At 33.4% G+C, this 103117-nt stretch overlaps 2 protein-coding genes across 4 annotated transcripts in view; one reads left to right on the top strand and one right to left on the bottom strand.

Moving 5' to 3' along the window:
* Positions 1-43945: 43945 nt before the first annotated feature.
* Positions 43946-88363, top strand: shisal1a (shisa like 1a). 2 transcript variants are annotated; one of them, XM_051107883.1, is made up of 5 exons: positions 43956-44236; positions 57169-57308; positions 68081-68294; positions 72144-72437; positions 88008-88363. In XM_051107883.1, coding segments are annotated over exons 2-5 (576 nt in total). In that variant the 5' UTR covers positions 43956-44236; positions 57169-57241; the 3' UTR covers positions 88009-88363. The 2 variants fall into 2 exon arrangements, with proteins under 2 accessions (XP_050963839.1, XP_050963840.1); XM_051107882.1 differs by lacking the exon at positions 88008-88363 and having other exon boundaries at positions 43946-44236; positions 72144-72441.
* A 6813-nt stretch (positions 88364-95176) lies between these two features.
* Positions 95177-103117, bottom strand: part of si:dkey-14k9.3 (C2H2-type zinc finger protein) — an 8440-nt gene continuing 499 nt past the window's right edge. Inside the window, exons 2-11 of one of the 2 annotated variants that reach the window (XR_007827603.1) lie at positions 102935-103117; positions 102753-102830; positions 102536-102631; positions 102340-102450; positions 101010-101133; positions 100389-100908; positions 99026-99069; positions 96382-98926; positions 96216-96270; positions 95177-95320 (exon numbers count right to left, since the gene is read on the bottom strand). The exon at positions 102935-103117 is cut by the window's right edge and continues 23 nt beyond it. Coding sequence is in view for 1 of the 2 variants with exons in the window: in XM_051107881.1 (XP_050963838.1) it covers positions 97608-98926; positions 99026-99069; positions 100389-100908; positions 101010-101133; positions 102340-102450; positions 102536-102631; positions 102753-102830; positions 102935-103117 (2475 nt within the window). In the remaining variant the exon portion in view is untranslated. Of the gene's footprint in view, positions 95321-96215; positions 96271-96352; positions 98927-99025; positions 99070-100388; positions 100909-101009; positions 101134-102339; positions 102451-102535; positions 102632-102752; positions 102831-102934 lie in introns of those variants that run through there. The other variant, XM_051107881.1, reaches the window with a different exon arrangement.

Raw genomic sequence — 103117 nt, 5'->3', positions numbered from 1 at the left:
TAAATTAAATTATGAATTCAGCAAACAGATTTGGCATGCTATCCATAATGGAGATTGGAGTAGAAATAAAAACTAAATAAATAAATAAATACATACATACATACATACATAAAAATAAAATAAAATAAAATAATGCTTTCAGCAAACAGACATGGCATGCTATCTATAATGGAGATTGGAGCAGATATAAAAATAAATTAATTAATTAAATACATAAATAAATATATTACAAATAAAATAAAATACAATAAAATAAAATAAAGATAAATTAAATTAAATAATGCTTTCAGCATACAGATTTGCCATGCTTTCCATACCTGAGATGGTAGTAGAAATAAAATAAAATAAAATAATAAAATAAAGTTAAATTAAATTAAATTAAATTAAATTAAATTAAATAATGCTTTTAGCATACATATTTGGCATGCTATCTATAATGAAGGCACAACTAATAATATAAAATAATAAAAAATAATAAAATAAAATAGAAGAATGCTTTTAGCAGACATATTTGGCATGCTATCCACGATGAAGGTGGAAATAATAAAATAAAATAATAAAATAAAATAAAATAAAATAATGCTTTGAGCATACATATTTGGAATGCTATCCATGATGAAGGTAAACATAATAAAACAAAAATAAAATAAAATAAAATAAAACAAAATAAAACAAAATGAAATAAAATAAAATAAATAAAATAAAATAAAATAATAATAAAACAAAACAAAACAAAACAAAATAAAATAAAATAAAATAAAATAAAATAAAATAAAATAAAATAAAATAAAATAAATAATGATTTTAGTATACAGATTTGGCATGCTATCCATAATGGAGATTACAGTAGAAATAAAAGAAAAGAAAAGAAAAGAAAAGAAAAGAAAAGAAAAGAAAAGAAAAGAAAAGAAAAGAATGCTTTTGGTATGCTATCCATAATGATGATTGCAGTAAATAAAATAAAATAAAATAAAATAAAATAATGCTTTTAGCAACCAGATTTGGTATGCAATCTATAATGGAAAATGCAGTATAAACAAAATAAAATAAAATAAAATAAAATAAAATAAAATAAAATAAAATAAAAATAATACTTTTAGCATACCTATATTTGGGATGTACATATGTACATATATTTGGAATGCTATCCATATTGGAGACTGCAGTAGAAAAAAATAAAAATAAAAAAAATAAAATAAAACAAAATACTTAATATGACACAATAATAAAATAAAATAAAAATAATGCTTATAGCATACATATTTGGTATGCTATCCATAATGGAAAATAAATACAATAAATTAAAAAATAAAATAAAATACTCAATATGATACAATAATGAAATAACAAATATAATATAATATAATAATTAATATGATATAATATAATACAAATAACATGAAATGTTACAAAATAGTAATAATAATAATAATAATAAATCGTTTGTCTGTGCCTACAGTGATTATAGTCCCAAACCATCTTAATCCAAATGTGTCACTAGCATCATTCTCTTACCAAACGCTTTTGTTCTCGTTTTCTTCTAAGTGTTAATTACTCAGACATGCAGTTTCAGACTTGCAGGACGTCACGTTGAGTGAGAATTGACAGCGTTCAGAAAATAAGCAGGTTATTGTTTTGGAGACGAGTGTGAGATGCTTACTAACTCCGCCATGAGAAAACTAACCAAGCATGTCTTGTCATGACCAAACCGTGTCTCCTGCTGATTTATTCATATTAGCAACGACAAAACAATCACAACACAAAACAGACGACACAAACCGCTTCAAACCGTCTCTTCAGATCCTATAGATCCATCCCAGCTTCAGCATAATGCTAACGTCAACCCTAAGGGGTAATGTATTGAATGTACTTTACATTGTGTCTGCTAAAACGCATATGTAGGATGAGTAAACATGTTTGAACTCCATAAAAATCACACGCAGAGGCCACATGAAAGCTGTTATTTTCATGGAGATGTGAATGTATTTTGCGTAATGACTTTGCCCTTTCAGCTGTCACTCAAACTTTACACTGTGCTTATTTTGTTGTGGCGCGCTGGGGCCGAGCTTTTGTTTGTTCACAGCTGAAAATTTACCTCATTAAAAGCAGTCGGGCTCTGAGGGGAAAGGCCAGCGCACAGTCTGTCTCCCACGGTACCGTTTATCGCCCGTTCAGTCGCTCGCATTTGCGTAAGCAACTCTCGGATCCCATAGCGACTGTTGTCAGGGGAGACGGTCGCGCCGCTACCTCAGACTGACCCAAGGTGCAAGGTGAAAACAAATAGCAGCAGGAGCGAGAAAAGTTTAAGAGGGAAAAAAGACCCATTAGCACCTGCACTAACAAGAGTCCTTCAGGAAGTCCATTAATTGAAGCGCTTCAAGGAAAGCAGCTGCTTATCAAAGCATTTAAACGCAAGTGAGTGAGTCGGAGCGGGTGCAGGAAGATAAATGTGGATTTGCTTGCAGAGCCTGACAGTTTTCGACCCAGTCTCGGGCTGTTTCGAAATTCACCAGGGCTCTCGGGTCCTCAATAAAAGCTGAATACAATCTGCTTTAATTATATATTTTTGAGGGGAAAAAAGCATTAAGGCTGTCCTGCACATTCAGCAAGTTTAGGAATCCAATGAAGCACACCGCTGAAGCTGAATTTGATTTGGGCTCTGCATCAAATGTGCTGAAGGTATTGCAAACTATTGCCTTTTTGTCTTATAAACACGCTTTTGAAACAATAAAATACGGAATAGTTCTTTAAGATGTCACTTTTTTCACTGTAAAATGTTTTTTATCCCAGCTCAACATGTAGAGACAACTAAAAAGTTGATTGTGTGATTTTCTTTTTTTTTTTTTTTTGAAAAAAGGATTAAAAAATACAAAGGATACAAAGAATTTAAATAAACTAAACAGTAAACAGGTTTAACAAAATGTCTTACAAATTAATAAAACTTTTAGACAAACAAATAAATAAATATTTTTAATAAGTTAACGGTAATAACTTTTAAATAAATAAATAAAATTACTCATTTAATAAATAAATATTTTTTTAAATAAAATAACATTTAACAAAAAAAGAAAACAAATAGATAAATAAATACGTTTAATAAAGTAACTTTAATAAAATAACTTTTTGAATCAATTAATACATGAATGAATAAATGAACGAATAAAAAAATAACTATTAGAACTAAGTTAACAATAAAATAACTTAATTAAAATTAGAAAGGAAAGAAAACAAACAAACAGATAAATAAATAAATACTTAACTTTTAATAAATTAACTTTAACAGAATAACTTTTAAATAAATAACTGAATGAATGAATACTTTTAATTTTAACTGAAGTAAATAAATATTTTAATAAAATAACTTTTAATAAATAAATAAATAAAATTACTCATGAGAACAAGCAAACAAACAAACAAATAAATAGTTTACTTTTAATAAATAGATGAAATTACTAACAAAAATAAATAAAAATAAACTGATAAATAATAAATAATTTATATTTAATAAAATAACTTAAATACATTAATGAATGAATAAATGAATTCATTAATCATTTTAATAAATTAACTTTTATAAAATAACTTAAATATTTGAACCTAATGTTAATAAAATAAATTAATTAATAGTTTTAATAAATTAACTAATAAATTAACTTTTAAATAAATAAACAAATAAAATGAATAGCCACAGAAAATAAACAAATAAACAGACAAACATACATCAGTTCAACTTATTTGTTTGCAAAGAGAAAGAATTAAAATTATCCAGTTAAAATTATTAATAATTATTAAGGATTCAAAGGATTACAAATGCAAAGGATACAAAGAATAGAAATAACAAAAAGTAAATAAATAGTTTTAATAAATTAACTTAAACTTTAATAAAATAACTTGAATGAATAAATATTTTTAAATAAGTTAACTAATAAATATCAGTTCAACTCTTTAGTTTGCAGAGTCAGCTCATTGGCTAGAAAAATAATGGAATAACAAAAACAACAATGCTTAAAAGAGAGAGAGAAAGAGAGAGAGAGATGAAATAAAAGTTATTACACAGATAGCTGAAGGCTTGTATTTTTCTTCTGTAACTGAAAGACAGTTTCTCTGCTTGAGCAACTTCGGTTTCTCTGACCCAAGGCCTGAAAATCACAGACCAGTCATGACGTGACTGTCCTGAACTTACAGTCTCTGGCTCTGACAACTCTGCCGACAAATTCCCTCAGGAAAATGCACAAGTAAAACTTTGATACTAAATTCTCTTGATTTGAGATCGAGCGTAGCCTATTTAAGAGCGTTATTTATTGCCACCCTTATATTTTCAAATAACATCTAGCAATTGCTTTGGCCTGAAACATGTTTTGCACCTCAATTAGTTTTTTATTCCACTCAGAGTGGTTTCATCATTTGTTTTTCGGCATTTTTGTCAGACAAGAGATTTTTCTTATTCGCTCACAATCAAGTCTAAAGGTTTCTGCTGCAGCTCCTGACATTTAAGCCTGAATATTTCATCATTATAATGCATTATTGGGAAAAATGTCAGTATGATCCTGCCCACCACAGCACAGTCATGTAGCTCAATCTTCAGGAGAGACATAGACGGGACTGCAGGGCTTTCTGTCAGCTGTCTGGATTATTATGAGTGTGGGTTTCTCACTTTATACAGAGTAGTAGGAGAGGTTTGTCAGCTCTCTATTCAGTTCAGTGTAATGGGAAGCAGAGGCCGGTCTTAAACATGCTAACAGCTCATAAAGAAATGCTTTGACTGTGTTTATATAGCAACCTCATTATGCATGTTTAAACACATCCCATCAACTAGATGCTAGAGTTGTATTATTTTATTTTAGTACCAATTAACTACTCGGGATAATTCAGGCAATAGGTCAGACTCCCTAAATCAGCTTTCATTCTCCATTAGCTCTACCTGGCAATGGTGAATGCAATCACTTTTATTCAACATGGTTTAAAATTAAATTTAAAAAAATTATTATTTTGATCTGTATTTTAATTCAAATGATTGTTGAATGAAGTTAGTCATATTAATATGCTTTTGGAAACTTCTTACCATTCATTAAAATTAATTTATTCATTAATTAAATTTCTTTATTCTAAAAATAGGAAAATCGATTATTAAAATGCAAATATATATAAAAATAACAATATAAAAAATAAACAAATAAGTACTTTTAATAAAGTAACTTTATTAAAATAAATTTTAAACAAATAAATATTTTAATATGTTAACCTTAATAAATATATAAATTACTAAGGATAATAACTAAAATAAGTATTTTTTTAAAAAATAACTTTAAATAAATAAATGAAATGATTAACGGAAGAAAATAAATAAATGAGGATTACAATTATTACGCTAAAATTATTAATAAATAAACAGCTCTTATTCTGAGCTTTATTTATTTATTGTTTGTTTGCTTGTTAAAATGATTGTTAGAAGTCAGTCATATTAATATGGTTTTGGAGACTTTTTACTATTAATTAAAAAAATGTATTCATTAATTAAATTTCTTCATTCTTGTCCCAGATTTAATCTAAAAATATGAAAATCTATTATTAAAATGTAAATATATATAAAAACAACAATATAATAAATAAATAAATAAGTACTTTTAATAAAGTAACTTTAATAAAATAACTTTTAAACAAATAAATATTTTTAATAAGTTAACATTAATAAATATATAAATTACTAAGGATAATAAATAAATATTTTTTAAAAACTAACTTTAAATAAATAAATAAAATGATTAACGAAAGAAAATAAATAAATGAATAAAGTAACTTTTAACAAATAAATAAATAAAATGACTAACGAAAATAAATAAACAAACAAACAATCTGTTCAACTTTAGTTTACAAAGAGTAAGGATTACAATTATTACGGTAAAATTATTAATAAATAAACAAACAAATAAATAACTCCTATTTTGATCTGTATTTATTTATTTTTGGTTAAAATTATTGTTATAAGTCAGTCATATTAATATGGTTTTGGAAACTTTTTGCCATTAATTAAAATTAATTTATTCATTAATTCAATTCCTTTGCAGACTTAATCTAAAAATATGAAAATCTGTCATTAAAATGTAAATCCATTAAAAAAAAAAAACCATCTGATTAACAGCGAAGTAATCAAAAATCAACTTAGTCCTGGCCCATCACTTTTAGCATTATTTCCATCAGAACCATGAATATTCATAAATGCATCATTAGCACAAAAAATGTCAAATAAGAGCTTAAAATATCAGATGTCATGTGCTAAAGAAAAGTCATGAGTTTACACTTTTGTTTGTCATTTAAACCCCATCTCACATGAACATGCAAATATTTTGATGAGTAGCAATGTTAGAAATTACAACCAAGTTGTAGTTTTGTAATGAAAAAGTGCACAGATATACTTGTTTGTGTGTTTTTAGGATGCATAAAATGCTAGCTATTAAATTAACCTTGGCAAGGCAAAAGGAAATCAGCATTTTTACTTAAAAATCTGTTGAAAATGGAACAAAATTAATATTCTGTATTAATGGATTTCTGCGAGCAGATCTATCTAAAAAAGCCGCTGTTGCTTTGGTTCATGAAAGCCTGTGTATTTGCCTTTGTTTTTTACTATGATGTTACTGTCACCGTGCAGGACTGTGGCAAGCAGGTGTCTCATTCTCTCCCTCTGATCTTCATATTCACATTCGCAGCTCTTCAGATCTTCACAAGAGCAGGCGTCCACCTGCCCAGCAGGGGAAAGGATTCGTTAAAGTGGTTTATTGTTTTAATTCTAATTTAGCTCTTTGTTCTTTTGTGTTTTTCATGCATCAATATACCGAGATATGTTTAGTTATATAATGACAGCTGGGTGAGATATTCAAAGCTAAGTACTAATTCTAAGCTTTTTCTTTGTACAGTACCAGTTTGTTTGCCAACAGAAACTGATAAAGTTTCACATGTGAGAGTAATCAACACACACACACACACCCTCTGTGCTCCATTAATCGAGTTCACCATTGATTGGGGGGGAAGAAACACTTAACCTGTACAAAACCATTTCTGACAGCATCCAGTAATTGCCCGTAAACAGTGCTGACTAAAAGGGTTAGCATGCTAGTTAGCATTTACAACATTGAACATGCCTTTTTTTTGGAGGGCACTAACACTTCAGCAGATGATATTTCTAATCTAACACAATAGTGTTTTCACGACACGTCATCAAACGGCCACATTGGTGGCACTGAGCGTAAATAATGTCACAGGACGGAATAAAACTCTCATATTTTGCTGATTATTGCTGCTGAAAATGGTCTATTATTGTAATGTTTTAGGCTGTGCTAATCGGTCGGACCAGGAAAAAACATTTAGAGCACTATAGACTGCCAAATGTTATAACAAATCAAGGAGAAGAGTGCAAACAACTGTCGGAGGAACACAAGGTGTTTGGTCGGCCAAACCGAACCAGGATTTCCAGGGCAAGAATCTTGACAACATTCGAGTTTGTTCTTATCATTTCCAGTCAGGTAGGTGACTTCAAAATACTGCGCCCCTACCTACTTACTAAGTCCTTCTCTATGATTTAACAGCTTCCACATGTTTTATCATGGTTTAGACAGCATAAATTAGCAGAATAACGTATTCAGTAGTACATTAACCATGCAATCGATGCTGTTGTTTACATCCGAGTATTTCCAATATGGCCACGCATGCCAGGTAACTGACCAAATCGTGATGCAAGATGAAGACATTAGCTAACTAGTCATTATTGGTGGATCGCTTCTGAGATTTTCCGAACGCAACGCGTTCTCTCTGGAATCCATTCTAAGTTTAGTTTTTAACAGCAGATGGCGCTCTAATCTAGTTTTTAACTGCACACTCAAATGATCATGAAGAATTACGTTTGTCGGCTCAGAATGATTTTATGATGTGAAATTAATGTAAACACAGCCCACTGTGAACTAGTGATGGGAGAAACGAACCATTTCGAAGCTTCGAATCAACTGAACCAATTGCCGCGTAAATGATTCATTGTTTCGAAAAAAACTCAAAATATGCATAAAAACAGCTTTTGCAAACGCATTGCAAATAATTTCTTGAAAGTATAATACATTAAATGCAATTAATGTAATAAAACACCATTAAATATTAAGTGTATGTATTATTAATTATTATTTATATAAATAGACTTGTTTTGTTTGTTTTACGGATAGCTTGTCTAAACAGGTTGGTGAGATGCTATTAACTACTACTCACCCTTTTAATTACACAAAAGTCTCATTAAAAATGTCTACAAATTGATAAAAACTGATTGGAGATCAAGTAAAAAACATAGACGCTACACTGTAAAAAGCAATTTGTTGAGTCAACTTAAAATAATTTGTAACCTGGCTGCCTTAAAATTTTAAGTTCAGTCAACTCAAAAAAAGTTTATTCAACTAAATGACAACTTAGATATTTGAGCTGAATCAACTTAAAATTTTAAGGCAGCTGGGTTACTTACCCATCTGTTAAGTTTAGCAAACACAAATATCTAAGTTGTTACTTAGTACAACTTAACATTTCAAGTTGACTAAACTTATTTGAGCTGATGAACTTAAAATTTTAAGGCAGCAGGGTAACAAATTACTTTAAGCTGACTCAACAAATTGTGTTTTTTATTTTTTACAGTGTAGTTCAGTGAGTCACCACTGTTCCCCAACGGCAAACCATTGACATTTCGAACCTTTTCGAAACCTGTCGATGACATAACAAAGCCTTTTTTGCTGAAATCACGTGACATTGCAGTTTGATACGTGTTCGATCAAAATACTTCGATCACTACTGTGAACACCCTTGTATTTTGCGTTCACCTTTTCAAACTTTATGAATGATTATTTTAGATTCAAGTGTGTGTGTAAATAATTTGAAGCAAGCAGGGTACGGCTGTTTCTAAAGCATGCAGTGCCATGCTGTTAAAAACTAAGCTCAGAATCGATTTGAGAGAGAATCGCGATGCATTCGGAAAATCTCAGAACTGATGCAGAATCATTTCTCGATTCGCGATGCATCCATCCCTGGTGAAAAAACCAGCATATGCTGGTAGGTATGTTTTGATGCTGGTTTAAGCTGGTCCTTTGCTGGTTTATGCTGGTCCTTAACCAGCAAAGGACCAACTTAAACCAGCTAAGGACCAGCATAAACCAGCAAAGGACCAGCTTAAACCAGCATCAAAACATACCTACCAGCATATGCCGTTTTTTTCACCAGGGATTTATTTTCCCAGCACTTTAAATCATATACAATCATATGCTAGCAGTGAAACTGTCATTGAGATGAATGGGAATGCTAACAGATTTGGCACTAACTAGTTTAGCCTTTGCACTTGACCTTTGCAAAAAGGCTGTTATTCTTTGACATACCATGCAGTGCTGTTGAAAATCCAGCCCTGGGTGTTTCTTCATGAAAAAAAGATAAGAAAAAAGCAACAGTGCTTTTACACAGAATTTCCTTTGAACAAAAGTGCACTGAGATCAACAGTTGAACGATATTTGAGATGAATTCCAGCCAGCCTAACCACTACTTTTCTCCATATCTAGCTCAGATACACGGGTGAGAAGCGATAACTTCCGACAATCAGTTTCTCACACCATTTCAACTCTCTCAGCCCACAAACTCATTTAAATTCACTCCACGTTCTGTCACTCCCCAGCGATGTGCCAACCCCTGACCCAACACAAATACTGGCCTCCTACAATGGTACAACACAATTTCTCCGATCTGTTAGCATAGCTGTGTCGCCATCCTGTGATACTGGTGCAAATCTCAAAACCTCCATTACCAAAACAACTTCCATTTAGATCTCAGAACAGCTTATCATGAATGCTTTTCTATAAGATGACCTGCAGGACATTCTTAAACATACGATCAAGCACAATTTAAGAGACACAATGCATTTACACAATGTATTTTTAATGCTGATGATCAGGTGAATTATGCAGCTAAGCCTGTCACATTAATCAGAAACACTGAACGTCAAGTTATGATTCTGAATAATAAATCGCCTCAGGGAACGCAAGAGCGATGTGAAGCGAGTCCTTGATCACAGAAAGATTCAACAAGCTCGCATGGAAACCTTTAGGGTGAATCTGTGACAAATTCGTACAATCTCAGTGTATTTTCACGAAGTTTAGGGGTGGACCTCCAAATCAAATTATAATCATACAAATTCAGGTGACATTTTGTACAAACGTTTTTACAAAAACCTAGAAAAGTTACATTGTCCTCACAAGATCAGGTTGGAAAGGACATATTGTTTTTTTAAATAGCACCCTGTAACCATTTACATCCCGTTCGATTTTATCTCTACAGCTTCCATTTTCCAAACCTTGATAAGAGCAATCCTTATACTGACATTTTTCTTTTGTTAGCAATGAACTATGAAGGAGGTCATTCATTCATTCACTTGTTGATGTATTGATTCCTACATTCTCAAAAGATAAGCCATTTAGCTGATAAGAGTTGCAGAGGGTTCATGAGAGACAGATTAAAAAAAGGACTACTGCAATGCCAGATAGTCTGAGCATAGTCTGAGCTATGATGAGGTTGATTTACCCAGCCAGAAGGTTTCATGTATTTCTTTTCAAAAATAAATCTTATCTTTGGCAACAGAATGTTGTGCAGAGTAGTAACGCTGAAATGTGTGATTTTAGACATGATTATGGTTATTATTGAATGATTATGGTTATTACTGAATGCATATATGCTAGGACTGTTTTGGCTGTTCAAAACCAAATAAACATGAGGTAAAACAAAGAGTAACTGTCAAATTTACTTTGAAAACATGTAATAAGAACATATATTTGCATGTTATTCTAAAGAAATGTCTTCATAGTCTTTTAAAAACCCACAAATACAAAAATTTATTTTTAAATAAATAATATCTTACTGACATCACTTTAACCACTAATAAAATAAAATAAAATAAAATAAAGTCCCACCCCACATTTTTTTTCTAACTGAATGTCTAATTATGCCACATTATAAATGTCTTCGTTTCACACATCACTTTTTTAGTTACACGAAGCATGTTTTAAAAGAAAAAACAAAGGATAATTAATCAGAGAATATATTGTTGAAGGAAAAACAAACAAAACGGAAACACTCCGATTAATCAATCCATCAGCATTCATGTTACATTCCCTCCCCTGAAAACAAGTGTTCAAGAAGCTTTTTAAAAACCAGCTGTCTGTAATTGGCAGTAATTTCAAAAACGTTCTCACTGGTGTTTGAGGAGGGGTGCGTGTTGATTGGTCACTTCCTTCATTACCCACAGGACACGCCCACACATCTCCTCACATTGGACATGAGAAATAAAATAACAGACGTGCAATTTATTCAATACTTGGATTTTGGCCTCTGGCCCATTACAAAAAATATTTTATTTTTATCTAAACTATATTATTTAGCTCATTAAGTTAAATGATTTGGCATGAAGGATCAGACTCATTATCGCACAGGCAACTTCAATGACAGAAACACTTCTTAACTTGGCGTAGGAGGCAATCTGACTTTGTTTTATACTAAAGTGCAAAGTGATGCAGTGAGCAACTGCAACTGTTTTTTTGAAGTTCAGCTCCATGTTGTTCAGTCAATATGAATAAAGGGTATTTTTCTCCCAGGACATTGCCCCCATGAAGAATTCATAAATGATGCTTTGGTTTCCAGAATAAGGAAGTTGCTCAGCCACATCCAAATTTAAACCAGTATCTGAGTTTTCGCTGACACTGATGCTCTTTATAAGAGCAATAAATCATTTTTGCTCAAATGGAAGTCTTATGTTCTATTCTCTATCATTCTGTGTCCTATTAGATCCTAATAGAACATATTAAAGAGAATCTACGGTATCCAAAGCAACCAAGAGTACAGCAATTATGCATAAAGCACTCTCATGTCTTAAGATACCAATGACAATTACACATTTGGCTCTGCAAATCCAGAATTTAGTTGCTTTACAAATTGTTCTACAATTCATGCTTCTATCAAGTCATTAAATAACCCACAATGTCACAAATCATTTTTTGGAGCCCTTGACTTTGAGTTTGGGGGGGCGTCAATAAAAAAAAAGTGAAAGCAAACTGGTAATGTTCATTTTTTAGCTTTTATTTTTAATATTTACCACACAATTAGTCTCTAGTACACATTTTGTGTACTTTTGATGAGGATAGCAATGGAAGAAAAAACTCATTTATTTTTTTTAATGAAGCAACAGGCTTTGTATGAAAAAATTAAATTTCCCATGATCAGCGGGAGCAAAACGATAAAATGTTAAAATACTAAATGCTTCAATTACACACCTTATTATTTATTGCATTAGCACCAAAAAGCTTTCTTTCTTTTGTTAAAAAGAGAGAACGAAATATGAAATTGTTTTTTCCATCATTTTTTATCATATTCATGACGGTAAGAGGAAATAATAATGACTTTATTTTCTATAGCGCCTATAAAAGAGCTTCTCAAAGTGATTTACAATATAGGAATATACATGTATATTATAAATACAAAATAAATTGAAAAGAGCAAAGGAAGATAAAATAAACAAGAACCAGCTATGATTATCACAATCAGCAATAAGCTAGCTTAAAAAATGTTTTTAAATGCGGCAAGAGACGGTGCTTCCCAAATTGAGCCACAAATTTTGTCAGTGTTGACCTAGCGGGAATAAAGAAAGATTTAAAAAGAACAGGGCCCTACAATTGAGCCCTGAGGGATACCAGTAGAAACTGGCCCAATATCAGACCTGCATTCAACCTGATCTCATAACGAAACATGCCTGTGGGAATTTTTTCACAAGACGTGAAATACATACCGCCGTGTACGTTTTCGGACACAAGAGTGTTCATTCGCACCTACCGAGCAAGCTTGTTATGTCCAGAAACAAAACATATGGAGCTGTAATCATAACTGAGTATGAAATGATTATAAGTGCTCACTGTTTTACTGCCTCTAGTGTTCATTTCTGTTGGAAACTGCAGTGATATGTACTTATTGGTATGTGTTTTGTGTCTTGCAAAAAAGTTCCCACAGGTACGTTTTCGTTATGAGATCAGGTTGGTTTTTAAATGTGCCAAGAGACTGTGTTTCCCGAATTGAGTCACAAATTTCATAAGCGTTGACCAAGCAGAAAAATAAGGGGCCTAAAACTAAAAAGTAAGGGGCCTAAAACTGAGCCCTGAGGGATACCAGTAGAAACTTACCCAATATCAGACCTGTATTCCACTGCATTCAAACCTAAAGCAACAAACCGTCTGCGTCTGGTCAAATAGAATCTAAACTAGTTTAAAACGGTGCCGGAAATACAAAAACCTAATGCAAATTCACAGGCTTGAAGAGACTTCTATGTGACCTTTTTTGCAGAATTTCAATAATGTGACCACACATTTATACTTTAAATACATGCACTGTTATAAAATAACCTTTTTAGGCTTTATTAACATTTATTAACATAGCAACTTTTATGGGGTCTAAAGCATGCTGTCCTCTCCCGACAGCTTTCCGGCCAGCCAGGCTCTCCGGTGACCTCTGAGTTGACTGCTGAGTGCTATTCGCGTTCCCAGCTGTAGACATAGTATAAAGGGCGGTCATACATTCCCCAGAGATTGTCATGATGTTAAAGTTTTACGACCTCTGCGCACAGCTAACCAACCTGGCAAGCGCCCTGTCTTGTTCTATCCTGTCTCCGCGGCTCTCGGTCTCAAAAGTGGGGGAGCATGTCTGGAAAACACACTGCTGCCATATACCATGACTAAAAAATTAAACACATCAGTATCTAAAAGCATGCACACGGTCCTATATACGTATATAAGCTCCTGTTTAGTTGACATTTTTCCAGCTATCGAAGTCCTTGAAGCTGAAAAATTAGTTTGTGATTGCAGCAGCGAGAATTTTCTGTCTACTGTAATCACCTGTGCCGTAAATGTAAGCATATTAAAGCCTCAGTTTAGTCTTTTCCCCATTAGTACTCACACAGATAGTTTGAGATGTCTGCAATTTTCGTAAACACGATGACATAAGTGGTCAGAATTGCAAATCGCCTCAAAGTATCCCGATGCATCCGCAGACTATGCGTGCGGAGGAGGAAGAGGTGAGAGAGTCCAGACCCGCGTTTGGCTCTTATCTCTCGGCTTGTATAAACGGGCCCGACTGGAACATCATGCCCGTCTCTCTGTTTAGCACCGTAACTAAAACAAACCTGGCAGTATTCGTATGTGCCATGAAAAGATCCCAGGCCTGGGCTATTTTTTCTCACTGTGTTTTTCACTTAGTGCTAATGTACTTCAAATGTGTGGCAGTATGGCTACAGACTTACTGTCAGGTGAAACGGGACTTGTGTTCTGATACAGCGTATTTACAAGAGTGACAAGAACATAAATAATAAAGTGTGTATAGGTGAAAACCTACCATCTTTTTCCTCAACTCTAGATTGAATCTCTCTCCTAAATCTACAGCTTACATGGGCACCTTTCCAAATGTTGGTGTTCACATTGACAGCAATTAAATCACTGGATGTCGCCAAGTCATTGTGCTGTTGGTTGCTAGCTAGCAGGCTGAATCGGACAGCAGATCACTTCTCATTTGCATTAAGTTGAGCTCCAATCATGTCATTGGTGTCATGCAAGATTCTATCCTGTTGCAAAATCTTATCCTCCTTCCTATGTACCTGATCAAAAACATTGCATGTAACCATGATATTTTTTCTAGATTTTTAAAAAATCAAGTTAGCACTATATTAAGATACTTTAGAAGGAAAAGCTATTAGCTTGTTAACTTAAGGTTTTCTGTAAATAAAGGAAAAAAAAAAAATATATATATATATATATTTAAGGCATAATTATTAATTTGCCTAAAGTATTTAGTATATTAAGTCTAGTTATTTACTTAATTGTTTTAAAATTAAGACAAATGCAACATAAAGCAGTCACAGAGTTTGCTGCAATACTTATTCAACTGCACCACAAGACTGCTAATAAATACAGATTATTTCAATCACTTTTTGTCAGGCATCAAATAGACAACCCATGAAAAATGAGAATGCGTCTCAATCAAGAGAAGGCCGTCAAACACTGAAGGCCATCTCAATTTGAAGGGTTCTCGAAGGGCAGGCTTTGTTTCATGTCCTTCGTTCAGCTTGTTTTAAAGTATGCATTAGGTTTATCCTTCATTTTGTCCAATCACACACAATCCTCTGCACAGCTTCCAGTTCACAATAGAAAACAGAAAACAGATTGACAGAAAATAGATCAGCACTGAGCTCTTTTTTATTAAATAATGCAAGCCAATATATATATTTTGGAGATGAAGGCATTATGTTTTGTTTGGTTGAAAATTATTTGCAAAATGCAAAACTGTATGTAATGTTAATCACTAGGAGACCACAAACATACTGTATTAATAGAAAATCAGTTAATATAAAGACTTTAATAAAGTATTTTTGTGCCATGTGGGTGGAAACTTGTATGATGTGAAGACAATTTGTGGCTGCACACAGCATGTAATAAGGTGCAGCTGCATTTACCGTTCACTCTTAAAAATAAAGGTTCCAAAAGGGTGTTTTTGCAGAGAAGAACCATTTTTGGTTCCCCAAAGAACCTTTCAGTGAACAGTTCCTAAAAGAACCATTTTGAAGAACATTTTAAAAACCTTTTTTAACTATAAAGAACCTTTTATGCATTTACAAATGTTCCGTGGATGTTCAAGGTTCTTCATGTCAATAAAGAACCTTTATTTTTAACATTGTTTGACAAATTTTCAGCATTTCTGGAGGAACTGAAGCATGAGGTGGAAAAATTTCCACACACAGATTTCACAACAGGTTCAAGCTACCCTTCTGAAAATGAACCATAGTTTTACTACACTTAAAAAAAAACCCCACAAATTAACAATGGTTATGCTACACTAAATGGAATTTAACCATGGTATTTGTAGAAAAACTGTGGTTACACAAATGTCAATATGCCAAAAAAACACTTTTACGATAATAAAACCATGGTTCATTTTTGTAAGGGATAGTCATGTGGATTCACCTCACTAACCAACAGAAAGCTTAGTTTGGGTCGGCGCAAACAGCCTCGTGGTTAGTGAGCCAACATACAGCGCAACAGCGCTCACAGCGACCCAAGTTTGAATCCTGGCTTGTGGTCCTTTGCCGATCCCACTCCCCTCTCTTTTCACCCAGTACTTTCCTGTCTACTCTACACAGTCCTGTCCAAATAAAAGCATAAAAAGTCCATAAAAAAGAAAGCTTGGTTTGGTTTAAAAGTTACGTAACCATGTGTGGGACCTTCAATTCAATTCTGAGGAAGACTTGCCTTCCCTCATTCACTATTCCCTACTTTAGTCCACTCTTGAAGAAGTAAATAAAAATAAGTGAATTGTAAATTCTAAACACTAAGGTCCAGTTTTACTAAACAGGGCAAATTAGCTAGAGAGCACAAAAATTCCAAAATAGCGCCATTGGGTTTGGAAATTTCTGCAGGTGATTTACTAACAACGTGCAAATTAAAAAACACAGATGTGATGCTCATTTACATATCGACCAACGCAATATACCAAGCCTAGCGCAATTTAGCGTAGCTGCAAATAAAGAATAAAGAAATAAAGAAGTATATTATTATATATTAGAATATATTACTATATTATTATCAGAATATTAAAGAGATTTCTGAAGGATCATGTGACTGGAGTAATGATGCTAAAAATTCAGCTTTGAAATCAAAGGAATAAATTACATTTTAAAATATATTCATTTTATTATTCATTTTAAATTTTTTACTGTTTTTGCTGTACTTTGGCTCAAATAAATGCAGGCTTGGCGAGCAGAAGAGACTTAAAACATTACAAATCTTTTTGTTCAAAAACATTTGAATGGTAGTGTACTTAAAAGTGTGAATAAAAACAAATCAGTGAATTTGGACACCGAAAAGCAGCCACACTTGCATTGTTAATTTGAATCTCCAGTAGTAAAAAATTTAAAATACTAATTATTTTATACTAATTAACCCATTTTAAAAAAATTAAAAAGGAATTTACATCTGTACGATTCAGCTGTGGATGACAGGGTATATAGGCGATTTTGAACACAGCTTTGGATTTAGCATGGCTTCAGAAATCTCAACTCCCATTGAAAATGAATGACTTTAGGTCGCTCTGTCACTGCAAATCACTGTCAGAGTCAATGTACTCAAAGGCAGCCTAGTAACTAAAATGAAAACTGAGTTGAAAAGCAACTTTGTTAGACAAAGTTTATACAGCATGCACACCATACAAAAAGTACTGTACATTTACAAAGTTATGAGCTTCTTGCAATGCGTTTTAGGATTGCCATCATAAAGCAATGCAATGTGGCTTCAGCTTTTGGACAAAATGCGGTATCTTACCTTAGCCTTTGAGTCTACAGTGCATCTATGACATCTTAAAATGCTGTCTAGCTAGTCAGCTTACTAGATTTTGGAACAAAGCCGCAGTGCTCTATGCGCCGATCTACATTCAGGCCTCTTTTCATTGCGCTATTGTGCTCTGCAAGAAACTGTGATTGGGAAAGAGTGAAAATGTGTATTATTTCCACTTGAGAGCGGCGCTCTCATTCACTCTTTTGTAGTAAGCGTGTCAAGGACTGCCTCTCACAGCGTTTTTGGATGGGTGCTCTGTGATCTTGTTTTCATGAACACAGCAATTACCTACCCATCTTTTCCCCATGGACCCTCTGCTCCACATATTCTTGTTCTCTTAGATTTGCTGTCTGCTTTTCTTCTTTTATTTAATGTATATATATATTATTCAGCCAATTCAGGATGCTTCAAACTCAGCATGTTTCTTTAGATTGTTCTGGACTGGGTTTGTATGTCACAACCTCATTACTTTTTCTTCACGATTAGACAATTTAATCAACTCTGCATAGTTTGCTTGCTACTGGGTTTTTTAAAACGACGTTTCTGACAGCTGACGGCAGTTATTGCTGCTACTGAAAATGCACGACTTTGCTAAATTGTTGCATGTTTAATGTTCAGAGAAGAGGAGTGCCCAAGGGCACTGTGTTTAAATTGAAATATTATCTCTTGCAATGTTCCATGCTCTATTACTGACGCAGATTAATAAATCAACTTTTTTGCACTCCAGTATGCAAGCCATCATTAGGCACATTTACTGTAGATATAATTAAAACACGCTATGCTAACTGTCCACGCACTCGCTTGTTCTCCAGAGATTAGTTCAGGAACAACAGGAGCACGTCGGATCTGAAATTAAAAAGTTGTTGTTTGAAAAATAGATTCCAAATTTTCATAAGTGAAACTCTAATTTAAAACATCCTGCAAAGTGTGCTTCATTTGGTTCCAGCTAAATTAACTTTCTGTAAACAAACTAATAGAGGGGTGGAACGGATGTTGTCAAAGATGTTCACAGTCTCCAGCCAAACCCAAATGTTTGATAAACAAAGGATTTACTCCCTCCTGTTTTTAACAGAATCGTCCTCAGCTCTGGCGTTGAGCCTGTATTACTGGATACAACTTGTAATGTTGACTGAAAATCCTTTTAATCAAACCTCTATCATTTTTTGAACTTTCTCTAAATAAATCTTTTTTATTGGATGATAGCCTGATGGCTGGATGCAAGTCGTGTTTTGCATTATTAAAGTGCTGAGTCTGTTTGTATGTTGTTGGGAGTGCGTAGGAGATTGAAATTTTCGGTATTTGCCTGGCGCTCCTCAGACTACTGAGTCATTTCTGTCAGTGAACTTCAAAAAAAATACACAGCAGCTCGATATTAAACATGATCATCTTCAAATTCTCATAATAATGATTAATACTGGGGGAAGAGAGTGCATGTCTTTAATACTGGAGCTATATTTAATCATAAAACCAAACTATTACCCTACAAAAGGAAAATTAATGTGTGGCACAAATACATTTTGGGTTATTAAAATGAGTTAATAATCAAAAGCATTTTTTAAGGTGCAAAAGACCTGGCCAAATCAAATTCTCATCTATCTCTTTCCCACTCAATTCCCAAGGTTATTAAAGGTTAATGTTTGTTTTCATACAGTGATCTTGACGTCTGCCAGCTACCATGGGCTTCTACATGAGACTGACCCCACAAGCCCTCAGTTGTGAGTCAGTATTTCCTCATTAAAGACCCAATGTTTCTGAGTACTCCGACAGCAAGACTGAAACCCAGAGCAGGGTAAACTGTTGCTTTTATTCTGCTGGCTGAATGTAGGGGTCATGTAATGTCTGATAATTTTCATGATAATGCTTCACTTGGCCTATTTCAGCATGCTCCTTCTTTTTAGCGCACAGGTCAGAGGCTGGTATGGTAATATATGGTAATGTGAAAGAGCAGTATTCTTTGGAGCAAGAAAATATGTATTCCTCGTAAATATGTTAAACTGACACCAGGCGAATTAAACTGGTTCTCATTATAGCTTACATTTATGACAGCTCTACACACTCTCGTGGCATTAGAAATCACTGTACTGTTATTTTTTTCCACGGAACAAAAAAGAATAAGGTAGAATAAGGTAAACATGAGATCACAATGTAAGATATATGTAAAGTAACACTATAAGAAATAAAGCCAAAACTCTAATATATAAAGCAACATTGTGAGATATGAAGTCATATCTTGAGATATAAAGCCACATTGAGAGATATAAAGTCATATTTTGAGATATAAAGCCACACTGTGAGATAAAAAAAAATCACATTTTGAGATTAAGGCACACTGTGAGATATGAAGTTACATTTTGAGATATAAAGCCACATTGTGAGATATGATGTCGTATTTTGAGATATTAAGTCATATTTTGAGATAAAGGCACACTGTGAGATATGAAGTTATATTTTGAGATAGAAAACTACACTCTGAGATATGAAGTTAGATTTTGAGATATAAAGCCACATTGTGAGATATAAAATCATATTTTGACATATGAAGTTGTATTTTGAGATATAAAGCCACATTGTGAGAAATAAAGTCATATTTTGAGATATTAAGTCATAATTTGAGATATGAAGTTATATTTTGAGATATAAAGCCACATTGTGAGATATAAAGTCATATGTTCAGATATAAAGCCATGCTGTGAGATATAAAGTTATATTTTGAGATATAAAGTCACACTTTGAGATATAATGTCATATTTTGAGATATACACCCACATTGTGAGATATGAAGTCATATTTTAAGATATAAATCCACACTGTGAGATATAAAATCACATTTTGAGACATAAAGCCACATTGTAAGACAGTCATATTCTGAAATATAAAGCCATATTGACAGATATGAAGCAATATATATTGCCACATTGTGCAATATGAAGTCATATTTTAAGATATAGTCATATTTTTTAAGTCATATTTTAAATATAAAGCCACATTGAGAGATATAGTAATATTTTGAGATATAAAGCCATAACTGTGAGATATAAAGTAATATTTTGAGATATAAACCCACATTGTGACATTTGAAGTCATATTTTGAAATCCATAAATCCATACTGTGCATATACTGTAAAGTTACAACTGGGAGATATATAATCACAGAGTCACTCTCAGTTCATGTAGTCATAGTCATTGTGATATATTATGAGATAGCAAGTCACATTTAGAGCTATAAAGTCACAATTTGGAGATAAACATTCACATTTTGATAGATAAAGCCACATTGTGATATATACAATTTTCAGATATAAAGTCATATTTTGAGATGTGTTGAGAGTTACAACAGCAATCTATAAAGTCACATATAACCACACTGTCCCCTGGCCCTAGAAGGGACAAGTGGTTCATACAATGGATGGATGGATGAAAAACCACATTGTGGGATAGAAAGATATAAAACTGCAATTTCAAGAAATACAATCACAACTGTAGTTTTTAGTACACCATATAAAGTAGTAGGCCACATCTATTGAACTATGAAAAGGGGGTGGGGTGGGGTGGGGGGATACCATAACAATAGTCCAAATGACTTGTTTGCTACCTTCCAAGATTACTAACAAGACTACTTTGGTATTCCACTAAGAGAATTACAAAAATCACTGATGAGAATTAGGAAATATTAACTAAAGTTTTATTTTTAAGTGAACTATCCCTTTAAGCTGGGGCAGGAATGGTTCTCGGTTGATTTCGCTTATGCACCGCTGGTGCATAGATTAAATGCAGCTGTAAAATGTCATCCGCTAATACTGAAAAATGAAGAGAAATGCCAATTTCCACAAAGCATAACAACAAGGGCATCAGGAAAACCAAATTACAGTAACTTTTTTAAATTTTCTCTTTTTAGTCATAGAACTTCCATCCAGCATTCAGAGGAAAACATCCAGCTGGCTGATCTAATTATGGTTCACCTCTTTGTCACGGACCATAGACTGGAAGGCCATTGTGTTTTCCGGACCTTTTTTGGTGTGGGTGCAGTTGCCGATGACTATGGCCTCCGTCATGACAGCCTGCCCGGTGACAGTTTCCGTAGTGTTATCTCTCCAAGCAGACCACTCTATGACAAGCTTATTCTCAAAGCCAGGTGGGCTGCAATTTCGGAGCAGTATGACAACAGGTATTGTGTGTATGTCAAAGAGATGAGAGGACACGACAGCTCCGTTAATGCCGGTGTAAATAGGACTCGACCAGAAGGTTATGTCTCTGAAATTGAGGCCCCATATCAGTGGCTGTGACCAGTAAGCTGCCCAAATGTCTGAATGGTCTTTTTATAGCCATCCAGGAGACTGAAATCGGCATCTCATAACAGGGTTCAATAATAATGCCGGATAATATTAACCCTAATCAAGCCATTCATGACACTTTCTATCATCTCGTACCTTCATCCATGCGGATCCATTGTCTGGCGTCTTCATATTCGGCTCTGACAGCTTCAAAACCCCCAGCCAATCATTGGTTATCCAGGACGGTAATCTGACTGTAATGAATTGGTATATTATTTGAAAAGCTGTGGATGAAATGAAAGCATTCCCCTTCATCTGACTGACATTTTATCCTTTATCCACCTTTTCTTCTTCTCACCACTTGAGTCAACATAATGGATGCCTTTTTAAAGTTCCTATTATCTGGACCCCAAAGCGATGCATCAAATTCATAGTGAAGAACCAGGGAGAAAATGCCAACTACCCGCAAACAGCAGGGGCTACATCAGCATAACAATCTATGAAAGTGCAGGGTAAATGAAGCATCTCTGTCCAAAGATTTATGATTGTTGTTTGGAACAAAGATTGTGGATGAAATTTCGAGGCCAAAGCTACTGATGTGCCTGCAGCCTTTGAAACACTACTCAAAGAGTTGCACCACTTTTTATGACATTTTACATAAAAAAAAATATAAATTAAAAATCATATTTAATAAATACCTCAGTCAAGGTTAAACCAAATGCAAAATGGATTAAGTAGATGAGCACTATTAGTATTTCACTATTAATATTTAAGTCATTGACATTCTCAGTGTAAACACTCCTCCATGCAATGTAAATCTGGCTTATTATAGATTGTGCATCATGAATCATAGAATAACATTTTTTAAAGATATGTTTTTTTTGGGGTTTGCCTTCATTTTGACAAGACAGTTCAAGGGGAGATGGTAAGCAATGGAGTGAAGAAAGGGGAAAAGGTTTGGAAAGGTCAACAAGCCAGGACTTGAGCTTGCCTAAAGCAGTGATAAGAAATATTTGTTAAATTTCTGAAGGATCATGTGACACTGAAGTATTGGCTGCTGAAAATTCAGCTTTACCTTTACAGGAATAAGTTATGTTTAAAATATATTAAAACAGAAAATTATGGAAGCCTGTTTCAGCCACTGAATAAAATATATCTCACAATTTTGACTTTTTTTTGTCAGAACTGTGAGATATAAACTTGGAATTTCCAGTTATAAAGACAGAATTGCAAGATATAAACTGGCAATTGCGAGTTATGAAGTCAGAATTGCGAGATACAAACTCTCAATTCTGACTTTTTTATTTAGAATTGCGTGATATAAACACAATTAATAAATAAAGTCAGAATTGTGAGAAAACTAGGAATTCTGACTTTTTTTTCTCGCAATTGCGAGTTTATAACTCTTTATTCTGATGTTTTTCTCACAAATGCAAGTTTGTATCTCACAATTTTGACTTTTTTCTCACAATTGTGAGTTTATAACTTGCAATTCTGACTTTTTCTTAGAATTGCAAGATACAAACCCACAATTGTTAGTTATAAAGTCAGAATTGCGAGATATAAACTCACAATTGCGAGAAACAAAGTCAGAATTATGAGATTTTTTTCTCACAAATGCAAGTTTGTATCTCACAATTCTGACTATTTTCTTGCTTTTGCAAGATATAAACTCGCAATTCTCCCCTTTTTTTGAAAACACACATTTGTGTCTCATAATTCTGACTTTTTTCTCACAATTGCAAGTTTAAAATTCACAATTCTAAGCATTTTTTTCGCAATTGCGAGTTTATCTCACAATTCTGCCTTTTTTCTTGCAGTTGCTAATTTATATCATGCAATTCGGAGGAAAAAGTTAAATTTGCGGAGTTTATAACTCGCAATTGTGAGTTTATATATATTATTATATGTCAGTTCTGAGAAAAAAGTCAAAATTGTGAGTTTGTATCATAAAATTTTGTGAAAAAAGAATTCAGAGATGTAAACTCACAATTACGAGAAAAAAATTAAAATTGTGAGATAAAAAGTCGTAATTACCTTTTTTATTTTTTATTTAGTTGCAGAAATGGGCTTCCACAGAAATTTAAATTGCATTATTATGCAATAATATTGTTTTGCTGTGCTTTTGATCAAATAAATGCAGCCTTGCTGAGAATAAAAGATAATAAAAGGCAGGGAATCAAACCTGACATTTGTGAGTTCTACTGTTTGAGCTACAAGTACGTTAGATATTTTGTAGGTATATATGCACCATTATCTAATGTGCATGACTCCCAAAACACTGCAGATAGAACCTAAGAATATCAGTGGGCACAATTTGCCAACTCTCCCTGAATATTTTCTTTCTTATTTTTGGGAATTGGCTTCAGTTTCTGGTTTCTGTCTATACTGTATTTATAGCAAGCTGTTTGTAATCTACTCCTGTGATTTGGTGAGCCAAGCAGCTAAAAAAACAAATACTGCATTCATGTACATAGGCAGAATTTATGGCGAGAAGAATGCTGATATTGATTTTAGATCTACTATTATAAGCAAATATATTTTACGCAGATGCCAGGCGCCAGTGCTTTATCATAGGATGCTTTGCACGGAAAAACACATTCAGGATGTCTCTCTCTCTCTTGCTCTCTCACTCCACAAATCTTCCTGATCGTTGTTGGTCTTATCAGGCAGTCTCTTTGTATTGAAGCCAGATACATAAATTCCTTCCGCGAGCCCAAGTTAGAGTTTCTGTTTATTCTACTGCTGGAGGACACCTGAAACTCAAACCCAAGGTTATCACTCTTTTCTGAAAGTTTCAGTGGAGGTTTCAGAGATAGCAAACAGAACCAAAACAAATGTGTCAACATCATGACAAATGCCTTTGGGAGCTTGAACGATTGGCCTCGAAATGTTTCCCTAACAGCATAAAACAACAGCAGCAAAGAAGATTAAGACGAATTAAGAGCAGATTAATGATTATCACTTCGAATGTGCTATCGCTCGCTTTTAAGCTTCGTCACGCCTTAAACATCCTCATTCAGAGCATAGAGATTTACACCGCCGTGTCTGAGTGATCTGCCACCCTGTCATGTTTACTCCGACCCTTAACAGCCGGCTCGTTCTGAGAAGCTGTTCACTTCTCTCAGAGCACTTGACCTCTTTCTCAGTCTCTGTGTTCGTGGTACATTCACCATGGAATCTCTGGCGCAAGCGATCAGGCTCTCCGAAAATGGTGGAAATCCAAATGCCATCTGCTATCTCAGAGGACATCATCGAATAGGACTTGGAACAACGAGATGATATGAAAAGCCTTGTCAAAAGCATGAATCGTTCAGTATAAGGAGGGCCACTTCCTCTCTGACAGAAGGTCGGGCCTTTGGTCCTGCTGCTTCATATAATGACTGAATATTCAAGAACAACTGAAGCTTTTCAACAGGGGCGACATTAGCCAGTTGTCACCATGGAAACCTTTCGGCCAAGAACGAGAGGTAAACAAGTGCCTGCGTACAAATCATCTTAATTGCGTCAACACAGCATCATAATTGAATTTCTTGCTGAAATTAAAAGCCTGGCCAAAGAACCACCTCAGGTTGGTTCTCGAAATGAACGACCAAATCAGCGACTTGTCCGTGTGAATGCAACAAAACTGTATTTCAGGAAAGGTAACTAATCACAGCCTTCTATTTATTGTTTTCTTCAATATACGCTCAATGGAGATTACTGATTAAAGTGAATCCAGGGTTCTTGTAAAAGATGTGTATGGCTTAATATATCATAAATTATGTCTCTTAATGAAATATATAGTAGAAAACCCATGAAAGATTTATGTTATTTAAAAAATCTACATTGTTTTATACATATTTTGGAATATGGGGGCGCCATTATTTTGATGATGTGAAATGGTTGTACTCGTGAGCCACTGGCGCTACCTGTTGCTATTTTAACCACAACACAACTTGTAAAATAAAAAACAGATACGATGCCACATTGTGTGGGTTTTGGTCGTAATTTTCAGTCGATGGGCAACAAGAGAAGCAATGCAAGTCTTTACTGTTTTCTTAGTGATAAGAAGAAAAGAAAAGAATGTGAAGGTACCTATGAACGAATAAGATTTCCTAAAGATATGCGTCTTTGCTCTCTCCACTTTAGCCCTGATGCTTTTGAGGTTTTTAGTAGACCACAGCTACTGAAACAGCTTACAAATGGCAGAGACAAGAAACGCTAGATGCCATCCTGGCAGCATGTAAACATGCCGATGCTTGTCACGACGTCGCAGCCACTAAAGGAGTTTCTAAGTGTGGATTTTACTCGATATCGGGGGCCGTTTAGACTCCTTGTGGGGGAAAATCAATGGTACAGCATGTGGTTAAGCCTACGCTTATATCCATCACCAACTGTAAGCTCCTTCAGTAGATGCGGTCATCATATCAGGATTTTATTTTCCCAGTTGTGTTGCAGTAAAAATGGCAACAGGTAGCACCAGTAGCTCACAGAGTGCAACTATTTCACATCATCGTGAAAAAAATACACCCCCATAGTCCAAAATATGCATAAAACAGTGTATAATGTAAATCTTTCATGGGTTTTCTACTACATATTTCAGTAAGAGACATTATTTACATTATATTAAACCATACACATTGAAATACCCAGGGATCCCTTTAATAAAGACTTGTTTATGCATGGTTCCTGAGAGACGTCTTTATGATGTTATTTGGACTTGATGAACATTCCAAGTAACGTTTTTATAACCTTTAAATAACATTATGAACACAACAAGAAAATTGACTTTTTTTATTTCAAAATATTACAATTAATCGCGATTAATCGCATCCTAAATAAACATTCTGATAATATATGTGCATGTACTGTGTGTATTTATTATGTACATAAAAATACACACACGCATGGATATATTTAAGGAAAATATTTACTGTATGTTTTACTGTACAAATAAATACTATATGTGCGTGTATTTATATATACACATAATAAATCTACACAGTACACAAAAATATATTTTGTAAACAAAAACTTATTCTGGATGTGATTTATTGTGATTAATCATTTTACAGGACTAAAATTAATATTCAAATGTAATATTTTGGGTAAACAAAGTTAAAATGTTCTTGTAACCTTTAAATAATGTTATAATCACAAAAAAAAAAACTAGACACTATGATGTTCTCATAATATTAAAAATAAACATTTAAATAATGTTATATTTTGGCTGAAAATAAACAAAAATGTAACAATTTTTATTGTAAGCGTTAAATAGCTTACAATCATGACAAGACAACTGGACATTTCTAAACTAGTACATTTTGATGTTTGCATCACACAAGCAGCTATATAAATGGCATTTCTGACTTAGTAAACTTGCTCGGTAGCTCACCCGGTACAGCACTTGCAATGCCAAGCAACTGGGTACAAGTACACGATAAAAGAGCTTAAAGACTAAAATGTCAACACTTGGTTAGGTTTACAGTAGAGCTTAGTGTAGTTGTTATGTTATTTTCAAACGCAATAGAGTATTGACCTTTTAACCCTAGTTACCAGACAGTTGAAACAACCAACAATAATAAAACACAGCCAGATTCATATTACCCATTTCAGATAAAAATGAACAGACAGTTAGCGTCACTCACAGGACATTTCACATTGAAAGTGTTGCGAAATACACAAAAAGTACTATAATAATCGGACTATCATTTCGCAGAAATGTTGCAATAGGCTCATTTTTTCCATTGAGCCAAGCTTGGTTTTCTTCCTCTGTTTTTGTTTGATTACTCAAACATACAAGAATCCAAAACCCCTGATTGCATGTTCCTCCATCAAAGATATCCATTTGACTTCATAAACAGAATAGTTGCAACATATTCCCAGTCACTGCGGCTCTACGAGTTCTTTTAAACTTCATTAATCGTCAATGGTTTTAACATTCCCCGGCTTCTCAGCCTTATCATTCTCAAAATAGCTCCACCTGATTAAGATTATTGACTTTGTGGATCTCGTTTTCTCATTAACAACGATGCCAGTCAGAGCTCAGTGAGAATGGCTTTCGACAGAATTCAGCAAAGGAAAAAATGATCCGTTTAATGGGGCTCTTTTTGTCTCCAGGGATCCAATTGTCCTGTAGCTCCCAAAACTTCCCTCAATCCACATGTTGCCATTTCAGTGATAACATTTTCCGTCGTGACGTCTGCTCATCTAGTCCAGGGTGACAGATGGTGACCTATCAGCAAATACAATTCACGGGTCAATGATACACCAGCCATTGGCATAAAGGACACTCCTGCTGCTCTCGCTCAGACGGCGGCAAATCACTCAGCGAGCTAAAAAGGATGAAAATGTCTGGCTTGTTTTTCCGAAGAAACTCAAGTTTCTTCATGAGAGAAAAATAGCTTAAGAAATGTCATATTTCGCTTTATTCAGCCTATAAAATATCAAACGCGTTTTTCTGAGCTGCTTGGTGAGACTGCGAACACGTACACTAGTAGAAGGCGAGCGGATTTTTAACGCTGATTAGGCCTGATTAAACGCTTGGGAAAGCGAGGGTACTCATGCATACTCCTGATTAGCTGAGAGGAAGCATCATTCATACAAACACCAATCATTAAGATGGACGAAGGTGATGATGATGGTGGTGTTGATGAGGATATTCCTCCAAAGCTCAAACCTGAGTTCAGTACAATGCTTATAATCATTTCATCTCCTCTTCATCATTCCTGCCCCTCCATCCTTTTTCCTCTTTAATTATTCGTCTGACCTGTTGATTGCAATCTGCCATCAGTGCAAATGAGGCCGCGTGAAGTATCTCGAAGCCTCACCTGTTGTCCTGTGTCTCGAGATGAGAGGAGATTAAGAACTGGAAGGGTGCGATGGAGGAAGCTGAAACTAAAAATAAACCAATTTAATATAGGTTTTTCACACATTCAGAAGGTTCACCGTGGGATAAACTGGATTTTGCAGGTCTAACTATGTACACACAGGGATTTCATTATATCTGGACCTGATATTAAAGAAAGATAAACATCAGAGTGCAGAGCTTGCATGACAGTTTTTTAAAAATTCAACTATCAGTTTTTATCTTTATCTTTCTAATATATTTTTAAAATTATAATAATTTAAATAATTTAGTTTGTAACATTTCTTTAGACTTTATTTGAATTATTTGAATTTTATTTTTAGTATTTTAGTCTAATTCACACACACAATTAATAAATTAATAAAATTAAAAAATGTACACTACCAGTCAAAAAATTTTAATGTTTTTTAAGGAAGTCTCTTCTGCTCACTTGATCCATAATACAGCAAAAGCAATAATATTGTGAAATATTTTACTATTTAAAATAACTGCTTTCTTTACATGAATATATTTTAAAATGTAATTTATTTCTGTGATCAAACCTACATTTTCAGCATCATTACCCCAGTCTTCAGTGTCACATGATCTTTCAGAAAACGTTCTAATATGCCGATTTGCTGTTCAAGTAACATTATTATTATTAGTAGTATTGTTATCAATTTTTTCAGGTTTCTTTGATGAACAGAAAGATACAAAGATCAGGATTTATCTAAAATAAAAAGCTTTTGTAACACTTTACATTATACCATTCAAAAGCTTGGAGTCCGTATATACATTTTTTCTTTTTGGAAAAGAAATTATAGAAATTAATCTTTTATTTAGCAAGGACGCTTTAAATTGATTGAAAGTGATAATATTTATAATGTTAGTGAAAGATATTTATAATGTTACAAAAGATTTCTATTTCAGATAAATGCTGTACTTCTGAACTCTCTATTCATCAAAGAAACCTGATAAAATTCTACTCAGCTGTTTTCAACATAATAATAATAATAAATGTTTTTTGAGCAGCAAATCAGAATATTAGAATGATTTTTGAAGGATTGTGTGACTTTAGTAATGATGCTAAAAATTCAGCTTTGAAATCACAGGAATAAATTACATTTTAAAATATATTCAAATACAAAACAGTTATTTTAAATGGTACAAATATTTCAGATTTTTACTGTTTTTGTGGTACTTTTGGATCAAATAAATGCAGGCTTGGTGAGCAGAAGAGACTTCTTTAGAAAAAAAACCCCATTAAAAATCTGGTAGTGTATATACAATAAAATAGCATATAAATATGTTACGTGGTTGCTGCGTGCTGGATGGAACGAGACGAGAGACGAGATAACAAGCAAAAGGTTTAATATAATCCTCAGGTAGCACAAGCAGAAACAAGCAGGAAGATCCACACACGTAGTAACCTTAATAAACAACATTAAAGACCGACAGAGAACTCAGGATACAAACAGGCTTATAAAGGGTGTGCTGATTACCAAGACAGGTGAATGGGATGACGTTAACAAGGGTTAAACCAAAGCAGACAGATCGACGGGGGAAGACAATGGGAGAAACCAAAACAGTCCAATAAACAGAAACACAAGGAGACATGTAACATTACTCCCCCCTCCGAATAGGCGCGACCTCACGCCGTAGGAAACAAAAAACAAAATAAACAAGAGGGGCGAAAAAACAGCAGCAAAACAGAGTCCATGTGGGGGGGAGGCTTCGGCGGAGGACGGAAAACAAAAAACAGAGTCCTTAGAGTCCATGGGGGCGACGAAGGTGGGAGGAGCCAGGGAGGAAACAGGAGGGACCCGAAGCAGGAGAAGCAGAGGGAGACCCAGACCGCAGCCATGATGACCCACGGTGGAGCCGATGGAGGGAGGAGCCATGGTGGAGGAAGGGCTGACGACTCCAGGGGGCCGACCGACAGAGGCGGAGCAGCTGGCGGAGGAGCCCGAGGCGGAGACGGAGAGCCGAAGATCCAGGGCGACACCGAGGATCCGGAGGGCCAAGGCGGAGCCCTAGGCTCTGGCGACCAAGGCGTAGGCGGAGATCCGGAGGTCCGCGGCGGAGCCGGAGCGACAGAGGATGGAGGCTGTGCCGGAGGAGGGAGGAGCCCAACAGAGCCGGTGGGATGGAGCGACGAGGCAAAGCCGGAGGAGTGGAGTCCCGAGGCGATGGCGGGACGACGACCGACCAAGGCGGAGCCGGAGGGACGAGGGAGCCCGGTGGAGCTGGTGGGCCGACGGGCGACGGTGGAGACGAGGGCGCTGAGAGCCGTGGTGGAGCCGCAGGGTCGGAGGGCCGAGGCGGAGTTCTGGACTCTGAGGCTGGAGGCGGAGCTGAGGGATCCTCCAGCCATGACGCCGATGAAAGCTGGCAGACCCGCGGCGAGCCCACTGCACAGGTGGTGGGCTGAGGGTGAGCAGAGGGGCTGTCAGGGGACAGCGGTGGCCAGACAGACCGAAGAGGGGGTGGGTGGGAATTCCATATCAACAGATATCTCATGACAGGTAGGTATTTCTGTAGAAAAGTCTATTAAATCCTCAGAGTTGGTTTCCAGAACTTCAGTAAAGAAGTCAATCAAGTCCCCAGAGTTCAGTTCAAGCTCACCCCCAGCGGTGGTGCAGTGGGCAGGGCTCTCCATAGCCCTCTCTTGCTCCACGCAGCACTCCACCGTAGCGGTAGTCGTAGCCGGCTCTCGCACCTGGTCGGACGTGTAGGGCTCTGGCTCTGTGGCGATCCTTTGCTCTGTCGCTCGTGGCTCTGGCTCGTCATCCGCGGTGGGCTCGGGCTCATGCTCCGCATGTCGGGGTGAGGGTTGGCTGGGTTCTGGGTCTGGAGTGGGGCTGACGTCCTCCTTGACGAAGTCAATAGTCCATGACGATCCACAGGACGCCAGCACCCACTCGATGTAGTCCGGCAGGCTCTCTTGAGGACCCTCCCCCGGATAGCAGCCCCTTCGTGGTGGTGTTCAGTCCTGCACGGTAGAAAGTGCAAAGGCTGCTATCCGGGAAGTGGGAGTGTTCTGCCAGGAAGATGTAATCACGGGTGTGGTCCTCAAGAGAGCGTTCCCCCTGCTTCAGGATGATGAGGAGAACAGTAGGGTCCATAATAGAAAATCAAAAAGAAAAACACTGAGAAACAAGAAAAAAAATAAACGCAGGGGAATAACGCCGGTTAAACTGTTGTAGGTCGGTCTTTCTGTTACGTGGTTGCTGCGTGCTGGATGGAACGAGACGAGAGACGAGATAACAAGCAAAAGGTTTAATATAATCCTCAGGTAGCACAAGCAGAAACAAGCAGGAAGATCCACACACGTAGTAACCTTAATAAACAACATTAAAGACCGACAGAGAACTCAGGATACAAACAGGCTTATAAAGGGTGTGCTGATTACCAAGACAGGTGAATGGGATGACGTTAACAAGGGTTAAACCAAAGCAGACAGATCGACGGGGGAAGACAATGGGAGAAACCAAAACAGTCCAATAAACAGAAACACAAGGAGACATGTAACAAAATACTATATATATTAAATTTTTAATATTTAATATATTGCATTGTTAAATAAGCACGCAGATTGTCAGGACAACAGAAAACTGGTTCTAAAAGACTGTTTCATTTACACACCAAGGCCTAAATATTAAACTTATCTACAAATCTAATATTCATTTGCCGCGTTCCAGAACTGGTTTTTCCTTTAGGAAATGCAAATTTAGTTCATTACTGCTTTTCCAGACAGGATAGTGTCACATCAGCTGCCCAAAACCCATTCCTCTGAAGGAAAAGATGGCAAAGAAAAACTACAGTATGTGTTTTTTTCCTGCATTTTCAGTTCATTCTGACAAGCCAAGCCAATCTGAGTGTGTATTTCAATAAGTGCGGACAGAGGTGAAGAAAAGATATGACTGACAGAACATAATGTCATTACATTTCATCTTCTCCTCAAGCTTCACTCTAATAAGCTTCTAAATGAGTCTATCCCAATGCAATCAGCCTCTAATGAAAAGTAGGAGAAAATCATTTTATAGAATTCCTCTCAAATCCTAAGGCCCACTTTACCAGAGCAGATGCATCACCATGGTAACCGCAACATCCTGTCAACCTTGCAACAGACAAGCTGACCGCGAATGCAGACATTTACTTTATTATCCACCCAATTAATGTTCAAAAATGCATCCACTGACTGCGTTGTTCATTTGTGTTTTTTTAGCACCAACTCACTGAAGCAATTATGCAAATCAGGTAATGCCACAACATGCCTAAAAAACAGTGCCATACTTAAACTTTCAGAGAAAAGTAGATGTGAGAGCGATTGTTTCTGTTTTGCCGTAAGTTAATCTCATAAATACTTTCACTGCGCCGTGCACTTTTCTACGAAAAGCAGGAGCATAGCAATAAGCCCCAAACAGCTTGACGACTCAGGCTGCATCTATAAAAGAAATGTGAATTTTTTTAATAAATAAATAAATAAATAAAATGAATAACAGTTTTCATGAACAGCAGAATGGGGCCAAAACAGCTGCTTTGTGTTTGTGTGCGCCTTTAAACTCTGTCCTCTTCCAGCACTCTTGGGTTGGATTAACAGTCTTAATCGCATCAAAACGAGGATAGTCTTATAATCATTCCAGGAGTTTTGGATTTCCATTTATTAGAAACTCTTTTTAGATTCTTTCTGGCCAGAAAAGGCTTTTGCATCCATTCCCATCCACCTCTAATCTTTTTTCGTCCCACATGAGCGGTTGGTAATATCCCATAACCTGCACATATCCATCAGCCTGCTTTCTACAGGTACCAATAATAAATCATTAGCCGTGCGACAGACACAATCGCAGCAAAAGCCTCAGCAATGTCACTTTCTCAGGTCTGGTGTTTGAGAGGTGACTGTCACCTTCCGTTTTTGTGCAGGTCTGGACTTCAGCCAGCGCTCCTTTGGAGCGTGGGGTACCTATTTATACCAATTGTCCTCAAAGGACACGTTAGTATGCGTTTTCTATGGATCCACGACCTTGTGAAGGCACTATGCAGCAAACACGACGTCAGGGAGACCTATCCACTATTTTCTCGAACGCGGAAATGGGCGACACTTCCAGTTCATTACACGCTATAACGTTAAGAATAACAACGTGCAGTAAACAGTAAAACTGTTTGTACTACAAACCAGTGTGTATATAATTAAGATAATACATTACAATAATATGATAAGAGACACCAATTTGCAAAATCAAGCAGCAAAACAATGTTTTGTACAGCTAAATATAGCTGGACCTGGATGAGACCGGAAGCCGCGCACATAAAATTTAAAAATGGCTGAGCCTACTCTTACGGAAAGAAAAGGATAGGCAGTAGTGGTTTTGAGTTTAATGTTTTTAAATAAACAGAGTAAGGAGAGATGACTGATAGGATGATGGCGAATGATTTGCGGATCCTAAAGTCCTAATCTAATTTTGTAAAACTGTGTGGTAAGTACTGTCGCTCCTTAGTATAAACAGATTACGTGTGATTGCTAATATCAAAAGTGAAAGCAAAAATCCAACGCGCGTTTAAAAGCTCAATGCATTCAATTTATATACAGTATAACTACCCAACAACATAATTGCAAGAGACAGCATTGAAATATATATTTTCCTCCATCTCGTATTTATTCCGTTTAAAGGTTCCCTACGTCATTTCCTTTCCGAACACAGTATTCGGATTCAGGCACCAAAGTAGCAGGCTGAGCAGATAAACCGACCTAAACCAGACCAAAAACACAGTTTAGACTGGATTAAGCAGCAGTGCTTACAGTTCTGATGTGTAGTTGGAAAAAAGGAAGAAAAGTCAAAGTGTTTCCATAGTTACTAAAGATAGGCACATGATGTTGTACCATGTTTGAGCTTGGAAAAGTACTATATTTCTGCATCTTCAGATATGTTCTCCTCAGAGTCCAGCTGTAATGCTTTATAGTTATGTGTGCCATATAAAAGAAACAAAAATAGATCTTGTCCTCCACCCACATGCCCCTCACATTGCTCCATTCATTTACTTTTCTCCTTTTGTCCTCCCACTTAGATTTAACATTACATCACAATCAAGTGCATTTGTCAGGTGCTGAATGACTTGAATGAAACTTATCGTTAGGGAAGTGAACATCTGGATGGGCATCTCGATATATCTATGTCACCCATATTGATGTTGACCGGACAGATGAATGTCTATTCTATATATATATAGATAGATATAAATATATAAATCAAAAATATTTCATAATACTGTACTGAATGATTTGGCAATGTCATGTGAAGACAGAAGATCTCCCTTTCTACCACTGATTAATAAACTGTAGGCTGACACTAACACTCATTCAGTCTTTCAAATGAAGTCTTGTAAACAGCTGTGTTTGTCTTGCCATGGCAACAGAGCGGTGGTGATGACAGTGCGTGCTATCTCTAAACATATCCAAATAATATCAGAGGGAGGAGCTCTTCTAAATTAAACATATTATCTAAACCCTGACCTTGTGCATCAATGATCCGCAAACTCGAAATCACAATAACCTACTGCATTCACGGAGCTCTGCCTATTGGTGCACGACAAAAACGAAACATTAATAAATAAGTGCAAATCTTATGACGAAAATATGATCACAAAATCAATGAAAATCTGGAGGATTTATATACACACCACATTTTTTGTATACAAACTATATATTTGTGTTTATTTGTATTAATAATTAATAGTTAACTATAACGGTTTAAAATTATTAATATATTTAAAAATGTATTTGATAAATTACACTACCGTTCAAAAGTTTGGGGTCAGTAAGACTTGTAATAGTCTTTAAAGAAGTCTCTTATGCTCATCAAGGCTGCATTTATTTGATTAAAAATATAGAAAAAAAACAGTAATATTGCAAAATGTTTTTACAATATAAAATAATGTTTTTTATTTTAACATACCTTAAAATAGAATTGATTCCTGTGATGAAAAGCTGAATTTTTATCAGCTGTTACTCCAGTCTTAAGTGTCACATGATCCTTCAGAAATCATTCTAATATGCGGATTTATTATTAGAATGATCAATGTTGGATAATATCAACAGTTGTGCTGCCAAATATTTTTTGGAACCTGTGATTTTTTTTTTTCAGGATTCTTTCATGAATAACAAGTTTAAAAAGTACAGTGTTTATTCAAAATATAAATATTTTATAACAATGTAAATTATTTATTATTAACTTTTAATAAACTTTTAATTATTAACTTAATACATCCTTGGTGAATAAAAGTATTAATTTCTTAAAAAAAAAGAAAAAAAAAGAAAAAGAAACAATAAAAATGTACTGACCCCAAACTTTTGAACGGTAGTGTATGTAAAAAATGATTTTAAAATGATAAAATTATATTATTTATTTTCAATTATTTATATATATATATATATATATTAATTGTAAACAATCAGTCATAATTATTTCATAATTGTCCAAACTTATACATGTTTAAACTGTATAAAATTCTACATTATTTATACATTATTATTAAAATGTATTAATATATTTACAATTATATATGTATATTAAACTATTGATCATAATGGTTTCATAATTGTTTAAACTTAAATATGTTTAAAACTGTCTGTATGTGTACATTATTTATACATTTTTCTAATTATAAATATATCATATTTTTTATTTACAATTTTTTAATTATATATATATATATATATATATAATAATTATTATTACTACTTCATTTTATATTGTAATAATCTCATTAATACAAAAATAATCCATTACTTTTATTATAAAAATTATTAGGCTTAATATTTAATACAGTATTAATCTGATAAAATGTAAATAATATTAGATCATTATAAATTATTGTTGCTATTTTTTGTAATATTATGTACAATTTTACATTTTAAATTATTAAAAATTCTAATATATATATATATAATTTATTTACAATTATTTATATAGTCAAAATTGTAAACAGTAAAAAAAGTATGTATGTGTGTGTGCATATATATATATATATATTTTATATTTTTTTTTTACAATAATTTTATTAATTTATTACTATTATTACTTCATTTCATATTGTAATATGAAATGAATATAACAATTATTAGGCTTAATATTAAATAAACATTTTTAATAATAATAACTTCTGTTATTATTTTATATGACTTGTGCTGTAAAGTTGTCTAAAAATGTCTTAAAATATAGCCCAACCTAAAAAGCTTTAGTGACAAACTAACACTTTAAGAGTTAAACGTTTAAGGTACAGCAGTGAAACTACAGCCGTCCTCTCCCGAGACTCCTTTACCTTGCCCAAAGCCTTTAGCCTTTGTTCCTCATTGGTTGTGTTCTCCTGCTCATGGCTCACATTCATTCCTACATCACTCTGTCCTTATTATAGGACATTTAACACATTGCCTTCAGAAAACCTAATGGAAGAAAAATATTTGCTCCCACTTCTCCTGACGAAGCCAACTTTAATATAACAATGACTGTCTGTCTCAAAACCGTGCAGAATAATTCACGTCAGCCCCGAAAGCACAAAATGCATCAGCACTGACAGATTTTCCACAATAATCATGATTAAATCGGTTATTATAAAATGATTCATCGCAGACGACCAGAACACTAACAGAGAACTGACTAATATGTAGTTTCTTCCATTGTTGCTCCTCAAAGAAGCACACCATATGCTACAATAAAATACTGGCACGTTTACAAGACTGTAAACCGTACACAGCCTCAAATGAGTTAAATGATGTCGATTAAATCGATGCTCTATTAGCACAGAGGTTTACACAGTGCAGATTGATTTACCTTTAATTAGCAGTTCTGTGGAGATCAGTGAAAACGTGCTGCTAAATTTATTCGGTGTGGTTAGAGAGCAAGATGCTGGCTTCAGATCACTAATTTAACCCATCTGTCTCACAAGAACCAAAAGCTTAAATCTAGTAGCTGTCGAGTTTTTTCCCTTGTCATTTTGCCAAATCAAGGACAAACTTTACAAAAAAAAAGCTTTTCATTTCCTGTCAGTCCCCAGGAGAGCACTGCTTTGGTTTTTGTGGCAGAAATTCACACTTTCCCACAACATCACTCACCAATCTGGCTTTCAAAGTTGATCTCTTCCTCCTCTTTCTTTTTTTCCATCTCTATCGCAGAATGTTCTTCCAGGCAGCTGGTGATCTTGATAAAAGCCAGCTCCACTAACAGGAAGGTGAGGAGGAGGTCTTTTCTAAACTGTATTTCACCTGACAAACTTTGGCAAAGCAAATCCCTCCCTCAGGTTCCATATCTCTAGTCTTTCCATTTCTCTTCCTTGCCATCTTTATCTGTCTCTCTCTCTCTAATTACCTCCGTTTCTTTCTGTCGCTCTTTATATGTGGTGTCCAAACGGTTGGCCGCAGTAAAACTTTACAGCATATGGGCTGCTTAGGGGCGATGAGAAAAACAAACACTAACCTTAGATATATAAAGCTAATAAGGATAGCATGTAACATATATGATAAGACATCAAAATAGTTATCCTCTTGGATGTTTGACATCAGTTTTGGTTTGATTTTTCGTTCACTCTCATAGTCTGAAATGTATCCTCCTCACCCATTCATTATTTCCCCAGACCTGCTGTTTCTTCAAGAGGTGTGTCATTCTGCTCAACGAAAAAAGAGCTGCAGATCACAAGCCTGTCACACTTGCCTGCTGGGGAACATGAGATGCCACCAACATCTTCATGAAATAATGATGTGGTGCAGAGCACAAGATGTGTGTTCATTCATGCTTATGCCCGTCATCAGGGTCTAAAATTCAAATTTGGCAAGTGTAGTTGACAGGTAGCTTAAAGGGATAGTTCACCTCAAAAGGAAAATGATGTGATTAATTACTCACCCTTGTGTCGTTTCAAACCCGTAAGACTTGTGTTCATCTTCAGAATACAAATTAAGATATTTTTGATGAAATCCGTGAGCTTTCTGACACAGACAGCAATGCAACTGACACATTCAAGGCCCAGAAAGTTAGTTAGGACATCGATAAAATAGTCCATTTGACATCAGTGGTTCAACCTTAATTTTATGAAGCTATGAGAATGCTTTTTGTGCACAAAGAAGACAAAAATAATGAGTTTATTAAATAATTTGTTCTCTTCCGTTTTAGTCTTTGACACACATTAATGAGAGTACCACGACAGGAATTACAGGTTTGGAACGACATGAGGGTGAGTAATTAATGACAAAATTTTATAGGATTTTTATACAGAAATGAATTTCCACTTCAATATTAAATTTTGGATCCTACACTATCAGTCAAAAGTTTTTGAACAGTAAGATTTTGAAGTTTTTTAAGAAGTCTCTTCTGCTCACCAGGCCTGCATTTATTTCATTCAAAGGACAGCAAAAATAAAATTTTGAAATATTTTTACTATTTAAAATAGCTGTTTTCTATATGAATATATTTTCAAATGTAATTTATTCCTGTGATTTCAAAGCTGAATTTTTAGCATTACTAGTGTCAAATGATCCTTTAGAAATCATTCTAATCTGTTTTGCTTCTCAAAAACATTTTTTTTATTATTATTATGTTGAAAACAGCTGAACAGAATTTTTTCAGGTTTCTTTGCTGAATAGAAAGTTGAGAAGAACAGCATTTATCTGAAACAGAAATCTTTTGTAACATAATAAATGTCTTTATCATCACTTTTGATCAATTTAAAACATCCCTGCTAAATAAAAGTATTAATTTCTATAATTTTCTTTCCAAAAAATGGTTTAAATGGTATAGTGTATAATGTTACACAAGCTTTTTATTTCAGGTAAATGCTGATCTTTGGATCCTTCTATTCATCAAAGAATCCTGAAAATAAATGTACCCAACTGTTTGATAATAATAATAATAAAATGTTTCTTGAACAGCATATTAGAATGATTATTGAAGGACATTTGACACTAAACACTGGAGTAATGATGCTGAAAATTTAGCAGAAGAGGCTTTTTAAAAAAAAAACATAAAAAATCTTTTGAGTGGTAGTGTATTTGTACATGCAATATCATCAATAGTTGTCCGAAGAAGAAAAAAGACTGAATTGCTGAGCATTTTCTGTTTTTTCCTTTTTCAGCCAACACTTTTTTGAAGCTTAACCTCATCAGGTCTTCCTCGGGCTGTGCTGACAGAAACATTCGCTCATGTGCGATCAGATACTGCTGCATCTTCACTATTTCACATGTGCAGCTCATCAAAACGAATCATGCTCATTTGTGGCAGAGTTTCAGAGTGAGTGGTGAATATGTGTTTGTTGCTGTGGTTGTGACATTTTAGATATTTTAATAACTGAGCAAATGTAAGCCATTAGATGTGAATATGATATCAAACTGTAACCGTGTGTTGGGGAGAGAAAGAGATTGAGAAGGAGGAAACACTTGTATAAAAGTTACTGTGTGTATTCATGGTGTGCATGGAAGTGTATCGTGTGTGTCATGCGGACTGCAGAGGTGTGTCATAATGCAGCTGTCCTGCTTCAGGTGCTCGATGCAGTATTGCGTATTGCAGTAGCGAAGCATTCTGCTGCAAAGGTGTGTGAGGGGGTTTCAGTGAATGAACTCGGGACAGTTTCAGTGGAAACTCAATGTACAAGTGTGAGATAAAAACATGCAAGTGCAACCATGGGTTTTTAGCTTGCTTTTTATCATGACTTGTACAGTTGAGGTCAAAAGTTTACATACACCTTGCAGAATCTGCAAAATGTTCATTATTTTACCAAAATAAAGGGGATCATACAAAATGCATGTTATTTTTTTTATTTAGTACTGACCTGAATAGGGCATTTCACATAAAAGATGTTTACATATAGTCCACAAGAGAAAATAATAGTTGAATTATTTATTTAGGTTAACATACACTTGATTCTTATTACTGTGTTGTTACGTGAATGATCCCCAGCTGTTTTATTTTGTTTAGTGATAGTTGTTCATGAGTCCCTTGTTTGTCCTGAATAGTAAACTGCCTGCTGTTCTTCAGAAAAATCCTTCAGATCCCACAAATTCTGTGGTTTTTCAGCATTTTTGTGTATTCGAACCCTTTCCAACAATGACTGTATGATTTTGAGATCCATCTTTTCACACTGAGGACAACTGAGGGACTCATATGCAACTATTACAGCAGGTTTAAATACTCACTGATGCTCCAGAAGGAAAAAACAAACAAAAAAAAATGACGCATTCAAAACGGGGGGTGAAAACTTTTAAACACAATGAAGATTTGTACATTTTTCTTGTTTTGCCTAAATATCACCTTTTTTTCATTTAGTACTGCCTTTCATAAGCTACAGAACATACTTACATGTTTCCCAGAAGACAAAATAAGTTAAATTTACCCTAATCTTCAAATTGCAAAAGTTTTCACCCCCCAGCTGAAGCATCAGTGAGCGTTTTAACCTTCTGTAATAGTTGAAAATTAGTCCCTCAGTTGTCCTCAGTGTGAAAAGATGGATCTCAAAAATCATACAGTCATTGTTGGAAACAGTTAAAATACACAAAAATGCTGAAAAACTATATTTCAATGGATGTAATGCTGTACCAGGTGGGCTACTGAGCAAGTTTACTATGTCAGAAAAGCCATACATATGGATCTGATTATGTGATGCATATATTTACAAATCATGCACTGTGATAAAAGTGCATTGAGGTCATAACATAGTTTTGTTTGAGGAACTGTGCAAAAATAAGTCATTATTAATCGATAATCTGTGTGAAAAAGAATAAAAGTTGTTGTTTTACTGTGACTAGTGTTTAATGTAGTTAGAAACTGCAGTCAGTTGTATTTATAGGTAGGTTTTTGGAGAAATGTAGGTTGAGGAACATTATTCCAGTAACCCTAGGTTGAAAAAGTCTGTATTGTGCAATTCATTTTAATAATAAATCACCAGTAACTGACAATATCTTTCTTGTTTTTCAAACACGAACAGATGGAAAATTAGAAACAGTAACAGTTTAAAGTTTCATTTTATATCCTTGATTTTTTCAGAATGACCTCATTTAGAAATTCATTTAGAATCTTCAAAACCTGGATTGAGCCATTGTGTTCCCATAAAGTCTGATTGATTATTTTAGGATTTATATTAATAAAAATCAATTCATGATGTTCTTTTAGTTTATTGGTTTTAAGAGAAACATACGTTTCTTGTTTCGCCACAGCTCAGCATACGGGCCTTTAATAATAAAACCTTAAATGGCATCTAATAAGAGAATTTTGATTCTGAATTTGGGAGTTTGTCCAATAATATGCACACACTTTCATGTCTTTACTAAACATTTAACATATGAATGTATAAATCTAATCACACAACTAACACAGAGACCTTCCTTCATCCTGCACTGACCAATGTTCACCTTGCATCTTTTTCATTAAGCGGCCAGTCATTTATATGACCTTTCTAGCTCTTATGCTTCTGTTTTATATTTCAGCTTCACACAGAGATCAAGCAGCATAAATGCGATACTGATGCTTTACAACCGAGAGGGCTGAACTGAACTGTATTACTATTGGGTTTTGAATGTTCTCACTTGGGTCATATGAGGACAGAAAGATCTTGACCTCACGCACACACATGCTATTCATCTCTCTCTCTCTTTTTCCATTTTCTATCAGGAAGGGAAGGTCTTTGTCCATGGAACGGGTGATTTTGAGGTACACTGAGAAGGACGATTGCGTATGTGTGTGTGTGTTAGGGAAAGACCGGCTGATTGAGCTCTAGCGAGCTGTCAGAATCACACCCAGACCATCCCTCATTAGTGAGCCAATACTGACCTTCTGCCTTCAACTGCTGGACTATATCCAGATCCTGCTACACATGTCGAAGAACTCACCCACTCACTCTCACACACACACACACAGATTCAACAGCATTCACCCACTCACAAACACACACAACACACACACATAGAGGTTTCAATCATGTTTTCTATCTATCTATCTATCCATCTAACCAACTATCTTTCTATCTATCCAATATCCAATAGATAGATAGATAGATAGGTACCAATAAACAAATTATTTTCTCAAGTTAGGGCTGAAGATTCAAATTTTATACTATGTAAATAAAAAAAAAAAAATCTAAATAATAATATTAATAATAATAATAATAATTTTCATACGTTAACAAAAAACACTAAACAACCATTTTAAATACAAGTCAATTTACATTAAGTAAATTTAGTGTTCAGCATAAAAAATAGATATTCATTTAAAAAAAAAATTCTGGAATTATTAAATTATTAGTGTTTTTAAAAATTAACTTTAAGTGAGTAGTAGTTGATGGCAAAAGTAAAAACAGACCGAAATTAACACACATTATGAAATATTTAATAAGTAAATACAATATGGGCTAATATCGGTAAATAAAAACAGTAATATCAGACATCAACAGATATGTTACCAAAATATTTGTTGTGAAATTATTTTTGCAGGAAATATTAAATTATTAGTGTTTTGAAAAATTAACTGCAAGTGAGGGTTAGTTAATAATAATAATAATTTTCATAAATTAACAAAAAACACTAAGCAAGTTATTTTAAATACTACCAGTGAATTCACATCAAGTAAAATTACACTGTGCAGTGTGAAAAATAGATACTCATTTTAAAATTATTTTTACAGGAATTATTCAATTATTTGTGTTTTTAAAAATTAGTGAGTTTTAGTTGATATCAAAAGTAAAAACAGACTGAAATTAGCATAAATAAATGGGCTAATAACAGTACATAAAAACAGTAATATCAGGCAACAAGGGATATGTTACCAATATTTTCATTGTGAAATATTTTTAAAGGAAATATAAAATTATTAATGTTTTAAAAAATTAACTTCAAATGAGTGTAAGTTAATAAATTAAAAGTAATTTAAATACTTTTAATAATAATAATAATAATTTTCATAAATTAATAAAAACACAAAACAATCACTTTAAATACTAAAAGTGAATTTACAGTGAAATTACAGTGTGCAGTATGAGAAACAGGTATTCATTTTAAAATAAGTTTACAGGAATTATTAGTATTTTTTAAAATTAACTATATATATATATATATATATATATATATACACACATATACATATACATATATATATATATATATATATATAGTTATACATACATACATATATATATATATATATATATATGTTTATTCATTCATTCATTCATTCATTATTATTTATTTATTATTTAATTTTGCTCAGAAATGTAAAATCTTAGAAAGTACTTCAAGCAAGCAATTTATCATTTAAAAGATTCTCTGCATTTTTAAATTTTAATTCAAATTTTACAAATACTTAACATGTCTCATGGGGACCAGTGACTGCTACACAATGTAGGTGAATTCAGGTTTTACTATCCTCACAATATAGACAAAACCTAACCCACACACACACACACACAAACCTCCCTCCCTCTGCCTCTCGCTCTCTCACTCGCTCTGTCTGCGCTCAGTTTAAGTGCAGGGACCCAGCGCATGGAAGGTAGAGGGCAGAAGTGCGTGTTTCCTCTCCTCCCCTTTACCTCCGTTCATCTTTTCCTCCAGATGACAGGCTGAACGCTCAGTGGAAACAGCAGGATGAGTGTGTACCTGTGCGTGCGTGCCGTACTCCATCGGAGAGTCTCATTCAACATGCTGTAACATCAGGCAAACTGGCTCTACAAGAGAGAAAGAGACACAGAAAGAGGTAAGACTGACTCTCTGCTTCTCATTAACACAAAATATGTTCTTTCTGTTTTCAAAAGCGTAGGCAAATGTTGAACTCACATGTGCTAAACTTGGAACAGACCTTCAGGTTTTTTAAACTCGCAAACAAGTTGTGGTGCATTTATGATATTTAAACACTGAATGGGTGGAATTGACTGGAACGTTGTTGTTAGGTCACATGATATTAATACATCAGGGCTTTAAGCTTTACATAATTAGACAGGTTGAAGAGGAACTGCTAATGATTTGTGTTTCCTGAGTGTCTGAATTGCTCAGCACTGGAAAGGCAATGTCAGGAGAGATGGTAACTTGGAAACAAGCGAGTTTTTTGTTTTTACAAGGGATCATGGGGAAGTGTAATGAACTTGTCTTAGTCAACAGCAGATGGGCATCCATTCAGCCTCTGTGTGCGTTTGTGGATGACACAAGCATCCCAGCAGCACTTCACAACTACTAATTGGGTTCCCCACCTCTGTGATTTCTCAGACCGTGTGCGAGTCTGCGTGTGTTTGACAGCTTGCTTGTCTGGGAGAGGTTGAGATGTCAGTTGGTATACTCAAGCATACTTTAGTTTATCAGAATGCGTCCTCAGCTGAGAAGCGATGAGTGATTTTGGACGGACCCCTGAAGCTGGCTTTTGCAGAGTGCAACAGCGTGCTGTCAGAAACCCTCACAGCTTGATCAGACGCATCTACTGTCAACATGACCAGAATACTACTGCTCTAAGCTTTTTCTAAGGTTTGGATTATTAATTTTAATCATTAAATTAAATAACTGAAATAATAAACTGATGTAATTTCTTTAAAACATTATCATTATATATTATAATGTTTATATAATATTAATAATATTTATTAATAAATCATTTAAATTCATTATGAATCATTTTTCATATAATAATTTGTTATTTATTTAACCATTTTTTAATTATTGTATTTAAATATTTAAAATTAATTTTAAAAAATTTTAAATCTAAATATTAAACCTAATTCAATTAGGGGATAATGAACAGTTGGTCATTATCCCAAAATATTTCTCTTAACATTAAATATTAATTATACTACTATTTGTATATATTTATATACATATATAATTGTATAAAACTTAATGCTAAATTAATTATATTTCATAATCATATCTGTACATTATCCTGTGTTGCATTTCTTAATAAAGAAGACAAACAAAATGTAAAATAATATAATAATAGTAATAATATTATAGTAATATTAACACTGAAGACCTCTGAGCAGCATTATTTTAGTATTATTTATATGCTATTATAGTATTTATTCTAGGGCTGTCAAGTGATTAATTGCAATTAATCACATCCAAAATAAGTTTATGTTTACATATTATATGTGTGTGTGCTGTGTATATTTATTGTGTGTACATAAATACACACACATACATGTATATTTAAAAAACAAAAATATTTAGATGTATAAATATACTTGGATATAATTTAGATTATTTATAAATATAAAAATTTTATATATAAATTAAAATATTTTTCCTTAATATATACATGTAGATGTGTGTATTTCTATATACATAATAAATATGCACAGTACACACACATATAGTACATAAACCTTTATTTTGAATGTGATTAATCGTGATTAATCATTTGACAGCCTTAATTTATTCATATTTTAAATGAGCCATTATTTAATATTTTTATTTACATTCATTTTAGTTTAATTTTTAATCATTTTGTTATGTCCCTTTGTCATTTACGTTCAGTTTTTATTTCAGTTTTAGTAATTGCAGTACTTCAAAACTTTTTCCAGTCAGTTGCTGTTATCATTTTTTATTTTCACTTAGGTTTTTCAGCTAATATTTAGATTTTATTTAAACTTTATAATAAAGTAAGCTTTAATACTATTTTAGTAACAGTAATAACACTACACTATAGAGCTATCACTAATGGTTATTTTGGTAATCATGTAATCGGTCGATTATTCTGACGATTAATTGAGTAATCGGAAAATTATTATAAATTTTTGTGGTAATAAAAATAGACCTAAGTGAACAATATCCTTTAAAATGACATAAATGCATATATAATAGCAATGAGGCAATAAATGGTTCAAATAAAGTGTCAAGAATACTGCTGTCAATCGCGATTAATCGTGATTAATTGCACACAAAATAAAAGCTTTTGTTTACATAATATATGTGTGTGCCTGTGTGTGTTGTGTATATTCATTATGTATATATCAATAGACAAAGTTTATATTTAGAAAATATTTATGTATACTCTTATACATGTATATATTTAATATATATACATAACCTATTTTTCAAGTGTGTGCATTTATATATACATAATATACACAGTACACGTATATTATGTAAACAAAAACTTTTTTTGGACGTGATTAATCATGATTAATCGCAATTAATCATTTGACAGCACTAATCAAAAGCAAGTAATCATATAGTTTTATTGAACAAAACTGTTAAAATACATAATGTAGCCTACATTATGCAGTATAACAAATGACTGCAGAGGGCGCCAACGGCCTGACAACTGTTTTTACACTTCATGGCACAATCTAATCCTTGTTTAATATTGACTAAACAACATTTAATTCAAATGTCCAGTTAATCTTTAATATTTGGCCATTTCTTTACGACAAAAATGCTACAGCCACTGTAATTTCTTAAATATGGGAATATCAAAATAATTGCGATGAACAGTTAGCATATTGAGAAAGATATTGATGTATTCTCCTGTGTTTGCGTACATTTATAAATTATTTGCCTTATAAATCCAATGAAATGGCAACGTTGCATTCCCAGATGAACATTATAATAAACCCAAACTCACAGCAATATGAAGAGATGGAGTTTGAGACGCTCCACACATGTAAATAATAACAGTTTGTGTGGAGCAGCATTTACTGTGAACGCGTGTTATTAATAAAAGCGCATATTAAACCTGCATCGCATATATTTATTTAACCGAATCGTAGCATTTGTAAATGCACAATAGCATTATGCTTATGATTTTTAAATAGGTTTATTATATCATGCAGTCTTGGAAAACTAATGCATTTCATGGATTCTCGTCAATTTTGTCAGTCACTCGACAAGGGCAAAATGCATTCGACGATTTTTCTTTAAATCATTTGTGATATTAAATATCATTTGTTGATCTGTAATAGCACATAAACATGTCCCCGAAAGGAAACGCCTCAGCTTGGGTAGATGAGCTGATGCGTTTTCTCACAGCGGGTTCAGGTTTTGTGAATCAACCTGGTTTGCCAGCAAGGGGTTTTAAACACTTTGCAGAATGCTGCATTTTTATTTAGTCTCAGACCTTTAGGAAACACTGTCTAGAAAATGTTCTCTCTGTATCAGAAGCCAAATTTAGGTCCCTAATTTTAGTCTCGACACGTCATCTCTCTTAGGTGAGAAATACATTTAGGAGGAGAACAAAGGGGCTAGTATTAATGAGAGCCATATTTCAGCCCTCTTTTGCCCCAGCAGCATTGGTTATCTGCCTTTCACAGGGACGGAGACAAAAAGAGATTCTTTTCAATTACAAACATTCCGCTCTTGATGTCTCTGACCAGTTTGCTTTGAATGCATGACTTGAAAGGCGAAAATCTTCTCATTTTCTGAGATCCACCCAGAGTCTGCCCCAGTATTACACCTGATGCTCTGCTTTAAACAGCAATCCGCCCAAGGCACTAATCGCTTACGGCTAAGAGCGGTCGATCAAACTGCAGGTAAGTCTTCCCTCGGGGTCACGATGTACACACAGGGCCATCTGAGTCGCTTAAAGACAATGTGCTTTAATGTGTTTAATGAATAAGCCTTTCTTTATCATACTCACATTAGAGCAGAAAACTGACACAGAGGAGCAATAAAAGAGCTCTTTAGTACACAGCAACTAAAGCCATAGAGGAACTCAACTGGACTGAGAATTAGGTAAATGGACAGAGAAAGAGAGGATATGAAAGCTATTTGCAGCTATTGATCTTTCATTTAAAAGGATAATCAGTGCATAAAGGGTGAACCTTTATGATTGAAAAATATAGGTAAACAACCAATTTCATGATCATATTCTCCCCAGACTCTTAGATTCTCCCCAGATTTCCCACCAATGAGCCAATTTATGATACTTTTTAAATATACGGTTTTATTATTATTACATACCAAATATGTAAATAATAATATTATCAATAATAATAATAATAATTATTCAGACTCACCTGATTTTTATGTTGTTTTCCCATCAATGAGCCACTTTAACGAGATCTTATTATTGTATAACTTCATTATTATTATTATTATTATTATTATTATAGAAAAATAATTGTTTTATAATATCAAAGAAGCTAATATTTCAATATGATAAATATACTTTTTAATATAAAAACAACATCATTTTGTTATTAGAATATAAATCATCAGACTATTATTATTATTATTACTATTGTATAGTTTAATTTTCTTTATTATAATAGAAAAAATATATTTTGATAATATTAAAATAATCCTATTTTATTATGATAAATATACTTTAAAATAACAACAGTTATTTTGTTATTAAAATATACATTATAAATTATTAATACATGACATTAATAACAATAACAACAACAATTGATTAATTATGATCTTTTTATAGTTTTATTTTCAATATAGACAAATATTTTAATAATATTTAAAATAGTATTCTGTTATGAAATTTTTTTAAATGATAAAATATTCATTGTCATTATATTATTATTATAGAAAAATATGTTTTAATATTAAAATAATCATTTTATTATGATAAAATGATAAATGTACTTTTTAACATAATAATACAATATAATAAATCTATATAAAACAAATTATTAAATACAAAATAATATTAATTAATATTATTATAACAATGTATTAATAATGATCTTTTAATGTATAATTTTATTTTTATAATAGACAAATTATGTTAATAAAAAAATGCATTTTGTTATTTTATTTTTGTTAATACTATATTTAAATATAAATTTTGTGATTAAAAATATTTTATGTGATTATTATTATTATTATTATTGTTATTATTATTATTCCTTGTTTTTTTAGGTTGCTTTCCCATCAATAAGCTACTTTACTAAAATCTTATTGTATAGTTTCATTTTTGTTATTATAGAAAAATTCTATTTTAATCATATTAGAATGATCATATTCTATTGTGATAAATATACTTTTTAATATAACAACAGCCGTCATTTTATTATTATAATATACGTTATTAAATAATATATAAATACATCATCATAATAATTTATTCATTATGATCTTTTAATGTAATTGTAAATATTTTAATAATATTAAAATAGTATTCTGTTATGACTTTTTAAAATAATATATTTGAAGACACATGAAAAAATATTTGATGTCATTATTATTATTATTATTATTATTTGTGGCCATACTGTCCCTAGACTAGAATTTTTAAGTTGTTTTCCCATCAATGAGCCACTTTATTAAAATCTTATTATTGTATAGTTTCATTTTTATTATTATAGAAAACTAATATTTAAATAATATTAAAACAATCATATTATATTATGATAAATATACTTTTAAATATAAAAACGATTATTTTGTTATTAAAATCTAAACTATTAAATTAAAAATACATTTTCATTCTGAAGAGCAAAGGGTAAACTGGAAGCAGAACACACCAAAGGCAGTTCTCTGATGTTTAAGGAGTTTGAAGGAGTCCCTGTGCCATTCTTTGTGATTTTAGGTAAGGGGTATTGATGGTAACTATGGGGATGAGCAGAGAACAGACTGTACCATCTGCAGTGCTAATGACGTTAGTTCATGTTATCTAAATGTACCCTTCCCTCTCTCCTCACTGTTCAACACACATCCCAACACATGAATCCCTGGACGCAGTCTAGAGGGGTTTTTCTTTTCCTTTTTAAACTACCAAAAGCACAAAAGTTAAAATCATCTGGCACAATCAGTGACATTTTGCAAAATAGCTTCCCATTACACTCATAGATTTGCATTTACAAAAATGGACTGCTTTCTGTGAGCTGACAGTCGACTTTATCTTTTCGCGGTAGGGTTAAGGCTAGTTTTTTGCAGCTTCAAATAGCCTAGCCAGGCAAAAAGCAAAAGACCAGTAACTGAGGGACATTGTTGAAATTCTGTATCACTTTGCATTTGGTCCTGCGGTGCTTTTGAATATGAATAACGCGGTTGTAATAGTGCTCTGTAGAGGCTCTTTTTCCACACCAGATCCGTCTCATGTACGTTTCATGTATGACTTTTGAATACAGTAGTACTTTAACACCCATTTTCCTTTACAATGAACATCTATAGAGTCTGTCCAGTCAAATCAGCCACAGGTTTGGCTAGTTAGCATGATCCAAATGAATGGTTTTTGTGGACATTAAATAAGTAGATGTGTATGCTTAGCGAGTAACATATACATATCCTGTGTATATATTTGTATATATTTTCCCCTGCTTGCTACTTCTGCGCCAAAAACTGCCACCGAGATGAATGGGAATGCTAAAGGATAACTCTCTTCAGGTTTTCCAGACCTCCTCTACCCAATTCTGTCAAAAAACTCCCCTTGAAACCGAAAGAACAGAAAGGAACTCGTCTCAAAGGATGATGTTGAATCTTCTCACAGTCTGGCATTGTTTCGTTCTAAACTGACATTAGTTTACAAAGCATTCTGTAATAAAAAATTCACAAGCGACAGAAGATTCACAAACAATTAGTAAGTAGCTACTCTATTATTCAACAGTCAACGGCAGCGGGTGTTTGGATGAGCATATGAACATAAATATTAATTGATCTTCAGAGAGGAACAATGACTAGGAGAATTTTGTGATTCGCACAAGGCAACAGGAGCGTCTCCCGTTCTCTCCTATATTCTCACACGTGTACGAGGGTCCGGAGGGGATGGATAAACACAGGGTAGTGTAGCTCTGGGAGAAGAAAGTCCTTCACACTCTTCTCAGCTTCTGTGAAGCGCTATGTGATGTACTGCCAGGAGAGCCACTGCTAGTACATTTGGACACAAATGTCAGAGATTTTAGAGCCATATGCAGCACGCTTCTGTTTCTGAGGGACTCGTCCATCTGAGGAACACATGCACTGTAGCTTTCTTTGTTTTTAATTTTGCTGAAAATACTAAAAGGTTTTAGGTTTAAATGGGGGAAATCACTGTTTCAACTGTAAAACAAGAGCCATGCAGAATACTACAACTGAATCTTGTTTTATAAAGAAGAATGATAAATATCATTAATAAATATTTTGATAAATGCCTTTTTTCCCAATAGAACATGCCTATACAATGGTCTTTTGAACTCCAATGATTTTCACTGTATGGACAAAAACAGTTAAAACATTGTAAAAGAAAAGAAAAGAAAAGAAAAGTTAATTATCATTATTAAATGCGTTGGACCCCACAGATTTTCACAGTATGGACTACAAGAGTTAAAACATTCTTAATAAAATAAAATAAAATAAAATAAAAGTTAATTATCATTATTAAATGTGTTGGACCCCACAGATTTTCACAGTATGGACTACAAGAGTTAAAACATTCAAAACAAAATAAAACAAAATAAAATAAAATAAAATAAAATAAAATAAAATAAAATAAAATAAAATAAAATAAAATAAAAAAATGAAATGAAATGAAATGAAATGAAATAAAATAAAATAAAATAAAATAACATAACATAACATAAAATAAAATAAAATAAAATAAAATAAAATAAAATAAAATAAAAAAATGAAATGAAATGAAATGAAATGAAATGAAATGAAATAAAATAAAATAAAATAAAATAAAATAAAATAAAATAAAATAAAATAAAATAAAATAAAATAAAATAAAATAAAATAAAATAAAATAAAATAATAAAATAAAATAAAATAAAATAATTATCATTATTAAATGTGTTGGACCCCACAGATTTTCACAGTATGGACTACAAGAGTTAAAACATTCTTAACTATTTTATTCTTACTAATTGGAATTTATTAAATAATATTATAATTATACTAAATTAAATATATCATAATATGTAGAATGTTCAAATCAATAATACATTATAAATAAATCAGCATATTAATATTACATTAGTCCTGTCAAATCGATTAAAAATGCTGTCAATTTAAAAAAATAAATAAATAAATACATGGACATTATATTAAATTAACTTTCATTATTAAATCTAATATAAAATGGACAATTTCATTAAATAACTCATAATTAAATAATTATCCAATTTATAATTAAAGTAATATAGCATAATAAATAAATATATTACTCATTTATATAATATATTTTAATATGTTTATTATTGGTAACTGGAAATTATTAAATAATATTATAATGATAATAAATTAAATATATCATAATATCTAAAATATGTATATGCATAATATTCTAATCAATAATAATACATTGTAAATAAATTAACATTAATATTACGTAAGTGCTGTCAAAATATAATAAAATATATATAAAAAATAAATAAAAATTTAAAATTAAAAGTCTGTGTTTACATAATATATTTGTGTGTATGGTGTATATTTATATATGTATATAAATACACACACATGCATATATACATTTAAGAAATATATGTAATATATATCATGTAAACAAACTTTTTTCAAATTTGGGATGCGATTAATCGCAATTAATCAATTTGACATCACTATATATAAAACACTGAATATTATTTTCATTTTTCAAAGCAGATTAAAAAAAAATTTCCTTTTATCGCTGATGTTGTTTGTTTTGTTTTGTCTAGTCCATACAAAACTCCACTGACTTTTACTGTGGACAAAACAGTCTTCAAAATATATTTTCCGCATTACACAGAAGAAAAAGTCTTTTTAGGTTTGGAACGGCATGAGGGTGAGCAAACAATGACGTAATTTTCATTTCTGGATAAACTGTCCCTTTATTGTCCGCATACTTTCTGAATGTCTCCACGAGTTTCCACGGTAACACTAAAGCTGTCGGCATGTGCGTAGGACAGTGTTTTTTTCCACCGTATGTTTTTTGTTTTCTGCTTTTAGCATATAAAAGTGCAACTTCGGTTTCATCTGAGCCGCATAGCAGATGTTCGCTATCTCCTCAGACCTCGCCGAGTATTAAAGGAAAAAACAAACACAAACAGAGCTGCTTTCTTTATACGATTACGATATGAAGATATCAGCTTTGACTTAAGGCGTAATGACTGAGTAAACAGTCATTACCTCATTTCGAATTCAGAAAAAGCGGGAAATCTGATTGTCGACACTCAAGGGAGTTTTATGATTCGGTAACTGCACAGAACTGTATATGTGACTCCTGTAAAAACATGAGGCCATATATAACAATCCACAGCGTTATTGATTATTTCTACAAACATACAAACATTATTCCTAATCTGTTACCAGGAGGATCTGAAATCAAATCTAAAATACCAAATATGTCTAGAAGTGAATAGTTTATCTGTGCCACGGGCTTGTGCGAATATGAATGCATACTGATACACATTATTAGCTTCTGCTGTATTTTGTGTGTAACTGTGTGTGGTTTGTTTCCTCCATGTTGGCAAGAGGGAGTGTTTCTCACTGCCAACAAGCCATTCAGAGGCCCGCATGGGTGACAGAGGCGGATTGGCATGGTGACGTGTTATGACAGACGGCCAGCTTTGAGCGACCAGGCTGTTAGTGTAGCTGTAAACCAAACACAGACATGCTGACTGCTGTATAAACATACAGAGAAAGATAAGAAAGACTGATGATAAATATACATCTGGAGGAGAGACGCGCACATGCATACACACACCAAGCACGTACTCCCATAAGCCCATATGCATTATGCAGTGCAGCTCCATTTAAACAATAGTTGGTTGTGCTTAAGTGCCATATTTCTCCTGAAGATGTCTGTGTTAGGTAGGTCACATGCATCTGTTCCATGTGGTCCTCCTGTCGGCCCCTTTTCTATGCTAGTGTGTGGCATAGTGCTTTCACTATTTTTGCATCATGAAGAACACATACTGTGCACAGTATGAGAAGTTTCTCTATGCATGTGAAGCCTGGGTGACCTACAATATTTGACAAAATATTCCACATATTGTGTAGGATGTAGTGCTCCTGAATACAATATGCTTGACTTTATATTTAATTACAATCCAGGCAGGCAATGACAAATAAACCATACATGATAGTGATTTCATTTATTTGTTTTAAGTTTTACAACTGGACTGGCAGGTTTTATGACTGGAATTTTTTAAACTTTTCTTTTTTAAAATAATTAATTAGTTATTACATTTGATTATTAAACTAATATTAAATTAATAACCGATTGTTAAAGTTAATATTTATTATAGGTAATACATTAATAGCACTATTAATAATATGAATAATATTTTAATAAATAAATTGATATTTATTAGTGCTGTCAAACCATTAATTGTGATTAATCGCATCCAAAATAAAAGTTTTTGCTTACATAATATGTGTGTATACTGTGTATATTATGAAAATATACACTACCGTTCAAAAGTTTGGGGTCAGTACATTTTTATTGTTTGTTTTTTTTTTTTTTAAGAAATTAATACTTTTATTCACCAAGGATGTATTAAGTTAATAATTGAAAGTTTATTAAAAGTTAATAATAAATAATTTACATTGTTATAAAATATTTATATTTTGAATAAACACTGTACTTTTTAAACTTGTTATTCATGAAAGAATCCTGAAAAAAAAAAAAATTACAGGTTCCAAAAAATATTTGGCAGCACAACTGTTGATATTATCCAACATTGATCATTCTAATAATAAATCCGCATATTAGAATGATTTCTGAAGGATCATGTGACACTTAAGACTGGAGTAACAGCTGATAAAAATTCAGCTTTTCATCACAGGAATAAATTCTATTTTAAAGTTTGTTAAAATAAAAAACATTATTTTATATTGTAAAAACATTTTGCAATATTACTGTTTTTTTTTCTATATTTTTAATCAAATAAATGCAGCCTTGATGAGCATAAGAGACTTCTTTAAAGACTATTACAAGTCTTACCGACCCCAAACTTTTGAACGGTAGTGTAAATACACATACAGTATATATTTAAAAAAATATTTACATGTATTTATATATATTTATATAATTGATTTTACATATAAATATTTAATATATAAACATACTTTTATATAACTATATATACACACACATGCATGTGTGCGTATTTATATATACATAATTAGTGCATGCAGTACACACACACATTATGTAAACTAAAACTTTTATTTTGAATGCAATTAATCACAATTAATCGTTTGACAGGTCTAATATTTACTGAAAATTAGTTTATGAATTAATCATAATTATGCTAATATATTATATTCAATACATACTAATATAATTAAACACAAAAGATGTACAGAAATGTACAGATAAAGAAAACTTATTTATTTAATGTTTTATTGTTTGTTTGTTTTGTGATTGAACTGCAAAACATTACAATATTTTTACATTTGACTAAATCAAATATAATTTTTTTTATTAAATTAGTAATGTAATAATAAAATAATTATATTATCTAAAATAATTTTAATATCTTACATATAAATCTATAGTATTTAAATAAACCAAAAAAATTAATAACTGAAAATGAAAGTAAATATGTTTTGAACATTATAGTTTATCAATTAATAATAATTACTTGGTTGCCATAACATGAGGCAATAACCAGAACTTAATTATATAAAGGTATTTATTTACTTAGTTATTTACTGACTTGTTTTTTATATTATTTATTGTTGTATTATTTATTTATTGTTTGTTTGTTTGTGATTGGCTTGCCAAACATTAGAACATTTTACATTTGACTAAATCAAATTCAATTAATAATCAATTAAAATAATAAATTAATGACTGATCAAAAAATCTAAACAATTGACAATTAAATGAATTCATCAATCAAAAATTAAATAATAAATAATCATTTATGTAATTAAATATTAAACAAAATTTCTAAAATATATAAATCTATACTTTTTAAATTGACTAATATTAAATGATATATTTCCTATTATCTATCTTGTTTTACAAAGCGTTGCTTTGTTTGTTTGGGGTTTTTTTGGCACTTTTAGTTAAAGAAACCTAATAGGAAAATACACAAGCCGGATTTGAGCTCATGCCCATGTTGTGTACATGATGTAATAACCACAAGGTCATGGCTTTGACCAAAAAAAAAAGCATGTGGTTACACTGCATGGCCTGCAGTAGCAAGTGTGTTAGTTTTCTATTCCAAACACACCCTCTTTGGTGCATCTTATAGTTTTTTCATATGTGTCTCACGACAGTTGCACCAGGGTTTTGGAGGATATGGAGGCTTTGAAAAGGCTTTAGACAGAGAGATTTGATTTGATATGTTGTATTGGGACTGGAGAGCTTTATTCATATTGCTCGGTTATAAAATGTGCTTTTCATCAGAGAGAGCACATGCAGAGACAAGCACGGACGGAATCATCAATAAGGAATTATCACATTTAATCCTTTGCAACATGCTGTATCTATTTGTCATGAGTGCATATGGTGTGGCATTTTTCAAACTAAGATTCCCCTCATCAATATTCTCAAATCTCAAGTCTTTCTCATTAATCTCGCACAGTTTCCTTTTGACAGCAATAATAAAAGGATCGGTGTAACACCAGCTGTAGCTCCATCTTATCAGATATTGCACATGTAACTCAAGCCCAACAGATGTCTTTGTTCAAATAATGCATGAGTTGCTCACTCCATTATATTTCATGTTGGAACAATATGAGGGTTAGTAAATGATGAGTGGATTTTTAAGCCATTGTTGTCTTGTTCAGAGAATATAAAGTTTAAACACCTGCATATTTGCATGTTTTTGCTTTCAGAGCTTGCAGAATAAAATGAGCACCAGGCGGTGAGAAATGAGCGTGTGTTGACTTTCTTCATGAGGGCTGAGAGATGACCATGAACGGCCGCTGGTCCTTCAACACCCTGGCCGTCATCTTTATCCTGCTGTCCACTGCAGGTAAGACCAGACCAGACCAGACCGGTATTGCATAGGAATATTACTTCCATGCAGGTTTGTGGTTAACATTTGAACACGGTCTCAATCAGTCATGTGCCCTCAGAAATCATGGATTTGAATTTTATGCAGATTGAGTCACAATTTTAAGGATCTGACTTGGCAGAAACTCTGATGCAACTATAACTTTTTCACAGTTACTGATGCATTTGGACTGAGTACCCAACATGAGTCATTTAAGACATTGGCCTAGCTGTTCTTTCTGCCCGGTAATGTGTGCAGTGATTCGTTAGACAAGCATCAAACACAAACAGAGGGTGAAATAATGTCTATGATGTCACTGAAAGCGATTCATGTGCCAGCTAGCATACACAAAATAAACTGAAATGTCCAAAAAAGTTAGTTTACCATTCGTGTAGCATTTCCCAGAAATTTCCATGAAGAAAATGTCAAATTTTGGTCTAGTAATTGCACAAAAACACATATATATGCTGTTAAATCTAGTAATCACGATTAGGCACATCCAAAATAAAAGTCTGTGTTTACATCATATTAGAAAAAATGTGATTAATGGCATGGCACTAATGCCATTAATGATCTGACAGCACTAATGTATATATATATATATATATATATATATATATTTCTTAAATATGTATATGTATGTGTATTTATATATACATATTATATACATATTATATATTATGTAAACAAACTTTTATTTTGGATGCGATTAATCGAAATTAATCGATTTGACAACACTAACATATATGTAAATATTTCTTAAAAATATACATGTATGTGTGTATTTATACACAGTACACACACACACACACACACACACATTGTGTTAAACTTTTATTTTCGATTCGATTAATCACGATTAATCGATTTGACAGCACTAATATATACATATAACGCTGTAGTTGTTTTTGACTGTCACAAAGCCATTTAAAAATAGATGCAGTTGAAGGGAGTTTCGAAGGGAGTTTGATTAACAGGCAATCTGACCAATCATAATGCTAAATCTGCCATTTTTGTCCTTAAACAAACTAGACTAGCGAGTAGATTAACTTTGGTGGACTTGAACTTGAAAAATGGTGTGTATTTACCTCTTTCTGTGGTTGAAACAAGATACCTTCTATCTTCTCAAGATATGTTCATTCATGTTTATTTCATGCTATAACCAGTAAAGAATAAGATGATCAGTTCACATGCTGCTTGAGGTGCTACAGCAATCCGTTATGACGCATTAAAGAGCTACAAAATGCTATTTATTGTTTGAATTTCTTAAAAAAATGACAAAATTTGAAAGCTGAGACTTTGTCTCATATCTAAGGTATCCTGCTCTGTCTTGCCTGTTGCTGCGTTGTTACTTAGCTCTTTGCTCCGCAATGTATTTTTCAGTGTATGAGAAACATGGCTTGTCGGACATAGCAACAGTAAAGAAAGGGGGCAGGTATTTGCGAAGGGAATACATTTTTTTTAATGATCAATAAATTATCATAAAACCCTGATTTATCAAATATGATACATAAAGACATATGAAGATTATTATTTTTATTAATTTATTGCCATTTGTGGTCTGCTAACCATCCTGGAACAAAAACCTGCAAAAGTCTGATTTACTTAACTAGTTAAGAAAATAATAGTTATAGTCATAAAATGATATTCCTGACCCTAAAAGACAAATATATTATTGTACACTATATTTGTATATTCGTATTTTTGATTAATCAACACAAGAACCTCAAGCCTGATTCTGCCATTATATTAAAGGCCAGGGCGATGACAGATGTGTGTTTGGACTGAGCTCTGAAGACTATGCTGTCGTAACAGGATGTAAGAGCGGGACAGGATTTGAATAAGAGAAATATTTAGAGAAATATTTGGGGAATATTTAAACAAATACCTTTTCATTTTGTAGTCCCGTTCACTCGCTCTGTAATGTTTCAAGACAAGAGGAGCCAGACGTACCTCACTCAGGGGGAATTCACTAAGAATGAATTGTGCCTGTTGATAGTCGTTTATTTGCAAATGCTGTTTGTGTTGTTTTAGCACCCGATTCACTAAAGGAATTATGCAAATCAGGTAACGGCCCTAACACGGCCAAAAAAACCCCGGCTGAATGCAATTTGCACAGAGCAATTCCCAGTCTTGTAAGCGAGGTTTGAGCACTAGATAATTCAGGAGACTACCGCAATCTGGAATATTTCACTGTACAGTATTGCTCCATGATGATATATATTTATACACCAATTCAAAACTTTGGATCAGTAGGTTTTGTTGTTGTTGTTTTAAAAGACAATAATACTTCTATAAAGCAAATATGCATTAAATTGTTAAAAAGGACAGACATTTATAATGTTACATTTTTTTGGCTCAAATAAATTTCTTCCAGAATCCAGAAAAAAAGTATTATGGGTTCCACAAAAATATTTAGCAGCACACCTGTTTTTAACAATATAATAATAAGAAATCCTGAGCATAAAATCAGCATATTAGAATGACTTCTGAAGGATCATGTGACACATGTGATCATGAGCCTTGGTGAGCATTTAAGACTAAAAGAGAACTAACTAGTTTTACTAGCTAATTACCTAATATGTATTTATTTATTAATTAATTTGTTTGTTTGTTGATTGATTGATTGATTTAAAAAAAAAAAAAGCAGCCTTGGTGAGCATGTGAGACTTAAAAAGAACTAACTACTTTTTTTAACTAACTAATTACCTTTTATTTATTCATTCATTCATTTATTTTCACATAAAAGCAGCCTTGGTGAGCACATGAGATTTAAAAAGACCTAACATACTATTTTTTACTAACTTCTTAACTATTTATTTTATTTTCAAATAAAAACAACCTTGATAAGCATGTGATAGTGAAAAAGAACTTTAATTTTACTTTATTTTATTATTTTATTTTATTATTTTCAAATAAAAGCAGTCTTGGTAAGCATGCAAGACTGAAAAAGATCTAACTTAGTTTTACTAACTTACTAACTAACTAACCATTATTTATTTTATTTCCAAATAAAAGCAGCCTTGGTGAGCATGTGAGAGTGAACTACAGTAACTTACTAGTTTTACTAACAAACTAACTAATATTTATTTTATTTTCAAATAAAAGCAGCCTTGAGCATGTGACTTAAAAACTTAAACTTAAAAAGAACTACTTTTACTAACTATTATTTATTTTATTTTTAAATAAAAAGAACATGTGAGACTTAAAAAGAACTTACTAGTTGTACTAATTAACTGTTATTTATTTTATATTTTGTTTTCAAATAAAAGCAGCTTTGGTGAACATGTGAGGCTTAAAAAGAACTCATTTTATTTTATAGGTTTTTTTTTTTTGTATTTTTGCTTAAAAGTTGATATTTATATATACATGTAATAATTTTTTGGCTGTTTTTGACTGCCACCAAACAAAAACAGTTTCTATGAACAATTAAATGAAACCAATAGAAATTCTTCAAAGATTGTAAATGCGATGAAAAATATTTTTGTTGTGATCAGTAAATTACCATTAAACACTAATTGATCAAATATGATACATACACACATATGGACATTATTATTATTATTATTATTTACATATTTTGTCTGAAGATTCAATAGACTTTGACTTCTCAAATAGAAAATAGAAAATGCAAATGATTCAAAATGTCACATTTCAATGCATTTAGCATCTGCTTAAACTTCACTGAGAGTGTTTTTGTACTGAATTAGTGCACACTGAAGTGGCACGACCGTTTAGTGAATTCACCCCAGGATATTTCAACAGACAAGCAGAGCCAGATGTATCACACACAGACTTCTGAGATTGTTTATGTAACTCCTGAGCCATATCTTACCCGACACAGACAAGATAAATATCTCAAACGAACCGAAACCGAGTTCTTTTTCTTCACAAACCTAATGGCTGAACGTCATGGAGAAACGGCGCACAGCATCATTCATAAACCATTCTGCTGCCGTTCTCCAGTGAGTGCAGACATGTTAATTCTAACACAGACAGACACAATTACCCAAAAGTAACTTGAGGACAAAGCCCTTTTTGCAAACATCTGTGAATATTTAATATTTCTTTCATGGAATGTTGTTTGCAGTCATGTAACTAGTTATAATGAGCGAGAGCTACAGTCCGCCATCATTATAAAACACAACCAGGTAGATCTGTTCGCTCTGCCAGAAAACACATGCTGACTCCCTTCATCTGCCAAAACTCCCACAAGAGGGTGAACTTTCACCTTTATGAGTCCACACAGCTCGTGTTTGGCTTCATAAGGCATTCTACCCCATCCAAAATCTGCCGTTCCCCGAGGTTAATAGTCATAAACCTATCCATTTATGGTAACGTCAGTATCCTTAAAACATTTAGTGCACTCTCTTGACTGAGCTCACTTCAGTAAGCATAAAAGTTTTCACTATGCATCTTGTGAGACTTTTGTATGCAAAAAGAGACGCCACGGCACGCTTTTTAGCATTCAGACACTAAACTAACACTGAACTATCTGAACGAGCAGAAGTCTGAAGAGGAGCCCTTGCCAAGCCCAGTGTTAAGCAGGACTGGGATCCCGTTCCATGCTTTAAAAAACAAGGAGCTGAATGATTTATGACGTTTGGTTCTGTTTACAGTTCTTGAATGTGCATTCATCCACCAACATGGATAAAACACAGTATTTTTGCACTTGTATGGAACCTGGGAATTCACAAAACACACAGCAAACTGTTTGAGTCTGGTTCTTTTTACTTATTTTCTAGTTTTTTACATGTGTGGAGCATTTCAAACTCCATCGCTGCATATTGTTGTGAGTTTGGGTTTATTAACATTCATCTAGGAATGCAACGTGCGCCACTTAAGCAGTTTTGCAAGATAAATTATTTATAAACCTACGCAAATACAGGAGAATACATCATTATGTTTAATATGCTAACTGCACATTGCGATTTCAAAATAAAAGTTTAAATCCTCGCTCTGTGTTTACATTTGATGTCCACATATTCAAGAAATTACAGTGCCTGTAGCATTTCTAGCATTTCTGTCATATTAAAGATTAAAGTTGCCATTTGAATCAAATGTTGTTTAGTTAATATTAAACAAGGATTAGATCGTGTGGTAAAATGTCAAAACAATCGTCAGGCGCCCTCTGCAGTCATTTGTTATACTGCGTAATGTATGTTAGCTACATTATGTAGGCAATTTTAAAGGGGTCGTCGGATGCTAAGTTCACTTTTACATGTTGTTTGAACATTAATGTGTGTTGGTAGAGTATGTACAAATCTACCCTACAATGATAAAAATCCATGCAGTGGTTTTTAATTAATCTGTAAAAATAATATCCCCTTTTTCAAATCGAGCCGTTCTCAGATGATAGCTGATTGACATGAGCATCCGGAGCAGGGATGTAAGTTAGACAAGAATTGAGCGATTGAGGTGTTGGATGTAATAATGAACATAGTGGTCGTCATTTACTCCCGACATCTGAGCCGCTGAAGATGCAGTAGATTACGTTTGTTTGTGAAGGGAATGCACCTCCCGATCTACATATATCCGTCTGTGTTTGCGCAAATCATTCGTGACCCAGCTTCACTTACAGCAGAAGTGAGTATAAGGGTTTTTTTTATGGATCTCTGCAATCGCCTTTCATAATAATGTGCTAGTTAGCAGGTTTAGCGGCTAAATGTGGTTAAAGTAAACAGGCTCGTCACTCCACAGAGAGAAGAGAGGGGCGGGGTGAGCAGAGCTCATTTGCATTTAAAGCAGCCTCGACTAGAATGAGATGATTTTTGCAGAGCTGATTTTGGCAAGGTAAAATAGTGTTGTTTTACACAACCATTGAGAATTTTTAACCAAAGTATATTAGAGACTTTTCATTAAGACGCTAAAGAATCATATCAACTTGTGGAAAATGGGCATCCGATGACCCCTTTAACAGTTTTGTTTAATAAAACTATATGATTACTTGCTTTTGATACTTTATGTGAACTAATTATTGCCTCATTGCTATTATATATGTATTGTTTGCTTAGGTCTATTTTTATTACTAAAAAAAAATTAATCATAATAATCCAACTACTCGATCAATCATTAGAATAATTAACCTCGATTTCCAAAATAAATGTTAGTGACAGCCCTAACGGCTACTGAATTAATCTGACTCACTCACTGAGCACAAGCCATTAAATCATTATTGCTTTTGACTAGTTGTTCATATAACAGTGTTTATTTACTCATACACATTATGAGTTTTTATGCATAAATTAGTTATTTATACTGTAAAAGTGGCTTAATTATTCAGCAAACAAATAACACTATGTTTTTATTTATTATATATTCACAGGGCCAATTAACAGATTGCATTAACACATAAAAGATAAGAAATGATAAAAAAAGAAAAAGAAAATGAACCATGCATGCTAAAACTGCATTAGATTTATTCACGACTAAAGTTGAAAAATATTCTCATCGTGTCATCAGACTGCTGAAGGCAGTAAATATTACATCACTTATTTCCAAATATTACTTGCACTAACAAGACTGGCACCAAACCAACATTAAGCTGTGGAAGCCTGTTTCCACCTAAAAAAAGTAATCGTGAGAAGTCAAAAAATAATAAATAAACTCACACAGAGGTAAAATCACAACTAAGAGATATAAGGTCAAATTGCAATACACTGTGAGACTTAAAGTCGCAATTAAAATATATTAAAAACAGTAATATTATGAAATGTTATTACAAATTAGATGAGCTATTTTCTATTTTAACAGATTTTAAAATGCAATTTATTCCTGTGATGCAAAGATGAATTTTCAGTACCATTACTCCAGTCTTCAGTGTCACATGATCCTTCAGAAATCATTTCTTTTTATTACCAATGTTGAAAACTGAAAACACTCATCTTTTATATTTAAAAATCGCTATTTAATGCACCCTACATACTAAATGTTTTAGTGACTCTGTGGTCAACTTTGGCCCTCAAAAAGGCAGTCATACATGATTTTAAGGGTTGATGTTATGGTTTCAGACCTGTTGGACAGGACACATCACACATATATTCTCATTTCATTCTCACTTTATTTCTGGTGAGATGAGCATGAACCAAGGTGTTGCCTGTCAGCGCAGAAAACCATAGTGGGTGTTGATCATGTGGCGTACCAAAATAAAAACACTAAATACTCCTGCTGCCACGGTGGAAAAGAGAACGAAAAAATCTCCAACAGGTGGTTTTCATTTCACACCCTAGCTTTTTCTTTTGTTCTTTTTTCCCCCTTTCCAAATATGAGAGACTTGCCTTATTGCCTGACTTTTTGGATACATAGCCTGAGCACTGCCAAATAACTTCCCATGTAATCCTGGGCTCTTTATGGGGTCAAAGGTGGCACTGGAGGGCTCTCTGGCCCACGCTGCTGTCAGCGCTGATTTATTCCGATCATTACCAGCCTCTCTGTATGCCTGCGCACTCACGTAATTGGACGTTTCGGTCATTAGTGAGGGGTCAAATGCGGCAAACATTAAATTGTTTCCTGTGTCATAATATTTTTTGCCTCTCTCATTCAACTTTGATTCACGGCAATTAACGTTAAAAGCTCTTGTGTCTATTCCAGTTCTTGCGAGTCTTTTCCAGGCCTGAACTCCTGCTCTGCTCATTCATTGTTCTGATGTGAATCAGAATAATTGCCTGGAAATAACTGGAAAACGAAATAGTTTACCCAAAATGAAAAATTGCTGAAAATTTACTCACCCACAGGTCATCCAAGATGTAGATGAGATTTAGTTCCTGCCATCACTCGCTAATGGATCCTCGCCAATTTAGCACTGTATTACTTACATACCAATAGACGCTCTGCAATGAATGGGTGCCGTCAGAAATTATTACAATATAAAAGTACATTTAAAAACTTTAATGTTAGGTGGGATTAATTGTGATTAATCTTGATTAATTTAAAACAAATGTGTGATTAATTAGTCTATCTATAATATTGCTTTCCCCAGTAGTTGTTGTTATTTTTTAAAGTCTAATAGATGTTCAAATTAACAGCTCTCAATTATAGTGTTATGTTAAATGGCTATAGTCAATGGTTAAGTATAAGGGAAAATGCAATTAAATATAAAAACATCAGTAGTATTGGTATCAGTAAAACTCACGAATAATCACGATTAATTTCAGAAAAAATGTGATTAGTTATTTTTTTTAGTCGATTGACAGCACTAATTAAAATATGTCATCTATCTAATATTGCTTTCCCCAGTAGAAGTTATTTTTTAAACTGTAATAATTTTTTTAAATTGATAGCCTTTAAACAAATTTTAAGAATTTTTTTGTCTATGTTGTTTCTACATTAATTTTGAGATTGAATGTAAATTATTGCAATATAAAAGTATATTTAAAAACCTTAATGTTAGGTGGGATTAACTGCGATTAATCATGATTAATCACGATTAATTTCAGAAAAATGTGTGAAATATATTAATATAGTGCTGATATAGTGCTGTCATTTTTAAACCTTAATGTTAGGTAGGATTCATTGCGATTATTCATGACTAATCGCGATTAATTTCAGAAAAATGTGATTAATTAGTTAATTTTTTTTTAATCGACTGACAGCACTAATTAAAATATAAGTCCTCTATCTATAATATTGCTTTCCCCAGCAGAATTTGTTTTTTTTTGTTTTTTAAGTCTAATAAATGTTCAAATGATAGCTCTCAATTATAGTTTAATGTTGAATGTCTATAGTCAATGGTTAAATATTAGGGAAAAAATAATTTCTCAAAAACACCAATAGTATTGGAAAATATTATTGGAAATGAATTGAATATGAAATTATTGCAATATAAAAGTATGTTTAAAACTTTTAATGATAGGCGGGATTAATTGTGATTAATTTCGATTAAAAAAAAAAAAAAGTGATTCTAATTAATTGTTTGTTTGTTTTTTAATCGAATGACAGCACTAATTAAAATATAGGTCCTCTATCCATAATATTGCTTTCCCCAGTGAAAACAAAAACTGGTCTTGTCTGAATCAGGAGAGAAATATGCAACAAGTGTAAACAGTTCAAAATTGTTCAAAACAAATATGTTGGTGGACTTTGATGTGAGTGGACAACAGTAGATAGACTTTTTCACTGGAGGAAGTGTTATTACGTGCTCAAATTTAGTCTAGAAGTGACAGATTAAAGTTGAAAAGTCTTAAAGGGATAGTTCACCAAAAAATGAAAATTTGGTCATTAATTACTCACCCTCATTACCACCCACAAGACCTTTGTTCATCTTCAGAACACAAATTAAGATATTTTTAATGAAATCCGAAAGCTTTCTGGCATAGACAGCAACACAACTGACATTCAACCCTCGGAAAGGTAGTAAAGACATCATTGACAAACTGTTGAATAAAATCGTCATTTTTTGTTTTCTTAGCACCCAAAAAGTATTCTCGTAGCGTCGTAAAATTACGGTTGAACCACTGATGTTACGTGGACTATTTTAACGATGTCTTTACTACCTTTTTGGGCCTTGAACGTGTCAGTCGCATTTCTGTCTATGCAGGGTTAAAAAGCTCTCGGATTTCATCAAAAATATCTTAATTTGTGTAGCAAAGATAAACGAAGGTCTTACGGGTTTGGAACAACATGAGGGTGAGTAATTAATGACAAAATTGTCATTTTTGGGGGAACTCTCTTTTAAACAAAATGTTAATTGATGGACTAGATTGATTACTTGTGGATTATTTTTATCAGCTGTTTGGACTCTCATTCTGACGGCACCCATTCACTGCAAAGCATCTATTGGTAAGTAAGTGATACAATGCTAAATTTCTCCAAATCTGTTCTGATGAAGAACCAAACTCATCTACATCTTGGATGGACTAAGGGCGAGTAAATTTTCAGCAAATAGTTCTGGCAACCCTAGCTTCAGTTTTTTACCAAAAATTTCAGTTTTCTTTTTTACAATGTATAAAGTCTCAACAATTTCTTCCAACAGAACTGACTCCCAGGTGTACAGTTCAAAGCAACAACGCCTCCAGCACAAATATTAATACACTGTAAAAACGGACAGTGAAGTCCATCAAATTCACACAGATCCAACTCTAGTGTTTCTGTCCATTCCACTTACCAATAGTGCATTCTCAGACAGCTCTCATCTATATGCAAATGACGGCATAGTGCTTTCTTCTTTTGCGTAAAGCTCAATATGAAGCTTTGGAGAGATGAGCAGGTGCACTTTGGGAACGAGTCTACGGACACTGCTGATGAGCACAGAATTTTTCATTGATAGGCCAAGATACTCGCTCACTCATTTGCCTTGGCATTAAAATGTTTCCAAGACACTGCAAACTTCATTATCTGAGCAATTACTGGTGCCAGGATTGTTTGACGGCGAGTTAGTTCATGAGTTGAGAAGCTGTCCGCTTTGGCACGAGACAAACGTGTTTGTTATGTCACTTATGATATTAAAAACTCTCACTTTTACAGTAGTTCTAGAGCTGAAATGTGCCACACGACAGACTTCGGAAAGTCAGAAAGGACGTATTTAATGAATCTGGCAGCGTTTGGCAGCCAGAGCTCTAATTACTGAAGACATGAAAGATCTGCTCCGTAAATCTCTTCTTCTGTTCCACCCCAATAATCTCTAGCTTGCACATATCAGAAGTCATTCATCCTACCCTGAATCAGATCACGAGCTGTTTGAAATCACTCAGGTCTATCGACCCATGAAAGACTTGCTTTATTTCCTCACCCGTCATTGTTTTATCCCTCTGCAGCTCTCTCTGCGCACTTCAGAGTGTGTGAGCCTTACTCCGACCACAAGGGGCGCTATCACTTTGGGTTCCACTGCCCTCGACTCTCGGATAACAAGACTTACATATTCTGCTGTCACCATAACAACACAGCCTTCAAGTACTGCTGCAACGAAACTGAATTTCAGAGCGTGATGCAACTCAACCTCACCACAAACTCAGACGGCTTTGCCCACAAGTGAGTAAATGTTTGGAAATAAAAGTATTTTGCTGACATGCGCCTTGGTTTTGTTGAGCTTCGAACCAATTACTCACACCCTCAATTTATTTATTTATTTTTTTAATAAAAAATAAATAAATAAATAAATAACATTCATGAAGAGATGACAAACATCTCTTGTTGATTGTGTAAACAAAATTATTTAATTAAATTATTTTTGTTTTAATTATAACTAAGGCTGATCAAAAATAGGCAAAATAGGCAAAAATAAAATAAATCAAATTTTATTTATTTATTTATTGAAATTCCCAAAAATAAAATGGCAAAAATAAAATTAATCAAATAACTAAATATTTATTTTTATTTATTTATTTATTTAACACTGTTGACACAAAACATAATGAGAAAGAATTATTTAAGAAGAATAAAATAAATAAATTCAGGAGTGTTTACATTTTATTAAATGTTAATAATTGCTCCAGTTAATGTAAAAAAATGATGATTATTATGTTCAATTTATCAACTAATATTCAATGTCATTTCAGTAAAGCTGACTAAATGTAATTAATATGACATGGTAAAATATTGATAATTTATTATTTGATCATAATTAAGACTGACCTAAAATTTAAAAGGCAATAAATAATATACATTTATTAATAGCAATAAATAAATAAATACATATATTTCAAAAGCACTGTTGGCACAAAAATATAACAAATAAGAATTATATTAATAAATAAATAATAGATTTTAAATGCACTGTTGGCACAAAAAATAACAATAAATAAATAATATTACATGCCATTTCAGTAAAGCGGACTAAAATTAATTAATATGGCATGATAAAATATTGGCAATTTAAAGGATATTTTAAAATAAATTATGAACATATTTTCTGGAAAATGATTGTAAAACATGAATATCATACAGGAAACATAACTTAAAAAAATAAGCATATTTTTTTACAAAGGATTTTTTTTTTAAACGGTTTCTATAAAATAAAATGATCATGATTTAATCTCTAGATATCTAATAAAGAAATAAAAATAAGAATAAATAGAAAATAAAATAAAAAGAAAAATATTTAATTTAACATATTTAATTAATATATTAAAGTTGTTAAATTGTTAAAATATTAAGTAGATGTTAAGATTGTACTAATATAGACATTTTGTGAAATATTTTAAGCAACCTCTTTGAAAGTCCCTGAATTAAATCATTCTTTTAAATGACAATTAATAAATCAGGCCTCCCTGAATATTGAAAATTTACTAAATGAATGTGGGAAATTTTATAATTGCATTCAAAAAAAAAAAACCTTGAGAAATACAAAAGTGATGTGCGATTGTATTATCACAAACAAATATTCAAACATATACAAAATGGTTGAATAATTGGTTCCATTTTTTCTAATAAACCATGCCATTTGAGTAAAACTGACTACAATTAAAGACGAAGATACAAAAAAATTATTGACAATTTACAGAATATTTTTGTCAAAAGACAAACTATACCAGCTACTGCATGCAACAGTCTGAGTCGCCAATTGTTGAGATTCTCTGAATATTTCTCATTCTCATTGTACATTTTTTATTCATTGGGTAATAAGAGGATAGACAGTGTAATGTACCCTCAGCACACACACTTCTAAAAATGGGCCTTGATTAATCCTGCATATTCATTTGTAGCTGGTTCATCCAAGCAAACCCTACTACAACCAGTCTGCACCCGACTAGAACTTCCTCTGACAGGGTTTTGACCCATATGCTGTGTAGCGAAAGCCCTCCCTGTGCTGTAATGACCACAGGAGGTTAGCACTGCCGTTCAGATTTTCCCACAGGCTGTTAAAGTAACGAATTCTGAAAAATGGCTCCCAGGCTTTGGAGCAGTGAGCCAGACCAGAGATCAGTAGAGTGACGCCTTTCTTCTGAATATCATCACGGATTGTTTATCCCTCCAGCTGACTGAGAGGGAGGTTAGAAAAATGCGACAATCAGATGGACTCGCTTTATTTGCAGCAGGCATGATTTTGTTTGCCATTCTCAGACATATGCAAACGCGGTTCAAAATGCATAATACAGCAGATACAAAACCACTTGCATGCAAAAGACACAAAAATATCTGAGAGAATAGGTTAAATGCAGGTTCATTTAAGACATTTTTCTTTAAATCAAGGGTTTCCAAACTTTGACATATCAAACTTTTCAAATGCCAATCACCTGCCAATATGACCCCCTACCTAAAATATTAGGTATTCAGATATTTATTTTTATATATAAAGACCCATTTACACTGTGTGAGAAAAATATCTGATATTATACTTATTTTTGAAATTATTATTATTATTATTAATTTATTTTTGTATTAAAGTAAAATGTAAAAAAATGAAAAGTAAAAATAAAAAAGTTAAAGTATATATTTAATTATTTATTTTAGAAATTATTATTATTGTTAAATAAAAAAATACTTTGTATTGAAGTAAAATAAAAAATTTAAAAGTTCAATAAAAAACACACACACACACACATATATACATATACACACATATACATACACACTGTAAAAATTATTTTAAAATGATTATTTTTATTATTTATTTTTTAAATTATTATTAAATTAAAAATTACTTTGTATTGAAGTAAAATAAAAAAATGAAAAGTAAAAAAAGGTAAAGTATATATTAAATAATTTTTATTTATTTATTTTTGCGTATACATATACACTGTAAAAAATATTTTTAAATGATTATTTTTATTATTATTTTTAACATTATTATTAAATAAAAAATATTTTGTATTGAAGTAAAAATTATAAATTATAAAAAAAAAATAAAAAAGTATTATATATATATATATATATATATATATTCATATATGTATACACATACATACACACAATGAACAGTGAAATGAAAAGTAAAATACTATTGTATTATTACAGCATATAAATATAAAACATGAATATAATTTAGAACGCAAGATGACTCAGAAATAAGAAATATTAATTTACAAAAAAAAAATTCATGAATTGATTTTTTTCAGCGACCTCTTAATCTTGAATATTTTCGCACATCCATGACTGTAGGAAATGACATGAATACATTAAAAAAGGATTTTGAAAATATCAGCGCAGTATCTTGACAAAAACAAAACTGATGTGTGATTGTACCATCACTGTCTGCGTCAGCAGTTTCCCAAACATCGCTGTTGATGCCTGCTGCGTGTGCAATTTCCTAATCATTATTCCCAAGTGTAACCCACGCATCCAGATCAAATTGTCTGTTCCGATGATGAAAGAATTCCTCTGACATTAAGCCGTCGCAAAAGATCTCGGCAGACTGCAATATCTTACTCAGTCAGAGCCTCAGGTGTATGTATGAAAAACCAAGCTGTACAAATGTTGTTTCACTCAAGCATCTCAGTGAGAAACATTGCAGTACTAATCCAAAACAAATCAATTAATCCTCAGCCCCACGATGGGACAAAAACAATGAAGCAGTGACATAAAGCTCAGTCTGTCACTATGCCCTGACTCTGGTCAAGCATGAAAATGTTATTTCACCGCTCAAGATCACATCGATCCCTCTGTAGAGTCCCAGACCACTGGGTAGTTGTACAGCGTCTGCCCAACCTGTGCACTATCCTGCCAAAGCAATCAGAAAGGCCAGCGGAAAGCAATTACAGCACTTTACTGCCACTGCATGAGCACTGACCTCTTTTCATTGCACTGGTTGATTTAAACGAGAAGAAAATCAGGCCCATTCTTCCCTGTAATGATATGATTATTCATGTTTCCTTTTTTTCCTTCTTTGTAGAGCATAAGCAACATCACTAACTCCAATCTTTGTCCTTTCTTTTGCTTCAGTAACTACACCGCTCTCATCGGCGTGTGGATTTACGGCTTTTTCGTCATGGTCCTCCTAGCTTTGGATTTCCTGTACTACTCGGCGATGAACTACGAGTTGTGTCGGGTCTATCTGGAGAAATGGGGGCTGGGAGGACGGTGGCTCAAACAGGCCAGGAGTCAATGGCACAGCGCGGCTCAGGAGGGCGAACACAACATGGGATCAGGCCTGAGTCACCAACATCATGCACGGCACAGTTTGAGAGGCGAAGCACAGAGCCCTACGCTCTTGACCTTCCAGACCTCAACAGCCTGGTGAGTCAATGAACAGGGAGAACTCACAGATAACTAAACACCCAGGTCGCTTACAGTATGTTATGTTCAGAGAGTCACTGTAGCATAACACTACACTAACACTTTTCGCAATTGCAAGTTTGTATCTTACAATTCAGAAAAGAAGTCAGAATTGTGAGATTATAAACTCGCAATTGCAAGATATAAACTAAGTCGTGAGAAAAAAGTCAGAATTGCGAGATATAAACTTGCAACCGCAAAATATAAACTTCCAATTGCGAGATATAAATTTGCAACTGTGAAAAAAAAAACAGAAATGTGATATATGAACTCGCAAATGTGAGAAAAGTCAGAATTGTGAGATGCAAACTCGCAACTTCAAAAAAAGAGAATTGTGAGATATAAATTCGCAAATGTAAAAAAAAAGAACTGTAAGATGTAAACTCACAATTGCAAGAAAAAAGTCAGAATTGCAACATATAAACTGGCAACTGCAAATCACAAACTCGCAATTGTGAGAAAAAAGTCTGAACTGTGAGATAAACTCACAACTGCAAGAAAAAAAGTTTGAATTGTGAGATATAAACTCACAGTTGCGAGACTAAAGTCTGAATTGTGAGATATAAACTTGCAACTGCAAGAAAAAAAACAAAATTCTGAGTCTGAAAACTTGCAATTGTAAGAAAAAAAAAATGAATTGCAAGACAAACTGGCAACTGCAAAATATAAACTTGCAATTGCAAGAAGAAAGTCAGAATTGTGAGATTCTCACAACTGAGAAAAAAATATAATTGTGAGATATAAACTCGCAATTGCGAGAAAAGTCTGAATTTAAACTCACAGTTGCAAGAAAAAGTGTCTGAATTACAAGATATAAGCTCAACTGCAAGAAAAAAGACAGAACTGTGAGACATGAACTTGCAATTGTGAGAAAAAAGTCAGAATTGTGAGATATAAACTCACAACTGCAAGAAAGTCAGAATTGTGAGATATAGACTTGCAATGGCAAGGTATAAACTCACAATTGCAAGAAAAAGTCAGAATTGTGAGATATAAACTCGTAATTGCAAGACAAACTCATTCGGGGGAAAAAGACTGAATTATGACAATGTTAATTTTTACAAATATTTTGTCATTTGTAAAAATTATCATTGTATTAATTGCATGAATTAGAAATTAAAATAAATTAATTTATTTTATCTTGTTTCACACACAATAGTGAGAGGCGTAATAAAGAGTAATACCAGTAAATTAGAAAAAATTACATGCAACTACCCCTAAATCAATCCGTAATCCCAAAACTAACACTTTAGAGTGATTAATGTTAATCAGCACTTAATTGTGTAATTACACTGTAACAAAAACATCTAAAAATAAAGTTAGAAATTGGTATTAACCTAGAATACATGTTGAAAAATGTTGTTCATTGTCATTTCATGAACTTCACTTCACAACATCATTGGAATCACCTTTCAGAATGTTTTTTCTTCCAAGCTTATGAATGCTAAAAACATTGACAGCCAGTTAGAATCGATCCTGCTTCAAAGAGCTCAAGTTTTCAAAGTGGAATATGAAATAACTTTAGCACACACCTATAATAAACAGAATGATATTGTGCATTGGTGTGGACGCTAATATACCACATTAATTGTTATAGTTATATGTGAATGAGCCTTTAGGTACATCAGCCAAGCTAATGAACGTGAATAGACAATACGTCTCACTAAATTCATGTTATTACTGCATTATCCATCTTGTAGACTGCGTATATGAGACTAAATATTTGTGGTTGTACGCACATTATCTCTGTACTTCACGTAGAAGGAAATGTGTTAAAACTGTGTAGCAGATGTCTCAACATCTGCTAGATGTTACTAGTTCACAGTGAGCATTAGTGATTTTCAAGTAGACTGATGTGTGATAGACACCAGGATGCACTTAAAAGACAGAATCTACCAGCTGAGCATACATGGGTAATAAAAAAAAGCGTGCAGAGATGACCTTTCTTGGCTCAAGAGGAACTACTCAGACACCACAGAAATTATTTTAGATGAGACTGAAAAGGAAACTTCTACCAACTGCAGGTGTTGGCCACATGAGTCTCTGATGGCTAATCTGGCTCAGTATGAGGTAGCATTTGCTCTGCCGTCTGTTGCATCTGTCGCTCACTGACGCCTGACATGACCTTCACACGGTGACCCTTGGCATCCAATTCAAACCTCTGCCAACACAAAACCTCTGCACTTTAGTCAATACAATATTGTAAAACATTTTTGTCATACTGTATGACACTGTATCATCTTGAAATGTTCACCAATGGCAAATGAACTGCCTTTTCAGAAGGCATTACAATGTTTTATCTGTTTGATATGCAACATACAGATTGTATTAGTGTTTCTGGCACATTTGTATTGTTCCATCAAAATTAAGATATCAGAAAATGTAAAACAATTCAGTCAGCGTCGTTAATCAGGACTTAAAGGGATAGTTCACCCAAAAATGAAAATCACCCCATGATTTACTTACCCTCAAGCCATCCTAGATGTATATGACTTTTTCTTTCAGACCAATACAGTTGGAGTTATATTAAAAAATGTCCTGGCTCTTCCAAGCTTTATAATGGCGGTGAATGGCTGTCGAGATTTTGAAGTCTTATAAAGTGCACCCATCCATTATAAAAGTACTCCACACAGCTCCGGTCACCAATTAGAATACAAAATGATGATTTGTAAAGAAAAATGTAGAAGAATTTCGATATAAGCGATATTTGCTGTAAACAAAACTTAGTTCTCACAAGACTAGCATATTTTCACAGGAGCTTAGGATACGCCTGCGGAAGCTAGAGATTATGGTTAATAAAGTTTTAAATATGAATATTTTTCTTACCCAAACACATCAATTCACTTCAGAAGGCCTTTATTAAACACCGGTAGCCATGTGGGGTATTTTTTATGATAGATTGATGCACTTTATTGGAATTCAAAATCTCAACACCCATTTACTGCCATTATACTGCTTGGAAGAGCCAGGACATTTTTTTAATGTAACTCTGATTGTATTTGTCTGAAAGACCTAGAATGGCTTGAGGGTGAGTAAATCATGAGGTAATTTTCATTTTTGGGTAAACTATCCCTTTAAGGTTTAGCTAACACATTCAAAACATTTGGGGTCTGAAAAATTTTCAATGATCAATATAATGCATTCTTGCTGAATAAAAGTAATAATTGTTTTAAAGAAAGAAAGAAATCATACTGACCCCAAAAGGCCTTTATTAACCCTCCGGAGCCATGTGGAGCACTTTTTATGATGGATAGATGCACTTTATTGGACTTCAAAATCTCAACACCCATTCACTGCCATTATAAAGCTTGGAAGAGCCAGGGCATTTTTTAATGGAACTCTGATTGTATTTGTCTGAAAGACCTAGAATGCCTTGAGGGTGAGTAAATCATGAGGTAATTTTCATTTTTGGGTAAACTATCCCTTTAAGGTTTAGCTAATACATTCAAAACATTTGGGGTCTGAAAGATTTTCAATGATCAATATCATGCATTCTTGCTGAATAAAAGTAATAATTATTTTAAAGAAAGAAAGAAATCTTACTGACCCCAAAAGGCCTTTATTAACCCTCCGGACCCATGTGGAGCACTTTTTAAGATGGATAGATGCACTTTATTGGACTTCAAAATCTCAACACCCATTCACTGCCATTATAAAGCTTGGAAGAGCTAGGGCATTTTTTAATGGAACTCTGATTGTATCTGTTTGAAAGACCTAGAATGCCTTGAGGGTGAGTAAATCATGAGCTAATTTTCATTTTTGGGTAAACTATCCCTTTAAGGTTTAGCTAACACATTCAAAACATTTGGGGTCTGAAAAATTTTCAATGATCAATATAATGCATTCTTGCTGAATAAAAGTAATAATTGTTTTAAAGAAAGAAAGAAGTCATACTGACCCCAGAAGGCCTTTATTAACCCTCCGGAGCAATGTGGAGTACTTTTTATGATGGATGAATGCACTTTATTGGACTTCAAAATCTCAACACCCATTCACTGCCATTATAAAGGTTGGAAGAGCCAGGACATTTTTTAATGTAACTCTGATTGTATTTGTCTGAAAGACCTAGAATGGCTTGAAGGTGAGTAAATCACGGAGTAATTGGAAAGAAATCTTACTGACCCCAAATTTTTAACAGTAATGTATAAATCACAGTTTGGCAGAAAAAAAAAAAAAAAAAAAAAAACATTGATGTCTGTCTTGGCTTTTACCCAAGACTTCACCCAGATCACACTGCACAATCTGACAGACAAGAAACGTAAAAGCCGGAAAAAAATACAGTGTACGTCCAAATCTATTTCTGAAGCTATTTTTTTGGCCAGTCATTTTGAAATGCGAGCTGAACTCTGAAACGAGCCAATGAGCTTTCCATTCTCTCATTCTCGCCCCTCCCCTTCCACACCTGTCCTGTCATCTGAGAGCGGAACGTCTGGAGGCAGGCGAGTGGAATCTAGCGTGTAATATGATGATGATGCGTCTCGCACTTTGAAGATGCTGGAGAAATGGAGCTCTTGCAGCTCGGAGATAAGACAGATGGACACACGAGCGCAATAAGTTCGTCTGGCTTTTCGACTCCAAAAAGAATTTCGAAGGACAAGGTTAATTGAACGTTGGCATACTTGAGATGTAATTCACATCAAAGCATTTGAAACGCAGCTTCTCTCGTGTCTGCGTTCACGATGGCTGTGCTAAAATGTGCTTAAATCACACCCAGAACTTGCACTACAATTGAAAGGACAATGATCACTTTAAAAAAGTGGATAGCAATCTCAAAAGCCCAAAATGTAATTTAATATGCAAGAGAAATTACGTGATTTTCTCTGCCCCCTTCCGCCTGGTCGATCTGCATGTGTGTGTTGTGCAGGTGTTGCTAATTAAAGTCCTGCACCTGCATGCTGTTGGCAGGAGATAATTTAGAATTTAAAGCCTCCCTCTGCCCTCCTTTACACTGTCTACCCTGTCAAAATTCTGATCCAGCTAGTCAACTCTTTTTGAATGATTATTTTCAAAAGGAGTTTCAAAAATGTCCAAATGTCATTACTTTGAATTTGCAGGCACACTGAAGGATTATCTGCAAACCCCAATTTGTGTAATATTGAATTTAGAGTCTAGATGCGTTTTTTCCAAATTTGAGCACATCTACTTCCCTCTGGTTTTGAAGCAGAAAATTAGCTACCACCTTTATGACTTTAAATAATATTTAAAGGTCCCGCAAGATATTTCTGGTAATTACAATGTCTATTTTTAATTTTTAATGAAACTAAGGGTGCAAATATATTAAAATAACACTGCCCTGCATCATTTTTGCTGAGTGAAATACAATACTTACTAACTTTGGGTGCTGATTTAAAAAAGTGCCAGTTTTTCTCTAAAGCAAGTCATACTTTCTCACAAAACATACACGTTTTTGTAGCATTTATGCTTTAGTCCACTATTTGTAAGGAAGAAGTTTTGTATGTTTAATTCCTGTCTTCAGGAATTAAACATACAAACTTTGCATACAAACATTAAACTTTTTTGTTCATATTTTTGAATTTATCACTGTAAAATTAGGTAATATTAGGCCTTTTTTCCATGTCATCAGCAAATTTTATTTTCAAGATGCAGGGCTGTGCATTTAAATTAAAAAATGTAAAATAAATAAAGTAAAATAAGTAAACTTTTCATGTTCTTCATCACCAATGAGTTTAAATTACTTCTCTAGTCTTTTCTAGGTTTTATTTAACTCACAAATAATAATTTCTCAGTTTTTTTTTTTTATTATTATTATTTGTTTTTACTCACAAATAGTCATTTCTCAGTAATTTCTACCTAATAAAATACAGCATTTATCTGGAACATAAATCTTTTGTAACATTATAAATTTCTTTACCATCACTTTTGATCAATTTAAAGCATCCTTGCTACGTAAAAGTATTAATTTCTATAATTTTTACAAAATGCCTTATTTCAAATATTTCAAATAAACACTCAACTGTTTTTTTATATTGCTAATAATAATAATAAAGGTTTCTTGAACAGCAAATCAGCATGTTAGAATAATTTCTGAAGGATCACGTGACACTGAAAAAATTAGTTTTCATCACAGGAATAAATTTTATTCAATATTCAAATAGAAAACAGTTATTTTAAATTTTATTTTAACTAATTCTCTAGTCTTTTCTAGTTTTTTTTAACTCACGGATAATCATTTCTCGGTAATTGAATTACTTTTTTTTTTACTCACAATTAGTAATTCTCAGTAATTCCTACCTAATAATATATTTTAGTGCTTGACATAATTACAAAAAATATATTCATTCACAAAATAGCATTTTGATTAAAATTACTGAATTTCTCTGAGTTTCTTTCCTTTGTTGAACACTGATACATTTTTCAAAATTGTTCCCCCCCCCCCATACATTTAATTCAGTACACTGTAAAAAACAATTTGTTGAGTCAACTTAAAATAATTTGTAACCTGACTGCCGTAAATTTTAAGTTCAGTCAACTCAAAAAAAGTTCATTCAACTTGAAATGTTAAATTATACTAGTGTGACTTAGATATTTTCAAGGCAAATTTTGGCAGTTATTTACCCATCTGTTAAGTTTAGCAAACACAAATATCTAAGTTGTTACTTAGTACAACTTAACATTTCAAGTTGCCTAAACTTATTTTAGTTGACTGAACTTAAAATTTTAAGGCAGCAGGGTAACAAATTATTTTAAGCTGACTCAACACATTGTTTTTTTATTTTTTACAGTGTATGGTCCAGGGAAGTTTTAGACAAAACTGATTTTTATAACATGCACAAAAACAGAAATTTGCCAACAGCAATACAAACATTGCACTGGGGTTCATAAGCAGTAATAACACTCTACAGGAATCTACCACAAGTGGTCATCAACTCGGTTTGAGTACATTGAAAACAGTGCAATTTCTAAAACTTAGTCATAGTATTAACGTCCCAGTTTGTGACAGAATGCGATTCTTCGAGGTCAGATCAATTCTGATAGCAACTGACAACAGTTACAGAATATCCTGCTGGCTACGGCAAATGAAAAACACTCGCTCTACAAAGGCTGATCAAAGTGATATTTGTTTTACAGTCAACAGTACATCTACCTGCAGGCTGTGGACTATTGTTGGCAGCAGAGCAAATAGCATCACTGCATACAATGTCATTTTTCATAGAATTGCGTAAAAGAGAATCCATCTGATAATAATTAAACAATTTCCCGACCAGCGGTGAGTGAAGATAGCGATTTCCCGTAGCTTTCGTGATTGCATTGCTTGTCTGTTTCGGAGTTGTCTCATCATGGTTCCAGATGGCACTGGAATTACATAGGCAGATCCAGGTTTTTTTTTTTTAAAAAAAAAAAAAAGAAAAAATGGGAATATTTTGAATACCCTAAAGGCTGTAATGAAATTACAGACAATCCAGGGTTATGGCAAATGCATCATTACATCTTCAACAGGCATTTAATAAGAATAATGAGGCGGTAAGCTACGTTAGAAGCTAGAGCCTGCACTTCTACTTTAAACACAAGCCTTTAAGCCAATTAAAAAGCGTAAAAGGCAGAGAATTTGACACACTGTGCAAAGCCGGCGCTCAATTTTCATTATGTAATGGAGTGTAGCAGCAAGCATTGTTTTAAAATTACCAACCAATTTGCCTTTGATACTGAGAGCCAGAGTCTTCTGATATTCAAGCATATTAATTTAGCTATTTCTCCCTGAAAGGACTACAGTCGCAGAAAGCTGATATTTTCATTTGAATGTCACCAACTCGGAGTACTTCCCATCAGAACGCCTCTGCCTCATTTCCCAAAACAATCATCTCTCAGGGGTTGTGGAGTGGAGGCAGGCCCAGTGGGGGCAGTTGATATTTCTATTGCATACAGAGGGCTGCACTCATCTTGTGTAAATATCTCAGCATGAAGTGACTCACCATTGTCTCAGCTCTCATACTCACAGGGTTTGGTTTGGATTAAGGGTTTGCTTTGCTTTAGATCAACTCTCTTTCTTTCAAATATGTAGACGTAATCAGCTATTTCTGTCTGCCTTTCAGATTAACTGTAAATTCTGTTTTTTTTTTACTATTGGTATCACAGGGTTAAACAATAATGATGACACACTGACCCAAGGTCAGTGGGAGAGGGTTTTGAGGCTTTGAATATTTTATATTCATTGATTTAGTTGATATGCATTTTTATGCCATTTTTGCACGTTTCTCTTCTGCTGATGTTATCTAGCTGGCTAACATAGATGCAGTTTTGACCAAATTTTAAGAACGCATATAAATTGTTGTTCAAAAATTTGGGATTAGTAAGATTTTAAATGCTTTTTAAAGACACTAAATACTTACTTTACAAGATTTACTGAGTCCAAACTTTGAACAGTAGTGTATATTGTTAGAAAAGATTTTTATTTTAAATAAATGCTGTTCTTTTTAACATTTTATTCATGAAAGATTCATAAAAAATATCATATGTTACAAAAAAATATTAGGCAGCACAACTGTTTCCAACCGTGATAAAAAAAAAATAAATAAATAAATACATAAAACAAAACTGCATATTAGAATGATTTCTGAAGGATCATGTGACACTGAAGACTGGAGTAATGATGCTGAAAATTCAGATTTTCATCACAGGAATAAATATTTTAAAGTATATTAAAATAGAAAACCACTATTTCAATATGCAATAACATTTTACAATATTACAGTTTTTTTCTGTATTTTGACCAAATAAAAACTTCTTTAAAATACATTAAAAATCATACTGATCTCAAACATTGAATGGCAGTGTACATATATATAGTTTATTTTATTTTATCTTAATTTTATTTTATTTTATTTTGAAAATTACTTCCATAGTCTTGGAAGAAGCACTAAAAATGTGTGGAAAACCACATATTATTTATATATATATATATATATATATATATATAAAAATGGAATATATAACCCTAACCCTATTTAATATATAATAATATATTATAATAATATAATATATAGAATAATAATTATTATACATAATATGCATAATGTATAATAATGTACTATTAATATAATGCAGTAGTGCTCTGAAATGAGAAGGCATGAGAAGACCTCAGGTTTTTTTAAACATTATTTCTTTAGAAAACGAGTCGTTTGTACACTTTTTAATGTTATATTTTGAAAAATGTAATTTTTGTAGAAAATGTAATATTTTGAAAATATTAATGCTAATAAAAAAAAAACATTAAGTATAACAAAGAAATATAAAATTAAAAAACTTTTAAGTGCCAAATTTAAAACACAGGTTAAAAAAATATTTTAAAAAATCTTTTGAAGACATTATTGTCTTCAATATGCAATTAATGAAAAGCAAAATGTAAAAAACGTAAACACCCTCTATTATCAATACTATTCTCACAGTTTTTTCTTTTAGTCTAGAAGGTGTGAAGACTAAATCTGGAGCGCTCCATTTTGAGCATTTTCCAGGACGCCTGTGGAGTTAGGGAAGACCTGTGTGTGACATTTCAACTGCATGAACAGTGGTGTGTTCCTCAGAGGCGTGTTCTCCAAGACCAACAAACCTGTCTGCGCTCCTGGCCTACATTGCTTAAAAGCGTTCTGTAATGCATTATAAATGAGCACGGCGCTCAGTGCAGACAGCCCCTTCTCTAAAGTAGGCCAAAGCTCTGGACATTCCCCAAACTTTTGCCAAGACTAAATTCTTAGAAATCTGACCACGTCCAGAGGAGTGCAAGTGCAAGGATCAGCCAGTCGAACAGAGTCAGGCATTCATCATTATAAACAGGATTAGTTTGTAGGAACAGCTTGATTAAATGTTCCATCTTTATCTGACATTTCCATTTATGAGACTCACAACTCTCACTCAAGTGGCAGAGGGATCCAAATGTTTATGCTCCTTCTAAGTAACTCAAGTCAAGTGTACCAGCAGTCAAGTGAGTGCTCAGGCTCCACCAAGATGGACATTTACTAAGCAACACTTTACGGGACAGAGCACCCAGAAAGGAACATTTTCTTGCATTTAGCATACGCTTTTATCCAATCTGACTAACAGAAGCAATTCTTCAAGGAATCAAAAATATTCATAATATACAGTTGAGGTCAAAAGTTTGCATACACAGTATCTTCAAAATGTTAATTATTTTATCAAAATGAGAGGGATCATACAAAATGCATGTTGTTTTTTTATTTAGTACTGACCTGAATAAGATATTTCACATAAAAGATGTTTACATATAGTCCACAAGAGAAAATAATAGTTGAATTTATAATAATGACCATTGTAAAAGTTTACATACGCTTGATTCTTAATGCTGTGTTGTTATCTGAATGATCCACAACTGTGTTTTTTTGTGTATAGTTGTAGTTGTAGTTGTATAGTTATAGAGTCCCTTGTTTGTCTTGAACAGCCTGCAGTTCTTTAGAAAAAAACAAATTATTTGTTTTTTAAGCATTTTTGTGTATTTGAACCCTTTCCAACAATGACTGTATGATTTTGAGATCCATCTTTTCACACTGAGGACAACTGAGGGACTCATATGTAACTATTACAGAAGGTTCAAACGCTCACTGAAGCTTCAGAAGGAAACATAATGCATTAAGAGCCTGGGGGTGAAAACTTTTGAACAGAATGAAGATGTGTACATTTTTCTTATTTTGCTTAAATATTATATTTCTTTTTCATTTAGTACTGCCCTTCAGAAGCTACATAAGATACTTACATGTTCCCCAGAAGAAAAAATAAATTAAATTTACCCTGATCTTCAAATTCAAAAAGTTTTCAAAGAAGTTTTCCTTTTAAAGAAATATAGAAAGTTAAATACGGTAACACTTTATAATAACTTTCATTAATAAATCATTAACAAATATTATATAATGCTTAACAGATCATTAGTTAATATATATTCACATAACTAGAATCATGAGAAAATGTGCTTGTTAATGTTTAATAATGTACTTATTAAACACTAATGATTAACAATCATTATCTAATGTACTTTGAAATGCTTACAAATGTCATTAAATTTCCAATTCATTTGTTCATGCACTTTTCAAAAATCAGTGGTCAAATGATTCAAATGATTCTAACAGGTGGTTTACAATGAATAAAAGCTTCATTAATAAATGATTAACAAACATATTTAATCCTTAATGGATCATTAGTTAATGCTTACAAATCAGTAAACTTCAGTTCACATATTACCTAAAAAATTACCTAATGCTCTTTTTTTATATTTACAAATGTTGTGAAAATCATTAAAAAATGCTTAATTAGTAATTTTAAGCACTTTAAAGATTATTTAAGCTAACATATTATTCATTAACTCAATAACAGTCTGTAAAGGTCATATATTTGGTCTTCATCTGTTGTGTAGACTTCTACTATTTTCACATCTTTTATTAGTTAACTGTATTAACTATCAAAACATTTATTAATCATTAGTACATTTATGAACAGTTACCTCAAAGGCAGAATGTATCCCAAATTATCTGAATTCACCCTATTTTTCACCAGGTTTGTTGGGATCTGACAATATTTGTCTGAGATACAACTATTTGAAAAAAATCTAAATATTGATAAAATTGCCTTTAAATTTGTACAAATGAAGTTTTTAGCAATGCATATTACTAATCAAAAATTACGTTTTGCTAATTATGGTAGGGAATTTACAAAACATCTTCATGGAACAAGATCTTTAATTAATATCCTAATGATTATTGGCATAAAAGCAAAATCAATCATTTTGACCTATACAATGTATTTGTGGCTATTGCTACAAATATACCCGTGCTGCTTATGACTGCTTTTGTGGTCTAGGGTCACAAATCATCTATGTTTTTGCAGTACCCAATCTAAAGGTGAAACTATTTATTATTTGCAAATACTTATAAATGTCTTCTTATCATTTGGTATCTTTATGGGCATTGGACGTTTATCTGATGTAACGATTTTTGTGTAAAAGGTGGTTAAGTTTAGATATAATTTGGGTGCAAAACGTTTTTATTGACTCAACACTCACACAGAATATGCTTTGAATCATACTTCAACAGGAGAAAATAAATACCTTTTTTTAAGGAAATACTTATATTAAAACAATGTAATATAAACCATGTTCCCTTATAGTAATAAAATTGACCCCTGTACATTTTTGACTGCTTAACCAACAAGAATGTTGTACATTAACAAAAGCTTTTAGTAACTGTATAACATCTGTTAAAAAGAATTAAATGCTTAAAGACATTTGTAAGCATTTTAATTTACATGAAATAATGATCTGTTAATCATTAGGTAATGTTTAATAAGTACATTAGTACACATTAACAAGCATAGCATCTCATGTTTTAGCTATTTGAATATATATTAACTAATGATCCGTTAAGCATTACATAATATTTGTTAATGATTTATTAAAGAAAGGTAACACTTTACAATGTGTCACTTGTTAACATTAGCTAATGTATTAACTAACATGAACGAACAATGAACAATACATTACACTATTAATCTTTGTTAAAGTTAATTAATAAAAATACAGTCGATAATTGTTAGTTCATGTTAGATCACAGTGCATTAACTAATGTTAACAAACACAACTTGTAATTTTAATAATGCATTAGTAAATGCTGAAATTAACATTGACTAAGATTAATAAACGCTGTAGAAGTATTGTTCATTCTTAGTTCATGTTAACTAATGTAGTTAACTAATGTGAACTAATGAAACTCATTGTAAAGTTTTCCTGTCCTTTTTGTTGCCCACACCTGTTCGGGTTAACATATTCACAGATTTCAATTTTGAATGTTTTTGCTATGCTGATGAAGAGCGAAATGGTTTATCTCTCCTTAAACATGTTTTGAAAGCACTGTGGCTGTGTACTATTCTTTTCTTCCTTTTTTACAAAGCAAAAGTCAAGGTTACAGTGATGCACTTAAAATAGAAGTACTGTAAAATTATTCTTTTAAATTGTTTGTGTTATTTGAGCTATAAAGTTGTTCTCATCATTTTAGGTTTATTTTACAGTTTTACTGGTTATGTTGCCATGGAAGCAATGTTGTAAAACTGTATATGAGAAAAGGTTAGCAAGTGATTTTTCCACACTAAGATCATGTCAACATGCATATTGTTTTGTCTTGTGGTTTTACTTTTGAAATTCAAAGTATTTAAAGACTTGTATACCTTAATGTAATGCAAATGATGTCTTTTAGGGAAATATGTAGTAGGAAACAGTAGATTTTATTTATTTTAAAAAATCCACATCGTTTTATACATATTTTTGAATATGGGGGGTGCCATTATTTTCGATGACGTCAAATGGTTGCACTCTGTGAGCTTCTGCCGCTACCTGTTGCTATTTTTACCACAATACAATTTGGAATAAGCAACTCGGAAAATAAAATACTGATAAGATGCCACATTGTGTGGCTTTCGGTTGTAATTTTCAGACAAGAGAAGTGATGTAAGTCTTCACTGCTTTCTTAGTGATAAGAAAAGGAGAAAAGAATGGGAAGATGCGTGAGGACTAATAAAACGTCCATTTTTCTGTTCACTTTAGCCCTGATGCCTTTGAGGCTTTTAGTAGACCACAGCTACTGAAAGAGCTTACAAACTGCACAGACAAGATACAATAGATGTCTTCCTGGCAGGATGTAAACATGCCAATACTTGTCATGACGCCGCAGGCACTGAAAAAGTTTCTCAGTGCGCATTTCACTCGATATCCAGGGGAGCTACACTCCTTGTGGGGAAAATCGATGGTACGGCATTTGGTTTAAGGCCTAAATGCTTATATCCATCGCACCTGTAAGCTTATTCAGCAGCTGTGGTCATCACATCAGTATTTTATTTTCCAAGTTGTGTTGTGGTAAAAATAGCCAGAGATAGCACCAATAGCTCACACAGTGCAACCATTTGACATCATCAAAATAATGGTGCCCCCCATAGTCCAAAATATACATAAAGCGATGTGGATTTTTAAATAAAGTAAATCTTTCAGTGCGAGACATCATTTACATCACTTTAAAGGAGACGTCCATTTCCAGAACCACAATTTACAGATAATGTACTCACCCCCTTGTCATCCAAGATGTTCATGTCTTTCTTTCTTCAGTTGTTTTTGGAGGAAAACATTTCAGCATTTTTCTCCAAATAGTGGACTTCTATGGTGCCCCGAGTTTGAATTTCCAAAATGCAGTTTAAATGTGGCTTCAAACAATCCCAAATGCGTTTGTAAACGATCCCAGCCGAGGTAGAAAGGTCTTATCTAGCGTAACGATCGGTTATTTTCATAAAACAATACAATTTCTATACTTTTTAATGTCAAACTCTCGCCTTGTCTTGTTCTGTCTGAACTGTTTTTTTCCGGTTCATGACAGTTAGGGTTGGTCCAAAAACTCCCTGTTCTCCCTCAACTTCAAAATCGCCCTATATCGCTGTTTTACCTTTTTTGATCTTTGCATGTTCACTTTGCAAAGACTTTTTCGACATACCTTAACTGTCTTGAACCAGAATACACAGAGTTTAGGCAGAACAAGACAAGACAAGCTTTTAAGATTAAAAAGTATTTAAATCGTATAGATCCTTCTTCCTCGGCTGGGATTGTTTACAACCGCATTTGGGATCATTTGAAGCTGCGTTTAAACTGCATTATGGAAATTCAAACTCGGGGACCATAGAAGTCCATTATATGGAGAAAAATGCTGAAATGTTTTCCTCAAAAAACAATTTCTTTACAACTAAAGAAAGACATGAACATCTTGGATGACAAGGGGGTGAGTACATGATCTGTACATTTCTGTTCTGGAAGTGGGCTTCTCCTTTAAGTCAGACAAGTCTTAACACCCAGGGTTTGCATAAGTGTCACACTCTATCCCAGATTTCAGCTGAAAAGGAGAAACAAGTCAAAATTCATTTTTGCGGTAATCAACATTATGCCGCAAGTGTTGCAATTTGAGATGAGCTTGTATTGTCCCTACTTGTACTGAACTTCTATTGAACCCACACAAGAGTTTCACATCAGCTTGTGTTTATAGAGAAAAGTACGTTTGCAGAGTTGAGCCGAGTTTCCCAAAATACATTATATTCATTTTGTTTATGAAAGTTTTGGGAAAGATCTTTTTTGTGTCAGTCTTCTGTTGTATTAGGCCTTATTAGCAATCCAGTCTTTCAGTGTGCGGATGCTGTCTCTCAGTACAGTGATGTAGATCAGCGTGTAAACAGGTTGAGATTGTTTGTGAACACAAGGCTCAATCATGCTCTGGCTTGCCCATGGCTACAGAGCTGTTGTCTGATTATAGTAAAGCATCCACAAGGGCCTAATCAACACATCCGTTCCACTGGGAGATCCTGTTTTTTACCTTTACAGCTCATCATACATCACTGACAGAGAATACATGCTTGTCTTCTAAAATTCTGCATGTATTTAATACTCTGGTGCCTCCATTAGCCATAAAAATACAGGTGTCAACTGAGATCTTTATAATAAGATTATTTAAATTTTAATCTTGATCTCCTCTCTCTCCATTTTTCTAGATATCCAGCTTTGATCCCAAGGATATGCTTAGTATGACAAAGGAGGAAGAGCCAGGAAATGGAGATTTAAATTCAGAGATTATTTTCCTGGTCCCATCTACATTTAGGACACGGACTGTGCCGGCTACCTCCCGCAGCTCTGCTGGATGGCATTTTCTCCACATGAAGACGCTGATGCTGAGACTGACAACTGCAAATGAGTTTCTCTGGCCAATCAGAGAAGGCTTGTTCAGCTGGATCTACTTTTCGACAGCTGTTGAAGGACTTTAATGAGACTGTTGTCTTTGACGCCCACTACCTTGCCTTGTCATTTCGGAAGTTAGGACCTAGTTGCAGGGAATAAGACTTTGCGAAAAGATATCTCTACAGTACATGTCACGTTTGCACTGCTCTGAAGCCTTTGGTTGGCTTTTTTTGAAGTAGCGAAAATGATTATTTTGATTTTAATATGTCCCAATAGGATCAAACATGACATTTTAAATTGCAGTTAATATAAAATATGGTCTTTCATACAGTATTTAAGGCGCGGGCACATTTATTGATGTTCTGCGAATTTTTGCAGCGAAATACAGACATTTTAGGACAAAATCTCATGATTTCGCATTGAGATGTTAACCAACAGGTTGGTTTGGAAGCAACTTGCTGACTTGACTATTGCTAAACTATTACAGACAATGGATTTTGTTGTCCGCAATTTTCTTGGAAACTTTAGACTTCAAAACCGACTTGTTTTAGATTAAACATGATTTGGAGTTTTCGAATTCTGTTTCCAAGAAGTGACATCACCATTTTAGAACACTTTGTAACTACTGAAATTTTAGGCTGGGGAAAGCATTCTAAATAAAGCAATAGAGAATAAAGAAGAACGTTCACTCAACCTGAAACTTGACTTCATGGAGTGTAGATCTGAATAGGCCTAAGTCAGATACCTGTGGGACACTTCATTGTAGAAATACAGCGACATCATTTTTTTTTTTTTATCCCTATTGAACCTGTGCACTGAGTCAAAACCAACTAGACATAGGTAAAAGTAGCCACTGTTAGGCTGTGAGTATTCACCTGCAATAACACACAGCGTTGTGCTGAGTTGTGTTGTGTATAGAGGAGAACTTGTTGTGATCTTGTTTATCTATTTAAGGTGAAACTAATAGTTTTCCCCTCGTGGAGGGAAGAGAGATGTGTTATGTTTTGGAGTAATAATTTATAATGGTTATAAATTGCCTTACGGTAAATCTGTAGTACATGCCTAGCACCTTGTTCTGTGATAGTGGTTGGTACCTCAGTTGAAGTGTGATATGGCCGTCCACCTGTTAAACTTCTCTCTGTTTTTATTATGGGGTCAGTGGGTGGGTGGGGAGTCAGAGTTGTAATTGCACTTGTTAACTTTTTACTGTTACAATCTGGGAGAAATAAAGATTTATCTTTTGCAGTGTTTTTGGACGTGTCTCTCTCTCTCTCTCTCTTCCTGATTCTATTCAAAAGATACATTTATTTAACACACTACCATTCAAAACTTTGCTATCAGTGATGTTTAAAAAAAATTAGTTTCATTTAGCAAGGATGCATAGATTAATAGTGTCAGGAAAAGCATTTATAAAATTACAAAAGATTTCAATTTCAAATATGTTCCGTTTTTGAACTTTCTATTCATAAAAGAATCCTGAAAAAAAATGATACACGATAACCGATATTTTGAACCGATATATATGTCTGGTGTAGAAAATTAATGTAAAAATTAAGAATACCAAGTGCTCTGACAAAAAAAACTTTTTTTAAATGCTTTTAAATTATTTTATTGGCAAATTGACCAATACTGATAACCATAAAAATTCTTAATACAAGCATCCGATCTTTAAATTGGCCATATCACTAATTTTTTTAATTTGGTAACTTTACTGTAGGATAAATTTGTTATGTATAATGAACTAACCATGAACAAAAACATTTATGAATCTAGGTTAATATTAATTTTACATATTACATATACTACTAATACATTTTTAACAAACTGACATTAATGTATTATCAACAGACATAAATTAATACAAATCAGACAAAACCAAATTTATAAATTAGCATTAAACCCAAATTAATAAATGCTGTAAAAATGTTCAGTGTAAGTAAATGCATCCTAACTAATATTACAAATATTACTTAATAGTGGTAATTTTAATAATGGTATAAGTCTTGCACATTAAAAACAAACCATTTTACATCCTCTCTTGTCTCCTAGAACCATATTTGCTACTGTGCCTTTAAGACAAATATGTAAATGTCCTCTGAAACATGTTGTATGTTTTTATAATACAACAAGTAAAAAAATATCTCAGATATCTCTCTGATAACCATGAAAATTGCTTCATATCTGCACCGATAATCGGTTGATCCCTATACTGAATACTGGAGTAATGTCTGCTGAAAATTCAGCTTTGCATTAGACGAATAAATTATATTTTAAGGTATATTAAAATGGAAAACAGTTATTTTAATTTGCAATAATATTTCACAATATTAGTGTTTTTTCTGTATTTTTGGTGAAATTAATGCAGCCTATTTGATTTATATTATATATTTCTGTAATTATCCGTCTTTAAATTGGCCACATCACTCATTATTTTATTTGGTTACATTACAGTAGGTTAAATTTGTGCATCATGGATCATGCAATTATGCATCATAAATTAACCATGAACAAAAACATTTAGGTTAAAATTAATTTTACACATTACATATACCACTAATACATTTTTAATGAACTAACATTAATGTATTATCAACATGCATAAATGAATACAATTCAAACAATACCATATTTATAAATTAGCACTGAACTAGATTAACAAATGCTGTAAAAATATTCAGTGTAAGTACATGCATCCTAATGCATAAACTAATATTACTAATTTAACCTACTTATAAGCCTTACAACATTAAAAACCATCCTTTTTATCTCCTCTCTATATTATAGAATCATTTTATTGCCACTGTGCCTTTAAAAAAAAAAATGTAAATGGCCTCTGAAACCTGTCATATGTTTTTATAGTACAACAAGTGCAAAAATATCTCAAAGGAGAATTCTAAGACCCCTTTACATTTCTTTCACACCCCAGTCTGTCAAAGACCAGTGTGACCCAGCACTCTTCAAAGTTTCCCATCTCACCTTAGAACAGAGGTGCTGTTGATTACTTCTCCAGAGGAACGACAGTAGCACCTGCCTCTCTCTCCACACCGAAGGCGCTTCTGGTGGACCGGTGGAGGGGAGACTCCTGCTCTAATTGGTTCCAGGGCTGGAAGTTTGTCTCTGAGGGGATAACACAGCTCAAATGAGTTTATGCGACCGGCTATTTCTGAACTTCCCGTCTGAACACAGAACCCTAGGCCACTAAAGTGGCACAGCCGGAGGCTGATGCTTTTGGTAGAGCGGCCCTGTCTGTGTGTTTGAAAGTGAAAGTCTCATCATTAAAGCCGGAGTGATGACAAGAGAAGTGGAGAGAAACACATGTGGCACAGGTGTGAAACTCAAAAAAAGAGTTCTGAAGATTCATAATTGAAAAAAACAGAAATAGAGGAAGAGAGTAAGAGCAACAGACAATAATCACCTTCATTTGTCACTAGTTCTAAAAGTCTTAAATCTGACCTCAACAACAAATCACAGAAACTGCATTAATCTATTAAAGGTCTATTTATAGTTCTGCCGCCGTCTCGTGTCTGAGGGGAGACTGGAAGCGATTCTTTGGTGGGTGCGAAGTTAGCATTAAACGGATTAGCTCATTAAGCAGAGGCAGGGCTCTTTACGTATGCATTACAACTTTATCATGGTCTCAGAAGGGCTATTAAATATCACAAAGCCCACTAGACGAACAGCGAAGTTACATTCACCTCATATAGGCAATGACCCTCACGGGACTGCGTTTGATCGCCTGTGAATCCGTTCTTAAACGAATGACTTCCTAAAACAAAAACACACTGTCTGCCCCAGTTTGAGTGTCATTAAAGTATCTTTCAGTGGTGTCCCTTAACAGCACGTCTCTTTATCTTTTCTGATACACATTTCCACAAATGGTCTTTTTGCTTTTTCACAGAGGATGTTTGCTGTACCATTGCACACCTGTTCAAATGTATCTAGGGCAACAATATATGTCAGAGCAACCTGATTTGGGGTGTAAAAATACATTGATCTGATAATAAAAATTCAATTTAGTGAATTTAATAATCAATTATATAAACGTTAATGCTGCTGCATTCAAACTGCTTCATTTTAAAAGCATATTAACAGTTTTTCTTCCCAAATTGTGAATTACTATGCATATTTGAAAAATATAAATGGCAACTGACAATGGAAGGTGACGAGCCTATACTGTAAATGAATGAGTTAATTTATCCTTGTTTTAATATGCCTCAGTCTGGAAGCCCATTCGCAACTGAAAAAACTTTTTTCTCAGAACTGTAAGATATTAAGTCGTAATTGCCAGAAAAAAAGTCAGAATTGCGAGATATAAACTCAGAATTGCGAGACAAATGTCCGAATTGTGAGATATTTATATCTTACATTTATATAACGCAATTTCGAGTTATAAAGTCCAAATATGAGGGGTAAAAAAGACTGATATGTTCTCAGAATTGCGAGTTATACCTTACAATTCTGAATTAATAACTCGCAATTCTGAGAAAAAAGTCAGAATTGTGAGATTTTATCTTGTAATTCTAAAAAAAAAAAGTCAAAGTTTTGAGTTTATATCATGTAATTCTAAGAAAAAAGTCAGAATTGTGAGTTTTTATCTTGCAATTCTGAAAAAAAGTCAAAGTTTTGAGTTTATATCATGTAATTCTAAGAAAAAAGTCGGAATTGTGAGTTTTTATCTTGTAATTCTGAAAGAAAAGTCAGAATTGTGAGTTTATATCTTGCAGTTCTGAGAAAAATAGTAAAAATTGTGAGTTTATATTTGCAATTAAGAGAAAAAAAGTCAGAATTGTGAGTTGATATCTTGCAATTCTGAGAAAAATAAGTTTATAACTCACAATTGTGAGTTTATATCATGCAATTCTGACTTCATATCTAAGAATTGCAAGTTTATAACTCACAATTCTGACTTTATAACTTACAGTTGCAAGTTTATATCTCACAATTGTGAGCAAAAAAAAAGATTGCAACTGAGAGAAAAATAGTCAGAATTGTGAGATAAAGTGTCACATAAAAAGGCCTTTTATATTTATTTATTTTTTTAATTCAGTGGCGGAAATTGGCTTCCATACCTTAGAGCTTTTTAGATGGATGCAGAGGCTTTTTAGGTCGGGTGGAATCTGCAATCTCTGACCCAGTTTATTGACTGGATTCCATGACTGCAAAATGCTGTATTTATCACTCTCTGGCAACCCAGGGGGTAAAAATACTATTGGCTGAACCGGCAGTGGGCGGAATCACACAGACCAAAACAAAAATAGGCATTCTGACACAGAATGCACATTTTTCAAATAGAATAACAGGCTTTAATGTTGTTTTTCAGAGAAACAATTATGTGTACTTATTTTTGATTCAAAGCATTAACTTTAAAATGGAGATTACTAGTTATACTAGTGTTTGAAGAAAAATTAGATACATACATATACACACACACCTTCACTTGTGTATCACCCTTCTGTCCTCACTTCTTCAGTAACGAATCCCTGCAATACCAGATTCCAAAATCAGCTCTCTGAATCGAAGCAAATACACAAACAGGGACACGGTTTGTGAGCTGTTCACACAGACTTGTCAGCTGAATGCTGCAGGAGTTTGGCAGATGAGGGAATTTGTCCTCGTCAGGGTCTCGGCCCTACGGAATTCAATCACCACTGGCTAATCTGGTTTATTTGGCTTGCATGGGCGCAAAGGCAATTTCCAGCTAAAGGCATTAAGGGCTTACTTCAGCCAGGTAATTGATTGTTTGAGATGAGAGGGGAAATTAGATAACACAAATGAAGGGAGCGAGAACACTGCCCTTGTGTTTGCCGTGGTTCTGTGAAGCTAATGAGGAGAAGACTAAAAGCGAAGTTACAGACGAGTGTCAAATTAAATTGGACAAACATTTAAATAGCCTTTTTGTCACTTAAAAATGGGGTGCACCTTTCACTTCCATGTCTTTAATTAAACTCATTACACTGTTATAGAGTTCCAGAATGAATCAAACTCTTCTGCACTGAGATTAGTCATGCAATCAAAAGCACGTCGTAATGCTAAACTGGAATTAAATTGCATATACAAGTTGTATTTCTCACCCCTTTGTTTAATTAAAGAAAAAGTGCACTTAAAAAAAAAAAACTTACTGACAGTTTTCTCACCCTCAGGCCATCCAAGAGTTTGCAAGTTCATCCAAACAGATTTGAACAGAGAAACGTAGCATTACATCACTTGATCACCAATGGATCCTCTACGGTGAATGGGTGACTAATATGACTTTGAAATACTTTTTTGTTGAGTGTCTAGTTTGCAAGAGGAAATTTTTACATCATCTTGTATTAGGGCTGTAAATAGGGATTCAAGATATAGATGAGATTGGAACAGATTCAGAGAAATTTGCTGTTAAATCGCCTGCTCACCTGTGGATCCACTGCAGTGAATGGGTGCCGTCAGAATGAGAGTCCAAACAGCTGATAAAAACTTCACGGTAATATACGCAACTCCAGTACATCAACATCATAAAAATGTCTCTCTATTCATAAAATTGCTTTCCCAATAAAAAAATGTATCTGAATCAGGAGAAAAATATGCACAGGCAAAAAAATCCAAAACAGAGGACAACAGGGAAAGGACCTTTTCGGAGGAGGAAATATTATTATGGATTAAGGCCTTGTGGATTGTTGTGACGTTTTTATCAGCTGTTTTGAAATCTCATTCTGACGGCACCCATTCACTGCAGTGGATCCACAGGTGAGCAGGCGATTTAATCTCATCTATATCTTGAATCCCTATTTACAGCCCTAATATAAGATGATGTAAAAATTTCCTCTTGCAAACTAGACACTCACCAAAAAAGTATTTCAAAGTCATATGGATCCTCGTGCTTCCTGCATTAGTAAATGACTCTGTCCCTCCTGCTGTAAGTGGAAGGTCAGTGCGCAGCAGCTGGGCAGGCGCCGGCCTCTCCCATCCCAGCTGGAAACACTTACAGAATGAATGGACCAAGGGACTCCAAACAACCACCCACAAGTGTCTGCCCTTTGCTGCTTTGTGTTCTAATATAGCAGTATTGATTTTATGGTTCTCTGTAAGGGAAAGAAGAAAGAAAGGCAGGAATCTTACTTTTTGGGAGTCCATTAATGACAGCTGTAGAAACCTAGAGGAAAAGGAAAAATGGAGGGGTTCTTGAGCTTTCAAGCTTGTAAAAGGATGCAATAGCACCATTTAAGTATTTATAAAAGCAGCCATGGAACTCGTGCACTATATTCCAAGCCTTCAAAAGCCATATTACAGATCTGAGCAAGGAACAGACCAAAATGTCAAGATTTTCAGTTAGTAATGATGTCCAATTGATGGAAAAAGTCAAATCTGCTTCAGAGAGCAAGACAAAGCTGGCATATGAATTCAGAAGGCTTAAAATGCATAAATCAGTATTAAAGACTAAACATGACAAAAGCAATCAGTGCAAAACACTGCACTTCTTCTGACTGGGGTCTGAAACACCGTAACATTTAAATTCAGTGCATTTTCTTCTGCTGGGTTTTACAGGGTTGTCTGTTTAGTTTGATTATGTTTCCAGCTATGCTTCTTTGCTGATTGACCACAGACATGAGACTTAAACCCAAATTAGATTCAGCAAGCTATGGTTTGAATATAACTTTGAGTTTCAACATCATCTGCTGCTAATTTTAATTAATAACAACATTCAGAGCCAAAAAGATGATGATGCTAAAAAATAATGTTTTCATACCAGTTCTTTTCTGCCTGTTACTGTTATTGAGAGCTGCTGGTCTAAACACCATGGAGCAATAGGTGAACACGTGGAACGCATTTAAATAACGTTGCGTTGATGCCACCTGGCGGACGGTACACGTACGTACACAGGACAGGGCTAGACACATGGATTAGATCTTTATCTTCCTTCCTTGAAAATTTGGTTATGTGAATGACATTTTTTAGACTTTAGATCAAATTAACCATCAGGTGAACAGGACCGCTAGTTCGTCACTTCGCGTTTTACTTTGATGTTAGGTCATTGGACCCTTATTTACCTTATTCTTTACCGCAGAAGTAAGCTCATGGGCGAGATTTCCGGTTCATTAGCCGCTATATGGAAATAATGAGAAGAATAACAATGTGCATTAAACAGTAAAACTGTTTGCACCAAACCAGTGTGCTCATAATTACAATAATACATTAAAATAATAAAACACACACCTGTTTGCAATATCAAGCAACAAAATGAGCTGTTTTGTACAGCTAAAAATAGCTGGATGTGGATGAGACTGGAACCCAGACTCAGGAAAAATAAGGTGGACATAATTCATAAATTACAGTTATAATACAAAACGTTTTAGTCACTGTAATAAGTCAAATTAAAACATTTTAGCATGTGGTTTTTAAGAAAACCCAACCGTTTGTTGTTATAAATCAACACTGCATTTTTATTGACCTTAGCCATGATGAAACACTAAAAAAAATCACGTTCACCAAATTCACCTGACTTTGGTACTGCTTACTGTTAATATAAGCAGGCAGTTGAAGTCAAAAGTTTACATACACCTTGCAGAATCTGCAAAATGTTATTATAAGAGGGATCATACAAAACGCATGTTATTTATTTATTTTTTTTATCTAGTACTTACCTGAATAAAGAAAACACAATGCATTAACAGCCAGAGGGTGAAAACTTTTTGAATTTGAAAGGGAAAATGTCACTTATTTTGTCTTCTGGGAAACTATCTTCTGTAGCTTCTGTAGGGAAGTACTAAATAAAAAAATATGATATTAGGGCAAAATAAGAAAAATGTATGCATCTTCATTTTGTTCAAAAGTTTTCACCCCCATGCTCTTAATGCATTGTGTTTCCGTCTTAAGCATCAGTGAGTGTTTGAACCTTATGTAATAGTTGCATATGAGTCCTCAATGTAAAGACATGGAAATCAAAATCATACAGTCATTGTTGGAGTTCAAATACACAAAATGCTGAAAAACCAAATAATTTGTGGGACCTGAAGGATTTTTTTGAAGAACAGCAGGCAGTTTAACTGTTCAGGACAAACAAGGGACTCATGAACAACTATTACTAAACAAAAAAACACAGCTGTGGATCATTCAGGTAACAACACATTATTAAGAATCAACAAACAGGGTCATTTTTTATAAATGCAACTGTTATTTTCTCTTGTGGACTACATGTAAATGTCTTTGTATGTGAAATATCTTATTCAGGTCAGTACTAAATTTAAAAAAAATAACATGCATTTTGTATGATCCCTCTTATTTTGCTAAAATAATTAACATTTTGCAGATTCTACAAGGTGTATGTAAACTTTTGACTTCAACTGTAATTTAACCCACATTACAGATTCCCATGTGTATGAGAGCAAATATAACAAAATGCGTAAAGTGTGTAAACGCTTAACCTTTCTTTTTTCATTAAGCTAAGTGATTTTTGACGCCATCAGTGAAGCTTTAGACGTCCTGCTTTCAGATCTTTTTTCTACATGAGTCTGAAAATGCACTTTCAGATGATAAGACTGTTGAAATCTTTTTCCGCAGTCCAAGCACTGGAATGGTTTCTCTCCCGTGTGAATCCTCAGGTGCCTCTTAAGCCGGCAAGAACTGAAGAAACTCTTGTTACACTGAGAACACGAATAAGGCCGTATGCCTGTGTGGTGCCTCATGTGGACCTGCAAGTAGCAAGCTTGCGTGAAACTCTTTTTGCAGTCCGGGCATTGGAAAGGTTTATGTCCTGTGTGGTAGCGCTGGTGCTTGAGCAACTCTCCGAAGGAGAAAAAGGCTTTTCCGCAGTCTGCGCAAAGGAACGGTCTTTCTCCGGTGTGTGTGAGTTTATGCCGGGTCAAGCTAGCCTTAAAAGCGAACGACTTATCGCACAAGGTGCATTTAAAAGTCTTCTCTGTGCCGTGGCTGTCTGAGTGTGAACAAAGTGATTTTTCTATAGTACAGTTCTTCCCACAATGTGCATTAAGGCTGGGTTTCTCTTTGGAGTGGGTCCTCTGGTGTTTGGCCAAAGCGCCTGGGTAAAGAAACCCCTTCCCACAGTCCATACAACGGTATGGTCTCTCTTCCAAATGGATGCGCTGATGAGCCAAAAGCGCACCGCGGTATGTGAAACCCTTCCCACATGTACAAAGGAATGGTCTCTCTGGCTGATGGGTCAGCTGATGCCGTTTATACGAAGTCGAGCAGATAAAGCTGGACTGACATTCGGTACACTTATAGGGTCGTTCCTCTGTGTGGATCCGCTTGTGTCTGATTAGAGCTGCCTGGCAGCTGAGCTGCTTCCCACAGACATTGCAGCGATGCACTGCTTCTTCAGGGTGGGTCTTGTGATGGTCTCTCCTGGCGCTGAGCGAGCTGAAGGTCTCTACGCAATATAGACAGTCATAGGTTTGGAATTCTGGCTTTTGTGGTTTGTTTTTCGCAGGAACATCATTAGGTGCGTGAACGAGTCGATGGCGACGGAGAGCCTGGGAATGGGAGAAACTGCGGCCGCATTTGGATACCGGACAGATAAAAGGACGCTCTCTGGTGTGGGTGCGCTGGTGGGCTTTTAATAAACATGGGAAGCGGTAGCTTTTGCCACAAACGTGGCAGCTGTTAGGCAAAGAGGTGTCGATCACAGCCTCACTTCCTATTACCTCATTGGAGTGGACTTTCTGTATGTGACTCCTGAGGGTTTCCTCGTGAGAGTGACTGAATGGACACTGCAAGCATGAGTAGGTGCGAGAGGATCCATCTGCAAAAAAATAAAAAATAAAAAACAGTCATCAGCATTGTCGTTCATTGATTTTTTTTATACAGACCTTCTAGTGGAGTGATTAGAAAAGTGACTCACTTGTGTTATTTGAGGTGCAATCAGACTTGTCTATAGGGTCACTCCTAAAAACATTTAACAACAGTAACATAATCAATAGCTGTGCTTGGTAAAATAAACACAAGTTAAGATTGTGAAATGTCAGGTGGTGTGACTTAAAACTTAACGTTTATGAAATGGGGGGGGAAAATAACATTTTTAATTAAAATATAGTCAATAATAAATGTGATTTGTTATACATAAATTCAATACATTACTTTTTATTGGAAAGATATACCACATATTTTTGAAGTCTGAAATGAATTGAAAACTGAAATCTTTATTAAAAATTGATTAAATATTTATTACATTTGAATAAATATCTATTAAATATTAAAGTGTTATTAAGCATATTTTTTACAACCATAAACAATTTATATATTATGATATTTTATTAATATTTTAAATGATCGTTTAATTTTAGTTTAATTTGGTTTCATTTTAGTTTAGTTTTAATTGACCTTTTTTATTTTAGTAATTTTATTATATGCCTTGTCATTTTTATTTCTTTTTTTGTTTTTAGCTTCAGTTTTTTTTTAAATAACTTCAAATTTAAGCTTTTTTAAAAAGTATAAGTTAATAATATTTACATTTATATTATATTTTATTTTATTTTAGCTTTATTTCAATTACCAAAAATGACTTGAAACCAACATTTCTAAGAACTGCTTTAATTATATTTATATTTTTTTCTTTATTGTGGGCACTACTATATTCTACTGACATACATAACAATACACAAATACAACATATACACAACATACAACAATATACGCTACCCTTCAGAGTTTGGGGTCAGTACATTTTTTCTTTCTTCTTTTTTTTTTTAAAGAAATTAATACTTTTATTCAGCAAGGATGTGTTAAATTGATAAAAAGTGATAGCAAAGACTTATAATGTTACAAAAGAATTCTATTTTGAATAAATGCTGTTCTTTTTAACTTTTTATTCATCAAAGAATCCTGAAAAAAAGTATAACAGGTTCCAAAGAAATATTAAGCACAACTGTTTCCAACTGTTTCCAACATTGATAATAAATGAGCATATTAGAATGATTTCTTAAGGATGAATAATGCGTCATTAAATTCAGCTTTGCATCACGGAAATAAATTATATTTTCAAGTATATTAAAACTGAAAACTTTTATTTTAAACTGCAATAATATTTCATAATATTACTTTTTATTGTGTATTTTTGATTAAATAAATGGAACTTTGATGAGCATAAGAGGCTTTAAAAAAATCTTACTGATCCCAAACTTTTGAACAGCAGTTCTTATGATATATCATATGATTGTGAGCACAGTAATACTAATGTTACAACAATTATCAAATGATGAGCTTACTTGTTTTCTGCCTGATGCTGGAGGTTTGTTCCATATGTTTTCTTAGACGTTTCTGATTTTCTCTTCAGCTTTTGAAGGCTGACCACTTTAATCTTCAACATGGTTTTAGGCTTCTGTGCAGATCTGCGTTTGCCCATAATTGTTTTGTGTAGAGCACTATCTTCAGGCACTGATTGTGTAGCCAAAGGAGGAGACAGAAACTCTGACTGTTCAGTATTAGAGACTGATTTCTCTGTTACATCTGTAGATCTGTGGTCTTCTGGAAGTGTTAGCACAGAATCGTTCAAACCCACACCTCTCGCACACTCTGATTCTGTAATAAAATGCTCTCCAACTTCATCCGGTCCTACCAGATTCTCTGTACATTCAGATGCTCCTACTGCTTCCACAGCACTTTTCGGGTCTGAGGTCGGTCTGTCGAACATGTGCACGTGACCTACTCTCTTCTGATGGATCTCACTGGCTTTACCAGAGAGTGTGGACAGGATGCAGTTACCTGCACTCATGGCCTGACAAGAGTCTGTCACAATATGGAAAGATACTGTTATAAACAGACGCTACTTTAACTGTCATTGCTTTCAGTAAACTGTTGAAGACAAACAGGCTTGATAAAATTCTTACATTTGGTATCTAGATGTCCAAGGTTCTTGTGGTGCTCAAGCAGTGTCTTCAAGTGATCTGACTGACTGTTGAACTCCTCACAGTCTTCAGAAACAGGCAATAGTGGATCAAGCCAAGCCAGAGTCTGAAACCAGTTTGAAACCAAAACACACAATTATGTTTCGATCTAATTTAATAAAACATTTTTTTATAAATATTGAAAGTGTTGTTATTGTTAACTAAAACAATTAAAAACACTTGAGTGAAGTGAAAACAGCTGATATAAATATAAAAACAAACCCTAAAACCTAAAAATGAAATGAAAAAGAAATTAAAACTATTTACAATTATTAAAAAAAAAATACGAAAAATGTAAAACAAATACTAAAAATCTAATTAAAACATAAAAATAAAATTTTAAATAATAAAAACTAGATAATAGTGGAAAAGTTTCTCACACTATAAAATTATATAATTCCCAAACACCTAAACCCTAAAAATGAAATTAAAATAAATGAAAACTATTTACAATTATAAAAAAAAACTAATAAAATGAGAAAAGCATACTAAAAATGTAAATAAAAAACAAAAAATGTAATTAAAATAAAAAATGTTAAATATTAATAAAAACTAGATCATAGTGGAAAAGTTTCTCACAATATAGTATTATATTATGACACCAGATGAGGAAAAACTGTGTTTGTTGAAGTTTTCAGTGTCATCTTTGCATATTACAAATATTGTAATTTCTGAAGACCCAAAACCTAAAAATGACATTAAAATAAATTAAAACTATTTACAATTATAAAAAAAAACTAATAAAAATGAGAAAAGCATACTACAAATTTTAATAAAAAAAAAAAAAAAAAGTAATTAAAATTAAAAATATTAAATATTAATAAAAACTAGATCATAGTGGAAAAGTTTCTCACAATATAGTATTATATTATGACACAAGATGAGAAAAATGTTTGTGCAAGTTTTCAGTGTCATCTTTGCATATTACAAATATTGCAATTCCCAAACACCTTAAACCAAAAAATGAAATTAAAATACATTTAAACCATTTACAATTCTATTGAAAAAAAAAACTAATAAAAATGAGAAAAGCATACTAAAGATTTCAAATTAAAATAAAGATACAAAAAAAAAACCTCAATTAAAAAAATATTTTAAAAATGTAATATTAATAAAAACTAAATCATAGTGTAAAAGTTTCTCACAATACAGTATTATAATATGACACAAGATGAGAAAAAAGTGTTACTGCAAGTTTTCAGTGTCATCTTTGCAAAACCTGAGGTTCAGTAATATACACTGTAGTTCCTAAACACAATTTCTAAGATTCCACCTGCTGGAGGTCAGGAATTGGCAGGAAGTTCTCCAACTTAGACAGGAAATGCCACATCAGAACCTGAATGGCTAAGTCAAAGTCAGTGCCGAAATCCACTGGAAATACGTGCTGTAGAAACCAGAGAGAAGGACAGAGAAATAAGCAAAAAAAAAGAATCAAAAACACCCTTAACTCAATGTTTATATGATTTAACCTGGAAGAAATGCTCCTTCTCATCCACATCTTTAATAAGTGTTTGGACCAGCTCCTCAAAACGAACACCTGCTTCTCCCACCACAGTGCGATCCACCTGTTGGACATCACACTCAATTTCATTTCTTTACTATATTCCGAAACATGTATTATGAAAAGCTAGAACTGCTTGAAAATATTAATAAAGAAAAGAATAATTCTAAACATATTAGAGTTACAAGCTGAATGCCGTTGAGGTGAGTCTGGATTGCGTGCATGTCGGCAGCGTTGTCTCTCTCACACAATTCCAAAACAAGCTAGATGCAAGAAGGAAGAAGAGAGTATTTGTTATCAGACAACCATTCGACTACAAATAATATATTTCCTGAAGAATTTAATCAAATCATCTGGGGTCACTTACCCTTGCACGCAGTCCTAGTATGAGTTGAACTCCAAGTCTATGACTAACTAGTTCTGGAACTGCTTCTGACACCAATGAAACAAAATCTGCCAGCATCCCATACTGCATCACATCCTTCTGCTGCACCATTCTCCACATGAAGGCAGACATGAGGCGTACAGGAGGGACCAAGAGCCGCAGTGC

Source organism: Labeo rohita, chromosome 4, assembly GCF_022985175.1.
Source record: "Labeo rohita strain BAU-BD-2019 chromosome 4, IGBB_LRoh.1.0, whole genome shotgun sequence".
Classification (NCBI taxonomy): domain Eukaryota; kingdom Metazoa; phylum Chordata; class Actinopteri; order Cypriniformes; family Cyprinidae; genus Labeo; species Labeo rohita.
Note: the sequence above shows the minus strand (reverse complement) of the source record. Positions and strands in the feature narration are given on the sequence as shown.

What these genes read in the sequence shown, in the direction of transcription:
- shisal1a (XM_051107882.1), top strand. Translation starts at nt 57,242, where the DNA reads ATGACCATGAACGGCCGCTGGTCCTTCAACACCCTGGCCGTCATCTTT. An exon ending in TATCCTGCTGTCCACTGCAG is followed by an intron (nt 57,309 to 68,080) that starts GTAAGACCAGAC and finishes ATCCCTCTGCAG; the next exon opens with CTCTCTCTGCGCACTTCAGA. An exon ending in TCAGACGGCTTTGCCCACAA is followed by an intron (nt 68,295 to 72,143) that starts GTGAGTAAATGT and finishes CTTTTGCTTCAG; the next exon opens with TAACTACACCGCTCTCATCG.